Source organism: Rhinoderma darwinii, chromosome 11 (genome assembly GCF_050947455.1).
Source record: "Rhinoderma darwinii isolate aRhiDar2 chromosome 11, aRhiDar2.hap1, whole genome shotgun sequence".
Lineage (NCBI taxonomy): Eukaryota > Metazoa > Chordata > Amphibia > Anura > Rhinodermatidae > Rhinoderma > Rhinoderma darwinii.
The window spans coordinates 71,108,184-71,230,079 of record NC_134697.1 but is presented as its reverse complement, the minus strand read 5'-3'; the positions used below and the strand labels follow the sequence as shown (position 1 = coordinate 71,230,079).

General features: G+C 43.2%; 2 protein-coding genes across 2 annotated transcripts in view; one reads left to right on the top strand and one right to left on the bottom strand.

The window, feature by feature from the left end:
• Nucleotides 1-5,015: 5,015 nt before the first annotated feature.
• LOC142663238 (pulmonary surfactant-associated protein D-like) lies at nt 5,016-36,956 on the bottom strand. The gene is made up of 5 exons (XM_075841734.1): nt 36,738-36,956; nt 25,048-25,264; nt 19,977-20,093; nt 9,090-9,173; nt 5,016-5,560 (listed from the first exon to the last, which is right to left on the bottom strand). The coding sequence occupies exons 1-5, from the start codon at nt 36,783-36,785 to the stop codon at nt 5,175-5,177; spliced, it is 852 nt and encodes a 283-aa protein (XP_075697849.1). The 5' UTR covers nt 36,786-36,956; the 3' UTR covers nt 5,016-5,174.
• A 49,304-nt stretch (nt 36,957-86,260) lies between these two features.
• Nucleotides 86,261-121,896, top strand: part of RASGEF1A (RasGEF domain family member 1A) — a 315,309-nt gene continuing 279,673 nt past the window's right edge. The window contains exon 1 of the mRNA XM_075841731.1: nt 86,261-86,430. The gene's annotated coding sequence lies outside the window, so the exon portion shown is untranslated. The remainder of the gene's footprint in view (nt 86,431-121,896) is intronic.

Genomic DNA, 121,896 nt, shown 5'->3' with positions numbered 1-121,896 from the left:
CTCCTTTATCAGATATTGCTATAGAACCTGCAAATGGGAAGATAACCCCTTTTGTATATACTTGTTTGTGCCATGTCCGTGGCTGCGGGCCGTCAGGTTCACTCACCTCCTGACAGCCGCCGCCATAGGTCTGCGAACGTGGCCCCAGTCTCCTCCTCAGGAGAAGCCAGTGCTCACGTCCACTCACCTCGGCCGGGTCCCGTAGGGTGCGCGCGCACGCTCGTGCCCGCTCTTAAAGGGGCAGTGCGCACACCAGACTTTCATATGTAATTAGCCCATGAGTGCCCTGGATTATAAGAAGGACCCAGCCCCTTGCTTCAATGCCTGAGCGTTGTTGTCGTACCCTAAGTTTGTCTTGCAAGTGGTCCCCTAGCGTTTCCAGGTGCCAGATTCACTTTAGCCTGCATGCAAGGGCATTTTCAACTGATGGCGCAAGGGTTGCTTTCATCATCTCTCTCCTCACTGGCAGGGCCCTTGCATGGGCAAACCCTATCTGGGAAAGACAAGGACCAAAGACACGTGTCTTCCAGGGGTTCCTACGGACATTTAGCACAGGGTTTTAGGAGACTGAACGAGTATTGTCTGCAGCCGCCTCCTTGCTGAACCTACACCAGGGAGACACTTCTGTGGGTGAGTACGCCACCCACTTCCGCACGCTGGCGGGAGAACTGTTGTGGAACAATGAGCTAAAGTCTGGCAGGGACTGTCTCCTGAAATTAAGGACGAGCTTCCTGCCTGAGATCTGCCATCTACCCTGGATGACCTCATCCTTCTGGCCGCCCGGATTGATATAAGGATCCGAGAACGGTTCCAAGAGGCTCGCCGGGAGGGAGGACTCCCTAGCCCGGTTCCTACTTTGCAGCAACCCCTGCTGTCCTCATCAGCTGTTCCTCCAAAGGAGTCTTTGAAGATGGACCATTTCCTGGAGAGACATCGCAGACGCACTTCGGGACTCTGTATTGTGGCCTCGGAGGCCATCTTGTGCGTCTGTGCCCCCAAAAGCCCCAGAGCCTAGGGTTGGTTGGAGAGACAACCCTGGGTGAAGAAGGCCTTTTTTCTAAATTTGTCAATTCCCGTGACCATATTGACGACTAAAAAAAACGCATCAGGTCACTGCTTATCTGGACTTTGGATCCACAGCTAACTTCATTCGGAGAGACCTTGTGGATAATCTACAGTTGCCTGCAGCCCCTCTAGAGAGGCCTTTGTTGTTTGCCTCTGTGAATGGACTACCTCTGCCAGACCCAGTTGTAGCTGTGACCAAGCCGCTGAGGCTCCAAGTGGGAGCCCTCCACTCCGAGCTCCTCTCGTTCTTTGTCCTGGCTAAGGCCGTCAACCCTGTGCTGCTGCGCCTGCCCTGACTCCAACTACATGCCCCAGTCCTGGCCTGGAATGCTGAGGTGGTTATCCAGTGGGTCCCAAGTGTCTCAACCGCTGCCGGGTACAGGTTCATCCGGTCTAGCCTCCTCTGCCTCAGTCCTTGGCAGGTGTAAAGGGTTTGCCAGACACAGGTTCTGTGTCGACGCCCGGGGTTAATCAGCCTTCATCAGCTCCAAGGCCTGCTAGAGTGACGCGATCTGTTACCACTCAGGCTAGCAGGCTGAGGAGAGGGAGAACCTATCACAGCCTGGCCTGACAGTTCTAGCTCCCGCCCTTGGTCTATCTATACCCTCACTTGCAGTTGTTCCTTGCCTGTGATTGTCTTGTTTCCTGGCTCTGCATTTCCTGCTATTTTCCTGGTTGACCGCTGTTTCATATTGACCCTGACTTAACTGACGATTCTCCTGCTCTGATTTTGCTACTACGTACTCTCCTGGTTTCACTCGGCTCGTTCACTCTGCCTGTTGCTCACGGTTTTGCCGTGGGCAACTGCCCCAACTTCCCCCTTTGCTTTTGTGTGCCCTTGTCTTGTTTTGTCTGTCTTGCACCTATTGAGCGTAGGGACCGTCGGCCAGTTGTACGCCGTCGCTTAGGATGGGCCGTGCAAGTAGGCAGGGACTGAATTGCGGGTAGACTAGTGCTCACCTGTCCGTCTCCCTACCCCGATTCATTACAGAAGGATTGCCTTGTCATTATTCTGCGTTCTCGGAAGAGGCGGCGAGGCTGCCCTCACACCGGGCATATGACTGTCCTATCGAGCTGATTCCTGGTGCATCCCTTCCCCATGGTAGGGTATATCCTCAGAGACTCAGTCCATGTTCGCCTATGTTAAGGAGAATCTGGAGAGGGCTTTCATACGGAAGTCTTCTTCCCCGGCAGGAGCCGGGTTCTTCTTTGTCAAGAAAAAGAATGTTTCTCTGCGTCCCTGCATCAACTACCAGGGTCTCAACCAGATCACGGTAAAAAAATAGATATCCGTTGCCATTGATTTCTGAACTGTTTGATCGTATAATAGGAGCCAAGATATTTTCGACGTTAGACCTGCGAGGGGCTTACAAACTAATCTGTATTGGCCGGGGTGATGAATGGAAGACGGCATTTAAAGGGAAGGTGTCATGATTTATTTATTTTTTTATTATATTGCTTTCAATATAATGTAAACAAACATTTTATTTATTTACGTTGTCACTTCCTACTTTTTAGTGTATTCATACTTTTACTTCTCTATGGGAGCTGCAATTTTTTTTTCATCTCTGTATGTGTCGTTTAACGACACATACACAGATGGAATACGGTAGCTACAGGGCATAGTGAGCTGTTCATTGCTTCTGCTATCTGGCTCTGTACTGCGCAGACGCAGGTCACAGTCACACAGCAGAGAAGCCGGTTTGTAGGGAGATAGCAGGCGCCATTATGAAGACCAGCTGCACTGCAGGTAAGGTGTGTGTCTCTGTCTGTCCCTCTCTCTCTCTCACAGACCCCCGCTCTCGTGACCCCCGACAGGCCCCCCCACCCGGCGGGCCCCCCACCCCGACGGGCCACCCCCCTGTCGATAGATGTATTCTCAGTGTGGACAGTGGGCGGAGCTAAGCTTGTCAGATGTAGAAGAGCTGAGTGTGTGTGTGTCTGTGTAATAGAGCTGAGTGTGTGTGTATGTATGTATGTATGTATGTATGTATGTATGTAGCAGTTCTGACTGTGAGATGTATTCTCAGTGTGGACGGTGTGCGGAGCTAAGCTTGTCAGATGTAGTAGAGCTGAGTGTCTGTGTGTCTGTGTAGTAGAGCTGAGTGTGTGTGTGTGTGTGTGTGTGTATGTGTGTATGTGTGTGTGTGTGTGTATATGTATGTAGCAGTGCTGAGTGTAAGATGTGTTGTCAGTGTGGACGGTGTGCGGACTGTGATCGGGTGAGGATGTGAGGTATCCGTCAACAGGAGGTCGGGGAGGAGACTGTCAGCAGCAGATTGTTATTCCTATCACAGAGTGGTGTGACAGTCTCCTCTACTGTGGAGGAGACTGTCAGCAAGATTGTATGGGGACGATAGAGGAGACTGTCAGCAAGTTTGTATGGGGACGCTGGAGGAGACTGTCAGCAGTATTGGGTGGTGATGCTGGAGGAGACCATCAGCAAGATTGTATGGTGATGCATCCCCACCCAATCTTGTTGACAGTCTCCTCCATCATCACCACCCAATCTTGCTGACAGTCTCCTCCATCATCACCACCCAATCTTGCTGACAGTCTCCTCCAGCATCACCATACAATCCTGCTTACAGTCTCCTCCAGCATCACCACCCAATATTGCTGACAGTCTCCTCCAGCATCACCACCCAATCTTGCTGACAGTCTCCTCCATCATCACCACCCAATCTTGCTGACAGTCTCCTCCAGCATCACCATACAATCCTGCTGACAGTCTCCTCCAGCGTCACCATACAATCCTGCTGACAGTGATGCTGGAGGAGACTGTCAGCAGGATTGTATGGTGACCCTGGAGGACACTGTCAACAGTATTGGGCGGTGATGCTGGAGGAGACGGTCAGCAGGATTGTATGGTGACGCTGGAGGAGACTGTCAGCGGTATTGGGTGATGTCCTGGAGGAGACTGTCAGCAGTATTGGGTGGTGATCCTGGAGGAGACTGTCAGCAGGATGGAGGGATAAAGACATTTAGCAGGAGAGGCGTGTAAAATGCGAAAAACAAACGTGTCAAATACACGCTGTGTAAACCTGTCAACTGAAAAGTCATTCACTTAACTTTCATCATTCTAAGGGTATGTTCACACGCAGTGTTTTCAGCCGTTTTTCGGGCCGTAAACATCCCGAAAAACGGCTGAAAAATCAGAAGCATGGGTGTTGTTTTACGCGGCCATTTTCCAAAAACGACACGTAAAAAGATGCCCGCCAAAAAGAAGTGCATGTCACTTCTTGGGACGTCTTTGAAGCCGTATTTAGCTCTAAAAACGGCCGGAAAAAACGCTGCCAAAAACGAGAGTTTGATTAAAAAATGGCTGAAAATCAGGAGCTGTTTTCCCTTTGTTTAGTAAGTGTGTGAACATACCCTTAGCCTTTTGGTGTGTCCTATAGCTTCTGCGAGCTGCATTTCAACAATGACACCCAAAATGGCAGCCGGACACTGCTTAGCAATTTGAAGACGCCTTTTCCTGGCTTGTGGGAGGGGGAGGGGGGAGATTCCCTCCCACATTTACGCCAGCTGTGAGTCAGGTTGCTTTGCCTTATTCACCTTGCTGTAATTCTGGGAAGTGCTCTCTCTGGTGGCCAACATAGGAAAACATGACAAATTATTATTTAATTTTTAATACTTTCCACCGTGTGGAAGAAAAAAAAAATACAGCAAAAAAAGGAAAAAATATAATAGAAATAAGTAACAACACTTAAAAAAAATAAGTTTAATTCGCGACACATTCCCTTTAAGTTCAGATTTTCAACCCTTCTACATTGAAAATTAGCTTTCTCTTATTTCCTTGAGAAAAATGATTTTACGAGAAAGGGATTTTATGCCCGCAAATCCTGATAGAAAATCTGCACAAATCTGCTTCGTGTGCGGGGGACCTTAAGGTGTCATAGATTCCACTGCTTCAAAGGTATTTAGCAAATGACATTACATGTCCTGCGTAATATAGAATGAGATATTTATTATGTCATTTATTTAATCATCTGTAATGGGGTGGTAACAGGTGAAATTGGGGTTGAAGTCCTCGTTTTTGCCATGGAGCATATGGATAAATCTGACAATTAACTTTTCATGCTATACATTGTCCTGTTTGATTTTCTTTATTGAAATTCACATATAACTAGTCGTAGCAGATTACAAGGTATGTCATTCCATTTTCCATTGTCTTGAACCTCCACGCAGTCTTCGTTGTCCTTGCTATTATTTGGCTCTCCTAGGTTCCAGTTGGTGAATATTATCTTTTCTCCAGTTAAGTATCTAAATATACCTTCTACCTGCAAGTCTGATATACCAAAGAAAGCTTTGACTGATTCCCCCTTGGTTTGAAGTATCTCTTGTGCGGCACTATTTTCTGCTGCATTTCTTGGGGTTGCCAGGACACCACCAGCTTCTCTGCATGTCTTCTGAGCATTTTCAAAATTTTCTTCTAAGCCATTGGTCACAAATACCTTGTCACCAGACTGTTTACCGCCATGGAATAGAAGAACTGAAATAGGCAAAATCAGATATTCTTATATTTGAAAATGCAAAAATAAATGTATTATGTTGGATTTTTGTTTTATAAATCAAAGAAGAAAAAAATACCAGAGTAACACTGCAGTTCAGAAAACGGAGCATGTGTTCCATGAGGTTCAGAAAGGTGCCAAATGCTTAAAATGGACACTAACTTTTGAAGAATGTATGCTAATCTAATAGTATACCTGACATAGAACAACATTGTAATTTACTTACTGTTAAAATGTAGTTATTTTATCCATGCAAATTCTATGTGACATTACTGCCCCTAGGTGCCTCCCCTCCTGTAATCACCTGTCAACCCCCTGTTGTCAAGCAAAGTCCACCCATGCTAATAAAGCAGAATTGAAGGGATTCAGAAGGTGGTTGTGTGTCTCTTCACTGCCTGCTAATACAAGTCTATGGAGAGGGGAGGGGAGTAGAGAGGAGCAGGAGGAGGGAGCAGCAGATAGAAAGTCAGCAACACATACACTGCATATAAATCTATGGAGGGGGAGGGGTGAGCAGGGGGAGGAAGAAGGAGCAGAGTGAGAGAGACACAGGCTGCTGTGGAATCCCAGTGCTGGATTCTCAGCTACACTGTTCATTACTGCTGAATAGTGCGTTCTATGCTGCTGCAGCTTCAAAATATATATGTGTGATTAGATAGAGATAGGAGAGCAGGATTATCCTCTTCTATGTGTGCTGTTTATAGAAGACATACTACCACTAGCTCAGAGACAACTGTGAATTAAAGATAGAGCCTGCAGAGGGGAAAACAGCTAAATAATGCAGAATACAAGTCATATAACGGTCTGAAAAAGTGTTATTCCTCATGTAGACATATGACAACTTAGTCTAAAAAGTCACCTGAAAGAATAGGTGCACTTTAAAGGGATTGTGTGAGATTAGAAAAAAAGATTCAGCTTTTTTCCTTAGAAACAGCATCACATTTGTCCATTAGTGTCATTGAGTCTTATTATTTTAGCTCAGCGAAATTCGACTAAATGGCAATGTTAGGTGCACTGTGAAACTGATATATAGAAGTTCTGCTCCACAGAAAATGGGTGGTGAATAAATCTGGCACAACCTGGTGTAGTTTAGTAGTTGTAAGAGTATACATAACATATATACTGCATATATGGCTTAACAGGATATTGGATACATGTGTGATCGGGATATGGAGAACGGTGGACCGAAATTCCCCTGAAGTGCTCCATGAGAAGCTTGGAACTTCCGGGGTCTGTGTCTGGCTTGCGTGTCCGGCAGCTCTATAGAAATGAATAGAGTTATCTACAGGGAGGGCTGTAGGAGCGGGCTGCATGGCGCTACCTATAGGAGGGGGCTGTATGGCGCTATCTACAGGAGGGGTCTGTATGGCACTATCTACAGGGGGTTGTATGGCGCTTTCTACAAGAGGGGCTGTATAGCCCTATCTACAGGGGGGGCTGTATAGCGCTATCAACAGGGGGGCGGTATGGCGCTATTTACAGGAGGGGTGCTGTATGGCGCTATTTACAGGACGGGGGTTTTATGGCACTATCTATAGGAGGGGGCTGTATGGCGCTATCTACAGGGAGGGCTGTATGGCGTTATCTACAAGAAGGGGCAGTATGGCACTATCTATAGGAGGGGGCTGTATGGCGCTATCTACAGGGGGGCTGTATGGTGCTATCTACAGGAAGGGGCTGTATGGCACTATCTATTGGGGAGCTGTATGGCACTAACTACAGCGAGCTGTATGGCACTATCTACAAGGGGCTGTATGACACTATCTACAAGGGGGAGGTGGGGCGCTATCTACAAGTGGGGGCGCTATCTACAAGTGGGGGCTGTATAGCACAATCTACGGGGGGCTACATGGCACTATCTACAAGGGGCACTATCAACAAGGGGGCGATGAGTGGCAGAATCTACAGGGGGCACTATCTACAAGGGGGGCTGTGTGTAGGGGAGGGGGGCCGAGTGAAAAGTTTGCTAAGGGGCCCAGTCTTTCCTAGTTTGGACCTGACTGTATTGTTTGCATACAAGTACATACTGAATTAAGAGTTATGAAAAGAGCATGAAGGGGAAACAAATGTCAGGCCTTTCTGTCCTTGGTGGTAAAACACCATAACGGGGACCCGGTTTGCTCTTTGCTATAAGTCTTGTATCTACATATATGGAACTGAGCAGCAGCACTCTGCATTCTTCAATCAGGTTGTGCCATTTTGGGGAATTCGCATACTAAACTGTAATTTTATGCAGTACAAGAGTAATAGCAAATGTGACCCTACATATCTTTGTCCAAAATAATAGATAATAAACAAAAAGAAAAAATAGTAGCAGTCGTAATCCTGATAAGGATAGACTAACCAGTGAAACATCTTTTCCAGTTTACCCTAGCAGGTCGTCTTCTCTTTTATTCTATTTTGTGATATTTATTCTTTGTTCACTTATCTTTAGTTAGAGTATTTTATATTTATTGTGTATAGTCTTGTAGATTATTCAGATAGATATTAGTTCGATATTTTGTATTGTCCTTTTTCATCTTTAACTGCTGTGGTTGATTTACCATATGACTTATTCCATCAGTGGGTGGTTTCTTTAGGGTCTTCCCCAACCATAGTTGAACCTTCAGGTAGGTTTTAAAATGTTCGTACTGTTTTAGTGGTGCCCTTAAAAAACTGTATTCCTTGTATGATATTATCGTGCATCTTTTGTCTGCTAGAGCGTGCATTATGTCACTGTCATTATTAATGTGCCCTGACTATTAGGGTATGTTCACACGACAACGCCAAATACGTCTGAAATTATGGGGCTGTTTTCAGGACAAAACAGCTCCTGAATTTCAGAAGTTTTTAGGGTATGTGCACACACTAATTACGTCCGTAATTGACGGACGTATTTCGGCCGCAAGTACCGGACCGACCACAGTGCAGGGAGCCGGGCTCCTAGCATCATAGTTATGTACGATGCTAGGAGTCCCTGCCTCTACGTGGAACTGCTGTCCCGTACTGAAAACATGATTACAGTACGGGACAGTTGTCCTGCAGAGAGTACATAACTATGATGCTAGGAGCCCGGCTCCCTGCACTGTGTTCGGTCCGGGACTTGCGGCCGAAATACGTCCGTCAATTACGGACGTAATTAGTGTGTGTGCACATACCCTTACAAGTGCACGCGTTTTCGCGGCGTCTTTTATGGATGTAATTGGAGCTGGTTTTCATTGGAGTCAATGAAATATGGCTCCAATTACGTCCCAAGAAGTGTCCTGCACTTCTTTGACGCAGCCGTAATTTTACGCGCCGTCTTTTGACAGCGACGTGTAAAATGACAGCTCGTCTGCACAGAACATCGTAAGACCCACTGCAGGCAATGGGCAGATGTTTGCCGACGTATTGGAGCCGTCTTTTCAGGCGTAATTCGAGGCATAAAACGCCCCCATTATGTCAGAAAAGAGGTCGTGTGAACATACCCTTACTGTGTGGAAATGCATGAAAGACAGCATAAATGACAGATATATAGCGAGTTACAATTACTTTTTTTATATTTTGCAAGGCTTGCTTGAAAGGTCTCTAGTTCTCTATGAAATGCACTTAATTGTTCCTTGACGACCTGAACCTCTGAGAAAAAATGTAAACAGAAAAATATTATTAGTTTCATAGATTATTGGAATGTTCATTAGATAGCTGTGGGGGAATGTGTAACACAATTGAAGCGCACACTCACCTTTACCTTTAAAATAAAGAATTGCTCCCTAAAAGACCATTTGCAACCATTTATTTATTTTTAATTATTGGACAGTCTGTTTAGGGGATTTTGGCCAGTGTCCATAGTAATAAAATAGTAATTGGAATTAAAGTGGTGTTGACAAAATTTACAATTATCCCTTATCCACAGGGACCCCCACTGATGGTGAGAATGGGAGTACCGAATCCTCTTTCCTTCTCACTGGTTGACTGGAGTGAAGAGGACTTTAAAGGCTATGTACACCTTTGAAAAATGTGTATAAGGGCTTATTCAGACGAGCGTATAATACGTCCGTGCTACGCGCGTTGCACGGATCTATGTTAGTCAATGGGGCCGTTCAGATAGTCCGTGATTTTCACGCAGCGTATGTCCGCTGCGTAAAACTCACGACATGTCCTATATTTGACCATTTTTCGCGCATCACGCACCCTTTGAAGTCAATGGGTGCGTTAAAACCGTGCACGGCACATGGACGCACTTCCATGTGCCGCGCGTGATGCGCGCTACAGTAGTCAAAACTATGAATGAAAACAGAAAAGCACGTGGTGCTTTTCTGTTTACAAACATAAAAACAGAGTGTCATAATGATGCCGGCTGCGCGAAAATCACGCAGCCACGCATCATATGCTGATGACACACGGACCTTTTGCGGACCTTTTGCGCCCGCGCAAAACGCACACACTCGTGTGTATCCGGCCTTAGTGTGATTGGTGCAACTTTGTAATTTAATTTGATTAAAGCTTTTACTTTTTTATATACAGCTGCTTTGTATCCTATATACAGAGCTGCTGTATCTAGCGCTGAAACCTGTATCCATCAAGTGAGCGGGACTGACGGGTTCAGTAACAGCGGGTCATAACTTAGATGTGATCGATAACCGCTTGATCCTGTGTGTCAGAATCACACAGGACCCACTTTCACTGAACCCGTCAGTCCTGCTTACCTGACGGATTGATGGGTCAGCACAAGATACAGATGCTCTGTATACAGGATAGAAAGCAGCTGTATCTGAAAAAGTAAAACTAATTTTTAATTAATGTAATTACAAAGTTGCACAAAACACACTGATATATATTTTTTTCAAAACTGACATGTGTCACTTTATGTGGTAATAACTTGGGAATGCTTTTACCTATTCAAGAGATTGTGAGATTGTTTTCGCATGACACATTGCACTTTATGTTAGTGAAAAAATTTGGTCTATAAATTTAATATATATTTGTGAAAAATACCAACATTTTGAGAAAATCTGCAAAATTTAAATGCATCTGCTTATAAAACAGATAGTAATACCACACACAATAGTCACTAGTTAACATTTCCCATATGTCTACTTCATGTTTGCATAATTTTTGAATGTCCTCCTATTTTTCTAGGATGTTACAAGTCTTAGAAATTTAGCAGCAATTTCTAACATTTTCAAGAAAATGTCAAAACTATTTTTTCAGGGACCAGTTCAGATCTGAAGTGGCTTTGAAGGCCTTATATATTAGAAAGCCCCCATAAATCACCCCATTTTAAAAACTGCACACTCTTAACCCTTTAGGTGTTTCACAGGAATTAAAGCAAATTTACAAATTATTATTTTTTTGCCAAAATTAATTTGTAATACTTTGTTCTCTAGCACAGAAGGTTTTACCAGAGAAATGCAACTCAATATTTATTGCCCAGATTCTGCAGTTTTTAGAAATATCCCACATGTGGCCCTAGTGTGCTAATGGACTGAAACACAGGCCTCTGAAGCAAAAGAGCACGTAGTAGATTTTGGGGTCTCCTGTTTTTTTTTAAGAGGTCTTGTGGTGCGAAAACAGTGGAAACCCCCAAAACGTGACCCCATTTTGGAAACTACACTCCTCAAGGAATTTATCTAGAGGTATATTGAGCATTTTGACCCCACAGTTTTTTGCTAAAAAAAAGAAAATCAAATTTTTTTCTGAAAAACTTAGAAATGTTAATTTTTTACAAAGAATAAAGGAGTAAAAGCACCCCAACATTTATACAGCAATTTCTCCTGATTACAGAAATATCCTATATGTGGTCATAAATACTTTTCATTCAAATTTTATTAACCCTTTTGGGACTGATCAATTTTTTGCTTTTTCATTTTCGTTTTTACAGTCCCTGCCTAAACTGCTGCTTGGACCCACAGCAGGGCTCAAAAGGGAAGGAGCACTTTTTGGCTTTTGGAGCTCAAATTTAGCTTGAATGTTTTTTGGTACCATGTTGCATTTGCAAAGCCCCAGAGGGACCAAAACAGTGGAAACACCTCAAAAGTTAAACCATTTTGGAAACTACACCCCTTAGAAAATTTGTCTAGGTGTATAGTGAGCATTTTGACCACACAAGTCTTTTGCAGAATTTATTAAAATTGGGCCGTGAAAATAAATATCAAAATTTTTTCCACTAAAATGTTGCATTTTTTAATTTTTACAAGGGATAGAGGAGAAACAGCACCCCAATATTTGTAAAGCAATTTCTCCTGAGTACGGAAATGCCCCATATGTGGTCATAAATGTTTTTGATTAGAAATTTAATAACCCTTTTAGGACTGATCCATTTATTGCTTTTTATTTTTAGTTTTTTTACTTCCTCCCTTCCAAGACCCATAATTTATTTTTATTTTTTTGCTGTCAATTGAGTAGTGTGAGGGCTTATTTCTTGCGGGAAGAGTTAGGCCCCATTCACACAAGCGTGAATCATATCTGTGTGCTGTGCGTTGAAACAAGGCACAGCACACGAACCCATTGATTTCAATGGGGCCATTGACACATGCGTGAAACTCACTGCATGTCCTATATTGGTGTGTTATCACGCAGCTATGCACGCATTGAAGTCAATGGGTGCGTGAAAACCACGCACCGCACACGCGTGTGTGGTGCATGATTTGCGCACCAATTCAGTTGAAAATAATGAAAAAAAAATGTGCTTTGTGAGTGCGTGAATAACGCATGCCACTCGCAAAGCACACTGATGCATAACGCAGCACACACTGACCCGATTCACGTGCTTTTTTTCATGCGCGTGATTCTCATACGATCATGTGAATGAGGCCCTATAGTTTATATTGACACTATTTAAGCTACCTTATAATGTACTGGGAAACTTAAAAAACTGTTCATTGCATGCTGAAATTGGATAAAACTGTGATTCTTCTATTGGTTTTTGGGTTACGTTTTTACGGCTTTCACCGTGCGGTAAAAGTGACAACTTATTTTGTGTCTCATTATGATTACGGTAATACCAAATTTGTATAGGTTTTTTTTATTTTACTACTTTTACAAAAAAAAATATTTGTTAAAAAAAAAAATGGTTTTGTTTCACCACCGTCCGAGAGCAAGAACTTTTTTCATTTTTTGATCGATTAGGCGGTGTGGGGGCTTATTTTTGGCGGGACAAGCCGTAGCTTTTAATGGTGCCTTTTTTGTTGGTACATACAACTTTTTGATCACCCTTTATTCTGACAAAGTTTTTTATTCTTTTTTTTACAGGTTTATTCTGCGGGTCGAAACTATTACGACGATACCATATGTATATCGTTTTTTCATGTTTTACAGCGTTTGCAGAATAAAATCACTTTTTTGTAAAATATGTTATTTTTTGTGTCAGCCATAACTTTTTTTTTTTCAGGCAAAAAAGCGGTGTAAGGACTTGTTTTTTTGCAGGACGGGTTGCAGTCTTTACTGGTACTATTTTGGGGTACATGCAACTTTTTGATCACTTTTTATTTTATGTTTTGGGAGGGCTTTGTGACCAAAAAATAGCGATTCTGGCATAATTTTTGTTTTATTTATTTTGCAGTGTTCACCATGCAGGAAAAATAACAATATAGTTTTATAGTTTAGGTCATTACAAACGCGGTGATACCAAATATGTGAATTTTTTTTTTACTTCTTAATTTTTTTCCTATAATAAAAGACTTATAGGAAAAATGTTGTTTTTTTTTTTAACTTATACATTTTTTCACTTTTATAAAACATTTTTATTAACTTTTTTAACTATTTTTTTTTTTTTTTCTATGGGACTTGAAGACCTGCAGCTCTGATCGCTGTTACAATTTATTACACTACCTAGGTAGTGTAATGTATTCTAACTTTCAGTTTGACACTGACAGTGACGTAATAGGAAGCCTATCAGGACCAGCCAGAGGCTGGTCCTGATAGGCTTCCATACGTGGCAGACCCCGAGGCTGCTGAATGGTCTTCGGTTGCCATGACAACCCCTGAAATTGGCGATCTGCTACAAACCCCCTAAATGTGGTGATCACAATCGATCGCCGCATTTAAGGGGTTAATTGCCTAAATCGAGAGCAATGGACCGCTGATGGGCAACAGTGGAGTGTCAGTTGACCTCCAGGTTCCCGGCGCACACCATCACCGACAGTGTGCATCAGAAATGACTCGGTGACTTCCTGTCATTTTGACAGGAAGCCTATGAGGACCAGCCATGCCAATGATCAGCAACCCCTGCGATTGCTCTGTGGGGCTGCCGATCTGATACAAACCCCCTACATGTGGCAATCGCAATTGATCGCTGGATTTATGGGGTGAATTACCGGAATCAGCGGCGATGCACTGCTGGCCAGCAAGACTGGGGTGTCAGCTGTCGGAGACATCTGACGTCCCAGTTCCCGGACACACAGTAACCGACAGTGTGCACTGGGAACTGCGAAGTAACCGTACATCCTGGTACGTGAATAATCTTCACACCAGGACGTACAGTTGCGTCCTGATGCACCTAGGGGTTGATTTTTTATTTACTTAAATATTTTATTTTCACTTTTTTACTTTACTGGTGGCTGCCATTTTTTATTTAATCTGTGTATGTGTCTCTTCACGACACATACACAGATGAAATATGGCAGCTATAGGACATAGGAGATAAGGACGGTAGCCAAACTTATCTCCTAAGCTTCTGCTGTCTAACTCTGTACTGTGCATGCTCTGTGGCATGCGCAGTTCAGAGCAACCCAGCATAGAAGCTGGTTTGTAGGGGGAAAGCCAACGCCATTTTGGTGAAGACCGGCCGCACTGCAGGTAAGGTGTGTTTGTGTGTGTGTGTGTGTGTGTGTGTGTGTGTGTGTGTGTGTGTGTGTGAGTACGTGCATATGGGGTGGAGGGTGTTTTGCATGTTTGTTTTTTTTTTGTGTGGCTGCATATTTGGGGGGATTTGTGTGTGGGTGCATGTGGCGAGTGTGTGTTGGGGGAGTTTGAGTGTGGGGAGGTGGTGTGTGGCGGGGTTGGGGAGTGTGTGTGTGTGTGTGTGTGTGTGTGTGTGTGTGAGTTCGTGTGGGGGTACGTGTGTGTGTGTGTGTGTGTGTAGGGGGGGTTTGTGTGTGCAGGGGCGGATTATAATAAGTGAAAACTGTGCTCGGGCCCGATGCTGGAAGGGGGCCCAGTGACTGGCGCGATCTACAAGGGGCATTGTAACTGGCACTATCTACGGGGGCATTATCTACAGAGGGCATTGTAACTGGCATGATCTACAGCGGGCATTGTGACTGGCCCCATCTACAAGGGGCATTATCTACAGAGGGCATTGTGACTGGCGCTATCTACAGGAGGCATTGTGACTGGCGCCATCTACAGGGGGCATTGTGACTGGCGCCATCTACAAGGGACATGATCTACAGAGGGCATTGTAACTGGCACTATCTACAGGGGGCATTGTGACTGGTGCTATCTACAGGGGGCATTGTTAGTGTGTGTGGTGTTTTACTTTACAGTGTTTGACTATTTAATTCCTGGGCACAGTGTATGGTCCTATTATATTCAGGGGCGCAGTGTATAATACTATTATATTCAGGGGCGCAGTGTAAAGTATTATTATATTCAGGGGTGCAGTGTATAATACCATTATATTCCAGGGCACAGTGTATAGTACTATTACGTTCAGGGGCACAGTGTATGGTACTATTCTATTCAGGGGCACAGTGTATAGTACTATTATATTCATTGTATGATACTATTATATTTAGAAGCATAGAGTCTGGCATCATGAGAATTTTATCTACGTTTATAGGTGCAGACATGTTGGAAAAGTGAGGAACCGAAGACATCTGAGCTGTGAACTGCAGAAATGGGCCTTGCCTGGGAGAAGTCATCATAGAGGTCTGGACCAGATGGAGAAGAAAAGAGAAAAAGAACCACAAAAATCTGAGACGTCACCTGTGAGTCACTCAATGTAAATGTTTATTCTCCCTGTGACTGATCAGTACTATAATCGCTGTATGATCTGCAGTGAGATGATGGATGGTAGCATTCTTTTTTATTAAACAGCAACTCCCAGCATATCCTAACCACTGTTCAGGCTATACTGGAAGCTGTTGTTTTATGTCGTGCAAGTTTATACAGCAGGGATTAAACTGAATTTGCAAATGATCTCTGTACTGAACTGTATTTGTTTTGGTGCTGTATATATGTACTCAGCTTGGTTCTGGTGCTGTATATATGTACTGATCTTTGTGCTGGTGCTGTATATATGTATTGAGCTTGGTTCTGGTGTTGTATATATGTACTGAGCTTGGTTCTGGAGTTATATATATATGTACTGAGCTTAGTTCTAGCGTTGTATATATGTCCTGAGCTTAGTTCTGGGGATGTATTTATGTACTGAGCTTGGTTCTGGCACTGTATATATGTACTGAGCTTTGTTCTGGTGCTGTATTTATGTACTGAGCTTGGTTCTGGTGTTGTATATATGTACTGAGCTTGGTTCTGGAGTTATATATATATGTACTGAGCTTAGTTCTAGCATTGTATATATGTCCTGAGCTTAGTTCTGGGGATGTATTTATGTACTGAGCTTTGTTCTGGCACTGTATATATGTACTGAGCTTGGTTCTAGTGCTGTATATAAGTACTGAGCTTGGTTCTGGGGCTGTATATATAACTGAGCTTGGTTTTGGTGTTGTATATATATACTGAGCTTGGTTCTCGTGCTGTATATATGTACTGAGCTTGGTTCTGGGTCTGTATATTTGTACTGAGCTTGGTTCTGGGTCTGTATATTTGTAATGAGCTTGGTTCTGGGTCTGTATATTTGTACTGAGCTTGATTCTGAGTCTGTATATATTTACCTTCTCTTAAGGTAAAAGTAGATGTTAAATCTACTTTTACCTTAAGAGAAGGTAAGTATATACAGTAAAAACTAAACCCAAAAAAAACATGGAGGAATCTCAGTTTTTTCCAATTCTCCCATTATATGGTATTATACATGGTGCCAATAAAAACTACACCTCCTCCCGCAAAAAATAATAATTCACACACCACTTAAAAATAAAAAAGTTATAAAGTTCCTGACCACTTTAATGTCTCAAAGTATTCTGCTTTCTTTCTTCTATATGACTCATTCTACTTTTACAGCTAATTTAAAACCGTGCCAGATCTGTGTCCGCCTAAACAGAAATCTGCAAATATGTACTCTACAGCGTATTCAAAGTTCTGTCTTCGGAGTTCGCGGGGGCCCAGACTTGAAAAAGTGCCCGGGGCCCATGGTACCCTTAATCCGCCCCTGTGTGTGTTTATGTGGGGGTGGGGTGCGTTGGGGGGTTGTGTGTTTTTTTGGAGAATGTGTATGGCGGTGTGGGGGAGTAGGTGTGGGGGTGTGGGGGGATTATGTGTGTGTGTACGTACGTACGTACGTACGTACGTACGTACGTACGTACGTACGTACGTACATACGTGTGGCAGGGTACATGTGTGTGGGGCGATGTGTTGGGTGGTGGTGTGTTGTTTTTTTTTAGAGCAGCTGTAAGTGTGGGGGAGGTTTGTGGGGGGAAGCTCCATGATGCGCCAGAATTATTAATAACTATTAATATTTCTGCTGCAACTCGAATTTCCGTCCCAGTTCATTGACGTCTAGTATTTATTACGCTGCAGGGGAAAAGACAAATGTCTGCTGTAGGTAAGTATTTTTATTTTTATTTTGCATATTACTAACTTTATTTTTTATTTTTTTTGCAGGTTCCGTTGGACCTATTGGACTACATCGTAGATTTGTTGACTACATCATAGATTTGGTGGACTATTACGATCATCTACATTTTTTGGGGTTTATTAATAAATAAAATGGATAAACGAGGGTCTTGTGGGGGATTTTTTTTTCAATAAAAAAATATTTTCTTAGGTCTGTGTTTTTTTAATACTTTATGAGTGCCTTAGTAATGGTCGTTGTCTGTTTGATGACGTCCGTTATTAAGGCGGGGCTTAGCATCAGCCAGTTAAAAGATTAGCATTAACCCCCCATTATTACCCCAGTACCCATCGCCACCAGGGGTATTGGGAAGAGCTTGGTACAATCCAGTACCTGACCATCTGGAGTGATTTTATTTAAAAAAAAAACAAAAAAACGTAGATCGTAGTAATCCAACTAATTGGGCTAGCAAACACAAGCGACGTCAGACATCACTGAATGTCTCCTTATGCCATTGTATGCTAATTATCAAACAAACAAATAATACTTACCTACTGCAGGCCCCTGAAGAATTGCGGCAGACATCAGTAATAGCAAGGAAACGCGTAGGGCAAACTCAGTGACAGATTGGAAGGAGGAAGTAGCCCTTATAAGGGCTTAGAAGCTGACAGCTGCACTAGCTGAAAAACATTGTCTAACAGCTTTAGACAGTGCAGCTACCGAGTCTCAGCACGAGAGTGAGTCCAGTGACAGACTGGAACGAGGAAGCAGCCCCTAGGGGGACTTAGAAGCTAGCAGCTGCACCAGCTGATATACACTGGCTTACAGCCTCAGACAGTGCAGCTACCGAGTCTCAGCACGAGAGTGAGTCCAGTGACAGGAACGAGAAAGCAGCCCTTATAAGGGCTCTGTAGCTGATAAACACTGACTCACATCCCTAGATAGTGCAGCTATCCAGACTCAGCACAACAGCAGCAGCCCCTGTAAGGACTTAGCAGCTGATAGCTGCATCAGCCAACACAGGCTGATATCCATACAAAGTGCAGCTATCCAGTCTCAATATAATAATATAGATGCAACAGACGGAGGACACACTCCAACAGCATCTATCAGGCTGAATATTTATACCAACGGGGAGATATCCCTGGGGGTATTTAAGCTCATATTCGGACAAACTTTGCACAACTTGGAATAAAAAACATAAAATAACAAAAACAAAATATATATACAAAATATAACAAACAAAAATAAAAATAAAAATAAAACCAAGTATAATAAAGCAACGTTGTGTTCGGCTGACACAAACTGTGAGCTTATGGGTATCCACCCGAATTTTTCCAATAAATCACTGAAACACCATAGTGGCAAAGAAAGCGCATCAACAGTTGAACCTGATAGTTGATATATATTTTTTGCAATCTGTGCTGTGCATCTGACACAGGCAGATTGCAATTTGGAAATATTGCAATGATACTGGCACTTTAAAAAAATATATATATCCCTAAAGACATAAACCAGTGAATTTCAGTATTGTACTAGGGAGAACTACATGACATTTATATACTCAGTGAATCATAATCCAACTAATCTACGTCGTAGTCCAAACGTTCCAGAGGAACCTGCAAAACTAAAACATTATGGTAGTAATATGAAGAATAAAAACACGTATCTACAGCAGTCTTCTGTCTTCTCCACTGCTCCGCAATAGAAACTAGATGTCAATGAAAAATAATTTCCTTACGGCATGTTCCCACGGCGAAGAAAAAACAGCCAATGTGTAAATGTGTCAAATACACTACCGTTTCTTGTGAAGAGTTTTTTAAAATACAGGCATTTTTGCGTGGTTTTTTAATGCATTTTGTGCGTACTTTTTGCACATTCTGCATATTTGGCGGTTAATTAGGACTCCCATTGACTATGTGAACATTTGGCATCACCGGGGTTTCCTTCTTGACTTTGATGATTCTTAGCCTTTTGGTGTGTTCTAGAGCTCTGACAGCTACCATTTGTAAAATCACTCCCAAAATGGCAGATGGACCATGGCTGACAATTTGAAGACACCTTTTCCTGGCTTGTAGCGATAAAATAATTCAAACAAGTAACTTGCTTAAAAATTGTTTTTAAATTGCAACACATTCCCTTTAAATGGGGTGGCGTCGAGATTGTCCATTGCACGCCATTTAAAGTCTATGTTACATCGCACAGCTGTTTCCATTAGTCCCATAGACATTGAATGGAGCGCCGAGCGCACGCTCGACTGCTTCTCTATTCAAGACCTTCCTCACTTCATGGGGTGCAGTGAGAAGGAATAGAATTTACAGGACCCCCATTCTCTCGATCATGGAGGTCCCAGCGGTGGGGCCCCAGCTATCAGATACTTATTACCTATTCATTTTAGTAATTTGAGCTACAGACATATATTACTTATAATCTTATAAACTGGTTGTAGTATTTCCGATTTGTCCATAATAATGTTGTCTGTCTCTGATATTTGGCTAATTTACAGGCTATAAACAAACCCTGTGTGTAGTCTGATTCTGCAGTCCTGTGTAACTTCCATACAACTTCTCTCTCTCCTACTGTATGTACATGAGCATTTTCGATGTATTAAAACGATTACCAATGAATTTCAAAAGTGCAAATATCCATTGACAATGATCAGAGTTTTTAGCAGAGTACCTCAATTCCATGCATATTTCCTGCAGTCGATCAGATGATAAAAGATAACTAAATATTTCAAATCATTATAATTCTACTTATTCTACCTGAGGTAGCACTAACACCCTGCTCTCCTTTTTGTCCAACGGAGCCTTTGTCTCCCTTTGCTCCAGGAGGACCAAGTTTTCCAGGAGGTCCCTGAATTCCCCTAGATCCTTGTAGACCTGTGTAAGGAGGCAGAAATCAAAGATCAAATCATAAATCTAATAATATATAGAAACATAGAAGATTAATGGCAGAAAAAGACCACATGGTCCATCTAGTCTTACCTTAATGTATTTCCTTTTTATTTTAATCTTAAGCAAGTTTAAATTCACTTACTGTTGTTTCTCCAACCCCATTTGCTGGAAGTTTGTTTAAAACATCCAGTGGCATAGATATAGGGGTCGCAGTTGCGACCGAATCCTAAAGTCAGGGGAAAATGGCCCACCGCACCACGTCTGTGCACACCACGTCTGTCTATGTAATAAACTACACAAGCCCCTGTTACTACAATAACAGTATAATTACCCTTGAGTCAGGCCCTCTTTGGGTGCAGCGCAGGTTCCTGACACCATTCAGCATCAGGACGTTGTATGTGTGGTGCAAATAATGTTGTGATGCTGAATGGCATCATAATCCAGTGCTGCTTCCGGAGATAAAGAGGACCTAATTCAGGAGCGGCGAGGGTAAGTACAAAAATACTTACTGCTAGGGCCCTGTATATAAGCCTATAATGTGTGATACTGTCTGCTGGGGCCATGTATCTAAGCCTATCATGTGTGATACGCAGGGGCGTAGCTAGGGGGGGGCAGGCGGGGCATGTGCCCCGGGCGCAGTTCAGAGTTGGGCGCCAGCGCCACCTCCTCCTGCACAATAATTGTACCTGTCTCGCAAGGACACAGGTACAATTAGAAGTAATGAATGACCGGGCACGTTCCGTGCCCGGCCATTCAGCGCCTCTCCACGAATGAAGCGACTGGTACCTTTTGTACCAGTGACGCTTCCGTCGATGAAAGGCGCTGACTGACTGACAGGGAAAGTCATCCTGCCCAGCCAATCAGCGCTTTTCATAGACGCTGCGTTCAACCCCTAGGAGACCTGCGCAGAAGAGAGCAGGTCTCCATGGCTGCCGGACGGCGTGGGAGCGGGAATAAGGTGAGATTGAAATTTTTTATTTTTTTTAAAAATTGTAATAGAAGTGTGTGGCTGTATCAGCAGGGGGACTTTGTCTACACGGGGGGGGGGGGGGACTTTGTCTACACGGGGGGGGACTTTGTCTACACGAGGGGGGACTTTGTCTACACGGGGGGGGGACTTTGTCTACACGGGGGGGGGACTTTGTCTACACGGGGGGGGGACTTTGTCTACACGGGGGGGGGACTTTGTCTACACGGGGGGGGGGACTTTGTCTACACGGGGGGGACTTTGTCTACACGGGGAGGGACTTTGTCTACACGGGGGGGGGGACTTTGTCTACACAGAGGGGGACTTTGTCTACACGGGGGGACTTTGTCTACACGTGGGGCTTTATCTACGGGGGTGTCTATCTACAGGGGGACTATACCTACAGGGCTGGGCTATATACAGGGGGACTATATCTACAGGGGGGCTATATACTGGAGTGGGCTGTCTATAGAGCATCATATACAGGGGTGGGCTATATAGTATATAGCCCCCTGTAGATATAGCCCACCCCTGTATATGGTGCTCCATAAATAGCCCACACCAGTATATAGCCCCCCCTGTAGATATAGTCGCACTGTAGATATAGTCCACCCCTGTAGATATAGCCCACCCCTGTAGATATAGCCCACCCCTGTAGATATAGCCCACCACTGTAGATATAGCCCCCCTGTGTATAGCCCACCCCTGTAGATATAGCCCCCTATATATAGCCCCCCTCTGTAGATATAGCCCCCCTGTGTATAGTCCATCCCTGTAGATATAGCCCCCCTGTGTATATCCCAGACCTGTAGATATGGTCCCCCTGTAGATATGGTCCCCCTGTAGATAGCCCACCCCTGTAGATATAGTCCCCCTGTAGATATAGCCCCCTGTATATAGTCCCCTGTAGATATAGCCCACCCCTGTATATAGTATCCCACAAATAGCTCCCCCTATAGTGCTCCACAGAAAGCCCACCCCTGTATATAGCCCCCTTGTACATATAGTCCACCCCTGTATATAGTGCTCCACAGATAGCCCACCCTTGTATATAGTATATAGAGGGGTGGGCTATCTGTGGAGCAATATATACAGGGGTGGACTATCTAGTGGAGCACTATATACAGGGGTGGACTATATGTACAAGGGGGGGCTATATACAGGGGTGGGCTATCTGTGAAACACTATATACAGGGGTGGACTATATGTGGAGTACTATATACAGGGGTGGGCTATATCTACAGGGGGCTACATACATGGTTGGGCTATCTGTAGAGCTCTATATACAGGGGTGGGCTATATCTACAGGGGGCTATATACAGGGGTGGGCTATCTGTAGAGCACTATAGGGGGAGTTATTTGTGGGACACTATATATAGGGGTGGTCTATATGGGGGCACTATCTACAGGGGCTCTATGGCAGGCACTATCTAGAGGGGGCACAGTGTGTGTGGGACATGGTGTATGGTGCTATTATAATTAGAGGTGCAGTGTATGGCGCTATTATATTTAGGGGCGTAGTGTGTGGTATAATGATAACTTTATATTTATTTATAGGTGCAGAAATGTTGGAAAAGTGAGAAGCTGCTGAAGACATGTGAGCGGCAAACTGCAGAAATGGTCTGTGATCGGGTGAAGTCGTCATAGAGGTCTGAACTGGGTGGAGAGAAAGAACTAGAATCTGAGACGTCACCGGTGAGTCACTTAATGTAAATGTTCTAATCAGCACCGTAGTCACTGTGTGATCTGCAGCGAGATGATGGGTGGTATGATTATGATATGATTTATTTTTTGTGAAACACCATCTCCCAGCATATCCTTACCATTGTTCGGGCCATGCTGGGAGCTGTAGTTTTACGCCGTACGTGCCTATACGACAGGGGTTGCACTAAATTGAGCTGTATTTGTGCTGGTGTTGTATATATGTAGTGAGCTTGTTTCTGGGGCTGTATATATGTACTGAGCTTGGTTCTGGTGTTGTGTATAGAACTATATTGCTTGTAAAATGTAAAGCTGTTTTTATACTTGGGTTACATAAAAAGAAATGTGGAAAAGAAATGACAAGTAATTGATTGGTAGAGAAAACAAACATGGCGAGGGGGAAGGAGATGTCGGGAAAGAGGTTCGGGGGGGGGAGCACCAAACTGAATCTTTGCCCTGGGTGCTGGAGAACCTAGCTACGCCTCTGGTGATACGGTCTGCTGGGGTCATGTATTTAATCCTATCATGTGTGAAACAGTCTTTTGAGCCGATGTATCTAATCCTATCCTAAATGATACTGTCTGAGGCGCGGTATCTAAGCCTATCATGTGAAACTGTCTGCTGAGCGGCTGTATCTAACCTTATCATGTGTGATACTGTCTGCTCTGCCTCAGTATATAAGCCTATCATGTGATACTGTCTGCTGGATTGCTGTATCTAATTTTATGTGTGATACTGTTTTCTGAGCCGGCAGTATTTAAGCCTATCGTACGATACTGTCTGTTGAGACAATGTATCGAATTCTATTTGTGTGGCGTACCTATGGGGGTCGTAGTCTTACAGATATGCGGTCTCCGATATATATATATAATTATTTATTTATTATTATTTTTTTGGAATGACAAAATAATGTCTTTGGGCTTTTGCCCCTGATCTTTTAAGACCCTAGGTCAGTGCTGCATCGATGGGTCACTTAGTAGACCCATCGATGCAGCTGAATGTTAAGGTTGGCTGCAGTCTTTAGCTGTAAAGAATAATTGGGTGGTCTAAGTAGAAATTTCGCATGAGCCTTTGATTACACCTCTGCAAGCATCTATAAGGGTATGTTCACACAGCCTATTTTCGTCCGTTTTTTGGGCCGTAAACGGCCGAAAAACGGCCGAATAATCGGAAGCAGAACGCCTTCCGACGGTGCTATTTTTTACGTGGCCGTTTTGAAAAACAGCCACGTAAAAAAATGCCCATGAAAAAGAAGTGCATGTCACTTCTTGAGCCGTTTTTGGAGCTGTTTTTCATTGAAAAACCGCTCCAAGAACGGCCGTAAAAAATGCTGCGAAAACGCAGCGAAGAACGCGAGTTGCTAGAAAAACATCTGAAAATCAGGAGCTGTTTTCCCTTCAAAACAGCTCCGTATTTTCAGTTTGTGTGTGAACATACCCTCACTCTTTCATTAAAATAATATTTTCTGACATTGATTCTGATCTTTTCCCCGACTAATTTCAGATAGGGCATATTGGTCTTTTCTTCGATCATGTCACTTTTCCTTTCTGTCCTTAAAGGGGTTGTCCACTACCAGACAACTGATGACCTATCCACCAGATAGGTCATTAGTATATGATCGGTGGGTGTCCGACACCCTGACCCTGCACCGTTATGTCGCTCTAGCCGCCTCCGGGCACCGGACGTACATGCCGGAAGCAGTTAGTTTCGTCCACGGAATAGCGGCCGAGCTGCAGTACTGAAGTTCTGCAGCATGGCCGCTATGCTATGTACGGAGCCAACTGCTTCCAGCTCCATACATAGCATAATGGGCAATAACATCCGATGCCCACAGGCCCCTGGAGCAGCTGATCAGTGCGGGGGCCGGGAGTCAGGTGATATCATGTCTGTTAAATAGATCATCATTTGTCCGATAGTGGACAACCCCTTTAAGGCTATACAAATTAAGTTCTTTAAAGGGAATGTGTCATCAGAAAATTACCTATAACCCCTTCCCGAAATTTGACGTACAGTTACGTCATAACCGGGAAGGGGAAGTATGGAGCAGGAATGGTTCTTCAATCTCTAAGAGCATTTTTGGAAAATGCCAATGATATATATATTTTTTTATTGCTGTAGATTTTACATTTTCTAAAATCACTGTATATATTTGGCCTTGTCTTGTTGTAATTTATCTTTCTGCCTACTAAATTTGCTTATACTGGAAAAGTTAGCTACAATAATTAATAGCATTGAACTTTGAATTGCTGTATTATAGTATTGGTCAGTTACCTTGGTCTCCCTTTTCTCCTTGTGATCCTTCTTTGCCATCTCTTCCATCTCTTCCAGGTAATCCACTGGGGCTATGTGTACTGCATGATATAACGGCACAGGTATTGGTAACTTCTTCACATCTGCCATTATCTGTAGTAGTGTGTGCATTCAGGAAGGGTCCACATAGTAGAAAACTGAAAAGTTGTATCAACCTCATTGTTTGGAATTTTTTTCTCTCAAAAACAAAACAAAAAAACAATCTAGTTATAAGTTGTTATTATTACGTTGCAATTGTAGAAACGACATTGATGTTTTTTATGATGTTTAGAATGTATAGTATAATACTATTGAAAACTGAAAAGTATTACCTAGACAAAAAAAATGTGCCTTTTTACCATGCTTAAACTATCAATTTAATGTAATAAAGTAAGTTTATGTACACATGTGAAAATGTTTATTTAAAAAAAAAAATAAAACTGTGTATCAGTGTGTTTGGTGCAACTTTGTAATTACTTTTTTATTAAAAATTAATTTTACTTTTTGAGATACAGCTGCTTGCGCTGAGACCTGTCAGGTCAGCGGTTCTGATAGGTTCAGTGACAGCAGGTCCTGCGTGTCAGCTGTTATCGATCACATCTAAGTTCATAACTTAGATGTAATCGATTACAGTTGGATCTTGCGTGCCAGAGACATACAAAACTCGCTGTCACTTAAAGAGGCTCTGTCACCAGATTTTGCAACCCCTATCTGCTATTGCAGCAGATAGGCGCTGCAATGTAGATTACAGTAACGTTTTTATTTTTAAAAAACGAGCATTTTTGGCCAAGTTATGACCATTTTTGTAGTTATGCAAATGAGGCTTGCAAAAGTCCAAGTGGGTGTGTTTAAAAGTAAAAGTCCAAGTGGGCGTGTATTAGGTGCGTACATCGGGGCGTTTTTAATACTTTTACTAGCTGGCCGCTCTGAAGAGAAGTAACATCCTCTTCTCTTCAGAACGCCCAGCATCTGACAGTGCAGATCTGTGACGTCACTCACAGGTCCTGCATCGTGACGGCCACATCGGCACCAGAGGCTAAAGTTGATTCTGCAGCAGCATCAGCGTTTGCAGGTAAGATCGACTTACCTGCAAACGCTGATGCTGCTGCAGAATCAACTGTAGCCTCTGGTGCCGATGTGGCCGTCACGATGCAGGACCTGTGAGTGACGTCACAGATCTGCACTGTCAGAAGCTGGGCGTTCTGAAGAGAAGAGGATGTTACTTCTCTTCAGAGCGCCCAGCTAGTGAAAGTATTAAAAACGCCCCGATGTACGCACATAATACACGCCCACTTGGACTTTTACTTTTAAACACACCCACTTGGACTTTTGCAAGCCTCATTTGCATAACTACAAAAATGGTCATAACTTGGCCAAAAATGCTCGTTTTTTAAAAATAAAAACGTTACTGTAATCTACATTGCAGCGCCGATCTGCTGCAATAGCAGATAGGGGTTGCAAAATCTGGTGACAGAGCCTCTTTAAACCGTCAGTTCCGCTGACCTGACAGATTCAGGTCTCAGTGCAAGATACAGAGGCTGGGCTTCAAGGGAATACAAAGATGGCAGACCTGGGGGCCTACATTAGGCACCACCCTGATCGCGTCACTGGGGAGTGCATGTATGAGGGGCTGCCCCCCCCCCTGATTTTAACAATTTAAATGTTACAGCCGTGATTTAAGGTGTTAAACTGGCGGAATTAAAGTGATCTTTGATTCTGCCCGTTGCAGTGAGTTGTCGGCTGTATATCACAGCCGTCACCCACTGAGTATGGAGCCCGCTCCATACTTTCCCTTAACGGCTACCACGTACATCTACGTGGTTTATGGTTAAGGGATTAATCTCTGTTCATGCTTCAATAACCTTAACTATAGGTGGTGTAAAAGAGATATGTGGTAACTGTCTCTGTAAATTCCCTCCTTAAAGGCTATGTAAATCTTTGAAAGCAATTTTTTTAAATTAAAAATATGTCAGTGTATTTTGTGCAACTTTCAAATTAGTTTTTATTAAAAATTATTTTTACTTTTTGAGCAGCTGTATCTTTCGCTAAAACCTGAATTTGTCAGACCCGCGGACCTAACAGGTTCAGTGTCATCGGGTGCTGTGTGTCTCTGACACGCATGATCCACCTGTAATCGATCACATATAAGTTACGAATTTAGATGTGATGGATAACAGGTGACACGTAGTACCCACTTTCACTGAACCCGTCAGTCTGGCGGACCTGACGGGAACAGGATTCAGCATAAGATACAGCTGATTTGTATCTCAAAAATAAAAATTTCAAATAAAGAAATGTGTACATAAACAGACATCAACAATTGATGCCACACCAAACACATATGGATGCCACACGGAACTGCAATGCATGACAAACGTGTCCATTTTTTGCGGACACAAAACAGACATGTATGTGTCTGAAAGTTATTAGCTATTAAAGAGACTATGTCGCTAGTTTACTAATGCCCAATCTACTATCTAATCGAATAGGCGCTGTCACACTGATAATACTAAAATTATGTCCCAAAATTGTATCACAAAAAGTATTATTTTAAAAGTTATGAGCTTTTTTATAAATATGCAAATGATGCTATACTAGACAAGTGGGTGTCAACACCAGCAATTCTCCTGAGGTGGAGCCTCCTCACAGCCTCTGACGCCGTCCTATCAGCATGAAGCTGCTTCACACAGTGTGAGAGACTGAGGCTGAAGGGAAGGGGATCACTTAAAACAGCCATATCTTCGGCTGTGGACCACCTACAACTGTGAAGGCATATGAAAGAGGAGATTCTAATCTTTCATATGACACCAGGATCGCAGTTCTAGCTGTGAAACAACCAGAGATATCACCAGTTGAAAACACAGGTCGGGAATGGAAGCTATATTCTATATGATCACACTGTGTTGCTGGGCAGGGAAGGGGGAGAAGCTGTATGATGATTGGACAGAGTCATGCAGAAAACATTACACCGCCCACAGTGAAAATAAATAGTCACCTCCTATTTGGCAAGTTTAGCCAAATAAGCATATTTAGAAAAATGTTCATAACTTTGCAAATAATAAATGTTTTTGAAATTTTTACACTGTAGTTATCATCATCATAGCGCCTATTAGATTGGCGAGGAGATAGAGAATTAATAAACTAGTGATCCTCTTTAACCCCTACCTTCCTGTTCCAGTTAAAATAATGGGCTACTTGCGTAGTCTTTGCCATTTTATGTGCTCTGTTTAATGCCACTGCTCACTCCTGTGAACAGTGCAAACAACTGGTTCGAGCTATCATTTTGACAGTCCAACCCTTTTCTGTGATAGTCAACTGAAGTATAATTTCATTTTATTGAGAGTGGTCATCTAATACTAAAATGGGGGCTTTGCTCTTGTAGAGCTATAGCGGCGTAATATCTTAGATGATGTACATATATTTGGCCTCAACTTCACAAGAGAATTAGGGGATAGATTTTTGGGGTAAATAATATTCATTAGAACAACTACCTTAGAAAAGAATATGAAAATAATAAGAATAAATTTATTTTATTTTTTTGATTTCTTCCCATTTTTCCCTAAATAAGACTTCACAATTAAAAAAATATCAGATCCAATTTTTAAAAATTAAAAAGTATCATGTGTCCGGAAAAAAAATGAAAAAACATATTTCCATAGACTAAGAAGAAAAAAAATCACCTATAAAAATGTAGCATTCCAAAATGTGAAATTTTGCTCTAGGCCTCAAAGCTCAAAATACCCTTGGTTATGAAATGGTTAAGTTTGTGAATAGGTCCAGATGGCTCCTTGCCAACCCGGTGAAGAGTAGTGAGGCGATAGTTCATATTATGTAATTAAAAGGTCAGAAGGAGGTTAGACATACTCATCCCATTCAAATTAATAAAATTATAAAGATCTTTACAAAGTGAGGAAGTGGATCCCTTTTTAAGGCTTCGTTTACATCTGTGCCAGGGTCCCGTTCCGATATTCCGTCTGAGCTTTCCGTCAGAATGGTACCCTGACTGACACAAATGGAAACCAAAGGTTTCCGTTTCCATCACCATTGATTTCAATGGTGACGGATCCGGTGCCAATGGTTTCTGTTTGTCTCAGTTGTGCAAGGGTTTCGTCGTTTTGATGGAATCAATACCGTAGTCGACTGCGCTATTGATTCCATCAAAACGACTGAACCCTTGAACAACTGAGACAAACAGAAACCATTGGCACCGGATCCGTTACCATTGAAATCAATGGTGATGGAAACGGAAACCTTTGGTTTCCGTTTGTATCAGTCAGGGTCCCGTTCCGACGGAAAGCTCCGTCGGAACGGTACCCTGGCGCAGATGTGAACAAAGCCTTAGTGACCTGAAAATAAGCATGGTCCCTACTCAAGATAATGAGATGATAAACGTAACAATTAATGGGAAGAGATAAAGACCACAATTAGATCACTGCAAGCTAATAAAACACCTGATCCTGATGGATACACAGGAAAGTCATGGAGGAGAAGATAGAAATTATACTCTCAGATCTTTTTAACTCAATGTATGGTAAAAAGAGAATTCTTACCTATGGGAAATAGTGCCTATATTGAAGATATTCACACACAAATAGGAAAGGATGTCCAATATCCAGCCTCATGTGGACCAATTTATCTTATTAATTGTGACATAAAAATATTAACTAAAGTTCTGTCTACCTGGTTGGCAGGATACATGACAGACCTAATTGAGGAACTTCAAATAGGATTTGTTAAGAAACGGAATGGTGGCTTAGTGGCCTGGCTCAACCAGATACAGAAGAGAAGGTGGTTAAATGGTAATTTTTTTGACTGTATACAAGCTCTGTATAGAACACCATACACTTGGATAGGTACACGGGGCTTAGTGTGGGATTAATTTAGATTGTATAAAGGCACGGTTGCCCAATGTCTCAAATACTGTTTAATCTGACCTTTAGCCAGATAAAAAAACTTGCAAAAATTAGAGGTATCAAAATTAGTATGCAGAGATTAAGATCACAATGTTTGCAGATAATTTATTATTGTTTAAGGGCAATGCCGAAGAGGTCATTGGCCCAGCTATGGAGGTTATAAAATGGTTTGGTAATATGTCTGGATTCAAAATACAGAAGAATAATTTGGAGATGTTGATGCTGTCCCTGAGTTTTAAATTCAAAATAAACATATTATTGGAGCCATATTTAGGGACCCATATTAAATATATTTGGATAATTTTCAACCCATACTAAGCAAGGAAAGAATTATATAGATAATAAGATCTGCCAATGTCACTCTTTGGAAGGATAAACATAATAAAAATGATTTGTTTCCTCCGACTATTGTACCCGCTCCAGATGCTGTCTAGCCTTATAAAACATAAAGTTGTTTAATGCCATTTTTATAAAATTCATCTGGGCCCAAACAAGGCTAAGGGTGTCAGTGAGAAGACGTAACAATTTATATGAATTGAAAGGAGGAGTGTCATTGCCACAGTACAATATGGCTTGTTTATGCAGATAGATATTACATAGGTTGAACAATGAAGAGAGGTATAAAAACTAAAGGAAGAATTATTAAGAAAATATACACTGAAAGGGACTTTACACACTAGATATAAGAATTTAAGAATTAATCAAACCACTTTGTTTCAAGAATACATGGGTGACTTGGAGAACAATAAAAAAGAAAGTTTATATTACTAATGCATGTTTCAAAACACTTAGATATAATGGATCACCCGGGAATAATCCCTAAATGAAATAAAAAAAATAAAAGCAATGAATGAAGGAAAGGGTAAGTACTTTGAATTTTAGATTTTATAAATCCTAAAACAGGACAAATTTAAAAGTTGGAGAAAATGGTCGCGAAGTACAACATCACTAGAAACAACTTAACACAAATCACAGAGTTTATGAAAATACTTTATGAAGAATTTAGTGTTGTACAGACAAAAATAATTTGGTCAAGTTGCAGAGAAAGCAAAAGGGATAAGCACACACACACCACACACACACACACACACACACACACACGGCTGGCCATAGGTACGTGCGACCAGAGAGGTCGCACAGGGCGCCACCCGTCGCACTGTAAGGGGGGGCGCAACCGGGTGTACATGCCCCACGCCATGGCCACAACTCGGGGTGCCAGCGGGTCAGGTGCCACTTACTGCATCAACCTCAATACTGGCTGCCCCGCTCCCTGGCCACCACTCATCCGCTTACCCTGCCTGCATCCTGAATGACGAGACAGGCATGATTACATCATTCAGGACGCAAGACAGGGAGGAGACACTGCACTTCCTGTGCGTTTCCAGGGCTGGTGGGGACACCGAGGAAATGTTTTCTCCAGAGAGGCTCCAACTCTAGCAGGCAGTGTTTGCCAGAAGCCCAGCAGGTCAGTCACTGACTGGACTTTGAATGGGGGAACTGATCGGGGTCTAAAAAGGGCAATGAGGGCAAATGGACAGAGAATTCAGTGCTACCTCGGTGCCCATTTGCCACTTATTGCCCCTTTAGTGTCCTTCTATTCAGTGCCCCCTTGAAGCCCCTTTGCCATTTTGTTGCCCCTTTATTGTTCTTCTGTAGCAAAAGCTGCTAAAGGCTACAGGGGCAGTAAATGGCAAATGGGCATCAAGGGGCCACCAAACAGAAGGATGCTAAAGGGGCAATAAGTGGCAAATGGGCACCATGGTGGCACTGAAATGCACTAAAGTGTTAATAAATGTCAAATGGGCACAGAATTCAGTGCCTTCATAGTGCACATTTACCATTTGTTGCCCTTTTAAACCCTGTTCAGATTATGTGAAAAGCTATGTACACCTTTGAAATAATTTATTTTTTTTTACTAAAAATCTGTGTGTTTGGTGAAACCTTGTAATTACATTTAAAGAGGCTCTGTCACCAGATTTTGCAACCCCTATCTGCTATTGCAGCAGATAGGCGCTGCAATGTAGATTAAAGTAACGTTTTTATTTTTAAAAAACGAGCATTTTTGGCCAAGTTATGACCATTTTCGTATTTATGCAAATGAGGCTTGCAAAAGTACAACTGGGCGTGTTGAAAAGTAAAAGTACAACTGGGCGTGTATTATGTGCGTACATCGGGGCGTGTTTACTACTTTTACTAGCTGGGCTTTCTGATGAGAAGTATCATCCACTTCTCTTCAGAACGCCCAGCTTCTGGCAGTGCAGATCTGGGACGTCACTCACAGGTCCTGCATCGTGTCGGCACCAGAGGCTACAGATGATTCTGCAGCAGCATCAGCATTTGCAGGTAAGTAGCTACATCGACTTACCTGCAAACGTCGATGCTGCTGCAGAATCATCTGTAGCCTCTGGTGTCGATGTGTCCTCGCTCGTCTGACACGATGCAGGACCTGTGAGTGACGTCACAGCGTGATCTCTGGAGAACACGCTGTGTCTGCACTGCCAGAAGCTGGGCGTTGTGAAGAGAAGTGGATGATACTTCTATGCACAACGCCCAGCTAGTAAAAGCAGTAAACACGCCCCGATGTATGCACATAATACACGCCCAGTTGTACTTTTACTTTTCAACACGCCCAGTTGTACTTTTGCAAGCCTCATTTGCATAAATACAAAAATGGTCATAACTTGGCCAAAAATGCTCGTTTTTTAAAAATAAAAACGTTACTGTAATCTACATTGCAGCGCCTATCTGCTGCAATAGCAGATAGGGGCTGCAAAATCTAGTGACAGAGCCTCTTTAAGGCTTCATTCACATCTGCGTCGGGGCTCCGTTTAGGCGTTCCATCTGAGCTTTCCATCAGAATGGAACCCTGACTGAAACAAACGGAAACCACAGGTTTCCGTTGGCATCACCATTGATTTCAATGGTGACAGATCCGGGGGAAATGGTTTCCATTTGTCACTGTTGTGCAAGGGTCCCGTCGTTTTGACGGAATGAAAAGCGCAGTCGACTACAATATTGATTCAGTCAGGGTTTCGTTCTGACGGAATGCTCAGATGGAACGCCTGAACGGAGCCCTGACGCACATGTGAATGGAGCCTTATTAAACTATTTTTACTTTTTGAGATACAGCGGCTTTGTATTATGTATACAGAGCAGCCATATCTAGTGCTGAGACCTGAGTCCGTCAGGTCAGTGGGACTGATGGGTTCAATGTCAGCGGATCCTGCCATTTGTCTGACAGTTCATAACTTAGATGTGATCGATAACAGGTGGATCCTGCGTGTCCCTGTTGACATTGAACCCGTCAGTCCCACTGACCTGATGGATTCAGGTCTCAGCGCTAGATACAGCTGCTCTGTATACAGAATACAAAGCAACTGCATCTCAAAAAGTAAACATAGTTTTTAATAAAAAGTATTTATTTAGAAAGTTGCACAAAACACACTGACTGATTATTTAAAAAAATAAAAAACGATTTCAAAGGTGTGCATAGCTTTAAAGAGGCTCTGTCACCAGATTTTGCAACCCCTATCTGCTATTGCAGCAGATCGGCGCTGCAATGTAGATTACAGTAACGTTTTTATTTTTAAAAAACGAGCATTTTTGGCCAAGTTATGAGCATTTTTGTAGTTATGCAAATGAGGCTTGCAAAAGTCCAAGTGGGTGTGTTTAAAAGTAAAAGTCCAAGTGGGCGTGTATTATGTGCGTACATCGGGGCGTTTTTAATACTTTTACTAGCTGGGCGCTCTGATGAGAAGTATCATCCACTTCTCTTCAGAACGCCCAGCTTCTGGCAGTGCAGATCTGTAACGTCACTCACAGGTCCTGCATCGTGTCAGACGAGCGAGGACACCGGCACCAGAGGCTACAGATGATTCTGCAGCAGCATCAGCGTTTGCAGGTAAGTAGCTACATCGACTTACCTGCTAACGCCGATGCTGCTGCAGAATCAACTGAAGCCTCTGGTGCCGGTGTCCTCGCTCGTCTGACACGATGCAGGACCTGTGAGTGACGACACAGCGTGATCTCTCGAGAACACGCTGTGTCTGCACTGCCAGAAGCTGGGCATTCTGAAGAGAACTGGATGATACACGCCCACTTGGACTTTTACTTTTAAACACACCCACTTGGACTTTTGCAAGCCTCATTTGCATAACTACAAAAATGGTCATAACTTGGCCAAAAATGCTCGTTTTTAAAAAATAAAAACGTTACTGTAATCTACATTGCAGCGCCTATCTGCTGCAATAGCAGATAGGGGTTGCAAAATCTGGTGACAGAGCCTCTTTAAAGCGGTTGTACGGAATACAAATTAAACATTTTGTTGAAGCAGCAGGAGGAGTTAAAATAAAAAAAATAACTTATACTTACCTCTCTCCTCCCAGACGTTCCTGAGCTGGGGGCTCCCGTCAGATCTGTTCTCTGTTTGTATATAGTGGTGACATCATGTTGACCGTACACCACCACTGCAGCCTATTAATAGCCTTAGCGGTGTTCAGCTGAGACTAGTAATTAGCTGCGGCGGTGATGTACTGTCAACGTGATTTCACCATTGCAGTCACTCTGTGTACACACAGAACAGAGATGACAGTAGCCCCCAGAGCAGGAACATCTGGAAGGAGAGAGGTAATTATCAGGGCCGGCTTCAGGTTTATGTGGGCCCTTGGGCGACACAAACTTAGTAGGCCCCATTGTGGGGGAACTCACGGCGGAAGTAAAATGGCAGAAAACGTCACTTTGTGCCCCCATATAGACGTTAGGCCCTGTTTATGCCCCCATATAGAAGTTAGGCCCCCAGTTTGTACCACCATAAGTTTAGTACCCTCAGTAGAGAGTGCCACACAGCCCCCCTCCCAGGTAGTGCCACACAGCCCCACTCCCTTGTAGTGTCACACAGCCCCCCTCCCTGGTAGTTCCACAGAGGCACCCTCCCTGGTAGTGCCACACAGCCCCCCTCCCTATAGGTTGCACCTTTGGGGTCCCTCTAGTATTGCCAGCACTCTGGGTGGGGATTCCACTTCAGAAGAAGCCCCTCTCATCACTGTCCATATATGGACAGTATTTTCCGAGGCAGCCCCAGAGCCATAGTTCTTGGCGGAGCACTACTAGCACTCTGCCCCGGGACTGCTGCTCTGCTCCTGACATCCCTATCCATATATGGACTGTGATGTCAGGGGTTTCCCCAGAGAAGGAGTCCCGGAGCAGAGCCGCTTCTAGCGCTCTGCCTGGGACTCCTCCTCTCCTCCTGATATCACTGTCCATATATGGACAATGATGCCGTGACGATGGCAGCATTAGCACCTGGCGGCTGAGTGGGCCCCCCAAAGGTAGTGGGCCCCGTCACTCGCCAGGGTTCGCTGGGTGCGGACGCCAGCCCTGGTAAGTATGGGCTGCTTTTTTATTTGAAGCCCTCCTCTCCTGCTGCCACATAAAAAGTTTAAACCCGAAGAACCCCTTTAACCTCTTAACACTATCCGTGTATGTATGGCGGCTGTGCATTCCAACAATATTGCATGTGCCACTGTGTGTTATCTGTGGTGTTACGTAGGACTGCAGGTAACATCTGCTACATTATTTGTACTCAGAGAGTTATCACTGTGTTATCTGTGGTGTTACATAGGACTGCAGGTAACACTACATTATCTGTAATCAGAGAGTTATTACTTTTGTTATCTGTGGTGTTACAAGGACTGCAGGTGTGTGTGTGTGTATTTGTAGGTCTAAGTGCCTAGATAAGTATCTATATGTGTATATATTTTTGTGTGTTCATATACTACATTATCTGTACTCAGAGTTATCACTGTGTTATATGTGGTGTTACATAGGAATGCAGGTAACATCTACTGCATTATCTGTACTCAGAGAGTTATCACTGTTATCTGTGGTGTTACATAGGACTGCAGGTAACATCTACATTATCTGTACACAGAGCTATCACTGTGTATCTATGGTGTTACATAGGACTGCGGGTATCCATCTGTACTGTGTGTATATATTTGCCTGTGTGGGTATATTTGGGTATGTATGTCCATATATTTACATATATGTATGACCCATTATGTGTGTATACATGCCTCGTGTGTGTGTGTTGGTGTGTCCGTATATAAATGTATGTATATTTGCCTGTATCTGCTAATAGAAAGTTTTGGACTACATCAATTGAATCAGTTTTAGAGAAATGGAAGAAGGAATTAAAATTGGATTAGAAGGACAGGAGATAAAACATAAAATCTGTAAAGGATTAGAGTATACAGCGCCTTTGATGCTCCTCTCCAAAAATATATATTAGAATAAAAAAGATCATGTCCTAAATGTGAATATAACGCACTGTTTATGGGAATGCCCACTACTTGAGCAAAATTGCGAAACCATATAACAAATTATAAAAGGGTAATAAGTAGATTTGAACGATAAGTATTCACAAAATATAATAACTTTAATCATCTTTACGGTGGCAGCAGCCAAAGCCAGAAGTGGATCCTAAAGGAAGGAAAGCTATAAAGAAAAGACTGATGCGTCTCCTTTCTTTTGTGTCCACTTCTGTGTCTGGCTCAGAAAACTGAGGCAAAAACTGCCACCAAAAAAAACTGCACTAAGGCCCCCCGCTACACGGCCGGTGATTACAGGCACGGCTGGCCGCAGACGGCCGCGACAGTCACACCCATTTTTATTATGATCATGTACATTTTATTATTTCAGAAATATAGGAGAAAAACAAAAACATATACACTAGCATTTAATTTGATAGGTTTTACTTACCGGGAAGCAGCATACAAAGGAAAAAATTTTTTGTTTTTCTGGTGGCATAAGTTTCAAATCTCCAGAGATTCCTCAGTATGAGCTCACATCATATACTTTTTTAGTTAACGTTGCTAATGTCCATATTCTACCTTTAACAATATCAAGACAAAAATAAAATAAAGATGATTTACTATTAGCCACTAACAGGAGCTGTTTGTTTTCACAATGTGTGTTTGCATTTCCAAAGTTAAGCTTTTGAACTTTGCCTTGTTATACTTTGCTCTTGTTAGGGTGTTCAGACTGCATATTATTTTTCTCTTTTAAAAAATAAAAGTTAATTCTCCCACCAATTAGATATGTTTGTATCCATAAACTGGCAGACCTTTTATTTTCTAACTTTAATCATTTGTATATTTTTGAATACACATTGCTCATGTAGGACAGGTCATGTCCCTGTAATGTATATCTATATACATGAAAATCTTTCTAATATTGTTTTAAAGAGCACCATATTTGGAAATTCATACATTTCCCAAGACACGTTCCCATAAGTTGGTTGGGAAGGAGTTGAGCCATTGAGAAGGAGGAACTGGCATTTCACAGGGTGTGGGTGCCTCTAGGGGGATGTTCACAAGCTTAGCAAAATACGTCTGAAAATACGAGCTGTTTCCAAGCGAAAACAGCTCCTGATTTTCAGACGTTTTTGTAACAACTCACGTTTTTCGCAGCATATTTTACGGGCGTTATTGGAGCTGTTTTTCAATGGAGTCAATGAAAATGCCTCCAAAAACGTCCCAAGAAATGACCTGAACTTCTTTTGACGCAGCGCAATTTTATGCGCTGTATTTTGACAACGACGCATAAAATTAAGCCTCGTGGGAACAGATCACTGTAAGGCCTGATTTACACGAGCGTGTGCATTTTGCGCGCGCAAAAAACGCAGCGTTTTGCGTGCGCAAAAGGCACTTGACAGCTCCGTGTGTCATCCATGTATGATGCGCGGCTGCGTGATTTTCGCGCAGCCGCCATCATAGAGATGAGGCTAGTCGACGTCAGTCACTGTCCATGGTGCTGAAAGAGTTAACTGATCGGCAAAAACTCTTTCAGCACCCTCGACAGTGCATTACGATCACCATATCGAGTAACCTGTTTAAAAAAAATGAGTTTCGTACTTACCGAGAACTTCCCGGCCGTTGCCTTGGTGACGCGTCCTTGGTGATGCGTCCTTGGTGACGCGCCTCTCTTGACATCTGGCCCCACCTCCCTGGATGACGCAGCAGTCCATGTGACCGCTGCAGCCTGTGCTTGGCTTGTGATTGGCTGCAGCTGTCACTTGGACTGAATTGTCATCCCGGGAGGTCAGACTGGAGGAAGAAGCCGGGAGTTATCGGTAAGTCAGAACTTTTTTTTTTTTTTTACACGTTCATGTATATTGGAATCGGAAGTCACTGTCCATGGTGCTGAAACAGTTTAAACTCTTTCAGCACCCTGCACAGTGACTGTCTCCTGCCGGGTACGGTCAAAACGAGTTCGGCCGAACCCGGTAAAGTTCGGTTCGCTCATGTCTAAGACACTCCGTTCGGATGTTTGTAAACAGAAAAGCACGTGGTGCTTTTCTGTTTACATTCAGTTTGACAGCTCTTGCGCGAATCACGCAGTTCGCACGGAAGTGCTTCTGTGCGACCTTCGTGGTTTTCACGCACCCATTGACTTCAATGGGTGCGTGATGCGCGAAGAACGCAGAATTATAGAACTTGTTGTGAGTTTTTTTCAGCGCACTCACGCTGAGCAAAACTCACGGACCGTCTGCATGCCCCCATAGACTTGTATAGGTCCGTGCGACCCGCGTGAAAAACACGCGCGTCGCACGGGCGTATATCACGTTCGTGTAAATGAGGCCTAGATTCCATTGCAAGCAATGGGCAGCTGTTTGGAGGCGTAATGCTGCAGTTTTTTTCAGGCGGAATTCGAGGCGTAAATGGCCCGAATTACGTCTGAAACCACTGCGTGTGAACATAACCTAATTGTGTTTTAGAAGTCTTTAAAAGTATACTTTTAAAATATGTATGTATGATGACTTGAGATGTCACCTGGCATATTCCCCACAAATTGTTGACTGAATTTTGTTGCATGTTGGAAGGAACTTTTTCCCACTGATGATATCCTATCATCTTCTCTGAAGTTTTTAGGTTGGCAGGGTACCGAGGCTATATTTTCTCTTAAGGCTAAGGTGTCACAATTTTTTATTTATTTATTTGATGTGCTTTAGGTTATGGGCCTATTATTATTTTTATTTAAATTTTGTTCCCTAATGTAACTTTATTTATGTTTTTGTTTTTACATTTGTGGGGGCAGCCATCATTATCAGCATCTGTGTCTGTGTCTCTACACTACACATACACAGGTGCTATATGGCATAACCATAGCCTAGGAGACTAGGGATGGGAGCCGATCCTATCTCCTATGCTGTTGCCCTTCTTACTGTGTACTGCGCATTGTAAGAGCTGCCGCAAATTCAAATTAATTGCCGGGCCACTCCTAATGTGAATGCAGGACCTCCCGGCAATTCATGTTTTGAAGGAACAGCAGCGCTAATTCACCACTGCACCCTTCAGTTCCAGCTCATACTGTGAATCACCGTGTAGTGGCGGTTCACAGTATTACAGAGGCTGCACGTCTATTCATAGTAGGAGCGGGGCATGTTATCATCGCTGTTTCTTCAAAACAGCTGATCGGCAGCTTTGAAGGAGCAGCGGTGTACAAGCGCCATTGATCCTTCATAGCCACCGATCAGCTGCTTTGAAGGAACAGTAGTGCTCATACATTCTCCTTCATTCCTTGCTCTTAGTGAGAATCGCCCTCTAGCTACGATTCACAGTAATACAGCCTTCTCCCATTCACTTGTGTGGGAGAAGGCTGTAATACTGTGAACCACCGCTACATGCGAGAGTCATTCACAGGAGAAAGAAATGAAAGAGCAGCAGCATACGAGCAGCGCTGATCCTTCAAAACAGCTGATTCATGGCTTTGAAGGATCAGCGGCACTAGTTCCCTGTTGCTTTCCCTTCAGTCCATGCTCATACTGTGAATCACCATGTAGTGCATCACTGTCAATTGGTATACTGTGAAACGCCGCTAGAGGGTAATACGCAGTAGGAGCAAGGAATCAAGGAGCAGTGGCGTATGAGCACCGCTGATCCTTCAAAACAGCTGATTGGCGGCCTTTAAGCATCAATGGCGCTAGTACGCTGCTGCTTCCCCTTCAGTCAGCGCTCCTATTGGTAATTGCCATGTAACTACACTGCGATTCACAGTAGGAGGAAGGAATTAAGGAGCAACGGCATATTGCGGACTTTTTTGTTTTGCAAGTTTTGCTGGACCGTTTGGTCTATGTCGTATATTCGTTAAATTACATTGTAGATTCATTGCACTACTTTGATGATCTACAGGTTTTTTTAATTTTTTTTTTTAATTAAAGTGGTCAAAGAGGGTTGTGTGGAGAAATTTTTATTTCAGTAATAAAAATATTTTGTTATGTCTCTGTGTTTTTTAATGCTTTATTAGCGCCTTAGTAATGGCAGCTGTCTGATGATGTCCATTACTAAGGCGGGGCTGATTGTTAGCCTGTAAAATGGCTGGCAGTAACCCCCCATTATTACCGCAGCACTCACTGCCACCAGTGGATATCGGGAAGAGCCAGATATGATCCAGTAGCCGACCATCTGTGGCGATGGTTGGGCACTGGGGAAGCCGCAGGCTGGTTTTAGTAGGCTGGGAAGGGCCCAAAACAGTGGTCCTTCCCACCCTGGTAATGTTAGGCTGCTGCTGCTTTATTGTATCTGGCTGGTTATGAAAATGGGACCTCACGTCGTTATTTTTATTTTTTGTCAAACAGACAACTGCTATTACTATGGCACATTATAAAGTATAAAAAAAACTGAGACATAAGTCCCTGTTCAAACTGTTTTTTGGCATTGATTTAGACGCAGAAACCGCATCAGAATCAGCGCCATAAACCTCCAAAATCGCCCCGCGTCAATTTTAATGGGCGGCAGGGGCATTTTTTCCCAGGAGGCTTTTGGCCGTTTGCGAAAACAGCCGCGAAAACCACAAAAAAAAAGTGCATGCAGTTCAAAATCTGAAGGAATTCCTGAATGAATTGTGAGGCAGATTTTTTTCTGCCTGCAAAAAACTCCATGTGCGGTTTTGCTGCGTTTTTCCATGCGGCCAAAAACCACATATTTTTCTTCCATACGGTTTTCGGCTGTGCGGTGAAACCACAGCAAAACCGCACTGTGTCCATACACCCTAAGAAAATATATTTTTATTGAAGTAAAAACTCCCCCACACAACCTTGTTAACCATTTAAGAAAAAAACAAAACCAGGATCATCAAAGTAGTCCAAAGAATTTACGACATAGTCCAATAGGTCCAGCGGAAGAGGTAAAACAAAAAATAAAGTTAGCAACATGAAAAATAAAAAAACGTGTACTCACCTTCTGCAGTCTTCTGTCTTCTCCTCTGCACCGCATTACAAACTAAAGGCCAATTAAAAATAATTCTCTTAGGCGTTATTTAGACGAACAAGTGTAAACTCGAATGTGAAAAACGGTCCGAGTCGCACCCGTATTCACGGATCCGTCGTAGACTTGAGTCTATTGAGGGATCCGTGAAAATGGACGAAAATAGTATGTGTCCTATTTTTTCACTGGCCCTTCACGCGGTCCATTAAAACAACGACCGTGTGAACAGCCCCTTGAAATACATGCGTATGTGTGATGGCCGGTAAAAAAACGGCGTCACACGGACTATATTTTCGTTCGTCAAGCCTTAGGGCATGTTTTTGACGCGTTTTTCACGTGTTTTTCATAAAGTGCGCCAAAAATCGCGTCCTATACACACTGTGCACACCTGTCAACTGAAAAGTCATTCACCACAGTGTCTTCCTTTTTGACTTTCATCATTCTCAGCTCTTGTGTGTGTCCTGTAGCTGCTGTGATCAGCACGTCCTACAATTGTACAATCACATCCAAAATGAAGACAATGCTTGTCAATTTGAAGACATCTCTTCCTGGCAGGTAGCAGGGGGTGGGTCTCCTTCCCACATTTACAACAGCTGTGGGTGAGGTTGCTTTACCTGATTCACCTTGCTGTAATTCTGGAAAGTGCTCCCTCTGGTGGCCAACATAGGAAAACATGTCAAATTATTATCTAATTTTTAATACTTCCCACCTTTTAGAAGAAAAAAAAATACAACAAAAAAACCTAACAAATATAATAAAAGTAAGTAACATACTACTTTTTAGTTTTAAATTTGCTACACATTCCCTTTAAGTATCTACAGTTTGAAGTTATGTTGATTAGGATCTCCAGTGATCCCACAGTGCCATCTAGGGTTTTCAGCAACTTAATGCAAAATTGTTGTTGTGCTATCTAGCAAAACAAAACCAGATGAGGAGGTCCGTGCTACTTCACCTAATGATTTTATTGTCTTGTCTCATGAAGTACTGTGTTTATATATATATTATTTTTTTTTAGCAAATAATTAGTTACACATCTGCTCTGTGGGCATTCTGACTCTCAACACTGACTTGGACTTAGGCCAGATTCACACGAACGTTGCGTTTTTGCGCGCGCAAACAACGCAGCGTTTTGCGAGCGCAAAAACCATTTGACAGCTGCGTGTGTCATGCGTGTCTGATGCGCGGCTGCGTGATTTTCGCGCAGCCGGCATCATAGAGATGAGGCTTGTCAACGCCCGTCACTGTCCAAGGTGCTGAAAGAGCTAAATCTTTCAGCACCCTCGACAGTGAATGCCGAACACAACAGCGAAAAACCTGTAAAAAAAAAAGATAAAGTTCCTACTTACCGAGAACTTCCCGGCCGTTGCCTTGGTGACGCGTCCTTGGTGACGCGTCCTTGGTGACGCGCCTCTCTTGACATCGGGCCCCACCTCCCTGGATGACGCAGCAGTCCAAGTGACCGCTGCAGCCTGTGATTGGCTGCAGCCTGTGCTTGGCCTGTGATTGGCTGCAGCCTGTGCTTGGCCTGTGATTGGCTGGAGCTGTCACTTGAACTGAAGTGTCATCCCGGGAGGTCGGACTGCAGGAAGGAGACAGGAGTAATCGGTAAGTTAGAACTTCGGTTTTTTTTACAGGTTAATGTATTTTGGGATCGCAAGTCACTGTCCATGGTGCTGAAACAGTTTAACTCTTTCAGCACCATGGACAGTGACTATCTCCTGACGTCGCGTACCGATAATTTTTTTGCCGGGATCGGCCAAAACGACTTTGGCCGAACCCGGTGAAGTTCGGTACGCTTGTCCGGCTTCGCTAATCGCAAAGACACTCCGTTTGGATGTTCGGAAACAGAGAAGCACGTGGTGCTTTTCGGTTTTCATTCATCCTTTTCACTGCTGTTGCGCGAATCACGCTCGTCCCACGGAAGTGCTTCCGTGTGGTGCGCGTGATTTTCACGCACCCATTGACTTCAATGGGTGCGTGATGCGCGAAATACGCAGAGTTATTGAACCTGTCGCGCTTTTTGCGCAGCAGACAAACGCTGCGCAAAAAGCACGGACTGTCTGTACTGCCCCATAGACTTGTATTGGTCCATGCGTGCCGCGTGAAAACCACGTGGCCCGCACGGACCGAATACACGCTCGTGTGAATCCCCCCTTATTTTGTATCAGGGCGTCAAGCAGAATCTGAGAGAAAAAAAGCATGTGTGATTATACTTATACAAAGGGACAGTCCATAAATGTCTGGTAGATGAAGGTCCCAGTTTTGGGACCTGCACCTATCTCAACAATAGTAGTTCCCTGACCCCACCCCGCAAAAAAATAAGTCCTTGCACCGCTTTATTGATAAAAAAATAGAAAAGTTACAGCCTTCAGAATTTGGCGACTCAAAACAAATTTTATTTGTAATAATTAGTTTTGTCCTTGTAAAAGTAGTAAAACATAATAATAATATATAAATTTGGTATCGCCGTAATCGTATGGACCCACAGAATAAAGTTAACATTCTGTTATTACTGCACAGTGAATTCTGTAAAAACAATGAAGGAATCAGTGTTTTTTTCTCATTCCACACCATAAAGATTTTTTCCCCAGCTTTCCAGTATATTAAGGCTGAGTTCACACGGGTCGGATACGCTGCGTAAAAGCACGCAGCGTATCCACCCTGTGCGTCGCAGGGAATTCCGGGATAAAAAATGCACCAAACTGCGGTGCAGTTTTTCGGCCGGAATGTCCGCTGCAGAAAATTGCAGCCCTTAGCCGGCCTGCTAGCAAGCCTGACTCCTAGGATCACGTTTTATCCCAGGACACAGCTGCAGCCTGTGATTGGCGGCAGCGGCGGTCACATGGGATGAAGTGTCATCCCATGAGGCCAGCCTGGAGGAAAAAACAGACTCCTAGGTAAGTATAAGGCCTCATGCACACGACCGTAGCCATGTGCACGGCCGTGATATTCGGGTCGGCCAGCTGCGGACTGTCAGCCGCAAGCCGCCCGAAAATCGCGGGACATGCACATGGTGGACATGTCTCTGATGAGTTACTGGATCTGGGGAAAAAATCAAAATGTCATTGAGATAAACCACAACACAGACATAAGGGAAATCACGGAAAATGTCATTGACGAATTCTTGAAAAACCACGGGGGCGTTACACAGGCCGAAGGACATAACCAGGTATTCGTAGTGCCCATCACGTGTATTAAATGCCGTCTTCCACTCATCACCCTGATGAATCCGGATTAGATTGTAGATCCCCCGCAGGTCTAGCTTGGAAAAAACGTTTGCCACCCGTATGCGATCAAATAGTTCAGAGATTAAAGGCAATAGGTATTTGTTCTTTACCATGATCTGGTTGAGACTCCGGTAGTCAATGCAGGGTCGGAGGGACCCGTCTTTCTTTTTAACAAAGAAAAATGCGCCCCCGGCCGGTGATGAGTATTTGCGTATGAAGCCCCTCTCTAGATTCTACTTAATATAGGCAGACATCGACTGGGTTTCAGGTAAGGAGAGAGAGTATACTCTACCGCGAGGAGGAGACGAATCAGGAACCAAGTAAATAGGACAATCATACGCTCCATGGGGTGGCAACGTCTCTGCCTCCTTCTTGTCGAAGACATCCAAGAACTGAGAGTTGCAAGAGGGCAACCCTGCCAATGACCGATGCGGAGGAGACTGAGGTGGATGGATATGCCCCAGACAGCGGTTGTGTCACTTGGGGCCCCACTGGAAAACCTCTCCGGAGTTCCAATCCAGGACTGGGGCGTGTAGACGGAGTCAAGGCAAACCCAGCAGCACGGGGTTGACAGCCTTGGGCAGGACAAACAGAAAGATGAGCTCAGAATGCTGGGCTACCACTTGAAGCCTCAGCAGCTTGGACACAGACAATATTGGGTCGGGCAGGGGCAGTCCATCTACAGAGGCAACGCTCAATGGCTTCTCCAGATGGGTAGTGGGCAGGTGAAGGAGATCCACAAGGTCTCCGCATATAAAATTGGCTGCAGAGCCAGAGTCCAGATAGGCAGAGACTAGATGGGACCTCTCACCAGCGACAATAGTCACAGGGATGGACAGCTTGGAGGAGAGTTCTTTGTCAAATGCTGTGTCGCCAAGGGTTGTCTCTCCAACCAATCCTAGGCGTTGGAGTTTTTTGGCTTCTGGGGACACAGACGCACGACATGGCCAGCGAGGCCGCAATATAGACAGAGTCCACTTGCATCGGAACCTCGGGTAGAGCAACAGATGAGGACAAGAGGGGTTGCTGGAAGTTGGGGGCCAACCTAGGAAGCCTTCTCTTTCGATGAACCTCTTGGGATCTTTCTCTGAGCCTCATGTCAACACGGGTGGCAAGTAAAATTAGTTTGTCCAAGGTAGGTGGTAGGTCACAAGCAATGGCGGATTATCATAGGGCGTTCTGAGCGACATTGTAGTTTTGTTGCATTTTTGCAGCAATTTTGCCACTAATCACGGCAAAAACAGAGACGAAACTGCATTGTATATGTCCTGCAAAAGGACCTTTAGACATAAGGTTACATGACCTTATCTCTGAAGTTCTTACTACTGTAGTAGGATTAGAAGTAGGAAAAAACGGGACCAACGGCGCTGCTTGGATAGAGATTAATATACGACCATCATGGTAGGTAGGTACAACGGGCTTTATTGTTAACAGGCTACGCGTTTCGACGCCGAACTGACGTCTTCCTCAGGCCAATACAGACTGTGCGGTTCCTGCCTTATTTATACATCACGGCAAGGAAAAAAAGACCGCCAGAAAACCGGGTCAAAGGTCATATACATAGCAGAATAAAGAAACAGTATTGTGAGTTTAAAATACATACATGCATAATGATTCAATAAAAAAGAACAGAAATACCAAAGGATTTAAAAAGTGTTTTATGTGTTAGACATATATACTGCTTGTGTCAGATTGACAGGTCAGTGCGGGATTCCACTGGAGAATCCTTTATGAATAAAGTGATAACTTTTATATGTGTGTCTGACTATGAATGAAAAAACAGTCCCATAATTGGTTGGGTATAGTTTTTTTTTGTTTTTGATTGATATTGACGTAAACATAGCAGTGACGAGCGAAATGCTGAGTCAAGCGTCCTTAGTTACTAGAAGTTAGAATTTTTTTTTAAGGAAGCCGTGGGGGACCAAACGACTTTCAATGGACCGCATGTTGGACCGCATGGGAACGCGGATCTCAGCAGTAAAATGTCAAAGGAGGATCACGGCATCGGAACAGGTTAGTAACAGAGAACTATGATATAAGGACATTTAGTGATTAGAAATTAATAAAAAACCTCATTATAGATAGAGGATATAAATACATATCACAAAAGGTAGATGTCTTTTTGAGATTCACCTAAACGGGAATAGCAATAAAAGAGTTGTGAAAAGAACTTTGGATTTGTGTCAATAAGGATTAGATTATATATACCTCAATAATACATACTATTATAAATATATAATTATAAAAGGACTGGACATGTGAATAATAAAATAATTATTTAAAAGGACATTATGTTATACAAGGAGCTTTATATGTGAAGAAAGGAACGTGGGATTAGGGCCCATTGATGTTTTAGTGATAACGATGTCCTGAATGATGTCATCATAGACGACGGGGGTTATAGAGCTGAGGATACACTTATATTTGTAATTTTATTTCTGTTTTATTGTTTTTCATTTATTCTAAAGATGACTCCGTAAGGTCATTCAGACCATTTGGGTGTAGGGTTTCCAATTTATAAATCCAAAAATTCTCCCTCTGCTTGAGTCTGATGAATCTATCGGGTAGGTCCGCTGGTATTTGTTCGATTGGGGTGACCGTAATGTCAGAAAATTACATTTATGTTTGTACATACAATGGCGGGACACACTTTGTTTTAAAAATCCCCTAGTGACATTAAACCTATGGCCATTGATTCGGTTCCTTAAGGTTTGTGTGGTCCGACCTACATATTAAAGGTTGCAGGTGCACTGGAGTAGATAAATAACATAAGAACTCCCGCAGTTTAAAAAATCTTTTATCATGAATTTTTCTCCTGTTTTTGTGGAGTGATACTCCCTGCATTTATTTGAAATATTATTACAACATAGGCACCTGTTTTGGCCGCATCTGAAGGACCCTTTCAAATCTGAAAGTAGGCTATGGTTTATTGTTTTAATATTGCGCAATTTGCTAGGGGCTATTAGATTTTTTAGTGTTTTCGCCCGTCTGTATGTAATGTTAGGTTTATCTGGTATCAAGGGTTTCAAGAAAGGGTTGTTTGTCAGGATGTGCCAGTGTTTTTTGAAAATGGTAGCTATGGTCTTACTCCCTTTGTTGAATGAAGTTATGAAATTGGTTTTAACCCTCTCACAACTTAATTTTGACTTAGTGTTTGTAGATTTTACTTGGATGCATTCTTTTTGTGTCAGACTCCTGGCTTTTGACTCTGCACCTTTGATGAGACTTTTTGGAAAACCTTTCTCTAAAAAATCTCTGGTTTAAAATCCCACATTCTTGGTCAAAGGCTAAATTATCAGAGCAATTCTTCCGAATTCTTCGGTATTGTCCGAATGGGATATTTCTAAGCCATGGGGGATAATGTGCGCTTTTAAAATCGAGATAGCTGTTTACGTCAACCATTTTAAAATGAGTCCTAGTTGTAAAAAGTCTGTTTTTCTTTCCAATCGTTAGATCTAGAAAATCGATGTTTGTGTCTGAAAAGTTATGAGTAAAAGTAAGGCCAAAGGTATTATTGTTTAAAAGCTCTATAAAATTGCTGGCAGTGACAGAGTCGCCTTTCCATATAAAAAACAGGTCATCGATAAAACGTCTATAAAACAAGATTATATCTCTAAAAACATGTTTACTGAGTATGAAGGCTTCCTCGAAGGCCCCCATATATAAATTTGCATATGAGGGGGCAAACCGTGTCCCCATTGCACATCCCTTTATTTGTTTGTAAAATTTTCCTTCTGAATTAAAAACATTATGGGTTAGAATAAAATCTACACATTCCATAATAAAATTGATCTGTGTATTTGGATATCGCAAGTCTGTGGCAAGATAATCTAAGGTGACTTGTGCACCCTGTGTGTGTGGGATATTAGTGTATAATGAGGTTACGTCCGCTGTCAGAAAATTGATATTGGTTATGTCACAGGTTGACTGTAGTTGAAAAAGATCCCTTATGACGTGTGTCGAATCCTTAAGAAAGGAAGGTAATTTGGAAACTAGAGGTTGGAGGTGAATGTCTACGAAATGTGATAGGTTACTTGTCAGAGAGCCTATTCCTGAGATTATTGGTCGGCCTGGCGGGTTGAGGAGGGCTTTGTGAATTTTGGGAAGGTGATACATGAATGGGATGGTTGGAAACGGAACAGTCAGAAACATTTTTTCTTTTTTGCATATCAGGTTTTTAGTAAATGCGGTCTCTATCAATAGTTTGTATTCTATTGCAAATTCAGGGATTGGATTGTGTTTGAGTTCTTCATAATACAGAGTATCTGACAATAATCTGTGAGCTTCTTTTGAATATTCAGATCTGTCTTGTAGGACTATGCCTCCCCATTTATCCGCGGGTCTGATTACTATGTTCTGGTTAGTCTGTAGGTTTTTTAAGGCTCTTACTACTGCTTAGAGACCTGCTGGTCACATGGCCGCAGGACCTTGAGCAGCAGCAGAAAAATTACACAGAGAAGACTGAGGAGAGCTGCTATGTAAGTTTAAGGGGATGGATTTGTTTAAGGGGTCTGTACAGGGGCGTAACTATGAAAGACTAGGCCCCATAGCAAACTCTTGCCACAAGCAGCCCCCCTTATAAATAGTGCCCCCCTGTAGAATGTGCCATACAGCCCCCCCTGTAGACAGTGCTATATAGCCCTGCCTATAGACAGTGTCACACCCCATTTGTAGATAGCAACCCCACCTCCCCCATGTAGATAGTGCCATACAGCCCCCTGTAGATATCGCCATAAAGCCCCCACTGTATATAGTGCAACACAGCCCCCTCCCTTGTATATAGTGCCACACAGCCGCCCCCCCCCCCTTAGTAGATAGTGCAGCACAGCTCCCCTTATTATATAGTGCCACACACAGACCCATGTAGATTGTGCCACACTCAGCCCCCTGTAGATAGAGCCACAGCCCTCCCCCTTGTAAATAGTGCCATACAGTTCCCCCATGTGTATAGTGCCACAAAGTAATGGTGCATCCGAGAAAGTTGTATCAGCCAGGAAGATGTCACTCAAACATGGAAAGGTGGGTTTGTAGGCAGGACTATGTGACTCTTCAGGATACGGCACCGTCCCATGACCCTCTAATGAGTAATTAACATATAGTGTGCACTGTTTTAAAAGTGGATTTTAAAGATTTCGCTGCATCTGAAAAAAACATTACGAGGGAATGTTTGGAAATATTGTCAGGTCATGTATCACTGCATTGTGGCGGTTCAAGGGGTTAAAACTACCTGACAGATTCCCATTAAATATACAATGAATTGAGAACAATTCCATCTGCCCTGCAATTTTGTTATTATAAATATATCCTATATAATTACAGATCCAGAACCAAGCTCTGACATTTATACAGTACCACAACAAAGCTCAGTACATAAATACAGCACTAGAACCGAGCTCAGTACATAAATACAGCACTAGAACCAACCTCAGTACATATATACAGCACCAGAACAAGCTCATAGATATATACAGCACCAGAACCAACCTCAGTACATAAATACAGCACCAGAACAAACCTCAGTACATAAATACAGCACCAGAACCGAGCTCAGTACATAAATACAGCACTAGAACCAAGCTCAGTACATATATACAGCAACAGAAACAAGCTCAGTACATATATACATCCCCAGAACCAAACTCATTACATATATACAGCACCAAAAGCAATTGCATACGTAGATACAGCACCAGAACAAAGCTCAGTACTTACATACAGCATCAGAACCAAATTCAGTGCATATATACAGCATCAGAACCAAGATCAGTACATATATACAGCAACAGAAACAAGCTCAGTACATATATACATCCCCAGAACCAAACTCATTACATATATACAGCACCAAAACCAATCGCATACGTAGATACAGCACCAGAACAAAGCTCAGTACTTACATACAGCATCAGAACCAAACTCAGTGCATATATACAGCATCAGAACCAAGATCAATACATATATACAGCACCAGAACAAATACAGCTCAATTTAGTGCAACCCCTGCCGTATAGGTTTGTATGGCGTAAAACTACAGCTCCCAGCATGGCCCGAACAAAAGTAAGGATATGCTGGGAGATGCTGTTTCACAAGAAAAAAAATCATACCATCCATCATCTCGCTGCAGATCATACAGTGAGTACAGTACTGATTAGAGGCAGGATAAACATTTACATTAAGTGACCCATCGTTGACGTCTCTGATTCTAGTCCTTTTCTTCTCCCTCCGGTCCAGACCTCTATGATGGATCTCTACCGGCCATGACCCATTTCTGCAGTTTTCCGCTCAGATGTCTTCAGCTTCTCACTATTCAAACATTTCTGAACCTATAAACGAAGTTAAAATTCTCAACACCTCTAAATATAATAAAGCACCATACACTGCAACTCTAACTATAGTAGCGCCATACACTGTGTCCCTGATTATAATAGTACCATATACTTGTCACACGCACGCACACACACACACACACACACACCGTGCCCCCTGTAGATAGTTCCCCCATAGCCCCTTGTAGATAGTGACCCCCATAGAGCCTCTGTAGAAAGTGCCCTACATAGAAGCCCCTGTAGACAGTGCCCACATATGGACTCCAGAGCTGCAAGGCAATAGTGCTAACCACTGAGCCACCGTGCTGCCCTACATATAGCTTCCCCTATAGATAGTGTTCCACGTATAGCCCACCTCTGTAGATAGTGTCTCACATACAGCTCTCCCTGTATATTGTGTCCCACATATAGCCCACCCCTGTAAACAGTGCCCTACATATAGCCACCAAGTTGCTAGTGCCCCACAGGCAACCCACCCCTGTATATAGTGTCCCAAATATAGCCCACCCCTATAGAAAGTGGCCTAAAAAAAATAGCTCCCCCATAGATAGTGCTCTACATATAGCACACCCCTGTATATTGTCTCACATATAGCTCTCCTGTATATAGTGCCCCACATATAGACCCCCCTGTAGATAGTGCCACACATCCCCACATATAGACCCCCCTGCATATAGTGGCACACATATAGACCCCACTGTATATAGTGGCCCACATCCCCACATATAGACTCCCATGTAGATAGTGGCCCACATCCCCACATATAGACCCCCCTGTATATAGTGGCCCACATCCCCACATATAGACCCTCCTGTAGATAGTGGCCCACATCACCACATATAGACCCCCCTGTATTTAGTGGCCCACATATAGACCACCCCTGTATATAGTGGCCCACATATAGACCCCTCCTGTATATAGTGGCCCACATATAGATCCCTCCTGTATATAATGGTCCACATCCCCACATATAGATCCCCTGTATATAGTGGCCCACATATAGACCCCCCTGTAGATAGTGCCCCACATTCCCACATATAGACCACCCATGTAGATAGAGCCCCCACTATAGACAATGCCACTCAGTTTTATTAGAAAAAAACAAAAAACTTTACATACTCACATGATGCCGTTCCCGCGTTGTACGGTGGCAATGCAGACCTGTTTTTTTTCTGAGCAGGTCTGCAGGAGCCTTTCAAGCATGGAAGCGGAGCGATGATGTCATCGCGCCGCTAACGTAGTTGAAAGGCGCTGATTGGCGTGGCAAGTCATTTTGCCCCACCAATCAGCGTCATTCTAAGGCACTGAATGCCCGGCCATTCAGCGCTAATGCATGTATTTGGCTGTTGCTAGCACCGGGGCCCCCTCCGGTGCTTGCGACGCCTACGGGCATGAGAGGGCTTGGCGGCGTGGGCCCCGTAGTAGCGGCGCTACCACTGTAGCAGTAATAACTACTGCTAGCGGCACCACCGGGCATATGGGGGGGCGTGTCAGCTAGCGGCACGGGCCCCCTCAAGCCGCGGGAGGTCTGGTCTGGGGTCTGTATTAGTTTATAGGGTCTATTTAGGGAGCCTGTTCTAGGGTCTGTATTAGTTATTGGGTTCTTTATTTAGGGGTCTGTATTTAGGGGTCTGGTCTGGGGTCTGTATTAGAATAGGGGGTCTGGTCTGGGGTCTGTATTACTTAAGGGAGTCAGGTCTGGGGTCATTATTTGTGTAGGGGTCAGGTCTGGGGTCTGTATTAGTTTGAGGTCTGGTGTCCATATTTAGGGGGTCTGGTCTGTAAAAGTTTATGGGGTCTGTATTAGTTTAGGGTTCTGTATTAGTTTAAGGGGCCTGGTCTAGGGTCTGTATTAGTTTAGGGGTCTTTATGTAGGGGTCTGTATTAGTTTAGGGGGTCTGGGATCTATATTAATGGAGTCAGGTCTAGGGTCATTATTAGTTTAGGGGGTCAGGTCTGGGGTCTATTTAGTGGTCTGGTCTGAGGTCTGTATTTATTTAGGGTGCTTGTTCTGGGGTCTGTATTTGTGTAGGGGTCTGGTCTGGAGACTGCAATAGTTTAGAAGGTCTGGGGTCTGTATGTATTCTATGATCTAGTCTGACTAAAAGGGATTGTTCAGGCACATCGATAGGTCATCAGTATATAAAACGATCCGTGTCCGGATAACTCCTTTAATGTATGGGCCTTGGTGTCTGAATTAGTATGTTTCTATAGTGGCTGGAAATGGCTGCAGAAGTGATGGGCCAAGATGTCTCATCAGGAGAAGTCGCCATAACGGTCTGTGTCAGATGGAGTAGAAAAGAAAACCGCTCCTATCAGAGAAGACGTCACTTGTGAGTCACTGGATCTATAGGGGATCTGTCCCCTCTACTGACATGTCTGTTGCAGGTAATCCTTGTATTCTTCATATCTTTGTGTTCCAGGACTAATAGACAAATGCCTGCTACCATTCCTATTGTCAAGAGAAAGTGTCCCTACACGGTATTATACTGTCAGCGATGGTTGGAGACTGGCAGTATGTAGGGACACAGCCCTTTGACAAGGGGAATCATAACAATGCACACACAGAAAGGTGGTGTTCATTATAGAAACGGCAGAGCTAAAATGTTAAAACAGCTAGCATTAAAGGGACAATTACTATTTTAGAACCAGTGATAACCAGTAAGAAGAGGAAGGATACTGTTCAGTCCTCAGGACAAAATGAAATATGGATGCACAGACTATTGCCAAGTCTAGATGATGCAATTTATAGGGTGAAATATGCTGTCATGTGGACATAGCGTTATAGTTTACACAATTTTATTGGCATAAGGGCAAAGAAGAACTTCCATTGCATGCAGTATTAATAAATGGTAATGCAAAACCATTTGGAAGAAGCATTGTCAATAAGAAAGTGATAGTCATCATTTCTATAGTATGTGCTTTAAAAAGGATTATCTTTCTAGCAGCATGGGAATAAGTTTAATAGGGGTCTTGCCATTCTTTTATGTCTATGGTAATCAGGTCGATTCCCCCCCCCCCCCCTAAATGCGTTTCAGGCAATTCAATTCAAAGTGATTTCTTGTAGATCTGATATACGTACATTTTTCTGCAACACTGCTGCTGGTTTCCTTTTATTGATGTCATCTAACCTGTCAAGAAATAACATAGGTTAAAGCCAGGCCATATTAGAGTCTATTGAAGCCCCTGGGACACCTTAACTTTTAATGGGATGAAAATAAAATATTAAGGGTGCAGTCACACATGGTGTATTTGCCTAATATTTCTGCAGCATTAAAATATGCAGCGGAAGACTTTACAATGGAATCAGACAAAATTCTTAATTTCTTGCGATTTCCCATAGGATTACATTGTAAAATTTTATGCAGCGTATATATTTACGCTGCTGAAATACAAAGCAAATACGCCACATGTGACTGCACCCTTATAGGTCCACTAATAACAATAAATATATATATATATATATATATATATATATATATATACACATGTACACAGTCCACCGTCCAGCAGCATTAGTATATAAAACATTGATGGGTGTGCGTCCCGGGGACCCGACAAAAACTCCCTTCCAGGTAGAAAATATTCAAAAGAATAGGCAGCACTCAAAACTTACTTGAAACGAGAGAGCCTCTTTAATTGCCCTGGTGCAACGTTTTGGCTCAAACACTAGAGCCTTTCTCAAGCATGCTTATCATTCATATCTTATCAGCTAGTATGTCTTCAATAGCTAAAAATTGGAAATCAACCAATATTCCAGCTATAACTCATATTATTCAAAAAGGTAATGTTAATTATAAGTATAAATACATGATAGCAAGGAATAAATTCAAAATTGGTGGATTTTTGAAGAAATGGAAACTAAGGTCGTTATATGCCCTTGCGGATCAACTATGATCAACTATGATTTATAGAACCTTTTTTATATATTTTGTAATCTAATTTCGTTGTTTGACTGGTTGCCGACATAGGACAAGAATGCTCGCCCTGAGCGGCGAGTACTTGGCACATTAGGACAGGCATTCTCGTCCTGTGTGACAGCCATCTGTGCGCGCAATCGAGAGCGGGGCAATGGGTGTAATACACAGCCACAGCCCCGCTCTGGCAGCGTAGAGGAGAGAAATATCTCTCCGCCATCAACCCTTTGAATGCCGCGATGAAAGATGATTGCGGCATTCAAGGAGAGGGGACTGCACTTTGATCACATCACAGACGATAACTGTGACGCGATCAAAGCCCATAACTTGTATGGCCAGACAGCCCAGGGTCCATTGAAGGACCCCAGGGCTGTCTGAACTAATCTCCTGTTGTTAGGGCATACTGAGGTATATATATATATATATATATATATATATATATATATATATATATAAAATGAAGAGGCAGCACTCCAAGGAAATTGGTGAAAAAAAGTGGTGTGTTTATTCACCCCAGGCAGATAACGTTTCGATCTGTCTCTATGGGATCTTTGTCAAGCTTGACAAAGATCCAATAGAGACGGATCGAAACGTTGCTGCCTCCTCATTTTTTTTAGATTACATTAACAATGGTTCCTAGCCTCAACCTAGGAGGCCTGCACCCACTACTGTCGCTGTGCTGCTTTATTCTTTTTCTCATTATATATATATATATATATATATATATATATATATATAAATATATAAATGTTTATACAAATATAAAAATAATGCTACTACAGAGTGCCAAATACTGCCCTTAGTGTAGGCCTGTACATCAGTGGGTTTGTAGACAAGGACTGACTAGAGGGAATAGAAAGGCTTAATGGTAGAGGAGGTGGAGTTTGATCCCATTAGGTTAACAAGGATGTGGTAAGAAGGTTAAGGGAGGTCAAGTGTACCTTTTATCAGGAGGTGTCATCAGGAGGATCAGTGTCTTTTGGCTTCTGGAACGGACAACAGCCCGCCTTTTTGATAATTTTGGTGTGTGAGGCAAGGCTTTGGTTTTGCTAATTGTTGTTCTATGTTTTTTCCTTTCTTTGCAACAGCAGTTGGCGGTGAGGAGGTCTTGGATGGCATTTATTGAGGGAGTCTGAGCCCATCAGAGGTATTGGACCCTTGTTATGAAGAATGGAGAATGGTGGTTTCCTCTGGGAGCAGTCCCCAGGAATAGGTTCAATAGAATCGGTGGTTGCAGTACCATGACATATTTGTAAACCCTGACTCGGCGAGGTGCGACTGGGGAGGTTAGCTGGTACCGAAGATAAGGACTTTCTAAGACCTCCATGTTTATGACAGCACTTCTCATAGTTTTAGTAATGTTATTTATAACAGCATGTGATAATGTATTTTGTTAAAAAAAAAAAAGAGGCTGCTATAGCCAGCTTCACGCAGTGTGTCCGAATTTTTATTCCTGGTCGGTAAGTGTTATGGAGTATAATTAAGAAGTCCTAGACATATACAATACCCATGTCGAAGTCAAGTGCCTACATAATAGTAACTTTTCCATAAAATCATAACAGGTATGTATATAGAGCTTAAATAACGCAAGACAGTTTCTTAAATATATTACCACTGTGGTAGCCATGATATAAGTTTAAAACATTAAGAGGGAAGTGTGGCGGAGGCACTGGGTAATTGCCCTTTATCCTACCTTTGCAATAGCAAAAATGTAAAACTCAATTATTGCCTGGAGACTTAGCTACCAAGCCAAGCCTACAGTACCACAATCTCCTATTTAAGATATTAGGAGGGTTTTAGACTGCCTCCTATATAGAATGACATTTCAGAATACCGTAAATGGTAAAAAAAGGAAAAACAAAGCAAACTCCTGAAGAAATAAATGACCATGCTTAAGCTTTTGCATATTAGACATATTAAGGTTTAGTGGAAAACACAGTAATACTTGGAAAAATGGAAAAGTAAGAGATTATCCAGCAACACGATAAATGTGTGCAATCATAGAAGACGCAAAGATACCATTAACAAACCTAAAGATACATTTTATTTGTGAACAAAGCGCTGCCAACTTTGATGTCAACAAGCAATGCTGCTTGCATAGAACCGCATGGCGATGCACAGACTGGACTACGGGTCATATGGACCCATAGCAACTCTAAGCTGCCATGTGTTGCTTCTGTAATTCATCGCATTCTTCCCTAGAAGGACGGAATACATTGGATTATGCCACATCCTTTTTGTGCCTTCGTCAAATCAATTCAGAGGTCACATTTACTTTTTATGGATTTAAATTTGAAGAAATAGATCACAATGCACTTTATAGTAAACGGAATCTGTTTTGCGTGACAATCAAAACGAAATAATATAAAATGGATGTGAAGAACAGATTAAAAACACTAGTGTGGACCTACACGTAGGGTAATGTCTATAGTTTACCAATCAAATTATACGAACACTACTGATGAGCATACTAACATATTGCATGTCACTGGGAACAGCCTGGACTATTCCATTTCCAGCGGAGCACAGACTGCGTCTGATTCTATGCCAACCAATTCAGATTGACATTATCATACTGTATTCAGAAGAACAGATGTCTAATATTGCCACAATCAAATAACGAGCGTTTTTTTGTTGGTGGGGGGGGGGGGGGGTTAAATCAGATTTTTGGAAGCTAAATCTGAGAATACACTTATTCAGATATCTTTCTTTGATCACTTCCTCTACGCATTATACCACTGAATTAAAATATCCATCAATGATGTTTAATATTAATTCCCACTAGACAATGTAAAGACGATTATGACTAAAATGGGTTAAAAAGATCAGCCATTGGCATTGAAAGCAAAGATAATTGAAAAGGCTCCGAGGATTACCTCTGTGGCATAGTCAAGCGTACCTTTTCTTTCTCTGTAGAAATTGCTATGGTTACTATCAGTCACTAGCACCAAGATATAAGAAGAAAAAAGGCAAGAAGACAAAGAAATTGACGTCGTTTTCAGCTCAAAACTGTCATTTCTGATCGATTGTTTATGACATTTAAATTAGCTGAATTACATCAGGATTAGCAGGAGAGAATGTTGATCATGGATCAGACGGCTTACATATAGCATCTGCTCGTGTCTAGCTATAATGCTGTGAGAAGCTGCTGTTTCCTTGCCATGCAGTAAAGCAGTGACAGATTGCTATACTCCACGGCTAAAGGAAATTATAAAAATGTTAGCAATGTTTCATGCAGACATGTTAAACTATACGTTACGTCTATACTATAATCAATAACAAGTATAGTTGCTGTAAAATGACATACATCAATGCTAAGATTGTACACTTAATCTCAGACTGGGGTACCATGGAGCATCCACAAATGGGATTTACAGCTCCAGTAATACAGAAGTGTATGTTCACTTTGAGGGCTAATGCACATATTACTGCTCCGTTTTCTACGGAGGAATTTAGGGATGTCATAGAGGTCCACAAATTCTATACTGTTAAAGTAGAGTTATGTGCCTTTTTCTAAATATGCTAATTTGGCTATACTTGCCAAATGGCAGGTGACTCTTTATTTTCACTCTGGACGGTGTAACGTTTTCTGTCTGACGCTGTCCAATCAGCATCATATGGTTTTTTCTCTTCCCAGCCAAGCAACACAGTGTGATCATAAAGTATACAGCTTCCATTCCCGACTGTGTTTTCAACTTGTGATACCTCGGGTTGTTTCACAGCTAGATCGGCGATCCTGCCATATGAAAGATTAGAATCTCATCTTTCAAATGCCACCAGAACCACTGTTGTAGGTGGTTCACAGCTGGAGATATGGCTATTTGAAGTGTTCCTTCTTCCCTCAATCTCATTTGTTCCTCTTCTTACAGCCGCCGACTGCCAAAAACTCGCCTGAATGCCTAAATCTCGTTTAAGATAGATCATTTATGTTCCGACACCCTTGCCTGCTTCGTCCCGGCCACAAATCTAGTTACTGCACATGGGTCGCTATGGTGTCCCGTTGTGCGTACGCACCAGAGTAGGTCATCGATGTGCAAGCGCAGGATTTTGTGTGTGCTGGGGGAGGCGGGGAGCTGTCAATCAACTGTAAGGAGGCAGGGTAAACTCGGAAAGGCTTGAGGAATGAAGATATGACTCTTTTCAAATGAAGATATGACTTATGCTCATTAGCATATGGTGCAGAAACTAAAAAACTGAATACTAAAGGTACAGAGCCGACTAAGAAGATAATTATAGGTTCACCCACTACCACCAAGTATTGCTGGTTTAATAGGTGAAATGATGGTGACAGGTTCCCTTTAACCCCTTGAAGTCCAAGCCATTTTTTCATTTTTGATTTTCGTTTTTCACTCCCTGCCTCCTATGAGACATAACTTTTTTTATTTTTCCATCAATGGAGTGCTGTGAGGGCTTTTTTTTTTTTTACGAGAGGAGATGTCGTTTCTACTGGCACTGTTTAAAGTGCCATATAATGTACTGGGAAACGGCAAAAAAAATATTTGTGGGGTGGAATTGTAAAAAAACGTATTCCTCCATTTCTTTTGGGTTTAGTTTGTACGTCTTTCACCGTATGTCAAAAACAATAATTTAACTTTATTCTGCTGGTCAATACGATTACCGTGATACCAAATTTTTATAGTTTCCTTAATGTTTTACTCCTTTTACAAAGAAAAAACGTATTTGTTAGAAAAAATAATTATTTGTGTCGCCACATTCTGAGAGCCATAACTTTTTTATTTCTTCGTCGATTGAGCCGTATGAGGGCTTATTTTTTCTGCACGAGCTGTGGTTTTTATTGGTACACTTTTTTGGTACGTACGACTTTTTGATCACTTTTTATAAAAAAATGTTTATATCGCTAAGTTTACAAAAAAACTGCGATTCTGGTCTTATGCGATTCTGGTCTGGTATTGTTATAGTTCGGACTTTTACGGACACAGCGATACCAATTTTTTAAAAAAAAATGTTTACATTACTTTAGAGGAAAAATGGGAAAAGGGGGGTTTAACAGGCAGGGCTTAACAGAGGCAGAGTAAATGCAGTCCTGGGGGCCCTTATTGCCCCATTGGCAACACTCGATCACGCTATGGGGCCGCCGGTGAGCTGTCGGAGGGGGATGCCCCCTCTCTATAACGCCTCAGATGCTGTGGTCGCGATTGAACGCAGCATTTGAGGGGTTAAACGGCCAGGAACAGCGTGATCGCTGTTCCTGGCCATTACTCTCAGGTGTCGGCTGTAAAACACAGCAGACACTCGTGCTCCATACTTCTCCCCCTGCACCATTATGTGCTGGTACGTCATGGTGCGTCAAGGGGTTAAGGCCAGGGGTGTTTATCATCTCCATTAGTCAAAAGGTCGTTATTTTTTTGCCTTTATGCTTTTCCACTCTTTGGGATCCATTTTGTTTTTTGCCTGCAAAACTGAACCAAACTGCTGTGTGAACAAAACCTTAGCGTTTTTTTTTGTAATTTTTATGATGTTAATGAATTCATTCATTTCATTATGGGGTTAATGTATCATCAGTTTGAATAAGTTTCCCGGTCTGTTTTTTTTTCCTTTTCTCACAAGCACTGTTATGAAATGGATTTGTTATAAATGTCTCATTAACGTGGTCTGACTTCTGGGAATTTATAAATAACGACATATATTTTTGGCGTTATGTTCATATCTTTCTATTATTTTTTTCTTATTAATAAAATTAAATTGAGAAAAAACTATTTATAGAAATAGCATCACGTACATGTATAAAAGTGACATTTTGTTTGTCTCACATGCAGACCTAATTAATGATCTGAATTCAAACTGATGTTAATTAAAATACTTAGCAAGAGGCGGAGGTCCCTTGGGTGCATTACTAAAGTAAATGCTATGGCTGATTCTTTAAGGATCTGACAAAAAATGTTTCTGCTTTCAACAGAAGTCAGAATTATAGTTGGTTTATATTACATGTTAATATAATCATTGGCTCATTTTCATATTAAGATATCTGTTTTAGGCCTGATTTACACGAGCGTGTGCGTTTTGCGCGCGCAAAAAACGCTGCGTTTTGCGTGCGCAAAAGGCACTTGACAGCTCCGTGTGTCATCCGTGTATGATGCGCGGCTGCGTGATTTTCGCGCAGCCGCCATCATAGAGATGAGGCTAGTCGACGCCCGTCACTGTCCAAGGTGCTGAAAGAGCTAACTGATCGGCAGTAACTCTTTCAGCACCCTCGACAGTGAATGCCGATCACAATATACACCAACCTGTGAATAAAGAAAGACGTTCAAACTTACCATGAACTGCCTGCTTCCTCCAGTCCGGTCTCCCGGCCGTTGCCTTGGTGACGCGTCCCTCTCTTGTCGTCCGGCCCCACCTCCCAGGATGACGCGGCAGTCCATGAGACCGCTGCAGCCTGTGATTGGCTGCAGCCTGTGCTTGGCCTGTGATTGGCTGGAGCTGTCACTTGGACTGAACTGTCATCCCGGGAGGTCGGACTGGAGGAAGGAGCCGGGACTTATCGGTAAGTCCGAACTTCTGTTTTTTTGTACACGTATATGTATATTGTGATCGAAAGTCACTGTCCATGGTGCTGAAACAGTTTAAGTCTTTCAGCACCGTGGGCAGTGACTGTCTCCTGACGTCGCGTACCCGAACATTTTTTGCCGGGTTCGGTCAAAACGAGTTCGGCCGAACCCGGTGAAGTTCGGTGCGCTCATCTCTAATTTGACACTCCGTTTGGATGTTTGTAAACAGAAAAGCACGTGGTGCTTTTCTGTTTACATTCATCCTTTTGACAGCTCTTGCGCGAATCACGCAGTTCGCACGGAAGTGCTTCCGTGCGGCATGCGTGGTTTTCACGCACCCATTGACTTCAATGGGTGCGTGGATGCGCGAAAAACGCACGATTATAGAACATGTCGTGAGTTTTACGCAACGCACTCACGCTGCGCAAAATTCACGCATCGTCTAAACTGCCCCATAGAGTAATATAGGTGCGTACGACACGCGTGAAAAGCACGCGCGTCGCACGCGCGTATATTACGCTCGTGTAAATGAGGCCTTACAAGTGGTTACAGAGCCAACTTCAAGAAATCTGTATGTTTCACTAATGGCTTACCAGACGTTTGCATGACCAAATGTTATTTTATCCCATATGGTTTGTCCAATATATATATATATATATATATATATATATATATATATAATATATATATATTATAGTAAAATTGTAGATGAACACAGCACTCCAAAAAAACATATATTAGGCCATGTGCACGCTTACCAGAGGATGAATCACTTCCCCAACTTAAACATACGAAAACCATAGAGCAGAGTAACGGCACCAGGACTTCAAGATCGATGAAAAAGGGTGGATTTATTCACCTCAAGTCAGGGGCGTAGCTAGGGGGGGGGTCAGGAGGGGCATGTGCCCCGGGCACAAATTAGAGGGGGGCCCCCTCCGGTGCTAGCGACGCCACCGGGAATGAGACTGCCCGTGCCGCCTGGCACATAAATGTAAGAGGCCCGGCGGCGCGGGCCCCGTAGTAGCATCGCCACTGCTGTAGCATCCGTAAAGGCTGCTAGCCGCACCACCGGGCAAATGGGGGGGCATGTCAGCGGGCGGTACGGGCCCCCCCATTTGCCCCCCGGCTGCTACAGCGGTGGTTACGCCACTGTTAATGACCTTGTGGATGGGATTAATAGCAAGGTGTCAGTTTTTGCTGATGATACAAAACTTTGTGGGATACTTTAAACTCAGATTGACTATAACATATTACAGAAAGACCTAGATAAGCTAGCAGCATGCGCAAAAACATGGCATATATTAATGTCTATCAATGGAAAGTAATGCACCTAGGATGCAATAATAGTGTTAATGCATATACATTTTTATGGAATAAAGCTGGGGATAACGGAACATGAGAATGACCTTGGTATTCAGATGAACGTGGGGAAACTCAGACGTGAATAACGACTTGAGTCTATGGAGGGATCTGTGAAAACGGAACAAAATAGGACATGTTCTATTTTTCAAAGGACCCTTCACACAGTCCATTGAAACAACGGCCATTTGAAATACATGCGTCCGTGTGACGGCCATTGTTTTAACGGCCGTCTCACGGACGTGTTCAACGTTCATCTGAATCAGGCCTTAGAGGTGATCTTATTAACATGTATAAATATATGTGTGGTCAATACAAAGAACTATCACATAATCTATTCTTTCCAAGGATTCTACAAAGGAACAGGGCATATTCATTCAAAGTGTTCTTTACAGTTAGAGTGTGGAATTCCCTACCCCAAGATGTAGTAATGGCGGATACTATGTCAGCACGTAAAAAAAGCTAGATGATTATTTACTGATAGGTGGCATTGGGGGTTATAATTAATCAAGCAACAAGTAATTTATTGAGAAAGGTTCTACTCGATGAACCTGTGTCTTTTTTCAACCTATGTATCTGCACGTCATGCGCTGAGCCCACTTCGTACGCTACCGGTTGTCAGCTGTTTATTACAGCTGACACCCTGCACTAAAGAGCACTCTGTTCCTGGCCATTTTAACTGCTTAGATGCCACGGTCAATAGTGACCATGGCGTGGGGGCGTGGATAGCAGGACACTTAAATGGACACACTTAGAGAGAGCTCCTGCTTACCAAACCCTATCCAGTGTCATCCAGCTCGGTCCCTGTGTGCTATTTGGGATCCCGAGATCAGTCCCACACTCAGCAACTCCTGCTGAGTGTTCTGACACTGAAATTGTTCAGAGACCGCGGCCCCAATTTTCAATCTCCGCCACGGCCGCAGGGGTGGCTCATCCAGTGTTCACCAGGAGCTCCAGAAACAACAGAGCTATATACTGAACCCACGGCCTACCATACCACAGCTGCCAGATACCCGCTTCCACTCAGTGGAGCCCCACAACTTGGCCTACTCGGCGTTCAACGCAACACGGCCACCATCTTGGACACACTGTAACTGTGAGTAAAGACCTGTCTGCTCACTGTGCCCTCTGCAGGACTTGTGATTCTGCCCCACCCACTGACAGAGTCCTTAAAACATCGGTGACAACTCTCCTGGTCACATCCAGCTGAGGGACATTATATTGGGACAGTGAGTGGTCTCTAAAAGGCAGTTAATTAGGGGACAAACCCTTTGACAACCGGCTGTGTCGCAGGGGTCCCCCTCATCCTCCCCCTTCACCCCCTCAACGCTTCCGCTGCCCTTTCCATACTGAACTAAGACGCCCAACACCTGGGTGCCTATTTCATTTAATTGGGATTGATCTCCAGCCCTATCCTCCTGATCCGACAGTGGCATGGCTCTAATTTTTTCTGACCTTAAATAGGAGGTGAAAGCACTTTACAGCTTTAAGGGCGACTGACCCGCAACTAAGTTTCCTAATTACCCCACTCCTGCTGTTCTAACTCAACATACACGTCTGAACTTTATTAAACAAATGTGATTGCAATGCGGACCTTTCATTCCCGGCTCACTCTGACGCATATACAAAGCAATATGGTGAAAATAGGTCAAGCTAAACACGGACACCATTCCACTACCAAAACAGAAGAAAACTCAACCAGACATGGATAAATACCTGAAAAAACACTCGCCCCAGCGGTTAACACCTTCCACTATAAGCACCCTGGTGTCCACCGACCACCCAGAAACTTCAGATGCTAAGAGTTATGTGGAGGAAGAGGCAATGTCTGATCCAACCTTAATGATCTCCATTTCTACTAAAGGCTTACAAAAGATTTTCAAGAAAGCCCTACAAACCGTAATGCGAGAACTTGCCGATAGTATACAGGAAGTCCAACATATTGGGGCTAGAGTTGAACTTCTCGAAGAAACCCAAACTGCTCTTCTCACCCACGGATATGCTACCTCTATTGCTCTCTTAGCATGTCAAACCCACCTGCACTCTCTTCACACCTATCTGGAAGACTAGGACAATAGGGGTCGACAAAACAATCTGAGGATAAGGGGAATGCCACAAAACTACCCTCCACATGAGACTATGTCCATGACTAAGAATATCCTGGACTTCGTCCTCAGCCCTGACTCGCCCCCGGACCTACAGATTGAAAGAGCCAACAGGGCCCTCAGTTCACAACCAAAAGAACTCCCAAGGGATATCCTATGCAAACTGCTGTCCTTCCCTGTTAAATAAGCAGTGCTTTGTAAGGCAAGAACTATGCCGGACCTTAAATTTGAAGGACATAAACGGACTGTTTTTAAGGATATTTCCACATTGAGCAAACGAAGGTCTCTGGGAGTCCTCACTGAACGACTCTGGAACTTAAAAATACAATACAAATGGCTCTTCCCTTTTGGCCTATCCTACCACTTCCAGGGTCAGTTGTTCATTATTCGCTCTCTGGAAGACGTAAAGAAGGCTTGTCCTCCACTAGACTTTGACCACACCATTATTCCATCATGGCAACCGTACACAGATGTAGCTTCTCTTGCCTCTCTGCCTAAACTGGACGTCTGGCTGAAACCCAGATCCCGCCCACCTAAGAAGATACCAGCAAACAATCCTCCATGATAGACTTTCAGCTTAGTTAAAGACTGTACGTTCTCCATATTTATGCTTAGTCTGTCTAAGGATATATTGCCTTTAACTTTTTTTTTTCTTACAGGTTGTTTAGAAAGTGTTTTCTTACACTCCCTTGCTATAATCTGTCTTGAAACATAGACGTCCCTGAGCCGGGATGACATGAGCTCACGGGTGCATATATTTATACACTCATTCGCTCCTCTCCCCGCCACCCTGCCTCTTCGCTAGTCAGTTCATAACTGACTACTATCACACTTTAGATCAGTGCAAATATTCCTATTTACACAATAAAAAGAAGTTTATTTGTTATTGTTATTTTTTCTGTGCTTCTTATTTTCTCTATATACTTGTGCGTTTATGTCACGTGTTGGGATCACAGCACTGAATGTCAAGAGCTTCAACTCATCTGCTAGGTGCTCCCGGGTCATCCACTCCCTTAGGAAGATGGTGTCATCTGTGCTGCTGCTGCTGCTGCAGGAAAAGCACTTTTTAAAAAGGTAAAATTCCAAACCTTCCTAAAACACCTTAACTTGGTTCCATTCATATAATGATAGTGGCAAACGTAACGGCGTCAGTATAGCTTTCCGATCTGACATTCCCTTTGAATTGATCTCCTAGATTGCAGATAGTGCAGGCCGCTTTCTTTTCATAAATGGTAAAGTGGCAAACACCTTGATGACCATTGGGAACATTTACAAACTCGGGACAGATTCCTTGGCTGTCTGCCACTCTAGGAACATTCCCCCAGTTCTCTGAGGGCCTAACACTCCTAGGCTTAGACTTTAATATTACCCCAGAGCCTCTTCTTGACTCCTACATGGGAACGTCATTTTACAGCTACTCATGGCTAAGGAAAATCTGCAGACGCATAAGCTCTTTGCATTTTATTGATGTCTGGAGGTCCTTTTATCCAAGTACTATGGACTACATCGTCTACTCCCACCTCCACCATTCTTACCAAAGATTAGACTAACTTTTCAACACAAATAACCAACTCACTTTTGTAGATTCGCACTCTAAAGGCAACAGTCTCCTCTCGGACCATGTCCCAATGTCCTTGTTCCTCTTTTGCCTAGACAATATAACTGGAAACTTAAGGACACCCTCCTTTACTCAACATGTAATAAGCAGCGGATTGAGTTAGTGCTGAAATCTTACTTCGCGAAGAATGATATGCTTGATGTCTCCTCCAATACTATATGGGAAGCTCATAAACCAGTGATCAGAGGGGTCCTTATAAGTATAGAGTCGTTTATGAAAAGAGAGAGGAACAGGGAAATTGACGACCTCCTTTCTCTAATATCTGATCTTGGAAGCAAACACAAACGTTCTGCGTCTCAGGGGGTTTCTCTCCTCACTCATACTTTGCAGAGAAAAACTGAAAAAGTGTATGAACTTGTGTACGGAAAAGGCATATACCACAGTCACTCATAAATTCTACATGCATGGTGACAGGGGGAGAAAATTTATGGTATACTGGGCTAAAAAGAGACGACAGCAGAGCTATGTCCCCAAAGTTTGCTCTAATACCAGAGCCATGCTCGAGGACACGAATGACATTTTAGCTGAGCTTTGCTCCTTTTATCAATCACCGTACGACCTGCACCCTGAGGAGACACCCAAGGTGCTTGCAGACAGATCCTTACTGATTGAGACTTTTTCCTAGATTCCCACGCTCTTCGTACCTTGACTGATACCCAAAAAACCTTGCCCGAGTCCCCTTTCACAATTAAAGAACTCAGTGATGCACTCTCGAGTATGCCCTCTAGTAAGTCCCCGGGACCTTACGGTCTTCCAGCCTCATATTATAAACAATTTGGATACATCCTGCTGACATTTTTCCTCAAGGTATGTAACTCTCTTAAAAGTTATCACCATTTCTCATGGGCTTGAAGCCCATATCTCGATAATACCAAAAGAGGGTAAAGACCCTACGCATTGCGGTAGTTACTGTCTCATGAGTTTTAACCCATTAGTGACCACCCCATAGTGTTTTTACGGTGGCCACTAATGGTCTTTATTCCAATGCAGTAGCTTTTTTACAGCGCTGCATCGGAATAAATAAATAGAGCCATTAAATCATCCTGCTCCCAGAGGTAGCTGAGGGCTGGGAGCATCTCTGCTCTAACAGGTGAGATCGATATCTGTATCGATCTCACTCGTTTAACCCTTCAGATGTGATGCTCATTAGCGAGTGCCGCATCGGAGAGGTTTTGGAGAGAGGGAGGGAGCTCCCTCTCTCACCCCACCGGTACCCTACGTGTGATCGCAGGGTGTCGGTGTCTTCTATGGCAGTTGGGGGGCCTAATAAAGGCCCCCAGGTCTGCCCTAGTTAATGCCTGCTAGGTCATGCCAGAGGCGGTACATATGCACCATACATTTGTGTAGTAGTGCCTTTGAAAAATCTAGAAATACTATACAAAATTCACAGTCTTGCCCAAGACATCCTGATGCTTTGTTGCAAGGTTCTTTTCAGTTATAAAGCTTTATTCATCTATTTCTCATGCCAATTTTGCTATATATATAGCCCTTTGAGCTGTGTACTGTATAATTGTATGAGGTTCACAAAAGTAGAAATTACCAAAGTTAAAGCACTTAAATGAAAAGATCCAGAGCCCAGGCTCCCATGGAAACATGTATAAATTTGTGCTTTTTTGGAGATGCTTGAACTATTTTTAGCAGGACAGACATTTCTATTAATAGTTTGGATGACTTCCAATCCTTTAGCATGAGGTTACAGCCTGCTTCATCAAAAAATCCAAATCTTGCAGGGTATTCTTGCTGCATGAAGCAATCAGTGAAATCCTTACAAATTCCTGCTATATTTATACTCTCATGTAACTCCATTAACCCCATAATGACGCAGTCTAGTTTGGTCCTTAAGGGCTTATTCAGACGAACGGGATATACGTCTATATTAGTCTATGGGGCCGTGCAGAGAGTTTCGTGATTTTTACGCAGCGTGAGTCCGCTGCGAAAAACTCACGACATGTCCATTCGTGTGAATCCGGCCTAAGGCTCAGAGCCCATTTTTCAAATCTGACATGTCACTGTATGTGGTAATAACTTTAGAATGCCTTAGTTAATCCAAGCGATTTTGTTAGGCAGATTATTATACACACAAAATAGTTACATATACCATAAGTTCACATCGTTTTCTGAACATTCTTTTCTTTTTCTAGGATGTTACAAGGCTTAGAACATAAACAGCAATTTCTCATATTTTCAAGAAAATTTCAACTGCCTTTCTTTTTAGGTACCAGTTCAGTTCTGAAGTGCCTTTGAGGGGCCTATCTATTAGAAAGCCCCATAAAACACCCCATTTTAAAACTAGACCCCTCAAAGTATTCAAAACAGCATTTAGATTATTTTTTTTACCACTTTAGGCATTTCACACGGATTAAAACAATGTGGAGGTGAAATTTACATATGTAATTTTGTTTTTTGCAGAAAATCCCTTTTATTCAATTTTTTTCTGTAACACGGAAGGTTTTACCAGAAAAATGCAACCTCAATATTTATTATTATTTTTATAAATATCCCACATGTGGCCCTAGTGTGCTAATAGACTGAAGTACAGGATACAGAAGCAAAGGAGCACCTAGTAGATTTTAGGGCCTCCTTTTTATTAGAATATATTTTAGGCAGCATGTCAGGTTTGAAGAGGTCTTGTGGGGCCAAAACAGTGGAAACCCCCCAAAAGTGACCCTATTTGGCAAACTACACCTCTTAAGGAATTTATCGAGGGGTATACTGAGCATTTAGTGGAATTAGGCTGTGAAATTGAAAATCACATATTTTTCCAATAAAACATGCAAATGTTTAATTTTTACAAGGAAAAAAGTAGAAAAAGCAGGAGGAGAATTAACTGCTGTTTGGACACATGGCAGGGCTCAAACTTGAAGGAGAACCATTTGGCTGTTGAAGCTAAATAGAACTAGCTGCGAACTTATTGGTTGATTTGCAGAAAAATGAAATAACTGCTCTTACAAATGAGAAGCATTAAAATAAAGTTTAAAACCCTAAGGGTATGTTCACACGGCCAAATTTCAGACGTATACAAGGCGTATTTTGCCTTGTTTTACGTCTGGAAATACGTCTCAAATACGTCGGCAAACATCTGCCCATTCATTTGAATGGGTTTGCCGACGTACTGTGCAGACGACCTGTTATTTACGCGTCGTCGTTTGACAGCTGTCAAACGACGACGCGTAAAAATACAGCCTCGTCAAAAGAAGTGCAGGACACTTCTTTGGACGTTTTTGGAGCTGTTTTCTCATAGACTCCAATGAAAACAGCTCCAAAAACGGACGTAAAAAACGCCGCGAAAACGGCGTGAAAACGCAGCGAAAAATGCGAGTTGGTAAAAAAACGGCTGAAAAGCATGGTCTGTTTTCCCTTGAAAACATCTCTGGATTTTCAGACGTTTTTGTTGACTACGTGTGAACATACCCTTATTCTAGAACTGGCTGCTTATTTATCGTTAGATTAGCAGAAAAATGAAATACGATCAGAGCTGCAAGTCTAAGTGTCCCCTAGTGGGACAAGTAAAAAAAGTAAATAAAAAAGATAATAAAAATGTTTTAAAAAAGTGTAAAAATAAAAGTTATATTTTACATAAACAAACATTGGTTCTAAGACTTTTATTATAGGAAAAAAATTAACACGTTAAAAGTACACATATTTGGTATCACCGCGTTCGTAACGACAAACTATAAAACTATAATATTATTTTTCCCGCACGGTGAACACCGCAAAAAAAATAAGTAAAAAAAACAATGCCAGAATCACTATTTTTTGGTCACCACTCCTCTCAAAATATACAATAAAAAGTGATCAAAAAGTCGCATGTACGCCAAAATAGTACCAATAAACACTACAACCCGTCCCACAAAAAACAAGCCCTTACACAGCTTTTTTGACTGAAAAATAAAATATGTCTCTCAGAATATGGTGACACAGAAAATAAATAATTTTATAATTAAGTGATTTTATTGCACAAACACATAAAAAAACCTATATACATATGGTATTGCCGTAATTGTATCGACCCACAGAATAAAGTAAAATGGTCATTTATAGCGTACGGTGAACGCCGCAAAAAAAAAAGAGTAAAAAACATTGTCAGAATTGCTTGTTTTTGGTCAACCGGCTTGCCAAAAAATTGTATAAAAAGTGATAAAAAATAAATAAAACCGCATGTTCCCCAAAATGGTACCAATGAAAACTACAGATTGTCCCGCAACGAATAAGCTCCGGTGGAGAAAAAATAAAAAAGTTCTGGCTCTCAGAATATGGCGATGCAAAATGTGCAGTTTTCCAAAAGCGGATACGATTGGGCACCGCTTATCAGTGCGACACCGGCCACACATCTATGAATTATTATTTACTGCATTATTATACCCTCTTATTATGGCCTGATGCTCTCCGCACAGATTACATATGCCCCCACATTATAAACTGAAATACCAGTAAAACGCCAAACAGAACTGACAAGCTAAATCTGCGCGCCAAATGCCGCTCCCTCCCTTCTGAGCCCTACAGCATGCCCAAACAACAATTCACGTCCAGGTATTTATCTTCAGTGGCACAAACTGGGCATAACATATAGTGCACTAAAATGGCATATCAGTGGAAAATTTTAATTTTCACTCTGCACCATCCGCTGCGCATTAACCCCTTCGCACACCATGACATAGCATGTCGTAGTGTGGGGGGTGATGTATGGAGCGGGCTCACGTGAAAAAAAAGTTGTATGTACCAAAAAAATGGTACCAATAAAAATGTCCACTCGTCCCACAAAAAATAAGCCCTCACACCACTCTATTGACGGAAAAATAAAAAAGTTATGGGTCTTGGAAAGCGGGGAGGGAAAAACTAAAAAGGAAAAGAAAAAAATGGTTCAGTCCGTAAAGGGTTAATTACTTTCTAATGAAAAACTATTTATGACCACATGTGGGGTATAGCCATACTCGGGAGAAATTGCTTTACAAATGTTGGGCGGCTTTTTGCTCCTTTAGGCTATGTTCACACGGAGTATTTTGGGGGAGGAATATCTGCCTCAAAATTCAGTTTGGAACTTTGAGGCAGATATTCCTCTCCCTGCACTCCGATTTTCGCGGCAATTATCGCACCGTTTTTCGCCCGCGGCCATTGAGCGCCGCGGGCATAAAACTGCGAGAAATACGTTTTCTCCTGCCTCCCATTGAAGTCAATGGGAGGTCGGAGGCGGAAGCGCCCGAAGATAGGGCATGTCGCTTATTTTTCCCGCGAGGCAGTTTTACTGCTCGCGGGAAAAAGACGCCGACGCCTCCCATTGAAATCAATGGGAGGCGTTCTCGGGCCGTTTCTGCCGAGTTTTGCGACGCGGTTTCCGCGTCAAAAAACTCGGCAAAATACCCCGTGTGAACATAGCCTTATCCCTTGTGAAATTGAAAAAAATTAACATTTTAGTGGAAGAAATGTTGATATTCATTTTCACAGCCTAATTCTAATAAATCCTGCAAAAGACTTGTGGGGTCTAAATGCCCACTATACCCCTAGATAGATTCTTTAAGTGGTGTAATTTCCAAAATGGGGGTCACTTCAGGGGGATTTCCATTGTTTTGTTCTCTCAGGGGCTTTGCAAATGCGACATGGCACTCAAAAACTATTTCAGCTAAATTTGAGCCAAATACCAAAAGCCAAATAGCGCTCCTTCCCTTCTAAGCCCCGCTATGGGTCCAAACAGCAGTTTATTACCACATATGGCATATTTACTAAATCGGGAGACATTTGTTCTAAATGTTGGGGTGCTTATTCTCTTTATTTCTTGTAAAAATGAAAAATGGCTACATTTTTTCAGAAAAAAATTAGATTTTTACAGAATAATTCCAATGAATTCAGCAAAACAACTGTGGGGTCAAAATGCTAACTTCACCCCTAGAAAAATTCCTTGATGAGTTTAGTTTCCAAAATGGGGTAACTTTTGGGGGTCTTTATTGTTTTGGCCCCACAAGACCTCTTCAAACCTGACATGGTACCTAAAATATATTTAAAAAAAAAAAACGAGGCCCCAAAATCCACTAGGGGCTTCTTTGTTTTTGTGGCCTGTATTTCAGTAAATTAGCGCTCTAGGGTCACATGTGGGATATTTCTAAAAACTGTAGAATCTGGGCAATAAATATTGAGTTGCAATTTGTAAATTTCACCTCTACTTTGCTTTAATTCCTGTTAAAACACTTTCTGACTGCTGTTTTGAATACTTTGAGGGGTGCAGTTTTCAAAACGGGGTGATTTATGGGGACTTTCTCATATATATGGCCCTCAAAGTCACTTCAGAACTGAACCTTGTAAAAATAGCCTTTTGAAATTTTCTTGAAAATATGAGAAATCACTGCTAAACTTCTAAGTCTTGTAACGTCCTAGAAAAATATGCAAACATAAGGTAGACATATGGGAAATTTAAACTAGTAACTATTTTGTGTGGCATTACTATCTGTTTTACAAACAGATACATTTAAATTTAGAAAAAAATGCTAATTTTTGCACATTTTCCCCAAATCTTGGTGTTTTTTTTACAAATAAATATTGAATTTAAAAATTCCAAATTTTTTCACTAACATAAAGTAAAATATGTCACAAGAAAACAATCTCAGAATCACTTAGATAGGTAAAAGCATTCCCAAGTTATTACCACATAAATCGAGACGTCATATTTTAAAAATCGTCTTCATCCTGAAGGCCAAAACAGGCTCAGTCCTGAAGGGGTTAATCACTTTCACATTACTCAACTTTTGTTTATTTGAGGACATTTTGCCAGGTACTTAAAGGAGGACTTATCCCACCTTGTGGATACACATTTCACGCATAAAATATACTTGATCAAAGGACCCAGGCTGTGGGTACTTATTTTAGCCTTTGCTGCGAAGCATCGCAAAAGTTTTTGCAGGCCTGAAAATAGGAGGCTCAGAAGCAAATATACTGCAATACATAATAAAATAACCTGCAGGACACTCTGGAGCAACCCATTATCCATCCCCCAACACCCTTAAACCAGTTAGGGGGATTGAGCCATGACAACCAATCTGGCCACTCTTGCACTATGACATACTTGACCTGCCTAACGCCAAAAATCTATATAATGGCAACAGGCTGGGTCAACTACTTGGCACATGCACGTGCCCCCTTAGGCAGCATTCAAAATATCAAACACATCTTCTGTAACATTGTCAAATCTGCCACTTTCTCTATATTATGAGCATTCTTTACAGCTAAACCTCCTAATGTTGCCAATAATCCAAACTTCTCTTACTACGGCATATGAATTGGTCATAATTGTGTTGCACTGTCACTTACTGTCCTAATGGGACCTTTACCCCTGCAGATATAACAGGTCGTGGGAGGCATCTTTCTCAAACCTAACATAACCTCCGGGCTCACATTGCTGCCATGTACTTCTTATGAGTGACAACAACTAGTGATCTTCACCCCATAACTCCACACAAAACACCTCAGATTGTAATTCGCAGTACTATGGCATATAATAATAATAATAATAATAATAATAATCTTTATTTATACAGCGCCAACATATTACGCAGCACTTTACAATTTAGAGGGAACATGAAACAAACAATATCAGATATTAGATAGTGACAAAGTTCATTTACAATTCAAACCTGGGGAGTGAGGACCCTGCTCGCAAGAGCTTACAATCTATGAGGACATAAGGGAGACACAAAGTGTAACAGTGTTTGTTCTGTACAATGGTCCGGCCATTTTTTTACACATGCGGTGGTAACATAAAGCTGCATGAGCCGGTCACCAGCCAGTATCCGTGTATGACGGACATGAAGAGAAGGAGTGTGAGGGAATCTTATTCTGATGACTAATCTAAAAGGAGGGCCATGGAAAGGAGTCAGATTAGGGAATGTTATAGGCCTGTCTAAATAGATGTGTTTTCAGGGCACATTTAAAACTGTGGATATTGGGAATTAATCTGATTGTCTGGGGTAGCACATTCCAGAGGACTGGTGCAGCACGAGAGAAATCCTGGAGACGGTAGTGGGAGGTTCGGATTATGGAGGATTTTAATCTAAGGTCATTGGCAGAATGTAGAGCCCGAGCAGGGTGGTAGACAGAGATGAGGGAGGACATGTAAGGAGGTGCAGCACGGTGGAGAGCTTTGTGGGTGAGAGTAATACGTTTGAATTTTATTCGGAAGGGGATGGGCAACCAGTGCAGTGACTGGCACAGGGTAGAGGCGTTGGTGTAGCGGTTGGTGATAAAGATAAGCCTGGCTGCTGCATTGAGGATAGATTGGAGAGGGGAGAGTTTAGTGAGGGGAAGACCGACTAGTAATGAGTTACAGTAGTCAAGACGAGAGTGAATCAGAGCAACAATGAGAGTTTTGGCGGTTTCCTCCGTAAGAAAAGAGCGGATTCTAGAGATGTTTTTGAGGTGAAAATGACAGGAACGTGAAAGTGATTGTATGTGAGGAGTAAAGGAAAGATCTGAGTCAAAAATAACCCCGAGACAGCGGGCGTGCTGCTTAGGAGTGATGGTAGTGCCACACACAGAGATGGAGACATCAGGTTTAGGGAGGTTAGTAGATGGTGGGAACACAAGGAGCTCAGTTTTAGAAAGATTCAGTTTCAGATAGATTGAGGACATGATGTTACAGACAGCGGACTGACAATCACTGGTGTTCTGTATTAGAGCAGGGGTGATGTCACGGGAAGAGGTATATAATTGGGTGTCATCAGCATAGAGATTGTACTGGAAGCCAAATCTGCTGATGGTTTGTCCAATAGGAGCTGTGTAGAGAGAAAAGAGCAGCGGACCTAGGATTGATCCCTGAGGAACCCCGATAGCAAGGGGAAGAGGAGAAGAAGTGGAACCAGCAAATGACACACTGACTGAGCGGTCAGAGAGATAGGAGGAAAACCAAGAGAGAGCCGCGTCCTTGAGGCCAATAGAGTGGAGCATGTTAAGTAGGAGTTTGTGGTCTACAGTGTCAAAGGCTGCAGAGAGATCCAAAAGAATCAGGAGAGAGGATTTACAGTCCGATTTAGCCGCCAAGAGATCATTTGAGACTTTAGTAAGGGCAGTTTATGTGGAGTGTAGAGTGCGGAAACCAGATTGTAAGGGGTCAAGAATGGAGTTAGCAGAGAGATAGCGGATAAGGCGAGAGTAGACCAAGCATTCCAGGAGTTTGGAGATGAAGGGCAGATTAGAGACTGGTCGGTAGTTGGCAGCGCTGGATGGGTCAAGAGTTGTTTTTTTCAGTAATGGGTTTATAATGGCATGTTTAAAAGCGAAGGGAAAGATACCAGAGGAAAGAGAGAGGTTAAATATTTTAGTCAGGTGACTAGTGACAGCTGGGGAGAGGGACTGGAGAAGGTGTGAGGGGACAGGATCACTAGGGCAGGTAGTAGGACGAGAAGAAGAGAGGAGCCTCGAGACTTCTTCTTCAGTTATTGGGTCAAATGCTGAGAGTGAAGAAGAGGGAGTGCGGGAGGGAAGGGGATTGATGTTACTAGGGGACTGGGAGATAATATCATGCCGGATGTTGTCAATTTTAACTTTCAAATAATTGGCCAGGTCTTCAGCACGGAGATCTGTGATTGGCTTCTGCACTTTAGGACTAAGGAGGGAGTGAAAAGTATCAAAGAGGCGTTTTGGATTATTAGATAGTGTGGAGATGAGAGAAGTTAAAAAGACTTGTTTGGCGCGGTGAAGGGCAGAGTTGTAAGTTTTGAGCATAAATTTGTAATGGAGGAAATCTGCATCCAAATGCGATTTTCTCCACAGTCGTTCGGCACATCTCAAGCACCGCTGAAGAAAGCGGGACTGAGGCGTGTGCCAGGGTTGTCGTCGTCTTTGTCGGGTGGTTCGGAGTGTAGGGGGGGCTGCTTCATCCAATGCATTTTTGAGAGTGTTATTGTAAAGTTTGGCAGCCAGATTGGGACAGGAGAGGGAAGATATAGGGGACAATGAGGACTGTAGACTGTCTATGAGTTTCACAGTGTTAATGGCATGTAGATTTCTGTATGTCTGATACGTAGGCATGACCTGTGGAGGCAGAGAATATTTGATAGTAAAGGAGAGAAGATTGTGGTCAGAAAGCGGGAGAGGAGAGTTAATAAAGTCAGAAACTGAGCAGAGCCGGAAGAAGACCAGGTCAAGTGAATGCCCGTCCTCATGTGTAGGAGAGTTAGTAAGTTGTGACAGACCTAGGGATGAGGTTAAAGATAGAAACTGGGAGGCAGATGAGGAGATTGGGTTATCAATGGGGATGTTGAAGTCACCCATGATGAGAGTGGGTGTTTCAGAGGATAGAAATTGTGGAAGCCAGGCAGCAAAATGATCCAGGAATTGGCGGGGTGAGCCCGGGGGGCGGTAGACAACTGTCACTCTGAGGGAAAAAGGGTGAAAGAGTCTGAGGGTGTGGACTTCAAAAGAGGGAAATGTGAGTGAGGGGACCGGGGGAATGACCTGGAAAGTGCAGTGTGGGGAAAGAAGTATACCTACTCCTCCACCCTGCCTGTTCTCAGGTCTGGGGGCATGAGCGAACTGGAGACCACCATAAGATAGAGCAGCAGGGGAAGCAGTGTCAGACAGGTGTAGCCATGTTTCTGTAAGAGCCAGAAGGTTGAGAGAGTTAGAAAGGAATAAGTCATGAATAAAGGTGAGTTTGTTGCACATGGACCGAGAGTTCCAGAGAGCACAGTTAAAAGAGACAGGAGAAGACATACAAGGAATGGCAAGAAGATTTGCAGGGTTTCTATGTGTGGCAGGTAAGTGGTTGAGCTTGGCAGAAGAAAAGGGAGGACCAGGGTTGGGAGAGATGTCCCCTGCAGCTAGTAGCAGGAGAATGGAGTGAGACAGCAGATGGTTCTGTGATTTATGAGAGCGTTTTTTATGTTGGGCAGTGGGAAAGTGAATAGTGAATGGGAGCTGTACATGGGCGAGGCAAGGAGAGAGGGACTGATGTGGACTGTTCTTTGGCAAGGCTTAAATGGGCGATAGGATTGTAAACCAAGAGCAGCTATAATGATGAGAGTGGTAGCAAACATGTTTGTTTGTAAACAGAGTTTGAAATCTAATAATTAGAATTTGTGCTAGTTTGTTTGATTTGGTAATGCAGCTTACCTGTCACTGACCCTGTGCAACTGCCATGTATAACTGCCAGGACACTTTGACAGTATGACACTTACACAGAAATGACTTCTGCCTTCGTGCCCCCTGCACGAGTGCCTTCCCCATATGCTACATCTAAATTTATAGGGGAGTGGATGCTCAGATCTAGGCCTAATTAAGCTTGTTCGGCTATTAATCAAATCAACTAGACACATGAGGTGAAAAGCTCTGCAGAGATAAACAAATAAACTAGCTGGTCTGGATGATCATAAAACTTAACGACGATCAAACACTTTGACAAAAGTTAGAGATAACAGACTATATAGCAAGACAGGAAAGCAGAGTTATATACCATAAAATACAAGTTTCAGCGTTTTGAAATGCAGGTACAGCACAGATGTAGTTCATGCAGGAATGGAAAGGATTATATACCTGCATGAAGAGAAGAGAGATGGATGTTAGATCTGTGCCATGTATAACTGCCAGGACACTTTGACAGTATGACACTTAGACAGAGATGACTTCTGCCTTCGTGCCCCCCTGCACGAGTCCAGGCAAGATAGGAAGGGGTAGAGCCCTTCTTATAGTCCAGGGGGCTCTGGAAGCAATCAGCTCAATCTTACACCAGTGTGCGCTCCAAGGCTGACTGAGCCCCCGAGCGCACCCTGGTGGTCACTATGGAACAGGACGGCCGCATGTGCAGACATCTCTGGAGAGAAGGGCGACGACCGGATGGAAGGAGTTTGTGGTCACTCTTCAAGTACTGCACAATGTGCTATGCGTTTTGAACAATTATATAGTAAAAAATAGTGTAGTACCGTGTTAGCCAGAAACAATATGCAATGTTAAATACTTTTGTGTCAAAAAAGACAAAAGTATAGAAGGTATGATACCTTTATTAGCTAACCATAAAAATTATAAATGCAAGCTTTCAGAGAACACAGACTCCTTTTTCAGGCAGTTTACAAATGAATGACTTAGAAAAAAGCACAACATTTAAGATGTTACACAAAGACAATTAGTACATGAAGTGATATATTATTAAGATAAGTCGGGGCAATAAAACTGAGGTTATAGGGGTGATGACTTAGGAGTTAAGGGATCTGGAGTCAGTCTGATGGGGGATGTGACGTGTGTCCATGTAGTGGCTCATAAATCCTGGTGTTAGATTGAGGCCTTGTGTCAATGACTGGAATTTTATCATCAGCTTGAATTCCCAAATTTCTCTCTTTCTCTGTTGTTTTTAAAATGACCCTTTAGTATTAGGACTTTTAAATCTGCCAATCCGTGATCTGGTCCAGAAAAGTGTTTTCCCACGGGTGTATCCAGCTGTTTTTTTTATTGTATGTCTGTGAAGATTCACCCTGGTTTGTAGTTTTGTATTGTTTCACCAATGTAGATTCCTTTATCTATGCACCTTGTACACAGGATCATGTACACTACATTGGAGGATATATACGAAAACACAGAAAAAGGCCATACTTACAAATGGACACAGCCAGGTCAGAAACGCTGATGAAGGAATGAGCAGGTGCTTTAAATAATAATAGCCACTCCCACTGGTCTTGAGGGGAGTGGTGTGTGTGGTGCATGGGATGTGTAGTAAGAAATAATAAATGAATAGTGTGTGTGCAAGTGTAATACTATGAGTGAAATATAGGGGGCAGTAATGAGTGAAGTGCCTCAATAGAAATAAATGGATAATGACGTGCAAGTGTGTGAAACATGGAGGGATAGTGTGTACGTCATGAGGCACAACGTGTATAGCCAGGTAGAAGCCTATTTGTGACGCCTTGATAGTTCATAGAGCGGGCTACCCTGCTTGCTATGCCAAACAACAACACACCATGCTCTCCCAGGCGTCACAAATAGGCTTCTACCTGGCTATACACGTTGTGCCTCATGACGTACACACTATCCCTCCATGTTTCACACACTTGCACCTCATTATCCATTTATTTCTATTGAGGCACTTCACTCATTACTGCCCCCTATATTTCACTCATAGTATTACACTTGCACACACACTATTCATTTATTATTTCTTACTACACATCCCATGCACCACACACACCACTCCCCTCAAGACCAGTGGGAGTGGCTATTATTATTTAAAGCACCTGCTCATTCCTTCATCAGCGTTTCTGACCTGGCTGTGTCCATTTGTAAGTATGGCCTTTTTCTGTGTTTTCGTATATGTCCCCTTGTTTTTATCGGTTCTGTTTGTACATCAGGAACGTTCTGTTCCATTTAAGGAGTTAGGGACTCGCAAGTCTGGGGATCCTTGTCGTGGATTGCGAGCTTGCGTCCTTTTGGCCAAAATGATTACTAATACCCCAGGTATTTTTCATTACTACATATATTCGCTTCTCTTGGACACAGCCGGGTCTTTGATGCTGGGAGAGCATGGTGTGTTGTTGTTTGGCATAGCAAGCAGGGTAGCCCGCTCTATGAACTATCAAGGCGTCACAAATAGGCTTCTACCTGGCTATACACGTTGTGCCTCATGACGTACACACTATCCCTCCATGTTTCACACACTTGCACCTCATTATCCATTTATTTCTATTGAGGCACTTCACTCATTACTGCCCCCTATATTTCACTCATAGTATTACACTTGCACACACACTATTCATTTATTATTTCTTACTACACATCCCATGCACCACACACACCACTCCCCTCAAGACCAGTGGGAGTGGCTATTATTATTTAAAGCACCTGCTCATTCCTTCATCAGCGTTTCTGACCTGGCTGTGTCCATTTGTAAGTATGGCCTTTTTCTGTGTTTTCGTATATGTCCCCTTGTTTTTATCGGTTCTGTTTGTACATTGGAGGATGTACAGGAGAACGTGCCAGTGATTTTATAGTCCTCCTGCGTGCTTGGTATGTGGATGGTGTGGATGGTGTTTACTCCTCACATACAATCACTTTCACGCTCCTGTCATTTTCACCTCAAAAACATCTCCAGAATCCGGTCTTTTCTTACGGAGGAAACCGCCAAAACTCTCATTGTTGCTCTGATTCACTCTCGTCTTGACTACTGTAACTCATTACTAGTCGGTCTTCCCCTCACTAAACTCTCCCCTCTCCAATCTATCCTCAATGCAGCAGCCATGCTCATCTTTATGACCAACCGCTACACCAACGCCTCTAATCTCTAATCTGTGCCAGTCACTGCACTTGTTGCCCATCCCCTTCTGAATAAAATTCAAACTTATTACTCTCACCCACAAAGCTCTCCACAGTGCTGCACCTCCTTACATCTCCTCCCTCATCTCTGTCTACCACCCTACTCGGGCTCTACCTTCTGCCAACGACCTTAGATTAAAATCCTCCATAATCCGAACCTCCCACTACCGTCTCCAAGATTTCTCTCGTGCTACACCCGTCCTCTGAAATGTGCTACCCCAGACAATCCGATTAATTCCCAATATCCACAGTTTTAAACGTGCCCTGAAAACACATCTATTTAGACAGGCCTATAACATTCCCTAATCTGACTCCTTTCCATGGCCCTCCTTTTTAGATTAGTCATCAGAATAAGATTCCCTCACACTCCTTCTCTTCATGTCCATCATACACGGATACTGGCTGGTGACCGGCTCATGTAGCTTTATGTTACCACCGCATGTGTATAAAAATGGCCGGACCATTGTACAGAACAAACACTGTTACACTTTGTGTCTCCCTTATGTCCTCATAGATTGTAAGCTCTTGCGAGCAGGGTCCTCACTCCCCAGGTTTGAATTGTAAATGAACTTTGTCACTATGTAATGTCTGATATTGTTTGTTTCATGTTCCCTCTGAATTGTAAAGTGCTGCGTAATATGTTGGTGCTATATAAATAAAGATTATTATTATTATTATTATTATTATGACAAGATGCTAGTACAGGTCTTGTATTTTCTACTGTTGCAAGGAATAGTGCCAATCTCTGTGGTCAGAAGTACCCTCTCATCACCATCAAACAGGTTTTAGGTTTTGTGGCTGTTTGTATGCAAGGAGAGGTAAATCCGGGAATATTTCCTTCAGTTTATTGTCTTTGGAAAATATAGGTTGGAGATCAGAAGCAATTTTCCTCAAGACGATCATTTGGGGGTTGTATATGACCACTAGGGGCACCCTTCTGTTGTCTAATAAGAAATTTGTAGTCACCCTTACATTTTATTAGGGATTTATTATAAATCTTAACATATGCATTCATAATCCTGAAGGATTTATCAGTCCTACTTTTCTCACAATTCACTGTTACCTAGCAACTAATCACAGAAGAACAAGCTATTCATTCACCAATAGAAATAGATGGAACCTAGGTGCATCGTCAGCCTCTTTCCCCGGAGTTACATGGGATTAAAGGGAATCCTCTCACAACGCTGGACATGGACTGGATAACCGAGAAAAAAATGTGTCACAGTTTGATTTTTAGTCTCCACGTAGGATTCTATGCAGAATAGATTTTTATATTGTGCTATTTTGTGCATATGGTTCCATGTACAGTGGTGGGTTGGGCCGTTAACTTTTAATTTATATGTAACTGTATATACTTTATTTTCTCTATCATCAATGACTTATTTTTGTAACAAAATTACATGTTTAATATATTTGGAAAGTGATGACTTGAAAGCAAATCTTTAGAGCCTTGATAACCCAAATCACTTACTGAGATCTAGTTAATATACAGCGTTGAATTTGTGACATTACAGTAGGTCTTCCGGTTTCCACTATGTCTTCTATATTCAGTACTTGAGCTCTATAGAAATACTGTACTGTATGAAGTTGGTGCTGGGATAAAACCAGGAGGATGTTTCAGGACAAACAATAATGAATGTGCCTATTATTAGCAGCTAACTTTCTGTATATTTCATATGGTCTTCTCAGGACACCCAAAATCATGATTCAATGTTGCTCTGTGTAAAGGGAAGTGTCCCCTTTCAATGGAGATGGAGGGGTGTATATATATATATATATCTTGATGTCCCAGGAGCCAGGTCTGTAGATTCACAGACCTTGTCGTGTGAATCAACTCAAAAGAAGACAATGACAACTAGTCATTGTCCAAGATTTGATTAGTAGAGAGAGAGAGAGAGAGAGATACTGTCTTCGTTCTCTTGTCTCCATACTCTACAGGGGACCAGAGAGGTAATTGGGGATGTATTTTGTGTTGCACTCGTGTACCACAGGACATCCCCACTGATTAACTTACCTCCCTCCCCCCTCGAGATTCTAGGGGGGAGCAAAAGATTCCCACTGCCTGCCCCCCCTCACCAGGTAATGCAATTCCATGGGGGAGGCATACACAGTCCCATCCCCCCCCCCCCCCACTTGCACGTGCATGAGATGCCATACAGAAGTGCACGGGAGATTTTAAAAAGACAAACTATCCCACACTTCTCTCTTGCGTCTTGCTCCTGCTTCCTGACCAGACACCAACTCTCTGTTCCTGACTAACCAACCTAGGACCACATGTGCTAAGTATTCCCCACTCTCTCTCCCTCCTATCCTAACCTTCTCCCCATTACCCCTACTTTCCCTGGTACCTTCCCTGGTCTACAGATTTCCCCTGGTATTTAACCCCTTGAGTGTATAGGGAGAGTTAGAGCCAACTGGGGTGGGTCACAGAAGCAAGCATCAGTGAGTACACTGTAACTTATGTGTATGTTAGTTAAGTGGGTGGGTGTTAGTATAGTATTGTAATATTATATGCATTGAGGTATGCTGATGCTATATCGTGAATTATGTTCGGTAAGTGGGTGGTGGTATAGATTAGGATTGTGATATCTTGTTTATACTGTGCTGTGTAGGGTCAGTATATTCAATACATATTAAGTTGTTATGTGTATTGGGATACACTGATATTATACGGTGATTATTTACTGTGTTTGGTGTATTTTACATGTAAGGGTATGTTCACATGCGGAGAAAACAGCCTCTGTTTTTCAGGTGTTTTTGAAGCTGAAAATTAAGCTTCTTCTAAGGCTATGTTCACACGGGGTATTTTGCCGAGTTTTTTGACGCGGAAACCGCGTCGCAAAACTCGGCAGAAACGGCCCGAGAACGCCTCCCATTGATTTCAATGGGAGGCGTCGGCGTCTTTTTCCCGCGAGCAGTAAAACTGCCTCGCGGGAAAAATAAGCGACATGCCCTATCTTCGGGCGCTTCCGCCTCCGACCTCCCATTGACTTCAATGGGAGGCAGGAGAAAGCGTATATCTCGCTGTTTTATGCCCGCGGCGCTCAATGGCCGCGGGCGAAAAACGGCGCGATAATTGCCGCGAAAATCGGCGTGCAGGGAGAGGAATATCTGCCTCAAAATTCCAAACGGAATTTTGAGGCAGATATTCCTCCCCCAAAATACTCTGTGTGAACATAGCCTTATTTGGAGTTTCTTTTGAAGTGTTTTTTTAGGCGTTTTTCATAGTGTTCAATGTAAAATCAGCTCCAAAAAACGCCTCAAGAAGGGACATGCACTTCTTTTTATGGAGCGTCTTTTTACACTCCGTTTTTTAAACTAAAAACTAAATGCTGTTATTCCCATTGATTTCAATGGGCAGATGTCTGTAGGCGTTCAGCCTCCGTTTTTTCAGGCATTTTTCGAGGCATAAACACCCCAAAATACGCCTGAAAACACTGCGTGTGAACATACCCTAAGAGTATGTGCACACACACTAATTACGGACGTAATTCGGGCGTTTTTGCCCTGAATTACGTCCAAAAATAGCGCCTCAATAGCGCTGACAAACATCTGCCCATTGAAAGCAATGGGCAGACGTTTGTCTGTTCACACGAGGCGTCTATTTACGCGCCGCTGTCAAATGACGCCCGCGTCAAAGAAGTGACCTGTCACTTCTTTGGCCGTAATTAGAGCCGTTATTCATTGACTCCAATTACGCCCGTAATGGACGCGGCGTTCAAGCGCCTGCACATGCCGTTACGGCTGAAATTACGGGGATGTTTTCAGGCTGAAACATCCCCGTAATTTCATCCGTTACGGACGCCCTCGTGTGAACATACCCTAAGAGTAACTACTGTTTGTGTGAATAAATATTACCCGTTATTTACTATGCAATTGTATACACTTACTTAGTAGCAAAGCAACTAGACTAACGTTAATACAAGAGAAAGGTAGGGAAGCTAACCCTAGTGACCCTGATTATAAAGGAGGTAGTAGTGGTGGGCGACACTAGCCAGTGAACCCCACCAGTACCCGAGCCCTGTAACATTATACAGCTGCATAGTAAATAAAGGGTAATATTTATTAACACAAATAGTAGTCACTCTTAGGCTATGTTCACACGGGGTATTTTGCCGAGTTTTTTGACGCGGAAACCGCGTCGCAAAACTCGGCAGAAACGGCCCGAGAACGCCTCCCATTGATTTCAATGGGAGGCGTCGGCGTCTTTTTCCCGCGAGTAGTAAAACTGCCTCGCGGGAAAAAGAAGCGACATGCCGTATCTTCGGGCGCTTCCACCTCCGACCTCCCATTGACTTCAATGGGAGGAAGGAGAAAGCGCATTTCTCGCTGTTTTATGCCCGCGGCGCTCAATGGCCGCGGGCGAAAAACGGCGCGATAATTGCCGCGAAAATCGGCGTGCAGGGAGAGGAATATCTGCCTCAAAGTTCCAAACGGAATTTTGAGGCAGATATTCCTCCCCCAAAATACTCCGTGTGAACATAGCCTTACATTTAAATACACCAAACACAATAAATAATCACCGTATCATATCAGTGTATCCCAATACACATAACTTAATATGTATTGAATACACTGACCCTACACAGCACAGTATAAACAAGATATCACAATCCTAATCTATACCACCACCCACTTACCGAACATAATTCACGATATAGCATCAGCATACCTCAATGCATATAATAACTACACGTGCCACATTACCAGTACAATATATTACAATGTTATACGAACACCCACCCACTTAACTAACATACATATAAATTATAGTGTACTCACTCATACTTGCTTCTGTGACCCACCCCACCTGGCTCTAACTTTCCCCATACACTCAAAGAGTTAAATACCAGGGGAAATCTGTAGACCTGCGAAGGTACCAGGGAAAGTAGGGGTAATGGGGAGAAGGGTAGGATAGGGGGGAGAAAGAGGGGGAAATGCTTAGCACATGTGGTCCTAGGTTGGTCAGTCAGGAACAGAGAGTTGGCGTCTGGTTAGCAAGCAGGAGCAAGACGCAAGAGAGAAGTGTGGGATAGTTTGCCTTTTTAAACCCTCCCGTGCACTTCTGTATGACATCACATGCTCATGCACATGCAAGTGGGGGGCATGGGACTGTTTATGGCTCCCCCATAGATTCGCATTACCTGGTGAGGGGGGGCAGGCAGTGGGAATCTTTTGCTCCCCCCAGAATCTCAAGGGGGAGGGAGGTAAGTTAATCAGTGGGGATGTCCTGTGGTACACAAGTGCATTAGAAGATACATCCCCAATTACCTCTCTGGTCCCCTGCAGAGTATGGAGACAGGAGATCAAAGACAGTATCTCCTCTCTCTCTCTCTGCTAATCAAATCTTGGACAATGACTAATTGTCATTGTCTTCTTTTGAGTAGATTCCCACGACCAGGTCTGTGAATCTAATTTTAAATCAAGAATAATACTGCTTACAGCGCAATTCTTGCTGTCAAACATACCAGAAAGTTTTACAGACCACATAAACACAAGTGTGAGCAGAGACTAATATGCTTCTCTTTGACTTGTTTATTGAATCTTATTCAATATTATTACACTTATCTAAAAGGTTCTAAATTGTTTCTTTGCGTCTTTCTGCTGTTAATTCTTCACGTCTTACAGCTTTTCTCCAGTTGACTACACCTCTCCCTCCCTGTCTCCCTCATACATGCACATGCTCCCCCTGCAGTAAAATAAGGAATGACAATCTGAATGCAACACTGGCTTCTGTAGCAGATTGAAGAGTGCCAGGGCTAAAGCAAATAACGGATCAGCATCTTAGACTCTATTTTTTGAACCTGCCTTTGTGGTGCAGGACCAAGACCGGACTTCCTAGACCTGCTCAAGGTAGGGCATTGATAACAGATGCTTACAGAATCTAGGTTTATGTTATTTCAGTAGCTGGTTTAGGACTATGAAAAAATATAATGTGCATTTATTTGTCACAATGGGTGTTTGAAATTGCTAATATTGTTATAAGTACCAAAACCACCTGCAGAGCACCTAATAGAGATCTCTTATAGGCACAATGATTATGTACTTACAGTTGCTCGGGATTGTGAGATGCTGGCAATTCTTAAGCGTATTCGTTGTGTGTGTATATATAGATATCAATCTCAAGTCTCACAAAACTATGTATTTTTGCTGTAGGAGAAATGTTATTTTTAATATTCCTCTATAATAGTCAGTGTTTTTTTTTTTTAAGGGGGTGTCAATTATATTTTACAATACTCTTTTTTTTTTTTTTGGCAGAACAGAATCTTATTATTTTCCATAGATAATGTTATTCGCTCTGTAGTAAGTGATGGATGTGTAGCTGTCAATCAAGTGTAGTTACCAGGCAGCAAATATTGTGAGAGAAACATAAAAATGCACTTGTGATCATCCTGATTTTCACAAATATTTTTCACCATGAACATAATGTCATATAAAATGACAATGTGGACATCTTTTTGTTTTTCTTTTTAGTAATAAAAGGTTCAGATACACAACAAACTATCGTTTTTACTGGTTTTAGATTAATTAGGAAAGTTAAACTCTCCTGCTTGACTCCATAGACATACATGCTTGGATTGGTTGAGCATGCAGGTTTATTTTCATGCTACTACCAGACACATATGTCATCATTTGTCCCCAAGGAACACAAGGAGTTGGACAGGTGTAAATCCAATCTACAAGACATTGGGGGATCATCATGAACAGCTTCAGACTTGACTGCATATATACACTCTGTCTGGTTTACAACTGGTCCTATACCTATATTGACAATTATTTCATATGCCTTATTATGTTGCTATATTAGTTAAAACATTTTTTCTATGTGTCCAGATTGACATCATTGTCAACTTATGTTATTAAAAAGTGCAGGAATGGGGGGGCGTGGCCAGCTATGGGAGAGTGAAGACGTGCTCTCTCCAGCTCCTCAACTAGCGTTACTAAATTGGCTGACATCCGCTCCCAGATATGGGGAAAAATTCTAAAAAAGCAAGGGCAGCAGCCCCTACATGTCCCTCATCGCCCCAGCGCGATATCGGGGATTATTTTGGGCGACAGCCCCAGATGCAGCTGCGGGCTGCGGCGCGGGCCGAGGCTGGGGGTCAAAATGGCCGCCCGACCTCTCCATCTCCAACGGACCAGGGCCCGGAGATGACGGCAGGACATATCCACTCACCCTCTGAGGTGCAGACCCTGGAGTTCACCGATCCTCTGTCTCCTTCCCGGGCTGCGATGGATCGTGCGGCCCGTGCGACAACGCCTGCAGCTTTCCAAGATGGCCGCCGGGACCACGAGGCTTGCGGATGCAGGCCTGCTCTGGAGAGCACGGCCCTCCTTTCAGCTGCTCCGATAGAGAGCGTGCCAGCACAGGAGGTACCGGACCCAGAGGCACCAGATCCCCGGTCTTGCTGGGAGACATCGGAGACCCCTGTGGCGGCGGACGCCGTTCCCCGGTCACAAGAACATGTGGCCTCTCAAGATGGCTGCCACCCTCCATCGTCTTTGCTTTCATGGCCTGCGGGCCCTCTTCTTCCGGGATCCGACTGCGGCCTACTACCAGCCCCTGGAGTGAGAGACACCGCACCTGCCCTGCCTGCAGTTCTGCAGTTGGAGGAGTTAGCGAGGAGGCACAGTGAGTACCGAGGCCCTGAGCCTCCCATCACCCAGCTCACCTCACACCCTATGGGACTGATAGCCCCAGCTCTCCCCCTTCCATCCAGGGATCCGGGGCTGGTGGGAGCCTCTCCCTCTCGGCCCTCCAGCTCCGCACGGCACGGATACCCCAATGCCCCAACGATATTAGCCTCGACCCTGCTTATGGGATCTCCCCAGCATCCCGGGACTATGCCTGCACTACCTGCAAGTGGCCAAGGTCCTCAATTGCACCCACTCCCGTCGCCTGAAGTGGACACGCCAGCCAGTAGTGGATTAAGTTTTACCGACCCGTTGTCTGGATCTATGTGTGAAAATCGGCCGGCGACTCTCTCAGATATCCGCCAGCTTGTTCAATTGTTGCCTACTAGGGCTGATATGACTTCCTGCCAGACAGATCGTGGAAGAATGCAAGCTGGAGTTTACACAGTTTCGTGCGGAACTTTCCTCACTTTCTACGAGGGTGGACACTCTTACGCAGGATCGGGTTGCTGAAAATGCCACCATTGCAGATATCCAATCTACTATCCAGCAGCACTCAGCTCAGTTGTTCACTTTGCAGCAGCATCTTGATGATATTGAAAACCGTAATAGGAGGAACAACCTACGTGTTCGAGGATTGCCCGAATCTGTTCCTGCGTCTGATCTGTTTTCGACTCTATCCACCATCTTCAATACTTTACTAGGCCGTCCGCCGAATACCCATATAGAGATCGACCGGGCACATAGAGCTCTCCGCCCTGTAAGTATTGACGATCCTCGGCCGAGGGATGTCATTTGCCGAATCCATTTCTACGCAATCAAGGACTCTATCCTCCAAAAAATCAGACGGCAACCCATCATTCTCCATCAAGGCACGCATTTACGTATTTTACCGGATTTATCTCGACATACGCTGGCGCAAAGAGCTGCTCTCAAACCCCTGCTGGAGGTACTCCGAAGCCGGGACATTATCTACAGGTGGGGCTTCCCGTTTGCCCTGATGGTCCGACAGGAGGGCCGTACCTACACTGTGCGATCCCCGACCGACCTGCCTGGTTTCTTGCGGGACTTGAATCTTCCTCATGTTGCATTACCGGAGTGGCCCTCGTTGTTATCCTCTGCTGGCGGGGGATCACGGGGGAGACGCCCAATCTCGGGGCCACTAGCGGTGGTGGAGGGTCGCCCTCCGCGTGGACCCCGGAGACGATCTAGACGCCGACAAGAACGTGACCCTACTCCACCCATGGAGATCGCCCGTTCGGCGTGATGACCCGGACGGCCGTTCTTGGAATTCCTCCTTTTATTTACTTACTGCTGTCTGTTTTCAAGATTGCTTGTTGCTTTGACCGTTACCTTCAGATGCCTTCCAATGTCTTCCTCTCTTGTTATTTAAAGTGTGCAAATGATGTTAAAGCTGTTAATACCTATATTATTGTACGCTAGGGAGTGCGGATAACTCTTATGCGTAGTTGCCACCTTCCCCCTGTAGGTTTTGGACCGAATTTTCGGTCTTCCGCAATAGTGCGATTAGCTTGTGCGGCAGTTGTTTTTCTACTGCCTTTTTTGTTTGATTTTATGTCTGTGTTTTTCTCTAATGCTCTGTTCTTTACTCCTAGCTTGTTTCCCTCCTCTACTTCCCTCCTGGCGATCCTGGACTCCGATCCTTCGTGCGTTAGCCGGCATTGCTCAGCGAGTCATTTAGTCTGCATCCATGGCTGACCTTAATATTGCCTCCTTCAACGTGAAGGGGCTGAATCTTCCTGAAAAGCGGGCGCAAATTTTACACCATCTACACAAACGTAAGGTACACATCGCATGCTTCCAGGAAACACACTTTAAGGAGGGACATACCCCTACTATCAGGCACAAACACTACACTACGTGGCATTTTAGTAATAATCCCCTTTCCAGATCGTGTGGAGTTGCCATAGCCCTCCACAAGTCTCTCCCCCATCAGGTTGTCGATCTTGTCGTGGATCCCGATGCGAGATACCTCATCTTAGTGCTTAATATTGGTGGGAGGGAATTCACGGTGATTAACGCTTATGCTCCTAACCAGGGTCAGGTGCCCTTCATTCTTCAACTAATAGAAACCGCCCTTCCAGTGGTCCGAGGGACTGTGGTGCTGTGCGGAGACTTTAACCTTACTCTGGATCCGACGGTGGATAATTCTACTGGTCGCTCTAGTGTTGCATACGGTGCTATTAGGCGGGTGAGGCGTGCTCTCATACAGCTTCAACTGTGTGATGCATGGCGCATTCAACACCCCGCGGATAAGGATTATAGTTTTTACTCCCATCCGCATGGCACCTACAGTCGCTTGGATTACATTTTCCTTCAGCAACATGCTCTCCCCTGGGTAGCATCTACGTCCATTGGCAGTATCCTGTGGTCTGACCATGCCCCGGTATATTGTACCTTACATCTCCCCTTCATCACTAAAGGCCCCTGGACTTGGAGACTGAATGAGTCCCTGCTCCTGGATGGGGTGTGCCATGCTGATTTGCTTCAAACGGTGGAACATTTCACTCTTGATCATGCCCAGGATGACACGTCCCCCTTGGTTCGTTGGGAAGCTCTTAAATGTGTTCTCAGGGGGGTCCTCATAAAACATGGGGCGCGCCTTAAGAGGGAAAGGGCCCACTCCCTTAAAATTGCTCTCCAAAAAATTAGTGCTCTTGAACTGGCTCACAAACGTGCGCTGTCTCTTCCGATTTTACGTGAGTTACAGATTGCCCGACAGGACGCCAGACGGCTGTTGGACTCTGCCCAGCAGCGCGCTCTTCAAGTCTGTCGCAGTAAATTCTACGAGTTTGGCAATAAGAGCGGACGTATGTTGGCCAGAGCTTTAAAAACCAGAATTGCCCAGTCACACATCCCAAATACTAAGGCCCCTTCTGGCCAAGTTGTTCACACGACCCCAGAGATAGCGGAGTGCTTCCATAGCTTTTTCTCTGAGCTTTACAACCTTGACCCTCCCACCCCCGCCCCCTCCCATCCGCCGGGACGGGACTCTTTCTCATCTCCCTTCACACCGTTGTCTGGGGAGATAGCTGAGGAACTTGATACGGACTTCACTCCCTCGGAGCTCCTCATGGTTATAACTGATCTTCCTGGGGGAAAGAGTCCTGGCCCGGATGGCTACACTGTCAAGTTTTACAAGGTGTTGGCGGACCGGTTGCTACCGCTTCTGTTGTCAGCTTTTAACTCTATTTCCCCGGAGGTCCTGTTTCCTCCTAGCTCCACCTTGGCTCATGTCGCGGTTATCCCTAAGCCGGGTAAGGACCCTCAACTCTGCTCCAGTTATCGTCCCATCTCCCTGCTCAATGTAGACTTAAAAATTTACGCTAAATTGCTCGCCAATAGACTGAATAAATACCTGCCAGATCTAATTCACCCGGACCAGGTGGGGTTTGTGCCTGGTCGGGAGGCCCGTGACAACACCCTTAAAACTTTTGATATCATTCACCACGCCCAGACTAACCGAATCCCGCTCATGATCCTGTCCCTGGATGCTGAAAAGGCGTTTGACAGAATATCGTGGTCTGCCCTTTACCAAACCCTTCGGCATGTGGGAATAGGACCATCTTTCTTGGCAAAAATTATGGCATTGTATCGTACACCCTCGGCCCAAATAAAAATAAATGGCTCCCTTTCGGCACCTTTCCCTATTTACAATGGCACACGACAGGGCTGTCCCCTATCCCCCCTGTTGTATGTCCTGGTTATGGAACATCTCATGGCCTCCATTCGGAGCAACTCGGATATTAAGGGTATTAACATTGGAGGGAAGGAATACAAGTGCTCGGCATTCGCTGATGACCTATTGGTCTATCTCACAGACCCTCATGTCTCTCTCCCTTCACTGATGTCCGAGTTGTCTCGTTTTGGAACATGGTCTAATTTCAAAATCAATTTCTCTAAGTCTGAGGCGCTAAATGTTTCTCTCCCGGGCCCGTTAGTGTCGCTTCTCCAAAGTAATTTCCCCTTTTCATGGCCCTCCAGAGGTATTACATATTTGGGTGCCCGTATAAGTGGGGACCTTACACAATTGTTTACAAATAATTTTATCCCCCTACTGGCCAAGTTTCGCACTGACCTTAATTCCTGGCATAAGAGTTTTCCTGGTTTGGCCGTATCAATATTATTAAGATGTCTCTCCTCCCCCGCTTGCTTTATCTCCTGCAGACGATCCCCATCTCTATCCCATCTTCCTATTGGTTGCGGCTTCAGCGATGCTTCGGCTCCTTCATTTGGCCGACTGGTCGCCCACGTCTGAGCCGGGCTCTTCTGACTCGTTCCAGGGGTACGGGTGGGGTTGGTCTGCCGGATTGTCGGCTCTACTATCTGGCATCAACTCACGCACGGGTTTTAGATGTTTTTCATAACCGTGAATCAAAACTATGGGTCCGTTTAGCTCAACAACTATGTCCCAGTACCCTATCATCCCTGCCGTGGATCCTGCCCTGGAATAGACCGACTCAAGCCTCCTTTGTTGTTTACCATACTCTCATGGCGTTGAGGTCCTTAGGGCCTGGAAGTACGCTTGTAGACCCCCTGGGTCCTTTAACTCCTATCACAGATAATCCGGCCTTTCCTGCTGGCAGGGCTGGTCGCTCCTTCCTAGGCAGGCCGTCCACCGGCCCCATGTATTTTGCCCAGGTCCTCTCCGCTTCCTCTCTTCTCCCTCTAACCTCCATCTGCCCCGATGCCGTGCCCCTCACTCGCCATATATATGAATATGCCCAGTTAAAACATTTTTATGGAGCGGTAAACCGACGCGCACATCTTCACAGGTCGTTGACGGACTTTGAGCGCCTATGTGTCTCCTCCCAGCCCCCTACACATACCATATCCACAATATATAAATTACTCCTTTCGCAGCGTTCCCAACAACTCCCCTCCTTCTGCGGGGCCTGGGAGAGAGAATTACATACTACATTTACTGATACACAATGGAAGCGGTGTTTCTCCCTCTCACAAAAAGCCTCTATAGCCATTAGGGCCCAGGAAACTAGTTATAAAATTGTCTCTAGATGGTATCGGGTCCCGGCTGCGCTTCATAAATGGTATCCGTCTGTGCCTGATAATTGTTGGCGCTGTGGTGCTGTAGGAGGTTCCATGTCTCATGTTTGGTGGAGTTGCCCCTTGTTGAGGAGTTTTTGGGATGCGGTACTTAAATTGATATTGGAGGTTACTGGAGTCTCTGTCCCCAACTCTCCGGAGGCAGCTCTTTTATTCATGTTCCCGATGCCATTACACATTTATAAAAGCTCCCTAACTAGACATCTACTTCAGGCGGCAAAGTCAGTGATCCCGCGCAGGTGGAAAACGGCAATACCCCCAACATTAGATGAGTGGTTTCGGGAAGTTGCCTTGATACAGCGAATGGAACACTTGGTGGCTCACTCCCCGGCAGCTGTGGTAAAATACACGTCTACATGGTCTCCTTGGATAGTGTTTCTTTCTTCGCCTTCCTACCTCACGGTTGTAACCTGAGTCGGCCTATGCCCCTGTGAAATACACTACGGCTCTTGCTCGCTGCTGATTTTTTACTCATAATACGCCGGAACTGGAGTCCAGGATCCCTCCTGTCCTCTCCCCTCCCTCCTATCCTTCCCTCTCTTGGGGCCTTTTTCTGTACTTTCTTTCCCCCTGACTAGGGCTATGTGCCTCTCCTTCTCTGTTTGAGTTAAGTGATCTCACTGTACCTCCTGATGTTATGCCTCTATGATTATTCATGCTACTGTTGTACACTGACAATTCTGTTTCATGTCAAGATGTGATGCACATTATTGATTTTCCCTTTTTTCTTGTATGTTTTTGCTTTGGTCCACTGACCTTGTTTGTTCTTTTAGTTATGGGTGGAGGCCTTCCCTCCAATATGTTTTGTAATTTTGTGTTCTAAAACTCAATAAAAAATTTTTGAATAAGAAAAAAAAAAAAGTGCAGGAATGTTGTATCTATATATTGTTTTCCCTGAGATATAGTTGTACCTGCATAGGAAATAGAGTATTGACGCAGAACTGCTTTTCTATACCTGGCAGTATGCTCATGATGTCTACGAAGTTCACAAATTCATAGTAAACATTAAAAAAAATTGTGAAAAGAGATGCAGACAATTGTATACCTATACAGTTGCATATTTCTGAAATTGATTGCGATTATAAAATAAAAACAAATTTAAGCATACAATGTATTCTAGAATTAGCTACCGTAGTCAATATTGCAAGCGCTGAATCGCTTCCCATGGATGTTTCCTTTGGCATCGTCTCGCTCTTTCTGTGGAGGCATTCATAGGTATAATTATGAATAAACCATAGCTCCCCATGGTACAATTTTATATTATTGGATGTAGATTAGTTGACTCATCTCTTCAATAGACTATATATTCTTTAACTTCACAGCAAGTTTTTCTAAGAAAATATAATGAAAAATTACCCATCTCCAGGCTTAAAGGCTATACGCACAGACCGTAGAATGGACAGATAGAAGGGAACAGGGTCAGACTGGACCACCAAAGTGCCACAGGATACTCCAGTGGATACAAGTTCCAGTGGACCCCAAAGACAACACCCCTATTTGGAGGCAACTTTGAAACCTGTGATTTGCCACCAGCGACTTTTTCTTATGAGTGGATTCAGAAATACCCTATTAGACCCTATTGATATTATTCCCTGCAATAACAAATAAGTTTAGGATATAATTAGAAGTGGACATGCATATGTTCTGTATAGATGGAGTGTGGGCCCTCAGAATAATTTCTTCTGGTGGACCCAAACAACCTCAGTTCAATACCGGAAGGGAATAACACATGACGGGCGGTTCAGACTACACACAGGGCTTGTTTCTAGTCTGCAACCATAACTCTGTATAAGAGATGTATCTATCTATTTTAAAATATAATACGGTCCTTACAAGTTCCATCCTCTTAACTTCGCTTGTTTATTATGTAAGTTTTTCAAATTTTGTCACATAGTTTAGTGAAATCAATCTATCCTCAGAGGAAATATATGCACATGGAGCACCATAAGGGCGGGTTCACACGTGGTGGAATTTCACTTAAATTCCGCTGCGGACACTCCGCAGCGTTAATCCGCAGCGGAGCCGTTTGTCCATTGACTTACACTTTAATTTAGCAGTGTTCGTTTAGACGAGGCGTAAAATTCCGCTGCGGAGCATAGGCTGCGGAGCGGAATTTGGTGTCCGCAGCATGCTCTGTCTGTTGCGGAGCAGTGGCGGACTCATGGCGGAATTTCTCCATTGACTTCAATGGAGAGTCAAAATTCCGCAATGAAGTCCGCAGATATTATGTGTGCTGCGGAGCGTATTGGTTTTACTACCATGACATTTCTTCATTCTGGCTGGACCTATGTATTTCTAGGTCTACAGCCAGACTGAGGAAGTCAATGGGGCTCCCGTAATGACGGGAGCGTTGCTAGGAGACGTCTGTAAATAGTCACTGTCCAGGGTGCTGAAAGAGTTAAGCGATCGGCAGTAACTGTTTCTGCACCCTGGACAGTGACTACCGATCTCAATATACATGTATCTGTAAAAAAACATATAAGTTCATACTTACCGAGAACTCCCTGCGTCTGTCTCCAGTCCGGCCTCCCAGGATGACGTTTCAGTGTAAGTGACGGCTGCAGCCAATCACAGGCCAAGCACAGGCTGCAGCGGTCACATGGACTGGCGCGTCATCCAGGGAGGTCGGGCTGGATGCCGAAAGAGGGACGCGTCACCAAGACAACGGCCGGTAAGTATGAAAATCGTTTACTTTCACTAGGGAAAGTGCTGTCCCTTCTCTCTATCCTGCACTGATAGGGAGAAGGGAAGCACTTTTCCCGCAGTCCGCAGCAGCTAGTCCGCATCAATGTACTGCACATTTTGTGCAGATCCGCAGCAGAATCTGCAACGCAGATTCTGTGCGGCATTGATGCGGACAGTTGCGGAGGAAATCCGCCACGTGTGGTCATGCCCTTAGCCAACTTTATGGACAGGTCTTATTCTGCTTTATTCAGCTTGAAAATTTGTATTTTTATTAAGTAGGAAGCAATATGAAATCTTTTATCAGTAGGACTATATATAATGATACAATACTAAAGTGGAGTTCACATTTTAATTACATTAATCGTCATTGGCTGATTTAAAACCTAAAGGTTAGCCCTTAAAAATGACTGTATGGGAGAAATGACTATGACTGGCATTTCATACACCAGTCTTAAACAGAAGCCTGCTGAAGGAAGATGCTCTAAATTGATTAAAAGGCGCACACCTCTTAATAAATTTGGTGCATCTTGGGCAGTCACAAACTAAAATCTACGCAAGCTAAGAGCCGGCGTAGATTTCCACTATGATTTATACCAATTTCTTGCATAAATTATAGTAAATCTGTCGGGCCTCATGTGGTCCAAAATAAGCCCCGTCCAATTTTTAGAAAATAAATCTATAAAAGTCAAAACATTTACGCAATACAGACATTCCCCCGAAATATGCAACTTATTTTGCATGAAAACTAGCGCAAATAAGTTATTCAATCTCCCCTATGTGCTCTGTTTTGTTAAATAAACTAAATGATTTAGGTAAAATGCATTATCTATTATATGGACTGTTCATCCATAACATTAAAACCCGGACAGGTGAAGTGGATAACATTCATTATCTCATCATCATACCACATATGGTAGTTACATAGTTGATAAGGTTGAAAATAGACACAGGTTCAGCAAGTCCAACCTATAATCCTATCCTATCCAGAAGAATAAGGCCTCATTTACACGAGCGTGTGCGTTTTGCGCGCGCAAAAAACGCTGCGTTTTGCGCGCGCAAAAGGCACTTGGCAGCTCCGTGAGTCATCCGTGTATGATGCGCGGCTGCGTGATTTTCGCGCAGCCGCCATCATAGAGATGAGGCTAGTCGACGCCCGTCACTGTCCAAGGTGCTGAAAGAGCTAACTGATCGGCAGTAACTCTTTCAGCACCCTCGACAGTGAATGCCGATCACAATATACACCAACCTGTGAATAAAAAAAGATGTTCAAACTTACCATGAACTGCCTGCTTCCTCCAGTCCGGTCTCCCGGCCGTTGCCTTGGTGACGCGTCCCTCTCTCGTCATCCGGCCCCACCTCCCAGGATGACGCCGCAGTCCATGAGACCGCTGCAGCCTGTGATTGGCTGCAGCCTGTGCTTGGCCTGTGATTGGCTGCAGCTGTCACTTGGACTTAACTGTCATCCCGGGAGGTCGGACCGGAGTTATCGGTAAGTCAGAACGTCTTTTTTTTTTTACAGGTTCATGGATTTTCGGAGCGGAAGTCACTGTCCATGGTGCTGAACCAGTTTAACGCTTTCAGCACCGTGGACAGAGACTGTCTCCTGACGTCGCGTACCCGAACATTTTTTACCGGTTTCGGTCAAAACGAGTTTTGCCGAACCCGGTGAAGTTCGTTGCGCTCATCTCTAATTTGACACTCCGTTTGGATGTTTGTAACCAGAAAAGCACGTGGTGCTTTTCTGTTTACATTCAGGAGTTTGACAGCTCTTGCGTGATTTTCGCGCATGCAACGCAGGACCGTCAGTGTGGCATGCGTTGTTTTCACGCACCCATTGAAGTCAATGGGTGCGTGTTGCGTGAAAAACGCAAGAATATAGAACATGTCGTGAGTTTTACGCAACGCACTCACGCTGCGCAAAATTCACGCATCGTCTAAACAGCCCCATAGACTATTATAGGTGCGTACGACACGCGTGAAAAGCACGCGCGTCGCACGCGCGTATAATACGCTCGTGTAAATGAGGCCTAAGGCTGAGTTCACACGACTTATTTTCAGGCGTAAACGAGACGTTTTACGCCTTGAATTACGCCTGAAAACACGGCTCAAATACGTCGGCAAACATCTGCCCATTACTTTCAATGGGCTTTACGATGTTCTGTGCCGACGACCTGTCATTTTACGCGTCGCTGTCAAAATACGGCGCGTAAAATTACAGCCTCGTCAAAAGAAGTGCAGGACACTTCTTGGGACGTTTTTGGAGCCGTTTTCTCATATACTCCAATGAAAACAGCTCCAAAAACGGCCGTAAAAACGCAGCGAAAACGCAGCGAAAAACGCGAGTTGCTCAAAAAACATCTGAAAATCAGGGGCTGTTTTCCCTTGAAAACAGCTCCGTATTTTGAGACGTTTTTGACTCTGCGTGTTCACACGCAGTGGTTTCAGATGTAATTCTGGCGTTTTACGCCTCGATTTACGCCTGAAAAAACGCCCCTAATACGCCTACAAACATCTGCCCATTGCTTTCAATGGGAATTACGATGTTCTGTTCCCACAAGCCTTTATTTTACGCTTCGCTGTCAAAAATCAGAGCATAAAAAGACGATCCGTAAAAAGAAGTAGGGTATGTGCACATGAGAACTGTCTTTTACGTCTGAAAAGATAGACTGTTTTCAGGAGAAAACAGCTGCCTCGTTTCAGACGTAAAAGCTCCTCCTCGTATTATGCGAGGCGTCTTTGACGCTCGTAATCTTGAGCTGCTCTTCATTGACTTCAATGAAGAACGGCTCAAATTACATTGCAAAGAAGTGTCCTGCACTTCTTTGCCGAGGCAGTTATTTTACGCGTCGTCGTTTTACCGCTGTCAAACGACGACGCGTAAATGACAGGTCGTCGGCACAGTACGTTGGCAAACCCATTCAAATGAATGGGCAGATGTTTGCCGACGTATTGTAGCCGTATTTTCAGGCGTAAAACGAGGCATAATATGCCTCGTTTACGCCTGAAAATAGGTCGTGTGAACCCAGCCGTAGCATGTCACTTCTTGAGGCATTTTTTGGAGCTGATTTTCCATTGGGGGTATGTTCACACGAGGGCGTCCGTAACGGCTGAAATTACGGGGATGTTTCAGCCTGAAAACATCCCCGTAATTTCAGCCGTAACGGCATGTGCAGGCGCTTGAACGCCGCGTCCATTACGGGCGTAATTAGCGCTGCTATTCATTGGAGTCAATGAATAACGGCTCCAATTACGCCCAAAGAAGTGACAGGTCACTTCTTTGATGCGGGCGTCTATTTACGCGCCGTCATTTGACAGCGGCGCGTAAATTACGCCTCGTGTGAACAGACAATTGTCTGCCCATTGCTTTCAATGGGCAGATGTTTGTCAGCGCTATTGAGGTGCTATTTTCGGACGTAATTTGGGGCAAAACCGCCCGAATTACGTCCGTAAATAGGCCGTGTGAACATACCCTGAACACTATGAAAAACGCCTCAAAAAACGTTTAAAAAAACGTCTGAAAAGAAGCCTCAAAAGAAGCTCCAAATTTCATTCTCAGCTTCAAAAACACCTGAAAATCAGAGGCTGTTTTCTCTGAAATCAGCTCCGTATTTTTCAGACGTTTTTTTTTAAGCGTGTGAACATACCCCAAACGTCCCAAAAAACGGCTGAAAAGTCGTTAGCAGAAAGTCTCCAAACATCTGCCCATTGATTTCAATGGGAAATACGGCGTTCTGTTCCGACATGGACGTTTCCCAAAAATGGCACGTAAAAACACGCCCGCGAAAAAGAAGTGCATGTCACTTCTTGGGACGTTTTTGGAGCAGTTTTTCATTGACTCAATAGAAAAACAGCTCCAAAAACTGCCGTATGAAACGCTGCAAAAAACGTGAGTAAGGCTGGGTTCACACACACTATTTACGGATGTAATTCGGGCGTTTTAGCCCCGAATTACGTCCGAAAATACGGCTCCAAAGCGCTGGCAAACATCTTCCCATTCATTTGAATGGGCTTTACGATGTTCTGTGCCGACGGTCATTTTTTTTACGTAAAAAAGACGCCCGCGTCAAAGAAGTGCCTGTCGTAAATGGAGCCGTTTTCCATTGACTCCATAGAAAAACAGCTCCAAATACGTCAGTAATGGACGCAGCGAAAGCGCCTGCAACATGCCATTACATCTGAAATTCCGGAGCTGTTTTCTCCGGAGCTGTTCAAATAGTTTTTTATTTTCCTATTTTCTGTTGTCTAAAACCTGGGTGCGTCTTATAGTCAGCTGCGTCTTATAGTCTGAAAAATACAGTATATGTTGTCAGAAAACTTGCCAAGGTTGAAAAATGTAAGTCATGTGGCAAATGAAATACGGATTAAAACCTCAATATTAATACTAGAAGGTCAGTATATGTCTTATGTGTATAAGACTGTGAGAATTATTAAAATATATCGTTCTCAGTGTTATGTGGAGCCATAAGGGCATGGCCCCACGTGGCGGTTTTCCTCCGCAGTTGTCCGCATCAGTGCCGCACAGAATCTGCGTTGCAGATTCTGCGGCGGATATGCCCAAAATGTGCAGTAAATTGATGCGGACTAGCTGCTGCGTACTGCGGTAAAAGTGCTTCCCTTCTCTCTATCAGTACAGGAAAGAGAGAAGGGACAGCACTTTCCCTAGTGAAAGTAAACGAATTTCATACTTACCGGCCGTTGTCTTGGTGACGCGTCCCTCTTTCGGCATCCAGCCCGACCTCCCTGGATGACGCGGCAGTCCATGTGACCGCTGCAGCCTGTGATTGGCTGCAGCCGTCACTTAGACTGAAACGTCATCCTGGGAAGCCGGACTGGAGACAGAAGCAGGGAGTTCTCGGTAAGTATGAACTTCTATTTTTTTTACAGGTTGCTGTATATTGGGATCGGTAGTCACTGTCCAGGGTGCAGAAACAGTTACTGCCGATCGCTTAACTCTTTCAGCACCCTGGACAGTGACTATTTACTGACGTCTCCTAGCAACGCTCCCGTAATTACGGGAGCCCCATTGACTTCCTCAGTCTGGCTGTAGACCTAGGAATACAGAGGTCCAGCCAGAATGAAGAAATGTCATGTCTAAAAAGCAAGACGCATTCGCAGCACACATAACATGTGCATGACAGCTGCGGACTTCATTGCGGAATTTAGAATCTCCATTGAAGTCAATGGAGAACTTCCGCAATGAATCCGCAACCAGTCCGCCACTGGTCCGCAACATCCATTGTATGCTGCGGACACCAAATTCCGCACCGCAGCCTATGCTCCGCAGCGGAATTTTTAGCCACGTCTAAAGGAAGCCTACTAAAAAGAAGTGGAAGGCAATGGAGAAACGGCTCCGCTGCGGATTAACGCTGCGGAGTGTCCGCAGCGGAATTCAAGAGCAATTCCGCCACATGGGGCTTTGCCCTTAGACTTCTCTGGAGCCCTTCTCTATACGCCTCTGATTTCATACAAAGTTTTTTTTCTGTTAAAATTGTGACATTCCCCTAGAAGCATTCAATGGCGGATCATAATTAGGGCGTTTTAGGCGGCCGCCCGAGGCTCGAGGCAGTTTTGTCACGATTTTGGGAAAAGCGCAAAATCGTGACAAAACTGCCTTGTGCATGTCCTCCAAATGGACCATAAGGCCCTGTTCACACTGAGTTTTTCGGTGCAGTTTTTGACGCAGAAACCACGGCAAAAACGCCTCCCATTGATTTCAATGGAAGGCGGAGTCATTTTTTTCCCGCAAGCTCGTGGGAAAAAGAAGCGACATGACCTTTCTTCGAGCATTTCCGTCTCTGACCTCCCATTAACAATAGGAGGCAGAGAAAGCGTTTTTTTGCTGCATTTTTTGTCCGTGGTGCTCAATAGCCACGGTCGGACAACGCGGCAAACGGCGTGCAGGCAGGTCAAAATCTGAGGCTGATTTTTCGGCCTGCAAAAAACTCCATGTGAACAGGACATAAGACATAAGGTCACATGACCTTATCTCTGAAGTTCTTGTTAGGGTATGTTCACACACGAAATAAAAAACATCTGAAAACACAGAGCCGTGTTATTTGCAACTCGCGTTTTTCGCTGCGTTTCTTACGGTAGGTTTTGGAGCTATTTTTCTATAGAGTCAATGAAAAACGGCTCCAAAAACGTCTCAAGCAGTGAAATGCACTTCTTTTTTGCAGGCGTATTTTTATGTGGCCGTTTTTTCAAAATGGCCACGTAAAAAAACGGCCCGTTGGAACAGAATGCCGTTTTTTCCCATTGAAATCAATGGTCAGATGTCTGGAGGCGTTCTGCTTCCAATTGTTCAGCCGTTTATAGTCCGAAAAACTGCCGAAAATAAGTTGTGTGAACATACCCTTACTGTTTAGAGACTTGCTGGTCACATGATCACCGGTCCTAGAATAGCAACAAGACCACAGAAGACTGTGGAGTGAGCTGCTAGGTAAGTATAAGGGGATGGATTTGTTTTAGGGGTCTAGGGTCTGTATTTAGGGGGTCTGTTCTTGGGTCTGTATTTAGAAGGTCTGGGGTTTGTATTAGTTTAAGGGGTCTGTATTTAGAAGGTCTGTGTTAGTTTAAGGGATCTGGGGTCTGTACTAAAGGGATCTGGTCTGGGGTCTGAAAGTTTAAGGGGTCTGTATATTTAGGGGTTTGTTCTGGGGTCTGTATTAGCTTAAGGCGTCTAGGGTCTATTTAGGGGTTTGGGATCCGTATTTAGGGGTCAAGTCTGGGGTATGTATTAGCTTAGGGGTCTCTATTTAGGGGTCTGGTGTCTGTATTACATTAGGGAGTCAGGTCTGGGGTCATGATTAGTGTAGGGGGTCAGGTCTGGGGTCTGCTCCGAGGTCTGTTGTAATTTAGGGTGCTTGTTCTGGGGTGAGTTGTAGGAAATCCTTGTATTCTACATAGTTTTGTGTATCCAGGACTAATAGACAAATGGGTGTTACCATTCCCAATATACAGTGTGATACAGTCAGCGATGGTTGGAAACTGTCAGTATGTAGGGACACAGCCCTTTGACAGAGGAATCATAACAGCCATTTGTCAATGCTCTCACAGAAAGGTGGTGCTCACTATAGACACGGCAGAGCGGCGGTGGGGAACGGGGACCCCAGTTTTATGTTCATAATACAGCAAAATACGGCATGACACAGAATGCTTTTGGCTCCGTAATAGGAATTGTAAAGGACTCTGTGCCTTTATACAGCCTCCATTCACACGGCTCTGACTAAATAGTACGCACTCTACCCAAAACTTGGATAAATGGAGGCTGAAAACCTTTTTATACATATCTGAGGAATAGGTTTATGTTCAGTATTTAAAAAAACCGGCAGCACTTGTACATTGGAGTGGTTATAATTATCTTGCTCAGGAAGCAACCGCAATTACGGCACAAGAGTCTGTAAATATAAATCGTGTGCTTCCAGTTTGCTCTTTAGAAGCAGCATTTATTTACAGTTCATTTGGAAGATAATTATGTGTAACCATTGGTAAAAGCAATGTCATGTAAATGTTACAAAACATGGCCCATAAAATAACCCAGTTATAAAGTATTGCTCTAAGAGTAGCGAGAACCATCGGGACCTATTTATTGCCATTATGAATTCTGAGCTTCTCCTCTATAAAGTTTTCCGTTAGCGCAGATATAATGTGAAATGATACAATTTAATTGAGATTACACGTCACCTGGTGCAGCTATATCAAGCGGTCTATGTATAAAATACAGCACTTCATGTTTACTGTACATTTATAACATTCATTTCTGATACCACATCGTAAAGAGGACACGTCATCTATTCTGACAGGTCTGTGTCAATAAAGACTTGCATTCCCCATAAAGTAAAAATTTTGCAGAATCTTAGGGTATGTTCACACGCAGTGGTTTCAGACGTAATTCGGCCCGTTTACATCCTCGAATTATGCCTGAAACGGCTCCATTATGCCTACAAACATCTGCCAATTGCTTGCAATGGGATTTACGGCGTTCTGTTCCCACCAGGCTTAATTTTACGTGTCGAAGTCAAAATACGGCGCGTAAAAAGACGCCCGCGAAAAAAAAGTGCATGTCACTTCTTGGGAAGTTTTTGGAGGTGTTTTTCATTGACTCCATTGAAAAACAGCCCTAATAACGGCCGTAAAATACGCCGCGAAAAACGCAAGTTGTTACAAAAACGTATTTTGCTAAGCGTGTGAATATACCCTTATTTTTTGTTTTAGGGTATGTTCACACACAAACTCAAAAACGTCTGAAGATACGGAGCTGTTTTCAAGAGAAAACCGTTCCTGATTTTCTGACGTTTTTTAAACCACTCACAATTTTTGCTGTGTTTTTTACGGCTGTTTTTGGAGCTTTTTTCAATAGAGTCTATGAAAAACGGCTCCAAAAACGTCCCAAGAAGTGACATGCACTTCTTTTTCGCGGCCGTTTTTCATAACAGACGCCTAAAAAACTTAGAACTCTGCATCATTCCGTTCCGCTGTTATTCCTCCAGGAAGTGTATGAAAAAATTGACCATTGGGGATTACCATTCTCCTTGTCATCTGGAAAGGCTACTCTCATTTATTCAATTTCATTCATGGGGGAAAACCAGAAATGCCACAATATAGAGTTTTAGGAAAAGATGCTCCAGAACGGTTATTTTAATGCAAATACAAGTTTTTAGTAAAACAGACACATAAGGAGAGGTGACAGCTCCTCTTTAAATATAGAACACAAGGGACAATAATTGGATTTATAACTTCTAGAAGATGGTCATACATATCCATATAGATTAAGGGTATGTTCACACGCAGAGTCAAAAACGTCTCAAAATACGGAGCTGTTTTCGCTGCGTTTTTTACGGCCGTTTTTGGAGCTGTTTTCATTAGAGTATATGAGAAAACGACTCCAAAAACGTCCCAAGAAGTGTCCTGCTCTTCTTTTGACGAGTCGTCATTTTACGCGCTGTATTTTTACAGCGAAGTGTAAAATGACAGCTCGTCTGCACGGAACATCGTAAGACCCATTGCAAGCAATGGGCAGATGTTTGCCGACGTATTGGAGCCGTCTTTTCAGGCGTAATTTGAGGCGTAAAACGCCTCCATTACGTCTGAAAAGAGGTCGTGTGCACATACCCTTGCAATCATAATGGGTGGAGATTCAAAAGTTGGCTCATCAAGCCATGTTAGGCCGGGTTTCCATGTAGCGTAACGCTGCGGAAATTTCCACAATGGAATTCTGTGTGGAAACTTTGCAGCATTTACAATTTATAAAATCTCATGCCCACACTTCGGAAAAATAACGCACTAAAGTCGTGCGGAAACTGATCTGCGGTACATTTTTCAATTCCGCATCATAAATTGCGTGTTCTCTACGGAGATGCTGCATGTTTGACTCATAGACTTCAATGAGGAGCAGAAATTGCACAACAGATTTATGTTGTTGTCGTTTTTTTAAAGTGTTTATGCAGCAGAAATGTAGTAAAAAAAAGACAAAAAATCTGCAGGTGCACAAATAGGGCTTGTCCACACGTCACAGAATTGCTGCAAAAAAATTCTGCAGCATTTCTGTTAAACTGCAGAAAATGGTGTGTATTTTGCTGCATTTTTCACAATGCTGGGAGATGGTGACGTCTCCTCTGAAACACGTAACAATTCAGTCCACTTTCTGCAGCAGGAATAGACATGCTGCAGTATGAAAAATAAGCACCGCGGGTGAATTTCTGATCGGAAACTTTACGCAGCGTGCGGATGAGGTTTGTTAAATCTCACCCACTTTGCTGCTACTGTATTCTGCTGCATACTTTCCGTCCGCAATTCCGTTACGTGTGGACATGCCTATACTTTGCTATAATCAATGTTTAACACTAAATCCACACGTAAAACCGATTTGGAAAAAAAACGCATAGTTTCTGCAGCAATATGAGCAGGAAAAACGCAGTATTTGATGTGGATTTGCCAGCGTTTTTCTTGAGATTCCCAAGCATCTTTTTTGTTGCAGAAAATCTGCAGCGTATCCTGTGTGTGGGAACATACCCTTAGGCCAGGTTCCCACATAGCGGAAACGCTGCGGAATTTCCGCAACGGAATTATTTGCGGAAATTCCGCAGCATTTACAGTAGCAGAAAACTGGATGAGATTTTATAAATCTCATGCCCATGCTGCGGTAAAAAAAGCAGCGTAAATGTTAATAGCTTGACCTGCGTTGCGGAATTTAATTCTGCAGCATGTCAATTTATTATGCGTTTTTGTAAATTTTCTGTTATGGGTTTCCCCCATTGAATTTAACAGGGTTGCAAAACCCGCAACAGAAAGCCAATTGTGGTGACTTTTGCGGCGTAAAAGCAGCGTTTACGCAGCAAAAATCGCAACACCGGAAAAAAAAAACGCCCGTAAAATTGGAAGCAGAACGCCTCCAAAAAACGGCGTTCTGTTCTAAAGGGCCGTTTTTTTCACGAGGCCGTTTTGAAAAACAGCCGTGTAAAAAAACGGCCTTACGAAAAAGAAGTGCAGATCACTTCTTGGGACGGTTCTGGAGCCGTTTTTCATAGACTCTATTGAAAACAGCTCCAAAAACGGACGTAAAAAACGCCGCAAAAACGCAGCGAAAATCGCGAGTGGCTTAAAAAACGTCTGAAAATGAGGAGCAGTTTTCCCTTGAAAACAGCTTCGTATTTTCAGCCGTTTTTGAGTTTACGTGTGAGCATACCCTAACTGTGAGAATTGTGAATCTATGGAATAGTCACCGCAGGAGCTGTCACGGCAGGGACAGTACATGGCTGCAAAAAAGGCTTAGATCATTTCCTAGAACAAAAAAATATAGGCTCCTATGTGTAGAAATTTTTCCCTTCCCTTTTCCCGTCCCCTGGTTGAACTTGATGGACATGTGTCTTTTTTCAACCGTACTAATTATGTAACTAGGCATAATAAATGGCTCTACACTGTATGATGCCCATGGGTGATATCTAATCACTTCTAAGAAGGGCCCTGGAAAGCCCGATTAACAGTATAAATCGTGCATCACTACTTTTCATCTTTTAAACATTCACTCTTACTTTGTACAGCAGCAATCTCCTATTTAATCAAGCGGAACTGTTATATTTGTAACCATGGATCTAGCGGATGAAGACCGGTGAATAGCAGTTTATTACTGAATAAAGCATTTCATTCACTGAAGAATATTTTTTGATTGCTTTAGTAGCATTTTATCAAAGGAGATTTGCATCTCAACTATTACTGCTGTCAGCCTGTTGGTCTCGTGCAAGAGTAATGCTGAATTTAGATGGAATTCCCCGTCCTAACTACAGTTACAATTCTCAATATCATACTAATATGTGCGCTTTTCCTATCGTTTGAAAGATTTCATATTAGGCAACGGAATATTACGGTAAATGCATACTAATGTTTTGTTTCAAGAACAGGTCAGAAAATGTCCACATCTCCATGTACTAACCAGTGGCAAGTCGAAAAAAAAATTTCTGTGTATACGAGTCACTTGGGGAATTTGTATTACCCATAACGAAAATGGTCAATATTGCATACTGGACCCAAGACTGATTTTTTTTTTCTACTAAATGGATATCTGTACCACAAAACAAATCAGTATAGACTAGCAATAAGAGTCACATTGTTTAGTGTCCCTAACTTTAGTGTTTTTGAGTTGCTCACGGTGAGATGATGAGATCCTTATGGGGTTATATAGGTTATAAATGGCACACGCTAAGTGGGGTCCCCATTGAAGATTTTGCAATGCTCTAAAGAGATCCACTTGCATGTGACAGATGCTTTTTTTTTTTAAATTAAATTGATGAAAGGTATGAGAGTTTGCCCTTTTTAATCCTGGAATATGCCATAAATATCTGATAGATGCGGGTCTCAGCTCTGGGCTCCGCACCCATCTCCAGAACGGGGGTTACCTGACCCGTCCTACTTGTGAGGCGGCTACTGAACACTGCATCCAGGTGGAGAATGCATGGAGAGATGGGCATCTACTCGGCTGTTTCCGTAACTCCAATAGGAATGCACATGCGCAGCCACTTCTAAATTCATTGGGTTGTGTGACGCACTCATCAGGCAGGATGGGGTCGATGGGGTCGAATGTCCCCTGTTCAGGAGATATGTGTGGGACCCAGATCTGTGACTGCATCGATCAGACATTTATGGCATAAACCTAGGATGCACCGTAAGGGTATGTTCACACGCTTAGCAAAATACGTCTGAAAATACGGAGCTGTTTTCAAGTGAAAACAGCTCCTGATTCTTAGAAATTTTTGTAACAACTCGCGTTTTTCGCTGCGTATTTTACACCTGTTATTGGAGCTGTTTTTCAATGGAGTCAATGAAAAATGGCTCCAAAAACATCCCAAGAAGTGTCCTGCACTTCTTTTTCGCGGGCCTCTTTTTACGTGCCGTATTTTGACAGCGACGTGTAAAATTAAGCCTTGTGGGAACCGAACACCGTAAAGCCCATTGCAAGCAGTGGGCAAATGTTTGGAGGCGTAATGGTGCCGTTTTCTCAGGCGTAATTCGAGACGTAAAAGGGCCCAAATTACGTCTGAAACCACTGCGTGTGAACATACCCTCAATGTTTAAGCTGGGAATACCCCGGAAAGCTAAAGGCCAATATACTGTTCTTGCAAAGAGGTCATGTGTGTCCGCCCCTGGTGAGTGCTCCACTTTTGTAGTTCACAGTTATTCTTAGAGAATGTTTGGAAATAACTAAGATACAGTGCGATAATATTATGCTATCCGGAGTTAGGCCTCATTTACACGAACGTGATATACGTCCGTGCGACGAGCGTGCTTTTCACGCGGGTCGCACGGACCTATACAAGTCTATGGGGGCATGCAGACAGTCCGTGAGTTTTGCTCAGCGTGAGTGCGCTGAAAAAAACTCACGACATGTTCTAAATTTCTGCGTTTTTCGCGCATCACGCACCCATTCGCGCAGGTCGCACGGAAGCACTTCGCGCAAGAGCTGTCAAACTCTGAATGTAAACAGAAAAGCACCACGTGCTTTTCTGTTTACTAACATCCAAACGGAGTCTTAGAGATGAGCGAACCGTCAGAACCGAACCAAACTTCACCGGGTTCGGCCGAACTCGTTTTGACCGAACCCGACAAAAAATGTTCCGGTACGCGACGTCAGGAGACAGTCACTGTCCAGGGTGCTGAAAGACTTCAACTGGTTCAGCACCCTGGACAGTGACTTCCGATCACAATATACACGAACGTGTAAAAAAAAAAGACGTTCTGACTTACCAATAACTCCCGGCTTCTTTCTCCAGTCTGACCTCCCGGGATGACAATTCAGTCCAAGTGACAGCTGCAGCCAATCACAGGCCAAGCACAGGCTGCAGCCAATCACAGGCTGCAGCGGTCACATGGACTGCCGCGTCATCCAGGGAGGTGGGGCCGGATGTCAAGAGAGGGACGCGTCACCAAGGCAACGGCCGGGAAACCGGACTGGAGGAAGCAGGACGTTCTTGGTAAGTATGAACGTCTTTTTTTTATTCACAGGTTGATGTATATTGTGATCGGAATTCACTGTCGTGGGTGCTGAAAGAGTTACTGCCGATCAGTTAACTCTTTCAGCACCCTGGACAGTGACTGACGTCAACTAGCCTCATCTCTATGATGGCGGCTGCACAAAAATCACGCAGCCGCACATCATACACTGATGACACACGGAGCTGTCAAGTGCCTTTTACGCACGCAAAACGCTGCGTTTTTTGTGTGCGCAAAACTCACACGCTCGTGTAAATGAGGCCTTACGTTGTATGAACTGCTCAAATGCTTGCTCTTTGATCTAGACCTCAGTCACACAGGGTTTTTGCCTGGCGGTTTAGTCTACATGATAAACACATGGAAAAACGTCTGCATTTTTATGGCAATATATTTAGAGCATGCGCTGGGAAAAAAGCTCCCCGACTAATACGTTCAAAGAGCCTGTGAGGTAAACAGTGGCGTTCATCGCACATAGGCCATTATGGTATCCATTTGATAGGTAACTCATTCTGGGATTCTGTTGTACGGAATAGCGTAGTCTACTTTTTTTTTGCAGTATACAAACATATATTGGCACAAAGGAGGCCAAAAAGTATCCTTTTGGCGTCCGGTCAATGTAATCCTGAGGACACGTTTAGTGTGAGCATTCCTGGCGTACACGCTAAACATACACCACAATCGTGATGTGAAAAAGACCTTGCATGTGTCTTAGGTGGTGTTTTTTTTAATTTGTAACATTTTTAACATGCATTTTTTAACGCCACTAACAAAAACGCTCTGTATGTAGGCTTTACAATATTTCACTTTATGCTTTAAAGTAACATCGGGCCACAGCCTTTGATCAAAAATAAAAGATAGTGAAAAACGCCATAGAAAATACCATGGAAAATGCAGCAAAACGCTGTGTGGGAATCAAGGTTTACAAGAGATTAGAATATGGGTCTGCTTTTTTTTTTTTCCAGAAACAGAATCATTCTACTCTTGTTCTTGGGCTGTGTCTAATATTGCACTTCAGACCCTTTCATTTGTGTGCAGCTAAGCTGCAATACCAGACATGGCCCATGGACACAAGAGTGGCGCTGTTTCTGAAAGAAACATAAATAGACCCTTTTTTTCTAACCTCTTACAACCCTGTTAGAAGGAACTTTACCAGATGCAGGAATTATTGGAAAAATTGCAAATATAAAGCAGAAAGGACACTTATTGATGATTTTTCTCAGTTTTACAAATGCCATTCCATAAATAGACTGTCCGAATTTTCTTCTGTTGTTGCTAGCAGAAAGATGTGGTGGAATTAGGGTTAATAGATGACAGATGAAGACCACGCAGCATGGCAGCTCTCAGCCCCTCCATCCAGCAAAAAGAAATCTGAAAGCATTTCCTACAAGGGAACATCCCTTACGCTCGTGTGGGGGGAGCTGGGCCGGCTTGTTCTATCCAAGTCATACTTATGACTAATCTACATGTAGTTCCCAAGGCTTCAGTTTCCATGGTAATTCTCCTTAACAAATGAAAGCGTGGGTTTGACACAGCTGATGGGACAGCAGGAGGATCAGAAGGAGAAAAGGTGTTTTTTTTGAGTTTTTGTTGTTTTTTATTATTATATTAATTTGCCGGTCTGCAATATGTCCCCTGTGCCATCTAACACCATGATAGATAGATAGATAGATAGATAGATAGATAGATAGATAGATAGATAGATAGATAGATAGATAGATAGATAGATAGATAGATAGATAGATAGATAGATAGATATGAGATAGATAGATAGATAGATAGATAGATAGATAGATAGATAGATAGATAGATAGATAGATAGATATGAGATGAGATATCGGTTGTACAGAGAAATCAGTATATGACATCGCATATAACATTGGTGTGTGGTAGAGAAACACAACAGTGTATAAAATAACTGTATTAATAAATACTGGCAAGTGTATATACATTAACACATTAATAGGGTATGTGCATACAGGTGTGGAGTGGGTTAAAATAATTACATCACCTCTCATTATCTCTCAGGTGTAAACGCCGAAAACGGCGTCCGGGCAGCGCAACTTCGCATGTCCGGAAGTAAGTCTAGTTGGGAGTAACAGGATATAGACGGCACATGCGCCGTAGAGAAAATGAAGCCGCGGCGGCCATGATGGTAAGGGAAATACATTACAGACGCCAGGAAGCGTATTGCAGAACGAAATATATATACAGAATCATAGTATACCTCTCGTCATCCTGATAATAAGGTGGAGGAAGTATAGATATAGATAAGGGCACTAGGAAAAAACGGTAATGCGGATATGCCGATAGATTTGTATGCATTTATAGTCATGTATCATGGGTGCGTTAAACCCATGTGCCAGAACGCCAAGGAAGCCACAGATATATGTTAGAAAGGGAGAGTGGAGTGAACACGATGGTCATCGTCGGACGACCCCAGTACACCCCACAAAAATGCGGGGTACTAGCGAAGAGAACATGCGTTAGCATGCTCTACAGCTAAAAGCACTCCACATAACACCCTAAAGGGGAGACCACACATCTTTGTGAGGAAGGGGGGACCAGGGCATGGAAGACATGAGACTATATGCGACATAAATGGGCATCCGATAGAATTTCCAATCGGGAGACCAATATATCAGAGAGGTATACATAACAGTAAATACATCAAGTTACTCTAAAGTAGATACAAGGAGGATAATAAAAGAACACTGATGAGACATCGTAGAGATGACGAAAGTACAGATGTGGTTCATCTGAAAATAAAGAAACAAATGTTAATAAATGTCAACATTGTAACATATTATAACAAGGAGAAAAAAGGGAAAGAAGAAGTCATAAAATCATAAAAACTGAAGGCAAATGTCAAAAGCAGGGACCAGAAGGCATCACAGGGGAAATGGACTCAGACCAAACCACCTAGAGCAAAGTCTACATTGAGCCCATGAGGTTTGAGAGAATTAAGTCTACTGATCCATTGGAGTTCACGGATCTTAAGTGCTTTTGACCTATTGCCCCCTCTTCTCAGAGGAGGGATATGGTTCAGGATCCAAAACCTCAAATGGTTTTCTTGGTGTCCCATGTCAGTGAAATGTTTGGATATGGGTAGGTCCAACCTCTTCTTTCTAATGGTGTATCTGTGTTGTTTAAGTCTAGTCTTGAGGTCAAGTGTTGTCTCACCCACATAGAGCAAATGTCCACACAATGGCCACACAAATGCAAGTATTACGTCTTAAATATTCTTTAGCGGTTTTATTTTTAGCATTCATTATTGCAATATGATAATTTCTAATAGCAACTACAATGCAGTGAGTTTCATTAGTGATCAAGTATTTCTACGTATTCTGAACACTTTATGTTACCTAATATTCATTCATCAGTCCAAAATGGCAGCTTTACTAATGGAAAAAACAATATAATTACATCTGAAAAACCAAGAAGTCAGGGGTCACCCAGCAGAGCGAACTACCGCAGCTGTTCATTATTCTGTACATATATGAGAACTAGGGAGCAACATCATGCTCCACTTACAGGTCCTTAGATCAGGGCTGTGAAGCATCCAGGGAATTTCCATCAAATGCTGAAGAGTTGCACACTGCTTTAGGCATTTGAGGAGTAAGTTAAAGGGGTACTACAGGATTAGAAAAACATGGCTGCTTCCTTTCAAACACAGCGCCAAACCTGTCCACAGTGTGTGTGTGTGGTATTGCAGCTCAGTCCTAGTTACTTCAATGGAACTGAGCTGTAATACCAGACACAACCTATTAACAGGTGTGGCGCTGTTTTTGGAAGCAATACACCATGTTTTTCTAATCCTGGACAACCTCTTTAAGCTAAATCTACACCTAAATTTGTGGTGTACTGTCCGTGTATGTGAAGGGAAAATCTTGATATATATGCCAATGTGCCTGAAGGGTGGGCAAATGTATGCCCCAATTGTATTAAATACAACTACATATAAAAATAAATATATATTGATTGGTATAGGAGTCTATTGACATACGGTTGCAATAGTCTATAAGTTTGGCAATCCAACCGAGCGCAAACACTGAATGCGGTGTGAATTTAGCCTCAATGTGTTGGAGGAGCCAGAACTTGACAACTTTCGGGCCTGTAGCAGTCACTATTTGAGTACCTTAAGTCCTTAAATTGTAAACATTGTTAGGTTGGGCTCCCATAGTGCAGATTTTGCATGCAGTTTTTTTTTTTTGCCAAAACCAAAATTGGATCCAAGAGAATAGACCTATAAGGCCTTTCTTTATATATTTCTTCTGTTTAGGTTCTGTTCCTGGTTTTGGATAAAAAAAAAAAAACGCATACAAAATCTGCAGCAAAGCTGCCCTGTGAGAACCCAACCTTAGGGTGCAGTCACAAAAACATACCAATAGGGCATTTCCATTGTGAGCCCTATGGGGACAGTAAGTGATTTTAGGTTTTACGATTTTCTGTTCCCACGAGGTGTAATTTTACGCGTCGCTGTCAAAAGACGGCGCGTAAAAAGACGCCCGCGAAAAAGAAGTGCATGTCACTTCTTGGGACGTTTTTGGAGCCGTTTTTCATTGACTCCATTGAAAAACAGCTCCAATAACGACCGTAAAAGACGCCGCAAAAAACGCGAGTACTTGCAAAGACGTCTGAAATTCAGGAGCTGTTTTTACCTGACAACAGCTCCGTAATTTCAGACGTATTTTGCTAAGCCGTGTGAACATACCCTAATTCATATGTAGTGTAATAAGTGTATTGTATAAGAGCCCATTTTAAAGAGGCTCTGTCACCAGATTTTGCAGCCCCTATCTGCTATTGCAGCAGATCGGCGCTGCAATGTAGATTACAGTAACGTTTTTATTTTTAAAAAACGAGCATTTTTGGCCAAGTTATGACCATTTTTGTATTTATGCAAATGAGGCTTGCAAAAGTCCAAGTGGGTGTGTTTAACAGTAAAAGTCCAAGTGGGCGTGTATTATGTGCGTACATCGGGGCGTGTTTACTACTTTTACTAGCTGGGCGTTCTGAGGAGAAGTATCATCCACTTCTCTTCAGAACGCCCAGCTTCTGCAAGATCACGCTGTGACGTCACTCACAGGTCCTGCATCGTGTCAGACGAGCGAGGACACATCGGCACCAGAGGCTACTGATGATTCTGCAGCAGCATCAGCATTTGCAGGTAAGTAGCTACATCGACTTACCTGCTAACGCCGATGCTGCTGCAGAATCAACTGAAGCCTCTGGTGCCGATGTGTCCTCGCTCATCTGACACGATGTAGGACCTGTGAGTGACGTCACAGCGTGATCTGGCAGAAGCTGGGCGTTCTGAAGAGAAGTGGATGATACTTCTCCTCAGAACGCCCAGCTAGTAAAAGAAGTAAAAACGTCCCGATGTACGCACATAATACACGCCCACTTGGACTTTTACTTTTCAACATGCCCACTTGGACTTTTGCAAGCCTCATTTGCATAACTACAAAAATGGTCATAACTTGGCCAAAAATGCTCGTTTTTTAAAAATAAAAACGTTACTGTAATCTACATTGCAGCGCCGATCTGCTGCAATAGCAGATAGGGGTTGCAAAATCTGGTGACATAGCCTCTTTAAGAAACAAAAGCTGGCACGTCTCCCTTCTTACATTAGTATGCACTGGTAAGGAAAGCAGTCACACTCCACACAATATGATGACTTTGCTAATTAATCTAACAAAGAATAAATTAGAAAGCAAAAATGTGTGAAGAAAAAAAGTCTGTACAGCATTGCAGACTGATCTGACGGCAGCGAAGATGATTTCAGAGCCGGGGGAACAACGGGCAGATTGCTTAGTGAGGTCTAGTATAAGAGATATGGTGGCACTAGAATACTAATCGGCCTCATTTATCAAAATCTTCTAGTGAGTTACCCGGGCAAAGAAAAAAAATCACTCAATTTACTTAAGTTTACCACACTTGTTGCCTTCAGCCGTTTGCTGCTAAGAACGTTTAACACATTACCCTTGACATCGCTTAATGGTTTCAATGACGGAGTTCTGTCAGTAACATTTATAGAAACCTCACAGTGATTAGTTCGGTAAAGAAAGAAGACAACTACAAATTTGTTAAAATCCACTCTTAAACTTTTTAGTTGGAAACATTTATCAAATATACCCAGGCGTTACCCTTTGGTGCAGCAGTAATGACATGATATCTATGGTATGTAAAGTGAAGCTCCACGAATGCAAAAAAAATTAAAAATTAAAAATATTTGCTCTGCACTCCCAGGTTTCTATGCATCATTAACCCTTTCATGACCAAGGGTCATTGATGCCCCTGTATCTAGGTCAAATTTTCAATTTCTGATATGCACTTCTTTAAACGATAATATCTTTGGAACCGCTTTGAATATCACAACTGTTTTTACTTTGTTTGTTTTTTTACAAGACTTATGAGCCTTTCATTTTCTGGATTAGTTTATTTAATTCAGTGTTTTGAATTTTTATTATGAGCAGACAAATCACTAAAAAAATACACAAAAAAAGATGATGTTTTATGGTTTTTGGGTACACACGATTCTATTGGGACTATTTTCAACCTATTTGATAAATTTGGTAGAATTTCAGGTGTGGGTATTAACTGGGGAAAATCTTCTATTTTACCGAATAATGAAAAGGAACATATTCCGGAGGGCAGTTAAAAAAAAAAATAGCAAAAAGAGATTACTTTAAATATCTGGGGATTAACGTCTCTAGTGATATAAAGGAGTACGAAAAGTTAAATATAGCCCCACTCTTGAAATACATAAGAGAAAAGGTTCAGATATGGAAAAAAAACTGGACATAGGGTTGGCTGCAAGGGTGGCGCTGATTAAAATGATCTTATTACCAAAAATGTTATATGTTTTGATGAATAGTCCGAATTGGTTGGCAGAAGCGATATTCAAAACGTTTGCTAGTTTGCTCTCAGAGTTGGTTTGGAGGGGGAAACGTCCTAGAATAAAACTTGAACAGCTGGGGAAACCAGTTGATAAGGGTGGTTTGGCAATTCCAGCAATGAGAGACTATTTTTTGGCGAGTAAATAATATTATCAATACAAAAACTGATCATGTTTGGGCCCTAGGATATAGATTCCCATTCTGGCAGAATTATAATATGCTTGAAATTCTGGAATGGGGAGTAGATACAGGATTGAGTTTCCCTCTTTGTATATGTACACTATGGTATGAAAAGTAGTAGCTAAGGGGGACTGGAAGCGGATGGTTACTATAGTGGCACGCCTATATGGGCGAGTACAGGACATGGTATTAAAGAGGCTCTGTCACCAGATTTTGCAACCCCTATCTGCTATTGCAGCAGATAGGCGCTGCAATGTAGATTACAGTAATGTTTTTATTTTAAAAAAACGAGCATTTTTGGCCAAGTTATGACCATTTTTGTAGTTATGCAAATGAGGCTTGCAAAAGTCCAAGTGGGCGTGTTTAATGTAAAAGTCCAAGTGGGCGTGTATTATGTGCGTACATCGGGGCGTTTTTACTTCTTTTACTAGCTGGGCGTTGTGTATAGAAGTATCATCCACTTCTCTTCAGAACGCCCAGCTTCTGGCAGTGTAGACACACAGCGTGTTCTCGAGAGATCACGCTGTGTCGTCACTCACTTCCTGCCCCAGGTCCTGCATCATGTCGGCCACATCGGCACCAGAGGCTACAGTTGATTCTGCAGCAGCATCAGCGTTTGCAGGTAAGTAGCTACATCGACTTACCTGCAAACGCCGATGCTGCTGCAGAATCATCTGTAGCCTCTGGTGTCGATGTGTCCTCGCTCGTCCGACACGATGCAGGACCTGTGAGTGACGTCACAGCGTGATCTCTCGAGAACACGCTGTGTCTGCACTGCTAGAAGCTGGGCGTTCTGAAGAGAAGTGGATGATACTTCTCGTCAGAACGCCCAGCTAGTAAAAGTAGTAAAAACGCGCCGATGTTACACACACATAATACACGCCCACTTGGACTTTTACTTTAAACACGCTCACTTGGACTTTTGCAAGCCTCATTTGCATAAATACAAAAATGGTCATAACTTGGCCAAAAATGCTCGTTTTTTTAAATAAAAACGTTACTCTTATCTACATTGCAGCGCCGATCTGCTGCAATAGCAGATAGGGGTTGCAAAATCTGGTGACAGAGCCTCTTTAAATCAGGAGTCTACTTTGAGATAATATGGCTGAGGTCTAAGGTCCTGTATGCCATCTTGGTGATATACACTTAATGTGTGTTTCCAGTTGTGTGTTACTGTAGGGGAGATATTCTAATGGGACTCACTAGATTTAAATTTAAAAGGGGATGATGTTATATAGAGGGAAAATAAAGATAAATGGGTGGATCATGTTTTAAGGGAGGGTTTAGAGGTCTGAATGGATCCTTTTTTCTTTGGGAAAGGAATAGTTTAAAAAGTAAAAGGTTTGTTGATAAGAGTCCCATTTTCTTATCCCTCATATGAAGTGGGAAGCTACAGGAAAGTAATGTATGTTAATGATTCCTTATGTAAATAGATGTACTACATGTTGTCTTGTATTGCATGCTTACCGTTTTTGTATCTTAGACAATATTATGATAATAAACAAAACTGTTTAAAAAAACAACAACTAAAAAACTGAACATTTAAATAGAATCTTACGTGTCAAGCGTCCTTCTTGAATTATGAAAAGTTCTAGGTAAGCTACTCTCAGGGCAGGAATTACAATCGTGAAGCTTTTTGTGACCTAGTCCACTCTCAATCCAGAATCCACATAGTGTTATCATCTCTTCAAAAAGTGGCATGAAAAAACACTCTATATGAAGGAGTACATGAGATCTAAAAAAAACGCTTCACTTTAATTAAGTCACGCACTGTCCATGGTGCTGATCGGATTTCTGTCTCACAGGAAATTGAGCAGAACCTTCTGGAAGAATATATCGTATGTACTAATACTCTACGCACAGTAAGGCCTCATTTACACGAGCGTATTATACGCGCGTGCGACGCGCGTGCTTTTCACGCGTGTCGTACGCACCTATAATAGTCTATGGGGCTGTTTAGACGATGCGTGAATTTTGCGCTGCGTGAGTGCGTTGCGTAAAACTCACGACATGTTCTATATTCTTGCGTTTTTCACGCAACACGCACCCATTGACTTCAATGGGTGCGTGAAAACAACGCATGCCACACTGACGGTCCTGCGTTGCATGCGCGAAAATCACGCAAGAGCTGTCAAACTCCTGAATGTAAACAGAAAAGCACCACGTGCTTTTCTGGTTACAAACATCCAAACGGAGTGTCAAATTCGAGATGAGCGCACCGAACTTCACCGGGTTCGGCAAAACTCGTTTTGACCGAAACCGGTAAAAAATGTTCGGGTACGCGACGTCAGGAGACAGTCTCTGTCCACGGTGCTGAAAGCGTTAAACTGGTTCAGCACCATGGACAGTGACTTCCGCTCCGAAAATCCATGAACCTGTAAAACAAAAAAGACGTTCTGACTTACCGATAACTCCGGTCCGACCTCCCGGGATGACAGTTAAGTCCAAGTGACAGCTGCAGCCAATCACAGGCCAAGCACAGGCTGCAGCCAATCACAGGCTGCAGCGGTCTCATGGACTGCGGCGTCATCCTGGGAGGTGGGGCCGGATGACGAGAGAGGGACGCGTCACCAAGGCAACGGCCGGGAGACCGGACTGGAGGAAGCAGGCAGTTCATGGTAAGTTTGAACATCTTTTTTTATTCACAGGTTGGTGTATATTGTGTTCGGCATTCACTGTCGAGGGTGCTGAAAGAGTTACTGCCGATCAGTTAGCTCTTTCAGCACCTTGGACAGTGACGGCCGTCGACTAGCCTCATCTCTATGATGGCGGCTGCGCGAAAATCACGCAGCCGCGCATCATACACGGATGACACACGGAGCTGCCAAGTGCCTTTTGCGCGCGCAAAACGCAGCGTTTTTTGCGCGCGCAAAACGCACACGCTCGTGTAAATGAGGCCTAAATCTTTTATATCCAATTACGGTGTAGATATCATATTTTCAACCTGGTTAACCCCTTCAGGACTGAGCCACTTTTGGACCAAATGACAGAGCCTCATTTTTTAAATCTGCCATGTGTTACTTTATGTGGTAATAACTCGGGAATGCTTTTACCTATCCAAGCGATTCTGAGATCGTTTTCCCGTGACATATTGTACTTTAAGTTAGTGAAAAAATTTAGTCGATATATTCAATATTTTTGTGTGAAAAACACCAAAATTTAGAGAAAATTTGCAAAAAATTAGCATTTTCTAAATTCAAATGTATCTGCTTGTAAGACAGATAGTTATACCACACAAAATACTTACTAGCTAACATTTCCCATATGTCTACTTTATGTTTGCATCGTTTTTCGAACATCCTTTTATTTTTCTAGGACATTACAAGGCTTATAAGTTTAGCAGCAATTTCTCACATTTTCAAGAAAATTTCAAAAGCCCATTTTTTTAGGGAACAGTTCAGTTCTTAAGTGGCTTTGAGGGCCTTATATATTAGAAACCCCCACAAATCACCCCATTTTAAAAACTTCACCCCTCAAAGTATTCAAAACAGCATTCAGAAAGTTTTTTAACCCTTTAGGCGTTTCACAGGAATTAAAGCAATGTAGCGGGGAAATCTACAAATTAAATTTTTTTGGCAGAAATTCCATTTTAATCCATTTTTCCTGTAATACTGAAGGTTTTTACCGGAGAAGCACAACTGAATATTTATTGCCCTGATTCTGCAGTTTTTAGAAATATCCCACATGTGGCCCTAGTGCGCTACTGGACTGAAATACCGGTTTCAGAAGCAAAGGAGCACCTAGAGCCTTTTAGGGCCTTCCTTTTCTTAGATTATATTTCAGGCACCATGTCAGGTTAGAAGAGGTCTTGTGGTGCCGAAACAAAGGAAACAACCCAAAAAATACCCCATTTTGGAAACTAAACTCCTTGAGAAATTCATCTAGGGGTGTAGTGAGCATTTTGACCTCACAGGTGTTTCATAGATTTCATTAGAATTGGGCAGTAAACATGAAAAATTTCATTTTTTTCCACTAAGACGTAGCTTTAGGTAAAAATGTTTCATTTTCTCATCAAATAAAGGAGAAAAATCACTGTAACATTTATAAAGCAACTTCTCCAGAGTACGGAAATACCCCATATGTGGTAATAAAGTACTGTATGAATACACATCCGGGCTCAGAAGGGAAGGAGCGCCATTTGGCTTTTGGAGAGCAGATTTTGCTGGATTGGTTTTTCTGCGCCATGTCGCTTTTGCAAAGCCCCTTAGGTAGCAGTACAGTGGAAACTACCCAAAAGTGACTCCATTTGGCAAACTACACCCATTGAGGAATTCATCTAGGGGTGTAGTGAGCATTTTGACCCCACAGGTGTGTCATATATTTTATTAGAAATGGGCAGTGAAAATGAAAAATTACATTATTTTCCAATAAGACACAGCATTAGTTAAAAAAATTTCATTTTCTCAACAAATAAAGGAGAAAAAGCACCATAATATTTGTAAATCAACTTCTTCAGAGTACGGAAATACCCCATATGTGGTCATAAACTGCTATTTGGACACACAGCAAGGCTCTAAAGGGAAGGAGCGCCATTTAGTATTTGGAGTGGAGATTTTATAAGATTCGCTTTTTGACACCATGTTGCATTGAGCTATAGTACCAGTACAGTGGTACCCCAATAACTTACCCCATTTTGGAAACTAGATCCCTCAAAGAATTGATCTAGGGGTGTAGTGAGCATTTTGACCGCACAAGTGTTTTGCAGAAATGATGTTGCAGATTGAAAATGGCTGTTTTCCACAAATATGCCATTTCAGTGCCCAATGTGTTGTGCCCAGCTTGCACCACCGTAGACACACATGCCATAAATTGTTAAGCGGGTTCTCCAGAATACCCCATATGTGGTCATAAATTGCCGTTTGGGTACACTGCCAGGCTCAGTTGGACCACCATTTGGCTTTTGAAGCGCAGATTTTGCTTGGTCTATTAGTGGTATTTCAGCTTATAATGTGGGGGCATATGTGAGCTGGGCGGAGTACATCAGGGTATATGTAAGCTGGGCGGAGTACATCAGGGTATATGTAAGCTGTGAGGAGTACATCAGGGTATATATAAGCTGTGCGGAGTACATCAGGGTATATGTAAGCTGTGAGGAGTAAATCAGGGTATATGTAATCTGTGGAGTACATCAGGGTACATGTAATATGTGCGGGTACATCAGGCTATATGTAAGCTGTGCGGAGTACATCAGGGTATATGTAAGCTGGGCGGAGTACATCAGGGCATATGTAAGCTGGGCGGAGTACATCAGGGCATATGTAAGCTGGGCGGAGTACATCAGGGCATATGTAAGCTGGGCGGAGTACATCAGGGCATATGTAAGCTGGGCGGAGTACATCAGGGCATATGTAAGCTG

Coding starts and splice junctions, on each gene's coding strand:
- LOC142663238 (XM_075841734.1), bottom strand. CDS start 36,785: ATGCCACCAGAAAAACAAAAAATTTTTTCCTTTGTATGCTGCTTCCCG. Junction 25,265..36,737: donor CCTTTGTATGCTGCTTCCCG/GTAAGTAAAACC, acceptor TTTGTTTTTGAG/AGAAAAAAATTCCAAACAAT. Junction 5,561..9,089: donor CCTTGCAAAATATAAAAAAA/GTAATTGTAACT, acceptor TGCCTATTTCAG/TTCTTCTATTCCATGGCGGT.